The sequence below is a fragment of the Phocoena sinus genome, chromosome 3 (assembly GCF_008692025.1).
Source record: "Phocoena sinus isolate mPhoSin1 chromosome 3, mPhoSin1.pri, whole genome shotgun sequence".
Taxonomy (NCBI): domain Eukaryota; kingdom Metazoa; phylum Chordata; class Mammalia; order Artiodactyla; family Phocoenidae; genus Phocoena; species Phocoena sinus.
This window is the reverse complement of record NC_045765.1, coordinates 137,794,884-137,939,062: the sequence shown is the minus strand read 5'-3', so window position 1 is coordinate 137,939,062 and position 144,179 is coordinate 137,794,884. Positions and strand designations below refer to the sequence as shown.

At 42.7% G+C, this 144,179-nt stretch overlaps 2 protein-coding genes, 1 non-coding gene and 1 pseudogene across 8 annotated transcripts; 3 read left to right on the top strand and 1 right to left on the bottom strand.

Annotated features, from left to right (window-relative positions):
- Positions 1 to 28,149: 28,149 nt before the first annotated feature.
- ZNF131 (zinc finger protein 131) lies at positions 28,150 to 61,252 on the top strand. 6 transcript variants are annotated; one of them, XM_032628414.1, is made up of 8 exons: positions 28,686 to 28,789; positions 29,267 to 29,405; positions 30,387 to 30,488; positions 38,169 to 38,313; positions 49,556 to 49,916; positions 50,019 to 50,241; positions 58,611 to 58,741; positions 59,388 to 61,252. In XM_032628414.1, the coding sequence occupies exons 2-8, from the start codon at positions 29,276 to 29,278 to the stop codon at positions 60,072 to 60,074; spliced, it is 1,779 nt and encodes a 592-aa protein (XP_032484305.1). In that variant the 5' UTR covers positions 28,686 to 28,789; positions 29,267 to 29,275; the 3' UTR covers positions 60,075 to 61,252. The 6 variants fall into 6 exon arrangements, with proteins under 6 accessions (XP_032484301.1, XP_032484302.1, XP_032484305.1 ...); XM_032628413.1 differs by having other exon boundaries at positions 28,789 to 29,049; positions 59,388 to 61,173; XM_032628410.1 differs by lacking the exon at positions 28,686 to 28,789 and adding an exon at positions 28,150 to 28,326 and having other exon boundaries at positions 49,556 to 50,241.
- LOC116751929 lies at positions 55,623 to 56,872 on the bottom strand (annotated as a pseudogene).
- Positions 61,253 to 69,799: 8,547 nt separating the features above from the next.
- On the top strand, positions 69,800 to 140,111 carry NIM1K (NIM1 serine/threonine protein kinase). The gene is made up of 5 exons (XM_032627280.1): positions 69,800 to 69,925; positions 94,621 to 94,742; positions 118,344 to 119,341; positions 136,633 to 136,901; positions 139,249 to 140,111. Exons 3-5 carry the CDS (start codon positions 119,050 to 119,052, stop codon positions 139,996 to 139,998), a joined length of 1,311 nt encoding a protein of 436 aa, XP_032483171.1. The 5' UTR covers positions 69,800 to 69,925; positions 94,621 to 94,742; positions 118,344 to 119,049; the 3' UTR covers positions 139,999 to 140,111.
- On the top strand, positions 98,513 to 98,585 carry TRNAW-CCA. Its single transcript has one exon. It is a non-coding gene; the product is annotated as a tRNA-Trp (tRNA).
- Positions 140,112 to 144,179: the final 4,068 nt, after the last annotated feature.

Genomic DNA, 144,179 nt, shown 5'->3' with positions numbered 1-144,179 from the left:
TTTGTTTCACTGACTCTTCTGTGACAGTGGACTCGAGTGTACCTGTGAGAGGCAGAGACAAATGATGAGGATAATAAGGGAGAACTGGGGCTCATTTTAAACACATCTGCATTTATGCCACACCCCTCAAAGGCCACAACGGTCTTGGTTTTAGGCTTGGAAAAGATGACGATGGTGCAGAGGCTCCGAGTTATCAGAGCAGGGGAATCTAGGGAGAAAAATAAGTTGGAAGAAAGAAGAAAAGTGAGAGGGAAGGAAACTTTGGGTCAAAAATCCTGTAGAATTGAGAGGGAAACCAAACTGCGATGCAGACGTAAAGTTTTGCCTGCTAGAGTCGCCCCCTCCGAAACCAACGGTCACCAAAATTCATTTGCAAAAGCTAAGCAAAACAAAACAACAAAAACTAAAACAAAAAAGCCCAGACAGTTTAGCTCTGGGTCCCTGCCAGAAGATCCACTCTGTCCACTTTCTATGTCGTGTTCGTTTTGCACCCCTGCAAGTAGGGCAATAGCGCTGACTGGGTAAGGACTCCTGTCCTGCACCTCAGTTAAGGGACCCCATCTCAGCCCACCCTCCCAGTGCTGGGCCTGACGATTCCTGCTGACTGACTCAATTATTTGGGGAGGTTTGAGGGGAGGAGATGAACTGTGGGTGGTTTCAATAGTCCAGCCAGTTTCAGCCTTTGTTAACCTCCAGGCTGGAAGTTTGGGGCCCCCTCAGGCTGGAAGAAAAGCAGTGGGAACTTTGCCGCCCACTCACCATAGGGGGCAGCAGCACGCCAGGCTCTACCGTGACACTGTGGTTCAGGGGCAAACCTGGAACCTGCAGTGGCCTAAATCTGCACACTTGGTCTGAGAGGATGGATCAACATTACCGTTTTAAATTTAGCCACCAGGGGGCGGTGCTGCTTTCTTCAAAAAACATTTTGGTTTTTTTTTTTTTTTCTCCCCCCCCCCCCCGTTTTTTTGAGATGTAATTGACATATCGTATTGTGTAAGTTTAAGGTGTACAATGTGTTGATTTAATACACTTATATATTGTGAAAGAATGACTACTGTAGCATTAGTTAACACCTTCATCACCTCACATAATTATCATTTCTTTTTCTGATGAGAGTATTTATCTACTCTCTTCGTAACTTTAAAGTATACATGCAGTATTGTTGACCATAGTCTCCATGCTGTACATTAGATCCCCCAGAACTTATTCATCTTCTAACTGGAGTTTGTGCCCTTTGAGATCTCTCCATTTCCCCTGCATCCCAGCCCTGGCAACTATCATTCTACTCTCTGTTTCTACGAGTTCAGCTTTCTTAGCCCCCACCTGTAAGTCAGACTGTACGGTATTTGCCTTTCTCTGTCTGACTTATTTCAGTTAGCATAATGCCCTCAAGGTCCATCCATGTTGTTGCAAATGGCAACATTTCTTTATCATGGCTGAGTAGTATTCCATTTAGTATATATACCACATCTTCTTTATCCATTCGTCTGTTGACTGACACTTAGGTTGTTTCCATGTCTTGGCTATTGTGAATAATACTGCAGTGAACATAGGAATGCAGATATCTCATCAAGATCTTGATTTCATTTTCTTTGGATATATACCCAGAAATGGGATGGATGGATCATATGATCATTCCATTTTTAATTTTTTGAGCAACCTCCATACTATTTTCCATAACGGCTGCACCAATTTACATTCCCATCAACAGTGTACATCCACATTCTCACCAACACTTGTTACTTCTTGTCTTTTTGGTGATAGCCATTCTAACAAGCGTGAAGTTTTATCCCATTTTGGTTTTGGTTTACATTTCCCTCACGATTAGTGATGTTGGTATCTTTTTTTGTACCTGTTGGCCATTTGTATGTCTTCTTTAGAAGAGAATGTCTATTCAGTTCCTCTGACCATTTCTTAGGGTTTTTTTTGGGTTTTCTTTTGCTATTGTGTTATGAATTCTTTATGTATTTGGATATTAGCCATTTATAAGCTGTATGATTTACAAATATTTTCTCACATTCTATAGGTTACCTTTCCATTTTGTTGTTTCCTTTGCTATACAGAAGCGTTTTATTTAATATAACCCCACATATTAATTTTTGCTTTTGTTGCTTGGGCTTTTGTGTCGTATCCAAAAAATCTTTGGCAAGACCAACGTTAAGGAGATTTCCCCTATGTTTCCTCTAGAAATTTTAAGGTTTCAGGTTTTATGTTTAAGTCTTTAATCCATATCAAGTTAATTTTTGAGAGTGGTGTAAGATAAGGATCCAATTTCACTTTTCTTAGAGTGGTTATCTAGTTTTCCCAACACCATTTATTGAAGAGACTATCCTTTCCCCATTGAGTATTTTTGGCTCCCTTGTCACATATTTGTTGACTGTACATGCCTGAGTTTATTTCTGTGCTCTCAATTCTGTTCAACTGGTCTACTTTTATGCCAGTACCATGCTGTTCTGATTGCTATATCTTTTGTAGTATAGTTTGAAATCTGGAGGTGTGATACCTCCAGCTTTGTTTTTCTTTCTCAGGATTGCTTTGATATTTGGGTCTTTTATGATTCCATACAAATTTTAGGATTATTTTTCTATTTCTGTGAAAAATGTCAATGAATTTTGTTAGGGGTTGCACTGAATCTATAGAAGGCTTTAGATAGTGTGGACATTTTAACTATATTAATTCTTCTGATGCATGAACATGGGCTATTTTACATTTATTTGTGTCTTTTTCAATTTATATCATCAGTATCTTATAATTTCCAGTGTACAAATCTTTCACAGCCTTAGTTAAATTTATTCCTAAATAGTTTATTGTTTTTGATGTTACAGTTAATGGGTTTGTTTCCTTTATTTCTTTTTTTTCCTTCTTTCTTTTTCTTTTTCAGATAACCTGTTGTTAATATATAGAAACACAATTGATTTCTGTATGTTGATTTTTAATCCTGTGACTTTGCTGAATTTGTAGGTTAGTTCCAACAATTTTTTGGTGGAGTCTTTGGGATTATATAAAATCATACCATCTGCAAAGACAATATTACTTCTAGCGTTCCTGGTGGATGTTTTTTGCTGTTGTTGTTTTGGTTTGTTTTGCCTGATTGTTGTGGCTAGGACTTCCAGCACTATGTTTATAGGAGTGGTGAAAGTTGGCACCTTGTCTTGCTCCTAATCTTACAGGAAAATCTTCTACCGTTCACCATTAAGTATGGTATTAGCATAGCTTGTCTATATGACCTTTATTATGTTGATGTATGCTCCTTCTATACCAAACTTGTTGAAAGTTTTTATCATAAAAATATTTTGTATTTTGTCAAATTACTTTTATGAATCTATTAAATTATCTAATAATTTGTACCATTTCTTCTTTTAATGTGGTGTGTCATTTTTTTATTTGTGTATGTTGAACCATCCTTGTGGTTCACATAGTGTAGGATCCTTTTAATGTGCTGTTGAATTCAGTTTGCTAGAATTTTGTTGAGAATTTTTGCATTTATCAGAAATGTTGGCCTATAGTTTTCTTTTCTTACAGTGTCCATATCTGGCTTGGGTATCAGGGTAAAACTGACCTCATAAAATGAGTTCTAGAGTGTTTCCTTCTCTTCAATTTTTTTGGAAGAGTTATGAAGGATTTGTGTTAATTATTCTTTAAGTATTTGTTAGAACTCACCAGTAAAACCATCTGGTCCTATGCTTTTCTTTTGGGGCAGGTTTTTGATTACTGGTTTAATCTTCTTACTAATTATTGATCTGTTCAGATTTTCTATTTTTTCATGATTCATTCTTGGTAGGTTGTATGTTTCTAGGAATTTTCTATTTCTTCTAGGATATCCGGTTTTTTGGTGTTCATAGTAATTTCTTATGATCATTTGTATTTCTGTGGTATCAGTTGTAATGTCTCCTCTTCCATTTCCGATGTTTCTTATTTTATTCTTCTGTCACTTTTTTCTTAGTCTGATTAAAAGTCTGTCAATTTTGTTTATCTCTTCAAAGACACAGCTCCTATTTCCATTGATCTTTTCTATTGTTTTTGTGGTCTCTCTTTCATTCTTTCTGCTCTGTTCTTTATTTCCTTTCTTTGCTAACTTTGGGCTTAGTTTCTTCTTTTTTTTCTAGTTCCTTAAGCTTTAAAGTTAGATTGCTCATTTGAGAATTTTTTTCTTAATATAGGCATTTATCACTATAAACTTTCCTCTTAGAACTGCTTTTGCTGTATCCCATATATTTTGGTATATTGTGTTTCCATTTTGGTTTGTTTCAAGATATTTTTTATTTCTCCTTTTATTTCTTCTTTGACACTTTTTTTTTTCGCGTTACGCGGGCCTCTCACCACTGTGGCCTCTCCTGTTGTGGAGTACAGTCTCCGGATGTGCAGGCCCAGTGGCCATGGCTCAAGGGCCCAGCGGCTCCACGGCATGTGGGATCCTCCTGGACCGGGGCACGAACCCGCTTCCCCTGCATCGGCAGGCAGACTCCCAACCACTGCGCCACCAGGGAAGCCAACACATGTTTTGTTCAGGAGTGTGTTGCTTAGTTTCCGCATATTTTTGATTGGTCATTTGTCACCCTGTTATTGATATCTAGTTTTATACCACTGTGGTCAGGAGATACTTGGTATGATATCAGTCTTCTTCAATTTGTTAACACTTGTGCTGTGTCCTATGATGTGGTCTGTCCTGGAGAATGTCCCAGATAGAAGGATGTGTTGGATGGAGTGTTCTGTATATGTCTGTTAGCTTCATTCAGTATAAAGTATAGTTCAAGTCTACTGTTTCTTTGCTGATTTTCTCTCTAGAGGATGTCTCCATTGTTGAAAGTGAAGTATTGAAGACTTCTACTGTTACTGAATTGTTGTCCATTTCTTCTTTCAGATCTGTTAGTATTTGAATAACACGTTTAGGTGGGTATATGTTGATTATTATATCTTCTTCATTAATTGACTTCTTTATGATTACATAACGACCCTCTTTGTCTCTTGTTTTCATTTATGGCTTAACATCTATTTTGTTTGATACAAGTATAGCTAGCCTTGCTCTCTTTTGGTTTCCACTTGTTTCAAATATCTTTTTCCATCCTTCACTTTGAGCTTATGTGTGTTATTTTATCTGAAGTGAGTCTCTTGTAGGCAGCATATAGTTGTTCTTGTTTTTTTAATCTATCCAGCCACTCTATGCCTTTTTTTTTTTTTTTTTTTTTTTTTGGTGGTACGCGGGCCTCTCACTGTTGTGGTCTCTCCCGTTGCGGAGCACAGGCTCCGGACGCGCAGGCTCAGCAGCCATGGCTCACGGGCCCAGCCGCTCTGCAGCATGTGGGATCTTCCCAGACTGGGGCACGAACCCGTGTCCCCTGCATCGGCAGACGGACTCTCAACCACTGCACTAGCAGGGAAGCCCCCACTCTATGCCTTTTGATTGGAGAATTTAATCTGTTTCCAAATAGAGAATTATTAATAGGTAAGAACTTGCTAATGCAATCTTATTAATTATTTTATGGCTGTTTTATAGTTCCCGTGTTCCTTTCTTCCTCTCTTGCTGCCTTGCTTTGTGAATTGGTGATTTTCTGTAGTGGTATGCATTGATTCACTTCTCTTGATCTTTTGAGAATCTACAGTAGGTTTTTGCTTTGTGATTAATAGACGGCTTACATAAAACATTTTATAGATAGAACAGTATTTTATGCTGATAATCACATAACTGATTGCATACAAAAACTACCCTTTTACTACATCTTTTTGATGTCACAATTTACCTCTTTTTATACTATGTATTCATACAAATTATTGTAGCTATAGTTATTTTTAACACTCTTATCCTTTAACATTTATACTAGAGTTAAGCGGTTAACACACCACCATATTACAGTGTTAGAGTATTTGACTATATACTTACCTTTCCCAGTGTGTTGTATGCTTTCATGTTTTCATGTTACTCCTTGACTTTCCATGTTCCTTGAAGTTTTGCATCATTGTCTTCTCATTTGAAATAGCACTCACCTCCTTCAGGCTTTACTAACTGCCTTTGGGAGAGAAATGTCTTCTGTCAGTCCTCCTAGGGATTCTGAGGCTATCTCAGACCGGCTATAGGTACACCTCCTCCACTCTTCTTGCTCTGTCTTGTGGCAGAATTCTTAGCTTGTATGCCTTCTCTGGATTCTGCAATGAACCTGGCCTAGGGATGACTGCCTCTCTTTTGTTTTCCCAAAGGTGGCGCTCGGTCTCAAGTTTGGGCACACTCTGGCTTGCAGAGTTGGGCAGGCTTTATGCACATGCTCACTAGCCATCTACCAAAGGTCACTCCTGCTACCACAGCAGGAGAGGGCCTCTTTGTCAGCGTCTTGCAGAGCTGGGGAAGCAGTGTATCTTATTTTAATATAAGGAATATCATAGACCAAGAAAACCTCTCTTGGCCTTACTGTGCTGCTTTGGGGGAGGGGTGATGCAAGTAAAGTCAAGCTGTTTTCTTACACCCTTTGATGCATCTAAACTCGTGTGTGTGTGTGTGTGTGTGTGTGTGTGTGTGTGTGTGTGTGTGTAATTTCCCCTCCAGTGATATGCTAGAACTTCTCTGGAAACCTGGACTTCCACAAAAGGGTCTTGTCATCCATTGGTGATTTTCTAAAATGGTGCTTTCCAGGGGCTCCTGGGCCACAACCAAGGGAAGCTGGAGATAGATCACGGACCACCGTAGTGTCCATAGGCAGGATCTAAATGCATATTACCTGGTGCACAGGTGGGCAAGACTTCTCATGGGTCCCTTGGCATATGGTACGAGATCCCACAGCTCCCACAAAGGCACCTCTGTCCGTGAACAGATGGCAAATTAATGTTGTTGACAGGGAAGACAAAAACAAGGGACAACGTATTCCACCACGATGCTGATGCCACTTTTCTGAAAACTCCTTTTGTACCACTCTTCCTAAAAATATCTGCTGGGAGAGGTGAAAGGAAAGAATAGAAGGCAAACCTTTGTAAAGTTGAGTGGAAGAAAAATCAAGAGCTAGGGATGACTTGTGCAGGTATGGCCACTGCTGACCCTTTTAGCCAAAGGTGCTCTAAAGGAAGGGATGAAGATTATATTAAAGTAAGACACAATCCAGGAAGAGCAGGAAATGGAATTCTAATACATTTATCCCTTTTCATTTTATTTTTTACATTATAAAGATTCATTTTAAATTATTTATTAAGCATCTACTATATGTAAGACACTGTTCTGGACACTTCAGATACATAAGGAAACAAAAAAAATGTATCTGTCTTCATGGAGCTTACATTTAATAATAGCACATGCTTGGTGTAAAACATTTAGAAAATACTGAACCTTGTAATGAAGAAAAGAAAAACAGACTATTACTCCACCAACAAAAGATAGTGAGTTTTTAGAGAATGTACTTGAGGACACGGGGAGGGGGAAGGGTAAGCTGGGACAAAGTGAGAGAGTGGCATGGACATATACACACTACCAAATGTAAAATAGATAGCTAGTGGGAAGCAGCCGCATAGCACAGGGAGATCAGCTCGCTGCTTTGTGACCACCTAGAGGGGTGGGATAAGGAGGGTGGGAGGCAGGGAGATGCAAGAGAGAAGAGATATGGGGATATATGTATATGTAGAGCTGATTCACTTTGTTGTAAAGCAGAAACGAATACACCATTGTAAAGCAATTATACTCCAATAAAGATGTTAAAAAAAAATTCCAGATAGTTAGGAGACTAGAAAATGGAATTATCTAGCACAATTATCCTCCACAGAAGATGAGTTGATAAGTTTCTGGAAAAACACATTATTTAGTGACATGGACATAATCAGCAAAATAATTAAAATTTTAAATTTAAATGTTTCAGTCTGGGAATGGGATAAGAGTGTGGAAAAATTAAAACTGAAAGCACATTTTTAAAAATTCATATTTTTATTTTTAAAAAAGTGAGTTTTAACTTTTTTTTTTTGCAATACGTGGGCCTCTCACTGTTGCGGCCTCTCCCATTGCGGAGCACAGGCTCCGGATGCGCAGGCTCAGCGGCCACGGCTCACGGGCCTAGCTGCTCCGCGGCATGTGGGATCCTCCCGGACCGGGGCACGAACCCGTGTCCCCTGCACCGGCAGGTGGACTCTCAACCACTGCGCCACCAGGGAAGCCCCTATTTTTTTTTTTTTTAATGAACCTCCATACTGTTCTCCATAGGGGCTCTGCCAATTTACATTCCCACCAACAGTGTAGGAGGGTTCCCTTTTCTCCACACCCTCTCCAGCATTTATTGTTTGTAGATTTTTTGATGATAGCCATTCTGACCAGTGTGAGGTGAGTGATGTTGAGCATCTTTTCACGTGTTTGTTGGCAATCTGTATGTCTTCTTTGGAGAAATGTTTATTTAGATCTTCTGCCCATATATTTTTTTAGAAATTTATTTTATTTATTTACTTTTGGCTGCATTGGGTCTTCGTTGCTGCACACAGGCTTTCTCTAGTTGTGGTGAGTGGGGGCTACTCTTTGTTGCGGTGTGCGTGCTTCTCATTGTGGTGGCTTCTCCTGTGGACCACGGGCTCTAGGCGCATGGGCTTCAGTAGTTGTGGCACGAGGGCTCAGTAGTTGTGGCTTGCGGGCTCTAGAGTGCAAGCTCAGTAGTTGTAGCATACAGGCTTAGTTGTTCCTCGGCATGTGGGATCTTCCCAGACCAGGGATCGAACCCATGTCCCCTGCAGTGGCAGGCGGATTCTTAACAACTGTGCCACCAGGGAGGTCCCAAGGTCTTCTGCCCTTTTTTTTTTTTTTTTTTGCGGTACGCGGGCCTCTCACTGTTGTGGCCTCTCCTGTTGCAGAGCACAGGCTCCGGACACGCAGGCTCAGCGGCCATGGCTCACGGGCCTAGCCGCTCCATGGCATCTTCCCGGACCGGGGCACGAACCCATGTCCCCTGCATCGGCAGGCGGACTCTCAACCACTGTGCCACCAGGGAAGCCCTTTTCTGCCCATTTTTTGATTGGGCTGTTCGTTTTTTTGATATTGAGCTGCATGAACTGTTTGTATATTTGGGGGATTAATCCCTTGTTGGTTGCTTCATTTGCAAATATTTTCTCCCATTCTGAGGGTTGTCTTTTCGTCTTATGGTTTCCTTTGCTGTGCAAAAGCTTTTAAGTTTAATTAGGTCCCATTTGTTTATTTTTGTTTTTATTTGCTGTAGGAGGTGGATCAAAAAAGATCTTGATGTGATTTATGTCAAAGACTGTTCTCCCTATGTTTTCCTCTAAGAGTTTCATAGTATCCAGCCTTACATTTAGGTCTTTAATCCATTTTGAGTTTATTTTTGTATATGGTGTTAGGGAGTATTCTAATTTCATTTGTTTACATGTAGCTGCCCAGTTTTCCCAGCACCACTTATTGAAGAGACTGTATTTTCTCCATTGTATATTCTTGCCTCCTTTGTCACCCAAAGGTGTGTGGGTTTATATCTGGACTTTTTATCCTGTTCCATTGATCTATATTTCTGTTTTTGTGCCAGTACCATATTATTTTGATTACTATAGCTTTGTAGTATTGTCTGAAGTCAGGGAGCCTGATGCCTCCAGCTCCGTTTTTCTTTCTCAAGATTGCTTTGGTTATTCGTGGTCTTTTGTGTTTCCATACAAATTACTCAGCCATAAAAAAGAATAAAATAATGCCATTTGCAGCAACATGGATGGGCCTAAAGATTGTCATACTGAGTGAAGTAAGTCAGACAGAGAAAGACAAATATCATATGATATTGCTTATATGTGGAATCTAAAAAAAGGGTACAAATGAACTTATCTATAAAACAGAAATAGAGTTACAGACGTAGAAAACAAACTTATGGCTACCAGGGGTTGGGAGGGAGGGACAAATTGGGAGATTGGGATTGACATATACACACTACTACATATAAAATAGATAACTAATAAGGACCTACTGTATAGCACAGAGAACTCTACTCAATACGCTGTAATGGCCTATATGGGAAAAGAATCTAAAGAAGAGTGGATATATGTATATGTATAATTGATTCACTTTGCTATACACCTGAAACTAACACAACATTGTAAATCAAGTATACTCCAGTAAAAATTTAAATAAAAATCATTATAAGACCCAGAAAAAATAAAATAAATTAAGAATAAATAAAAACAAATTTCAACAAACATTTGTTGAATGTCTGCTATGAACCAGCCACTGTGCTAGGCTCCTGGTACAAAGATGAATAAGACCAGGGCCAATGCGAGAGTTGGAGCCGGAGGAGGCAGGAGGCCCATTTGAATTAAGACGTCATATACTTGAAAGGCCTCAGAAACAGAGCTACAGTGACAGGAATGCAAGGTGGTAATTTTACAACTTTAACTTTTTGTCCCTGTTTGGCACTATTAAGTATCTTCTTTTTAAAAATCCTGTCATTGTTTTTGGAAAAGCATAACTATATTATATTATACTTTAATTTGTGAAAAAGCAGAAATTTATTAAATCAGAATTTTTAAACAGGCTACAATTTTTGGAAAATTGTTTCAGGATTTCTCGGTGTTTTAATATGTGAGGAACTTCCAAAAATGAGAGAGACCCCTGAGAGACCACAAATAAGACTTAGTCTCAACCCTCAAGAAACTTGCAATCTAAGGGGAGAGAGACACACATTAACAGGCCATTTCAGTTTTGTGTGAACCTGAAGCTTTCTTAAGCCCTATGCGAGAATCTTTCAAGACAAACCAGTATCAACAACAATAACAACGGTTTGGCCAGAAACAGATACTAAATTGAAGTACTTAGTGGTGAGGGGGGGAAATGCTAAATTATTTCACTCCATTTATTCTTCAATTTTCAACTAATTCCATGTCCCATTCTGCTATTCCTATCATTTCATTTCAATAAAGGTTCAAAATGTATTGAACAAGTTACTTTGCCTCTTTTCATCTAGTTAATGTCATCTTATGAAGTGAGATTATGAGCTATATCTATTTCAAGGGAAGACAAATTATTTGGTTGGAAGTCTATCCAAATTAAGAGTCTGCACTAAGACCATCCTAGGTCTCCTCCCCACTACAGGTTATAAACAGACTGTTCATACAGCACAATCCTCAATGTCTTCCTTTATATCCACTATAATGTTATTTTTCTTTTTTGACTGACATCAACTGCAGGACTCTGTTTGCCTGATCCTCAGAGGAAAAAACAAAACAAAACAGGAGTTTAAAAGATTCAGAAGAAACCAGTGAACATATAAGAAGGTGCTACCTTCGTCAATAAAAATAATGTTCTGGGCTCTAAAGCTTACATAAAAGGGAGTACCTCCTGGTGGTGAGAGAGGGATCCTCACACTAAACCCATGTGCCCTCACTCTATCTCAGTGGTTTTCCTTAGACTCGAAAAACTCTTATTTATCACTATCACCTCAGGCTAGCCAGGGCATGGCACTACTTCCCCTTCAACTCTGTCTGGCCCAAGTAAGTACAAAATATTGATTACCAGCATAGACAATTATGGAATATTATAACATTCCAGAAACAGACAATGAGAAAAAATCCAAACAATATTGACAAAGAAGAGGCTTTGATGTGGGTTAAGAACCTATACCCTAGGATTAAAGGAGAACAAGAAGTAGATTGTTCCTCAAAGGGCAAGAAGTTAATCTTTGAATCACCTCTATTTCTGACATTGGATAAGGTTATCCCAGTTACCAATGCCCCTAGCTGCCTGCCAAAAGCAAAAATAAATATTCTGTGGAGGCACGCCATGAATCACAACTAGACAGCCTGTGCAGCGCAACTACTGAGGCCGCGCACTCTGGAGCTCGCATGCCACAATTAGAGAGCCCGCACGCCGCCCAAGAGCCCACGCGTCGCAACAAAAGATCCCTTGTGCTGTAACTAAGACCTGACAGCCAAATAAATAAATAGATTTTTTAAAAAATCCTTTATGAAAAAAAAAAAAATCCTTTATGGAGGAAGATAAAGTCATCCTAGGCCTCAAATTATTTATAAAAATTTTCACACATAATGTCCAGAATTCAATAAAAAAATTAAGAAATGAGACAAAACAACATGATAAAAAAATCGAGAAGCAACAAAGAAACAGAGTCTCCAGATGAGACATAGAGTGTAAAATAACCACTGTTAATGTGTACAAGAAAATTAAAGACAAGATTGAGAAACTTAGAGAATTAGAAATGATAACAAAAAGGTAAAAATAACTAAAATATATAGCAGTCAAATTAAGAACTCAATAAATTAACAGATTAGACACACCTGAGGAGAGAATCAGTGAGCTTCAAGATCAGAAGAAAATGTCCATGTGAAAGCAAGGAGAAAAGGCAAGAGATGGCAAAGACATAGAGAATGCAAGTAGAAAGTCTAATACACAGGTATTTGGAATCTCAAAAGCAGATAGCAAATGGAACAGAAGGAATATGAAAAATATTATGCCACATCCCTCTGACATTCTTGTTTCTGATGAGAAACCTACAGTCATTTGAATTGTATTTCCCCTATAGGTAAGTTTTAATTTTATTTATTTATTTATTTTTCTGGCTGCTTTCAAGAATTTGTCTTGGGCTTCCCTGGTGGCGCAGTGGTTGGGAGTCCGCCTGCCGATGCAGGGGACACTGGTTCGTGTCCCGGTCTGGGAAGATCCCACATGCCGCGGAGCGGCTAGGCCCGTGAGCCACGGCCACTGAGCCTGCAAGTCCGGAGCCTGTGCTCCGCAATGGGAGAGGCCACAACAGTGAGAGGCCCGTGTACCGCAAAAAAAAAAAAAAAAAAAAAAAATTTGTCTTTAGGCTTCATAAGTTTAATTATGATGTGTCTTGATTTTGATTTCTCGTGACTTATCCTGTTTGGAGTTTGCTCATCATCTTGAATCCATAGGTTTAATCTCTTATCAAATTTGGGAAGCTTTCAGCCATTATTACTTCAAATACTTTTTCAGCCTCACTCTTTCTCCTTTCCTTTTGGGTCTCTGATGACATGAATGTTAAATCTTTTGTTACAGTCTCATAGATTCCTGAGGCTCTGTTCTCTTTCTCTCTCTCTCTTTTTTTTAAGTCTATTTTTCTCTCTGTTCTTCAAATTGAGTTATTTTTTTTTTCAGAATACTTTATTTAACCATCTGAAAATATGTTCTTTTGGTTTTAAGTCTTGCAAAATGAGTGGTAACTCAAAGATCTGTTCACTATTCTCTGAGTATGTGTGGTTATATGCCTGTGGGTGGACAAATGTTTATGTCTACAGATGCTTTTGCTTTTTATAGTCATTTTAGCCCCACTTCATTAGTATATAAAGTCTTATTATTCTAACAATGCTAAAATCTGAGTTAAATATTCCAAGTCTAACAGTCTCTTCTCCCAATACTTCCTCCCTCCCTCCCCTAAGTCTGCTCCTCAGCTTCCATTAATGCTAGGTCTTTTGATTCTTCCATCTTCCAGTTCTCTGATTCTTCCCTCTGTACCCTTCATTCTTCTGCTGAATCCATCCACAGATCTTTTTATTTCAGTTACTGAATTTTTAGTTCTCAAATTTCCATTCAGTCCTTCTTTATATCTTCTATCACTTTGCTGAGGCTTTGTATTCTTTTTCATTTGTTTCAAGCATGTTCATAATTGCTCCTTGAAGCATTTTTATCATGGATAATAACTGTCTACTCATTCTCATGTCTCTGTCATCTTTTTGGCATCTATTGATTGAAAATAGTTTGAGATCTTTTGGTTCTTGCTTGGTAGGATAAGTGATTTTTTTCCCCCTTAAGGTGAATGACTTTTTAAGTTGAAACTTGGATATTTCACATGTTATGAGACTCTGGATTTTATTTAAACCCTCTGTTTTGACTGGTTTTTATGACACCTCTCCTGCAGAGGAAAGAAGCATCTTATTACTGCCTGATGGAGGAAGAACTCCAGGTTCCCCACTTGGCCTCCACTGACACCCAAGGAAGAGGCTGATCCTTGTCATTACTGGGCAGGAGCGGATGTTCTGGCTTCCCACATGGTCTTCACTGACACTGCAGTGGAATTGGCCTCTTACTGCTGAATAATGGTGAGAGTCCTGATGCTCCACTAGGCCTCCTGTAACATCACCTCAGGAGGAGAGAGAGGGGAACCTTGTTACTGCTGGGTCTGGATTAAGATCTGGGTTCCTACTTGGCCTTCTGTGACACCATCCCAGGAGAGGAGGGGAATTGGGATGCGTCACTACAACCTGGAGAAGGCAAACGTTTAGGCTCCTCACTCAGTTTTGCTGCCATGGGTAGCGGTGGGACCACATTCTTCTCTGTGGTGTTTGGCCTCAGTAGAGCAGTTTCTGTCTAAAAGTTTTATGTCTTGTGAGGCTGCCCCTTTCTTGGTCCTTTGACTAGAGAGAGCAGGCTATTGTAGGGTTGTTGGTTTTTTTTTCGTGTGTTCATTGGCACCTCTGACTTGCTGGCTTCTTTGCCTATGAATCTGGGATACATAAGCCAAAAGAAAACTCAAGGAAGTTACCACTGTGTTGTTCCTCGGGTTCTGAGGTCCCTAGTCAGTCTTCTTTCTTCTATCTTTCAGAGTCTTCTTATGTTTGTTTTTTACATAAAGTGTCAGGTTTTTAGTTGCGCTTAGTGAGTGAAATAGTGAAAAGTACATCTACTCTATCTTCCTGGCAGTAGAGGTCTTGCATTCATTTTGTTTCTAAAAACATCATATGAGAATATTATTTATCTTGATTTCTGAGTTTTGACCCCCTCTCAAATTTGGTAACTCAGGCAAGTGCCTCCCTCACCTTACCCTAGTTCCAGTCCTATTTAGAAGTCATCTTAGAAGCCAAAAAAAAAAAAAAAAAAAATCCAAAATAAGGCAAGAAATGAGAGAGAAATAACACAGAAGAGTAAGACAAACAGAAAACAAATGTTAACAAAATAGATTTAATCTCAAATATATTAGAATTACAATAAAATTAATGGGGGGGGGACACATGAACATTGAGAAGTTAAGGAAGACAGGAATATCCAGAGAGGCCAAGGAGAGTTCAGTGAGTTTCATGCTTGCAATAAAAATTTAACAATAAAAGCACAGTGCATGGATCCTAAAGGACCCTTTGACAATATCAGCATTCATGAGTTTCTCCAACTTCCAGGAGAATAGTAACCACTTCCACACCTGGGTGTTATTACATTTCATATTGTTGTTATGCCAAGATGGGACCAGAGCTGAACTTGAACACTCAAGATTTAGCAGCCACTTCGGGCAACAATGCTGAAAAGAAACTTCTAGGTCTGGTGTGTCATCCCCTGCTTAACTTGCTGTCTTCTGTGATTTTTGCTATCCGGCTGCTGTCCTGCCTTCCTCAGCTCCACAGGAATGATTGAGTACTCTCCTAATTTGGAGTTGCCAAGCCAACATTAAAGTTTGACTAGTATAAGAATAAAGGTCACCATCTACAAGTTGGGAAGCAACTAAGTAACTGTCCTCAAGCACATACTGACATCCTGGTTCCAGCATGTTGCCTGAAGGAAGAAAAGGAGGAAATAACCCTAATAATTTGATCAGTTTCTTATTTGTGGCATATGTAAAATATTATGTGCCGCTCTGAAAAATCTGGACTTGTTATGATCCTTTTATCAGCTTGCTGTATCTGTGGGCTCACTGGGGACATCCTGGATTTTTAGTTCCTTTGGGCAACCACAAGAAGATTTTTTTCTTTTTCTTTCCATTGTTTTTTTTTTTTTGCCATGCCATACAGCTTGTGGGATCTTAGTTCCCCGATCAGGGATTGAACACAGGCCCCAGCAGTGAAAGCACTGAGTCCTAACAACTGGACCGCCAGGGAATTCCCAAAGATTTCGTTTTTTTTTTTTTACATAGGAAATTTTTTATTTGATAAATATAAAGATTTCGTTTTTTGACCCATAAATAACTTTTTAAAAATTTTAGCAGATAGCAAACAGAATATAAACCTTATACTGGGGCATAACAATGAAGACCATGTAATGAAAGCTTACTACGTACCAGGTACTAATGTAGGTGCTTCCTATGTATTATCTCATTTGCTTCCCCTAACAACACTATTTTAAAGATGATGAAATGGAAGGTAAATGAAATTAAACGATTTGCCCAAAGTCACCCCACTATTAAGTTGAACTAAGACTTCAGCCCAGGCTATCTTTCAAACCAAACTCTTAATCACAAGGCTATCTCCTTCCCAATGTTGCTTTAAAACATATACAGGATGGGGCTTCCCTGGTGGCGCAGTTGAGAGTCTACCTGCCGATGCAGGGGACACGGGTTCCTGCCCCGGGTCCGGGAGGATCCCACGTGCCGTGGAGCGGCTGGGCCCGTGAGCGATGGCCGCTGAGCCTGCGCATCCGGAGCCTGTGCTCCACAACGGGAGAGGCCACAACAGTGAGAGGCCCGCGTACCGCAAAAACAAAAACAAAAACAAAAAAACAAAAGCAACAACAACAACAAAAACATATACAGGAATATGGTAGCCAGAACTACCCTTTGTTTGTCAACTCTCAAGTTTGAAGAATCCATTTTAACTCCAGAGAACATCTATAAACCTGGTTATTATTAACTGACACAAAATCTGCACCACAGAGAACTGTGTTTTAACACTAACTTCATTCTTATGTTCTCATCCTTATTATTCTTCTAGGTACCTGATTACTAAATGCTTCTGGAGGAAATCACGATGTCTGACAGACTGCTATCACAGAAATTCGAGGTCACCAACCTCTACCAGATCCTGTTGATGCTACTGTGATATTATTATGTTCAAGATCCATTTGAACTCTTTCCATTCTGTGGTAGGCAGCTTCTAAGATTTCTCCCAAAGATCATGCTAGGACAAGCATACTGCACTTTTTTAATATTTATTTATTTATTTTTGGCTGCGTTGGGTCTTTGTTGCAGTGCGCGGGCTTCTCACTGTGGTGACTTCTCTTGTTGCGGAGCACAGGCTCTAGGCGTGCGGGCTTCAGTAGCTGTGGCATGCAGGCTCAGTAGTTGTGGCTCATGGGCTCTAGAGCGCAGGCTCAGTAGTTGTGACTCATGGGCCTAGTTGCTCCGTGGCATGTGGGATCTTCCCAGACCAGGGCTCGAACCCATGTCCCCTGCATTGGCAGGCGGATTCTTAACCACTGTGCCACCAGGGAAGCCCTGCACTTTGTTTTATTGCACTTCGCAGACACTGTGTTTTAAATAACTTGAGGATTTGTGGCAACCCTGTGCTGTCAGATGATGGTTAGTATTTTTAAAGCAATAAAGTTATTTTTTTTTTTTTTAATAAAGTTATTTTTAAATTAAGGTATGTACATTGTTTTCTTAGACATAATGCTATTGCACACTTAGTAGACTACAGTATAGTGTAAACATAACTTTTGTTTGCATTGGGAAAGCAAAAAAATTCACGTGACTCACTTTACTGTGATATTCACTTGATTGCGGTAGTCTAGAACTGAATCTGCAATATCTCCGAGGTGTGCCTGTAGTTCCACCACTGTATGATTACTTTCCTTTGACTGTGGGCTGCATCTGGTGACTTGCTTCTAACAAATAGGATACAGAAAAGTGATGGAATGTCACTTCTGAGATTAGGTTACAAAAAGACTTTGGCTTCAGGCTTCCCTGGTGGCACAGTGGTTAAGAATCCACCTGCCAATGCAGGGGACGTGGGTTCAAGCCTTGGTCCGGGAAGATCCCACATGCCACAGAGCAACTAAGCCTGTGCACCACAACTACTGAGCCTGCACTCTAGAGCCTGCAAGCCACAACTACTGAGCCCACGTGCCACAACTATTGAAGCCTGCGTGCCTAGAGCCCGTGCTCTGCAACAAGAAAAGCCACTGCAATGAGAAGCCCTCATGCCACCATGAAGAGTAGCCCCTGCTCGGCGCTACTAGAGAAAGCCCGCCTGCAGCAATGAAGACCTAATGCAGCCAAAAATAAATAAATAAATATTTTTTTTAATCTATTAAAAAAAAAAGACTTTGGCTTCTGTCTTGCTTGTTCTCTCTTGCTCTGATGGAATCTAGCTGTCAGTCCCTATTGTGAGACCCAAATGGAGGGAGGTGGTATAAAGAAAATTGAAGTCCTCTGTCTAAGAGCCCAGGGGAAACTGACCTCTATCAACAACCACTTAAGAGAACTTGGAAGCAGATTCTGCCCTAGCCAAGCGTTGAGATGAGAGCAGCCCCAGCAAACATCTTGATTAGAAACTTGTGAGAGACCCTGAAAATCCAGCTAAGTGATATCCTCAGACCCACAGAAATTGTGAAATAACAATATTATTTTAAGCCACTACATTTTGGGGCAATTTGTTACACAGCCTTAAATAACTAATACATCTCCCAATCTCAAACTTTTCCTCCCCAACACACACACACACACACACACACACACACACACACACACACACACACCTTTCTTCTCCTAATCTTGGCTTTTAGCAGATGACCTGGCCACCTATTTCATAGAGAAAATAGAGGTTTTCAGTTAGACGGGAATTTCCTCAACCTCCTGGAAGCAAATCTACACTCCTAAGAACACCAAATCTATTAATCCTTCCAGTGTTAACAGATGTTCTTCTTCTTATCTAAAGCTGATTCATTCACCTATCCTCTCAACTTCATCTTCTTCAGTCTCTTCCTTTCTTGCACAATTATCCCCTTTTCCTCCTGTATTTTTATCATCTTCCACTGCTGGATTCTTCTCTATCAGCATTTAAGTTGTTTAAGTCTCTCCCATACCAAAACACAAAAACTAAAACTGGCTTGACCTATCACCCTCTACAGGTACTCCTTTCTTTCCTCCCTTATTTTTTTTTTTTTTTTTTTTTTTTTTTTTTTTTTTTTATGCGTTACGCGGGCCTCTCACTGTTGTGGCCTCTCCCGTTGCGGAGGACAGGCTCCGGACGCGCAGGCTCAGCGGCCATGGCTCACGGGCCCAGCCGCTCCGCGGCATGTGGGATCCTCCCAGACCGGGGCACGAACCCGCGTCCCCTGCATCGGCAGGCGGACTCTCAACCACTGCGCCACCAGGGAAGCCCCCTCCCTTATTTTTTAATGAGAGTTCTGTCATTGTCAACTCAACTTATTTTCCTAATTATTCCTTAACCTACTTATTTATTCCTAGACTCCCCCACCCCCCATGGAACATTCCTAATCCTTATTTAACTTGAGCACTTTGGAGCATTTCGCACTGCTGATCATATCCTGTCTTTTAAAACATTGACCTCCTTGAAGTCATACTCCTCTGGTTTTCCTCCTTTCTCCAGCTGCCATACTGTCCTTTCGGGTTCTTTTTTTCCTACTAAACCCATAAACGTTGATACTTCTCAGGGATAAAGTTCTACACCTTCTTCCATTCTGACCCTGTAAGGCCAAGAGAGTCCAAATTCAAATGCTTTCAGAAAAAGGCAAGTAAAAATGAATGATATGTACTGGGTCTAAGACACTAAAAAGTGATGGGGGCTATGGTGAACTAGATAGTTCAAATCCCATTTAGAGATGGCAATCTCTATTTGGCTTAATCCAATTGTTATTTTATAGGCAAGCAGCCATATAGACTGGAATTTCCAAAATGCCTATTTCTAGGTGCAATTTCTTAGTCTTAAAAACACTCTGTGAGGGCTTCCCTGGTGGCACAGTGGTTGAGAATCCGCCTTTCGATGCAGGGGACACGGGTTCGTGCCCCAGTCCGGGAAGATCCCACATGCCGCGGACCGGCTGGGCCTGTGAGCCAAAGCCGCTGAGCCTGCACGTCCAAAGCCTGTGCTTCGCAACGGGAGAGGCCACAACAGTGAGAGGCCCGTGTACCGCAAAAAAAAAAAAACAACAAAAAACACTCTGTGAACAATAATGATAATATTAAACCACCAGCAGTCCAATTTAACCTACAATCTGCTAGTCTCTCATCCCTGCAGATTCTCCTAAAACAATCTCATCTATTTCCATGGCTTCAATATCCACTTTATGCTAAATTTTCCCAAATCTCTAAGGTTAGCTCTCTCCTCCATGCTCTATACGGATCCATATATAGTTGCCTTTTTTTTTTGACTGCACCACACGGCTTGTAGGATCTTAGTTCCCTGGACCAGGGACTGAAACCCTGCAGCGGAAGCGCAGAGTCCTAACCACTGGACCACCAGGCAATTCCCTCTATCAGTTTTCTAATCCCATTCGCCACCATGGTTTCATCTAGATTACTAATAGCCTCCCAACTGGTCTCTACTTCTATTTTGTCCCATTTAATCTATTATCCGTAGAATTCTCTTTAAAAAGTAAAATTTACTATGTCACTATCCTGTTCAACCTCCAAGACTTTCCTTTGTGATAAGAAAATCTAACATCTTTAACACTGTTTCCAAGGCCCCTGTGGGTCTGCCCAGCAACATTCCTTCAGTTCTCGGAATGCTATAATCTTGGTGTCTCTGCAGGTTCTTGACTAAGAACACTCAGACTTCATATTGCTTCTTATAGGTCACTAGTTTTCCTTGACCTCCAGATTGTCCTGTTCTTCACATCTCATAACACTCAGCAGTCAGCACCGAGTCAATTCACTGTTCAGAATGTCTATTTACTCCATCATACTAAGATTGGGAAGGCAGAAAGCACATATGCCTTGTTCACCATCGGAATTCCCAGTCCCTTAAACAGTGCCTAGCACAACGTTGGCGCTCAATAAATGTCAGTTGAAATAATGATTACATTTACTCTTACAGACAGCTATTTAAATCCTTCCCTAATCCCTAATCCTGGGATTCCGGGAAGATGGCGGAAGAGTAAGATGCTGAGATCACCGTCCTCCCCACAGATACACCAGAAATACATCTACACGTGGAACAACTCCTACAGAACACCTACTGAACCCTGGCAGAAAACCTCAGACCTCCCAAAAGGTAAGAAACTACCCCCCCCACGTACCTGGGTAGGGCAAAAGAAAAAAGAATAAACAGAGACAAAAGGATAGGGATGGGACCTGCACCAGTGGGAGGGAGCTGTGAAGGAGGAAAGGTTTCCACACACTAGAAAGCCCCTTCGCGGGCGGAGACTGCGGGCGGCGTACGGGGGAGATTCGAAGCCGCGGAGGAGAGCACCGCAACAGGGTGCGAAGGGCAAAGCGGAGAGATTCCCTCACAGAGGATCAGGGCCGACTGGTACTCACCGGCCCGAGAGGCTTGTCTGCTCACCCGCCGGGGCGGGCGGGGCTGGGAGCTGAGGCTCGGGCTTCGGTCGGATCGCAGGGAGAGGACTGGGGTTGGTGGAGTGAACACAGCCTGCAGGGGGTTAGTGCGCCACGGCTAGCCAGGAGGGAGTCCGGGGAAAAGTCTGGACCTGCCGAAGAGGCAGGAGACTTCTTCCCTCTTTGTTTCCTGGTGCGCGAGGAGAGGGGATTAAGAGCGCCGCTTAAAGGAGCTCCAGAGACGGGCGCGAGCCGCGTCTAACAGCGCAGACCACAGAGATGGGCATGAGATGCTAAGGCTGCTGCTGCCACCACCAAGAAGCCTGTGTGCGAGCACAGGTCACTATCCACACCCCGCTTCTGGGGAGCCTGTGCAGCCCGCCACTGCCAGGGTCCGGGGATCCAGGGACAACTTCCCAGGGAGAATTCACGGCGCGCCTCAGGCTGGTGTAACGTCATGCTGGCCTCTGCTGCCGCAGGCTCGTCCTGCGTGAGCCAGAGTCCCCGAATCCGCGGCTCCTTTAACCCCTTCCTGTCTGAGGGAAGAACAGACGCCCTCAGGTGACCTACACGCAGAGGCGGGGCCAAATCCAAAGCTGAGCCCCTGGGAGCTGTGAGAACAAAGAAGAGAAAGGGAAATCTCTCCCAGCAGCCTCAGAAGCAGTGGATTAAAGCTCCACAGTCAACTTGATGTACCCTGCATCTGTGGAATACCTGAATAGACAACGAATTATCCCAAATTAAGGAGGTAGACTTTGAGAGCAAAATTTGTGATTTTTTTCCCCCTTTTCCTCTTTTTGTGAGTGTGTATGTGTATGCTTCTGTGTGAGATTTTGTCTGTATAGCTTTGCTTCCACCATTGGTCCTAGGGTTCTATCCGTCCGTTTTTGTTTTTAATTTTTTTCTTAATAATTATTTTTTATTTTAATAATTTTATTCTACTTATTTTATTTTACTTTATTTTCTTTTTTCCTTCCTTCCTTCCTCCCTTCCTCCCTCCCTACTTTCTTTCTTCCTTTCTTTCTTTCTTTCTTCTTCTACTGATTCTTTCTTTCTACTTTTTCTCCCTTTTATTCTGAGCCATGTGGATGAAAGGCTCTTGGTGCTGCAGCCAGGAGTCACTGCTGTGCCTCTGAGGTGGGAGAGCCAACTTCAGGACACTGGTCCACAAGAGACCTCCCAGCTCCACATAATATCAAACGGCGAAAATCTCTCAGAGATCTCCATCTCAACACCAACATCCAGCTTCACTCAACGACCAGCGAGCTACAGTGCTGGACATCCTATGCCAAACAACTAGCAAGACAGGAAAACTACCCACCCATTAGCAGAGAGGCTGCCTAAAATCATAATAAGTCCACAGACACCCCAAAATACACCACCAGACGTGGACCTGCCCACCAGAAAGACAAGATCCAGCCTCATCCACCAGAACACAGGCACTAGTCCCCTCCACCAGGAAGCCTACACAACCCACTGAACCAAACTTAGCCACTGCGGACAGACACCAAAAACAACGGGAAGTACGAACCTGCAGCCTGCAAAAAGAAGACCCCAAACACAGTAAGATAGGCAAAATGAGAAGACAGAAAAACACACAGCAGATGAAGGAGCAAGATAAAAAAAAAAAACCCACCAGACCTAACAAATGAAGAGGAAATAGGCAGTCTACCTGAAAGAGAATTCAGAATAATGATAGTAAAGATGATCCAAGATCTTGGAAATAGAATAGAGAAAATGCAAGAAACATTTAACAAGGACCTAGAAGAACTAAAGATGAAACAAACAATGATGAACAACACAATAAATGAAATTAAAAATACTCTAGATGGGATCACTAGCAGAATAACTGAGGCAGAAGAACGGATAAGTGACCTGGGAGATAAAATAGTGGAAATAACTACTGCAGAGCAGAATAAAGACAAAAGAATGAAAAGAACTGAGGACAGTTTCAGGGACCTCTGGGACAACATCAAACGCACCAACATTCAAATAATAGAGGTTCCAGAAGAAGAAGAGAAAAAGAAAGGGACTACTGAGAAAATATTTGAAGAGATTATAGTTGAAAACTTCCCTAATATGGAAAAGGAACTAGTTAATCAAGTCCAGGAAGCACAGAGAGTCCCATACAGGATAAATACAAGGAGAAATACGCCAAGACACATATTAATCAAACTGTCAAAAATTAAATACAAAGAAAACATATTAAAAGCAGCAAGGGAAAAACAACAAATAACACACAAGGGAATCCCCATAAGGTTAACCGCTGATCTTTCAGCAGAAACTTTGCAAGCCAGAAGGGACTGGCAGGACATATTTAAAGTGATGAAGGAGAAAAACCTGCAACCAAGATTACTCCACCCAGCAAGGATCTCATTCAGATTAGATGGAGAAATTAAAACCTTTACAGACAAGTAAAAGCTGAGAGAGTTCAGCACCACCAAACCAGCTTTACAACAACTGCTAAAGGAACTTCTCTAGGCAAGAAACACAAGAGAAGGAAAAGACCTACAATAACAAACCCAAAACAATTACGAAAATGGGAATAGGAATACACATATTGATAATTACCTTAAATGTAAATGGACTAAATGCTCCCACCAAAAGATACAGATTGGCTGAATGGATACAAAAACAAGACCCATATATTTGCTGTCTACAAGAGACCCACTTCAGACCTAGAGACACATACAGACTGAAAGTAAGGGTAGGGAAAAAGATATTTCACGCAAATGGAAACCAAAAGAAAGCTGGAGTAGCAATTCTCATATCAGACAAAATAGACTTTAAAATAAAGACTATTAGAAGAGACAAAGAAGGACACTACATAATGATCAAGGTACTGATCCAAGAAAAAGGTATAACAATTGTAAATATTTATGCACCCAACACAGGAGCACCTCAATACAGAAGGCAAATACTAACAGCCATAAAAGGGAAAATCGACAGTAACACATTCATAGTAGGGGACTTTAACACCCCACTTTCACCAATGGACAGATCATCCAAAATGAAACTAAATAAGGAAACACAAGCTTTAAATGTTACATTAAACAAGATGGACTTAATTGATATTTATAGGACATTCCATCCAAAAACAGCAGAATACACATTTTTCTCAAGTGCTCATGGAACATTCTCCAGGATAGATCATATCTTGGGTCACAAATCAAGCCTTGGTAAATTTAAGAAAATTGAAATTGTATCAAGTATATTTTCTGACCACAACGCTATGAGACTAGATATCAATTACAGGAAAAGATCTGTAAAAAATACAAACACATGGAGGCTAAACAATACACTACTTAATAATGAAGTGATCACTGAAGAAATCAAAGAGGAAATCAAAACATACCTAGAAACAAATGACAATGGAGACATGACGACCCAAAATCTATGGGATGCAGCAAAAGCAGTTCTAAGAGGGAAGTTTATAGCAATACAATCCTACCTTAAGAAACAGGGAACATGTCGAATAAACAACCTAACCTTGCACCTAAAGCAATTAGAGAAAGAAGAACAAAAAAACCCCAAAGTTAGCAGAAGGAAAGAAATCATCAAAATCAGATCAGAAATAAATGAAAAAGAAATGAAGCAAATGATAGCAAAGATCAATAAAACTAAAAGCTGGTTCTTTGAGAAGAGAAACAAAATTGATAAACCATTAGCCAGACTCATCAAGAAAAAAAGGGAGAAGACTCACATCAATAGAATTAGAAATGAAAAAGGAGAAGTAACAACTGACACTGCAGAAATACAAAGGATCATGAGAGATTACTACAAGCAACTCTATGCCAATAAAATGGACAACCTGGAAGAAATGGACAAATTCTTAGAAATGCACAACCTGCCAAGACTGAATCAGGAAGAAATAGAAAATATGAACAGACCAATCACAAGCACTGAAATTGAAACTGTGATTAAAAATCTTCCAACAAACAAAAGCCCAGGACCAGATGGCTTCACAGGCGAATTCTATCAAACATTTAGAGAAGAGCTAACACCTATCCTTCTCAAACTCTTCCAAAATATAGCAGAGGGAGGAACACTCCCAAACTCATTCTACGAGGCCACCATCACCCTGATACCAAAACCAGACAAGGATGTCACAAAGAAAGAAAACTACAGGCCAATATCACTGATGAACATAAATGCAAAAATACTCAACAAAATACTAGGAAACAGAATCCAACAGCACATTAAACAGATCATATACCATGATCAACTGGGGTTTATTCCAGGAACGCAAGGATTCTTCAATATACGCAAATCAATCAACGTGATACACCATATTAACAAATTGAAGGAGAAAAACCATATGATCATCTCAATAGATGCAGAGGAAGCTTTCGAGAAAATCCAACACCCATTTATGATAAAAACCCTGCAGAAAGTAGGCATAGAGGGAGCTTTCCTCAACATAATAAAGGCCATATATGACAAACCCACAGCCAATATCATCCTAAATGGTGAAAAACTGAAAGCATTTCCACTAAGATCAGGAACAAGACAAGGTTGCCCACTCTCACCACTCTTATTCAACATAGTTTTGGAAGTTTTAGCCACAGCAATCAGAGAAGAAAAGGAAATGAAAGGAATCCAAATCAGAAAAGAAGAAGTAAAGCTGTCACTGTTTTCAGATTACATGATACTACACACAGAGAATCCTAAAGATGCTACCAGAAAACTACTAGAGCTAATCAGTGAATTTGGTAAAGTAGCAGGATACAAAATTAATGCACAGAAATCTCTGGCATTCCTATACACTAATGATGAAAAATCTGAAAGTGAAATCAAGAAAACACTCCCATTTACCATTGCAACAAAAAGAATAAAATATCTAGGAATAAACCTACCTAAGGAGACAAAAGACCTGTATGCAGAAAATTATAAGACACTGATGAAAGAAATTAAAGATGATACAAATAGATGGAGAGATATACCATGTTCTTGGATTGGAAGAATCAACATTGTGAAAATGACTCTACTACCCAAAGCAATCTACAGATTCAATGCAATCCCTATCAAACTACCACTGGCATTTTTCACAGAATTAGAACAAAAAATTTCACAATTTGTATGGAAACACAAAAGACCCCGAATAGCCAAAGCAATCTTGAGAAAGAAAAACGGAGCTGGAAGAATCAGGCCTCCAACTTCAGACTATACTACAAAGCTACAGTAATCAAGACAGTACGGGACTGGCACAAAAACAGAAATATAGATCAATGGAACAGGATAGAAAGCCCAGAGATAAACCCACGCACATATGGTCACCTTATCTTTGATAAAGGAGGCAGGAATGTACAGTGGGAGAGGGCAGCCTCTTCAATAAGTGGTGCTGGGAAAACTGGACAGGTACATGTAAAAGTATGAGATTAGATCACTCGCTAACACCATACACAAAAAAAAGCTCAAAATGGATTAAAGACCTAAATGTAAGGCCAGAAACTATCCAACTCTTAGAGGAAAACATAGGCAGAACACTCTATGACATAAATCACAGCAAGATCCTTTTTGACCCACCTCCTAGAGAAATGGAAATAAAAACAAAAATAAACAAATGGGACCTAATGAAACTTCAAAGCTTTTGCACAGCAAAGGAAACCATAAATGAGACCAAAAGACAACCCTCAGAATGGGAGAAAATATTTGCAAATGAAGCAACTGACAAAGGATTAATCTCCAAAATTTATAAGCAGCTCATGCAGCTCAATAACAAACAAACAACCCAATCCAAAAATGGGCAGAAGGCCTAAATAGACATTTCTCCAAAGGTATGCAGACTGCCAACAAACACATGAAAGAATGCTCAACATCATTAATCATTAGAGAAATGCAAATCAAAACTACAATGAGATATCATCTCACACCAGTCAGAATGGCCATCATCAAAAAATCTAGAAACAATAAATGCTGGAGAGGGTGTGGGGAAAAGGGAACACTCTTGCACTGCTGGTGGGAATGTGAATTGGTTCAGCCACTATGGAGAACTGTATGGAGGTTCCTTAAAAAACTACAAATAGAACTACCATTTGATCCAGCAATCCCACTATTGGGCATATACCCTGAGAAAACCAAAATTCAAAAAGAGTCATGTACCGAAATGTTCATTGCAGCTCTATTTACAATAGCCCGGAGATGGAAACAACCTAAGTGCCCATCATCGGATGAGTGGATAAAGATGTGGCACATATATACAATGGAATATTACTCAGCCATAAAAAGAAACGAAATTGAGCTATTTGTAATGAGGTGGATAGACCTAGAGTCTGTCATACAGAGTGAAGTAAGTCAGAAAGAAAAAGACAAATACCGTATGCTAACACATATATATGGAATTTAAGGGAAAAAAATGTCATGAAGAACCTAGGGGTAAGACAGGAATAAAGACGCAGTCCTACTGGAGAACGGACTTGAGGATATGGGGAGGGGGAAGTGTGAGCTGTGACAGGGCGAGAGAGAGTCATGGACATATACACACTAACAAACGTAAGGTAGATAGCTAGTGGGAAGCAGCCGCATGGCACAGGGATATTGACTCGGTGCTTTGTGACTGCCTGGAGGGGTGGGATCGGGAGGGTGGGAAGGAGGGAGACGCAAGAGGGAAGAGATATGGGAACATACGTATATATATAACTGATTCACTTTGTTATAAAGCAGAAACTAACACACCATTGTAAAGCAATTATACTCCAATAAAGATGTAAAAAAAAAATTCCCTAATCCTAATATTTCTTTTGAGAGAATAGAATAAGTAAGTCTTGACTATCTCATTCTCACAAAGCCAATTTCAGAGGAATGAATGAATGACCCGGTCACGTGAGGCTGATTATGGGTCACTGGCCATTTTAAGCGCGGGGTTTGGGGAATGGAGAGCTGCAGTAATAGCACCATGCGTAAATAATCTTGCAGCTACAGGTCCTAAGCCCAGCAAACACGTGCTGCCCGCCGAGCACGGAGAGGGCGGGCACCCGGGAGGAAGATCCTAGGCGGCCGGAACGTGCTCGCGCCCGTGGCCGCCGCCGCCGCCGCCCGCGCCGCGGCCGTCCGGGTCTCGGAGGGAGCCCACGTGCGCCGGCCGGACCCAAGCAGAGGGAGCGCCCGGGCACTCGCGAGGAAATGGCGGGCGAGGCGCTGTTCAGGGTTAGGGAAAAGTGTGGGGCGAGTTACGCCCCGACAGGGGAGAGTAGAGAAGGTAAGGCTTTCGGGACGGAAAGGAGAGAGGGAGGATCGTGAGCTAGGTAAGGCGTCCCGACCTAGGCCTTGGGAGGAAAGGGGGCGGGGGGGGGCAGCGGTATAAAGGTACACCTGAAACTGGCTGGGAGTTTATTCTAAGGTCCGGGTCGGAAGTGCTCACACCTGGAGTCTGGCGCGGGTGGGTGGAGGGTGGAGCCCCACCCAGACAAAGGCAGGCCCGCCACCGGCCCAACCCCACCACAGCTCGACTTCCTCCTCCCAGCGCGGGCGGCCTGCCCTTCTCGAGCGCCAAATCCCCTCAGCTAGCTCCGCCCCGCCAGTAGAGGAGGGCGGGTGGGGGCGTGGCCCATCCACTCCCTCGTCTGCGCTCAGTCGGCGTCCGCGTCAGCCGGAGCCCGACGCGTTGACGCGGCACGTCGACGTATGTGACGCGCAGGCCCGGGCCGCTCCTCCTTCCTTGAGTGAGTGCCGGCCCGGTCTGGGCGGGGGAGAAGAGGGCGGGCGGGGGAGGGAGAGGCGACCCGGGAGTCGTAGTGGGCCGCGGGCCGGACCGGGTCCCGGGGCGGCGGGAGCCAGGGCCGGGCCGAAGGGCTTGGCGGGCCGTTAGAGGGCCACGGCGGCTGTCGGGTCTCCTCCCTTGCCGGACTTGAGCGCCCCGGAGCCCGGAGCCTCCGGCGCTGTGCCCACCCCGCTCCAGCTCGCGTCTCCCGACTCCAATTAGGTCAGGCTCGGAGTTCCGCGGCCGCGGCTCCGGCCCCCAACGCGCGGCGGCCGCCCGGTTCGCCTTTCTTTCTTCCCTCGCCTTCCTCTCCTCTTGTCTCACCCTCCCCCCTTCTTTTCGCGTTGCTGGGGTTTTGTTTTTTGTTGTTTTATGCTTTAGGGGTTTTGTTCCTCAGCCCGAGCTCATGGGTGTACATTATCATGCTCCTCTTTTGTAGAACAACCCGATGGCCATGGAGGCCGAAGAGACGATGGAATGCCTTCAGGAGTTCCCTGAACATCATAAAATGATCCTGGACCGATTGAATGAACAGCGAGAGCAGGACCGGTTTACTGACATCACCCTGATTGTCGACGGTGGGTAGCGTGGTGGGCCGAGGAGCGAATTTGTGGCTTCAGATCTTCTCTCCCCTTCCCCCATCCGCCTTTTTTATCCATCTTCTGTGGACTCCCTATCGAAAGTCTGCGGACGGTGTGCTCTGGAACCCGAGGACACTTATCAGTGTCCCTTCACGTAGACCATGCTGCAGAAGGATAGTCACGCTTTCAACATAATCATGGCATTTTAAGTTCTTGCAGCCTTTTCAAGTGTTCGCATTGTACACTTGAATGCAAGGTGGCGGGGATAGGGAGGATGTCTCTAAATGTTTGGTTAGTAGACTTCTGCTGCTAAGCTGCTTTGAGCAGTCTTTCACAGGAGTCATTTGGGAAGTGTTCTTTCTAGTTTCCCAAATGGTCTTGGAGGGAAAATGTGAGAGATTCCTTTGCAGCACTGGTACCCCCTTTGGTAACCCCCAAAATATAATGCGGTCTTTACCAGTCTTAGGAGTAGTCATTATAATGGATGCAAACCCAGCTTGGGTATCTTTTGTTTAGTGAAAATAGACTTCTTGAGGCAAGCTATACTTTATTATAGCCTACAGCTGGTCTGCTGTAGGTTGAGTTTCCAAATATTAGGCATACTAAAATGTTTTCCATAGCAAACACATCCAGCTTGGTGCTTATTCTGTGGCTTTTTCTTCTCTTTTCAAATGACGTATAACCTTTTGGGTTGTGTTTATATTTAGCAGTTTCAACTGAATAGGATATGCCTTTGACTTAAGTGGTACCTCCTGAAATGTTGTAAGGTGGCCTTTATAGAGCTGACTTAATAAGGCCCTTGAGGTAAAGATCCTGCTTCATGTCAAATTGAGATTTAAATTTGTCAAGATAGCTGTCCAGAATATAGTTTTATAATTATATTACGAAAGACCTATTTTACTTTAATTTCTTAACTTGTTTTATAGTTTTATATTTGATTTTTGTGAATATGATGATTTTATTTTGTTTTTTCTCTAGGACACCATTTTAAGGCCCACAAGGCTGTTTTGGCTGCTTGCAGCAAGTTCTTTTACAAATTCTTTCAGGAGTTTACTCAGGAACCTTTGGTGGAGATAGAAGGTAAATGCTTGTTTTAAATACAATATTTAGCAAGCATTGTAATTTGATGAAGAAGCTTTAGGCAGTTAATTTAGCAAGGTACCATGGGAAACAGGCATCAATGGTTTCTATTCGGTGACTGGATAAATTGTTCTTTTGACACCTGAGAATTCTTACTTTTAGTAACGTGCTTCGTAAAATGATCTTCCAGGAAAAACTCTTACGTTAAATGGTTCGTCTCTTAAAGGAGTCTTTTTCATTGCTAATACCAGTGATCACTGTCTTTTGAAAACATGTATTAAAAGTGAATTTCCATCTTATTTAGTGGGCTTATGTTTCAGACTGGTCCAGATGCTGCAGGCCTCTGTATAGCAGCATGACACGCACAGTGTGAAATGGGCTGTCATAATATGGAAAAAGCTAGGAAAGATTAACTGAAGTAGCATTCAGAAGAAGTTCTAGTGGCTGTAGAAAGTCTAGGATGGAGGGGGGTCATCTACTAGATACTGTCTTAAAATAGAAATTTTTATACTTGTTTGACTTTTTGTAATAATAGCCCACCAAGTGCCAGGTATTATGCTGTGTAGTTTGTGTGCATTTTCTGAGGTTCACAGCAGTGCTTTGAAGTAAGTGGTTTTACTTCCAATTTACGTATCAGGGAGCAGGCTCTAAAAGGTTACTTGTCTGAGGTTGCCCAGCTAGCAAGGGATTCAGTTTATTCTATTAATTCTGCTGCTACGATACCTAGCCCTCTACCCCTCAATCCAAAACTGTGGGAAATAAATCAGCTTACCTACATAAATACAGGGTTCTTGAGTTTGGGTTTTGTATCTCTCAGTGTGTATATATTCTCTGTTATGAATGGGTTGCCTAGAAACAGTATTCCCTTGGAAAAATTTGGTGTCTAGGGGAGTAAAGAAAACATAGAGTTAAGAGTATTCTCTTATTTTGATAGTTCCAGCTTACCTAGCATTCTGGCTGATATCCATAGATAGATTATCTTTGATTATCTGTGATGGACAGAGCACAGGCATGATGGAAATCCTCAAAGCTTACTAAAGTGAGAATCCATCAGCCTAGATGGTATTTCTGTTACAAGCCAGTTTTGTGCATTTATTCACCTGAGGTACTGAGACCCCAGGCAGGTTACTTTATCTCAATTGCATATTTGCCTCTTCATCTGAAAAGTGGGTTAATAGGCTTGTACTGTTGTGCTAATGATTAATTGAAATGGCATCTGCAGAGTGCCTGGCGTAGTGTTTGGTGCACTGTCAAAGCTTAATAGATTGGGGTTGTTTATCAGATTTAATACCTATTATAATATACCATGCCAGACCCAGGAAATGAGAAATTGATTAATAAGACAGCCCTTAGAGAATTTGCAAATTTAATCATGGATAAGCAACAGTTAAGGAGTGCAAAAAATGTTGCAGAGAATTTTGTTGCAGAATGGTGTCACTAAGGAGGGAGGATGAGTGGTTTAGTTTACTTTAGAGAGAAGGAGGATTTCAAAGATGAGTCAACTTCTGGGCAGAATCTTAAGTTAAAAAATAAGTGGCCCAGGCTAGAATATGCATTGCTGGTGGAGTGTGGAGTACTGACCTACCTGGAGAAGTAGGGTCTTTTCTTCTGAAGGCTAATCACCTTGGGATTATCTCTTGTACTTCTGATGTGCTCTGTCCATTATAGTACAGGACACACAACTTTCGGTATTTAAACTGTAGAAGGTAAGAAAGAAAAATGTAAAAACATTCTTTCTGTTTTTGTTATTTGCCAGATTAAGGTTTAAAGAATCAATTTGGCTCAAATTGATTGTCTTCTTAAGCCCTTAACTTTGGAATTGCTGTACTATCTGGCTAGGTCACCTGGTTGTAGAGAAAGCCCTGGGCATGCATTTAGAAAACCTGACTTGTATTCCCAGCTTTACTGTTTGTCAATTGTGTAACATTGGACATCTTAGCTTCCTTTTTTCTCTTTTAATCTGCAGAAAATGTCAAGTAATTTTGGATTATGTCATGGGCATTATTTTTTTCCTTTTTTTTTTTGGTCTGTGTCAGGTTGTTGAGGCATGTGGGATCTTTCGTTACGGTGCAAGGTTTCTTTGTTGCGTGTTTGGGCTTCTCTAGTTGTGGCGTGTGGGTTTTTCTCTCTCTAGTTGTGGCACATGGGCTCTGTAGCTTGCGGCACGTGGGCTTAGTTGCCCCGCAGCATGTGGGATCTTAGTTCCCCAACCAGGGATCGAACCTGCATCCCCTGCATTGGAAGGTGGATTCTTTACCACTGGACCACCAGGGAAGTCCCTGTCACGGGCATTTTGAATATTATGTTTTGACCCTCTGTGTGCTGTTAGAATCATCTGGAGAATGCTTTTGGTTTTTGTTGTTGTTTTGATTTTGTTTTGTTTTAGCAGACAATCAACCTGATTAGGTTCAGACTGCCTTGTGTGGACTGTGGATCCAATTCCAATTTAGTTTTCAAAACTTTTGTTGTTTTGTTCAGGTCCCAGGTGTGCCGACCTGGGTGGTAGTCCACACCACAGTGTAATTCTCAAAGCCTTTGCTGTGCTGCCTCACGTCATTTTTGCACACGTGCAGCTGGGTGGTGAGCTCAAGACTACATACACAGATTTAAAGGACCTCTCTCCAGCTCCCTTCTGATGGCCTCTGTACTTAGCTCCCCTGAGCTCCCTTTCCTGGTCCTTTGGCTGGAAGACTAGGAGGTTAACCTTCCTGTGCTGTTGTACATTTTCTGCAGTGGAATCCATTTCCTGGATAATAACATGGTGAGAGAAGAAAATAACAAGAATTCTCTCCATGCTCTTCAGATGATAATCTCTTTCCTAGTTCTCAGCCAGAGAGAACTTTCTCTTAGGGCTGAGTTGCCTGCTTGGTGGCAACTAGCCATAGATGTGCAGCGTCAGACTGGGGCTTGTCTTGAGGGAGGGCTGAGAGAGAAATAAAAACCAGCTATTTTTCCCCACCCCCACACACTCTCCATCCCCTTTGCTGGTTCTCTAGCCGGAAAGAGTTTCTCCTGGAGCTTTTTCTGTCTGCACCTGCTACCCAGTTACCGGAGTTGGGCTGTCCTCAAGCTGGGTTATGTGGCAGGAAAAATATAAAACGAGGAAACTTACTGCTGTTCTTTGAGTTTTGATTTCTCTCCCCAGTCTCTTTGCTTCTGTTTTTTCTTCGGAGTCCTTGTATATTAGCTTTATGTATTCTTTTCAGAATTTTTAGTTATAATCAATGGACAAGATAGGGTGGCGTATACATTCTTCATCTTAGCTAGAACTAGAACTCCCATCTGTAAAATAGGGATGGTTCTTGTCTTTAGCCGCTCACTAGAAACACCAGGGGAGCTTTTGCAAGTACTAATACCCAGGCTTTTTCTCCAGATCAATTAAATCGGTCTTTGAGGGGTGAGATCCAAGCATCTGTATTTAAAAGTTCTCTAGGTCCTTGTTATCCAAGGTGTGGTCTGAGGATCAGTAATGCGTGGGCATCACCTGTGAGCTTGTTAGAACTGTAGACTCTCAGGCTCCACCCTAGACCTACTGAATCAGAACAGAATCCTCAGATGATTCCTTTGTACAGCAAAGTTAGGGCAGCACTGCCCTAAGACAAGTCCAGTATGCAGCCAGTGTTGAGAACCACTGCCTTATAGGGTTTTGTAAAAGCAAATGTATGTAAAGAGAATTTAAATTGAAATATGCTCTATGAGTATAAACTGTCATTAGATGCAAGCTGAGCCAGCTCTCTCCCTGTTTTCTGGGTCCCTGGTGAAGTAAGTTATCTTTGATTAGGACTGCAGGTTCACCTTTGATTTAAGTCAAAATTGTTGTCCTTGAAGCCAGTTGCATCCCACCTCAGCTTTGTGACTTGGATTCACACCATATAAAATCTTCAGCAGACATTCACTCCCTTGTTCAGAACACAACAGCCTTCTCCTAACCCGAGCCTCCAATTTTCCAAATCCATTCTTTACTTCTCCTGAAATCACAGATCCATAAGCACCTAGTTTCTCTCAAACAGCAACTCTACCATCACTTCCAAAATCTTAGCCCCTAATATCAAGGACAAAACATCCAAGCACATATTCATACACCCTATTTGAGTAGGAGTTTTCCACCAGTTGAGGAATTCTATAAGACTAGAGAAATTCCAGAATGCCCACCCCCCACTTTTGCCTCTTCCTAAGGGGAAAAATGACTCAGGTCAAGGTGTTTATATTAACATTTTTCTTAGATACTTCCTGAGAAAAATTGTATATTATGAAAGGAGTAAGGAATTGAGAAAATGGGCTGAAATTTGAAAGTTACTAAACTAGTCCTAATAGAGTATAAAATATTTTTGCAGCTGTACATCATCTACCAACCCTTCACTTACCTGGGCAGGTGTTATAAGTTTGGTTCCCGTTAGCTAATTAAGTCAGTGGCTTATTCCTAGGACCAGTGTTGGACTGGCCACATAAGAAGCACTTAGGGTGGGCTTCCCTGGTGGCTCAGCGGTTAAGAATCCGCCTGCCAATGCAGGGGACAAGGGATTGATCCCTGATCTGGGAAGATCCCCAATGCCGCGGAGCAACTAAGCCTGTGCGCTACAACTACTGAGCCTGCGCTCTAGAGCCTGCGAGCCACAACTACTGAGCCCGTGCGCCTAGAGCTTGTGCTCTGCAACAAGAGAAGCCACTGCAGTGAGAAGCCCGTGCACTGCCACGGAGAGTAGCCCCCGCCCGCCGCAATTAGAGAAAGCCTGTGCACAGCAATGAAGACCCAGCGCAGCCAAAAATAAAACAAACAAATAAATAAATTTATTTTAAAAAAGAAGCACCCAGGGTGCTTATAAAAAGGAGTTCCCTATCCCAGTTTTGATTCTGGAGATCAGGGACCCATGCTTAAGTCTACAGGTGATTCTGATTAACCAAGATTGGGAACTAAGTCCACAAATTCTTGGAGGCCAGTTGCTTCTTGAAATTAGTAATTTTTAGAATTTTCTATGGTAATCCACTGTGTGTATTACATAATACTCCCATTGGGGTCTGGGGCAATATCCTATAAGCAAATAATAATCCAGTGTATTATTAATAAGCAGCATAGCTTATTAATATTTACTCTAAGTGGGATAAAAATTATAAATAGCCTCATGTCAGTTCAGATCAAATTTTGCTGCCAAATTTATGGGAAAACTTCTGGTTTTAAGAGATTTGGCGGACTTTGGAAATATGAGTGAAAGATTGCAGTCTTGTAGTGAATGAGACATGGGTATTCAGACGCTTCCAAGCAGGAATGTTTCCTACCATCATCCTATTTAAAAATCTTTATCATGGACTTTGGAGTCAGGCCATCTGGGTTTGCTTCTAGTATTATCACTTAATAACTATGTGACTTTCGCAAGTTACTTCTCTGTGCCTCAATTTCCTCATCTGTAAAATGGGGATTATAATAGTACTTCATAGGGTTGTCAGGAGGATTAAGTCAGTTGATGATTTGTAAAGTGTTTAGAGTCCTGCCTGATATGTATAGTAGGCATACATATGTGTGTTTGATTAAAAATCAAAATCTCATTCTGCTTCAGGAAAAATTTACACATTGTTCTTAGGAAAGATTTCTGTTGCCCTCTTAAATATTTGGTCAAAACACCTTAAAAAAAAAAAACAGCAAAATCTAGTTGTCTGTTTCTCAGGCTACTCTCATATAATAAACAACATGGTTAAAAGACAACCAGGAGGGGCTTCCCTGGTGGCGCAGTGGTTGTGAGTCCGCCTGCCGATTCAGGGGACATGGGTTCGTGCCCTGGTCTGGGAAGATCCCACATGCCGCGGAGCGGCTGGGCCCGTGAGCCATGGCCGCTGAACCTGAGCATCCGGAGCCTGTGCTCCGCAACGGGAGAGGCCACAGCAGTGAGAGGCCCGCGTACTGCAAAAAACTAAATAAATAAGACAACCAGGAGAAAAAAGATTAGGGGACCCAATAAATTAGCCATTAATGAATCCAGTCATTTTTAGTTTGCTTATTTGGTAGCATGTAACTTGGTCATATTACATTATATTTTATGGTGCTTCTCAATATTCAGATTGTTTTCAGGCATTTTGAAGATGAGTTTTCTGAGGCTCAGAGGTTCTGACTTGCCCCAGATTGCACAAGTCATGGAGAGACTGAACTGAAACTTGAAAGTTGGCTTCCTGAACGATATTTTTTCCTAACACATATAGAAGATGGTGGATATTCCACCAGTATTCTTACTGTTGTCCTGAAGGCCACATTCAGGTGTATAAAGTACATGGGAAGAACATAAAAATATTTTTTCTTTTCCTATTTTTTTTTCTTTTTTGGCCACCCAGGGCGGCTTGTGGAATCTTAGTTCCCCAACCAGGGATTGAACCAGCGCCCTTGGCAGTGAAAGCGTGGGGTCCTAACCACTGGACTGCCAGGAAATTCCTGTTTTGTATTTGTAATTGTGCATATTGTGTGCAGCTTGATCTTGGCCATTTTTTTAGCATAAAAAAATCTATAAAAACAAGTTTTCTCTTTGTTCCTGTCAATAGCTTTTCATAGCCTTGCATTAGCACACTGAAACAATATTATATAGCATTGAAGAGCACAAAGAAGTAGAGTATCATTTTGGGCCAAAATTTAAACAAACTTGCAAAGAAAGCTTGGAATTGTGGAAGCTTAATTCTGAAAGTGACTTTGGCCTTTATCCATTTATACCTACTTTGTGTGCCTGCATTTTAGGAAGCATTGTGTTAGATACTGTGAGGTGGGTGTAGAGGCAAATTTCCGTAAAGTAGCTTACAGTCAAGAGTTGTCCATGAATTTTAACTATAAGACCAGGTACAGAGTTCAGCCTGAGGGAACTATTAAAGAGGTTCATTAAAGATGTGACATTAAGGGCTTCCCTGGTGGCGCAGTGGTTGAGAGTCCGCCTGCCGATGCAGGGGACGCGGGTTCGTGCGCTGGTCCGGGAGGATCCCACATGCCGCGGAGCGGCTGGGCCCGTGAGCCATGGCCGCTGAGCCTGCGCGTCCGGAGCCTGTGCTCCGCAACGGGAGAGGCCACAGCAGTGAGAGGCCCGCGTACCACAAAAAAAAAAAAAAAAAAAGATGTGACATTAAAATTGGTCCTTCAAGGGTGGTAGGATTTGTCGAGGTAAGGTGATAAAGCATTCAGGATGGAGGGTGTTAAGGAAGGCAAGGAAATTCTTAGAAAGTGAAGGGTTTGTTTGAGGATCAGTATATAGTGTAGGTTTGACATAGTTTAAAATTTGGAAGGAAAAATAGTGGTAAGTAGAAAAATAATGTGAAGGACCTTGAAATAAAGGCAGAATGGTACTGAACTTTATTTGCTAAGCTTTTGAAAGCTATTGATGATTTTGGAGCTGAGTTGACACAGAGCTCCCTGGCAGGCAACATAGCATGTCTGATGTAATAGCCCATTCGTGTATTTGAGTGATAGATTTTACTGTTCTGTAAGAGCCTTAGGAAGTCTTTGGGAAAGATCTTAAAGTAGTTTGCTAGTTAGTGCTGAACTTGGCTACAAAATTATTATACTGTAAATGAGAATTCTGCCAGGAAATTATCTTCCAAAGTGACAAATACTAATCATTTTCCAAACACTGGGCTTCTATTTTTTTCTTTACTAAATGTTACAAGATTTGAATCAATGTGAGTACATGTTAATGCATGTCTTTTTTTTTTTTATAGGTGTTAGTAAAATGGCCTTTCGTCATTTGATTGAGTTCACATATACAGCAAAATTAATGATACAAGGAGAAGAAGAAGCCAACGATGTATGGAAAGCAGCAGAGTTTCTACAAATGCTAGAAGCTATCAAAGCCCTTGAAGTCAGGTAATTACTTATTTCCTTAATGGGGAACAAATAGTTATATTCAGTCATGTCCACCCTGACTGTTAGTCAAGAATTTATTATGTCATGTCATAAGGGACTGATTTCCTTAGTGAGGCAGAGATAGTTATATTCAGTCATGTTCACCCTGTTAGTCAAGAATGTATTGTATGTATCATGCTGTAAAGAACTGATGTTTTGGGCTTCCCTGGTGGCGCAGTGGTTGAGAGTCTGCCTGCCGATGCAGGGGACTCGGGTTCGTGCCCTGCTTCGGGAAGATCCCACATGCCATGGAGCGGCTGGGCCCGTGAGCCATGGCCGCTGAGCCTGGCGTGCGGAGCCTGTGCTCCGCAGCAGGAGAGGCCACAACAGTGAGAGGCCCGCATAACGCAAAAAAAAAAAAAAAAAAAAAAAAAAAAGAACTGATGTTTTGAAATTAAGAATATGTATTTAAGGATCTATAAAGTTCTACTGGTTATGATCTTCACGCTTGATTTCTTGTCCTTATGTAAAAACTGTGCTAATATTAACTCAAGTAGCATCTTTTGTTTCTAATAAAATAAGGAGGACTAGGCATCTTTTTAGGAGTTCTCTGGGTTCCTATAAACTATTCTGTGGATTCAGGTTGTTAATTGTACCAAGACTTACTCTAAAAGCGGTTTGGCTTACAAAGATTAATATGGTACTGTTTAAAAATAAGTGAGGAGGGGCTTCCCTGGTGGCACAGTGGTTGGGGGTCCGCTTGCCGATGCAGGGGACACGGGTTCGTGCCCCGGTCCGGGAAGATCCCACATGCCACGGAGTGGCTGGGCCCGTGAGCCATGGCCGCTGAGCCTGCGCGTCCGGAGCCTGTGCTCCACAATGGGAGAGGCCACAGCAGTGAGAGGCCTGTGTACTGCCAAAAAAAAAAAGTGAGGAAATCGGTGAAGATATAAGAAATAGGCCAGGTGGAAGTGATAATCAGTGAAGTTAGAAATGTGATGGCAAAAATGCATGCTGTTTAAGTCTGTACACTTGCTAGATGAGCTGAGTCTAGCTCTGAGTTCTGAAGTACCTAGCGAAAAGAAAAAGGGGAAAAAAACACCTCAGTTACATTATTTATAATAAGATGAGAACAAATCAATTGCTTAGGAGCCATTCTTGGTATTAAAACACACAGTTTCTCATAGGAAGTTATTAGGAAAACATTAAGTGATATAATGAATAAAGACCTCAGCATCTTACATAATGAATAGTGGCATGGTAGTGTCTAAGAACAAGAGCTCTGGAGTCAGACTGCCTCGGTCTGCTATCAGCTACTCAGTTTCCTTATCTGTCAAATGGGGATAAAAATGGTACTTTCTACATAGGATTATTTGTGAGGGTTGAATGAATGAATGTGAAGTGGTTAGCATGGAGTCTGGCATGGGGGTTGTTATTATCTCCTGGCTTTGTTTCTTGTGACCCTCAATATAGGTCATTGGTATACACTAATGTGCAGTTTGGTAAAATCAGTTTCACATGGGACAGAATGATCTAGTCTGACTCACTGATGTGGTTCAGTCAAAAGATATAACTTAGAATAACTAAGAAATAATTGAACTGTAGTCATCCAAAAATACTATTTCTCCTAATGAGCTTTTAATTAGTTTGGTGACAGAGTTCAAGATTAGACTCTTCTGACAAGAGCATGGTGTGTATATTTTCTCTGATGACTAGTGCTTGGCACATAGTAGGTGTCCAGTAAACATTTATGAATGGATGAACGGGTGCATGCCCATTAAAACCAAGCCAGTATTCTCCTGCAAAGAGAGCTAAGACACGGATAGCAAAATAGAGGTGTGTTGAGGATATATACCTGATTAGGTCATACCTTCTCAATGTGGAGGTAGACTAGGGGAATATATATGCATGGGGCAACATCAGATTTGTGGTTAAATCCTGTATGAGAACTTTTTGGAAACATGTTCTGTGTGGTCCCTTTGCTGCTCATGGTAGCGAGTAGCATCTTACTACAGGGAAAGTCCTGAGTAACAGAACATAGGAATATATTCTGTGACAATGGCCCAGGTTGGATTTGGTAGGCATTTAATTGAGTTCATGTGTCTAGTCATTGGGTAAGAACAGCTGGATACAGCTGTTTTACTATGCCTATTTAGAACCTTTTAGAAAGTTTATTATTATAAGACTGGGATCCTTATAATAATTATAACCGTCAGCGCTTTACAATATAAATATAGTAGTATGTTGAATTGTTTCATGAACCAGTTAGGCATGCAGTATACTCTGAAGAATTCTTCAGAAAGATAGCAGTATTACATATTGGCTGTTTATAATTGGCTGTGTATAATGTTATACAATTTAGGAATAAAAATTACATAATGTAGTTGTGTTTAAATCAACTGGTGAAGGCAACTCTATATTGAGTAGACTATTGTATAACTGTTTTGCAGGTATGGAAGGTGAATAAGGCTCTTCTCACATTTGCAATATGCAAATATTTTTGGAATATAGTGTACACTTTTTGAATGGCACTGAAAAAAAATACTAGGACCTTATTTTGCTGAAATTGCATCATTGTTTATTTAAAACTATAGGAGAAGGTTCCTGTTATTTGTTAGGAAGAAGCATTTGCCTTACAGATTTTTTCCTCCCCAGCCTTTTAAGATGTAATTTACATATAATACAATTCACCCATCTTAATGTAGAGTTTGAATTTTGTTAATTGTACACAGTAGTGTAACCACCACCACAATCAGGACATAAAAACATTCCCATCACCCTAAGTTTTCTTATGACCCTGCAGTCGACCCTGATCCCCAGCCCCAGGCAACCAGTGATCTGATTTTTATCACTGTGGCTTTATCTTATTTAGAATGTCATATAAATGGATTCCTAAGGCGTGTAGTCTTTTGTCTTTGACTTCTTCACTTAGCGTCATGTTTTAGAGGTTTGTCCATGTTGTTGTGGGTTCCTTTTTATTGCCGATTATTATTCCATTGTATGGATATACCATCTGTTACGGACATTTAGGTTGTTTCCAGTTTTTGACTATTACAAATAAAGTGGCTATGAATGTTTGTGTGTAGGTCTTTGGACATATGGTTTTATTTCTCTCAGTAAATACCTAGTATTGGAATAGCTGGGTTGTATGGTAGATGTATTTAATTTTTTTTTTAAGAAACTGCCAAACTGTTTTCCAAAGTGATACATTCCAACTTGCAGTGTATGAGAGTTGCAACTGCTCCACAGCCTTGCTAATACTTGGTATGATCATACTTTTTCATTTTAGCCAAGTTGGTAGGTATATAGTGGTTTTAATTTGCATTTCCCTAATGATTAATGATGTTGAGCATTTTTTCATGTGTTTTTTTGCCATCTGTTTATCTTTTTTGGTGAAGTATCTTTTGCCCATTTTTAAAATTGGGATATTGTCAAGAACTGACAGGTGGAAGACTTTATCCTATTTGCAAGCTAATAAGTTGGCCTGCCACATTTTTATGGATGCTGGCAGAAAACATGAAACTCATGAGTCAGAAAGGACTTTATTTCTCTCACAGCATATGGAGCAGCATGAGTTTCATGTTCATATCAACATGAAGCTCAAGCTGCTCCCCCGCCCCGCCCTGAGTCCAGTGGGGAATGATGCAGTGGCCTTGGTGTGTACCGTGCTCACAGGGTTTACATCACAGTTGAGGAACTCTGGGCTTTAGGAAACCCAAATCTTTTATAATGAGCTGTAAGCAAACCTGCCCAGCTTTTGCCCCAGAGGGGCTGTTATCTTTATTATTCTGTATAATAAATGAACCTGCCCTCTACTCTGGTGGAAGACAGGCTCTATTTTCTAAGGCAATTTGCTGTACAGACAACCTTGAAAAGATAGAACAAAAGACTGCCAGTGTGTTTGTGTATAAGATATGCAGAAACATGAGGGATCCATGGAGCGTTTTCTTCTACACTGTTTTAGCTTCTGGTGAATTTTCCCATGAGCACACTACTCCGTGACCACTCTGATTAATGTGACAAATAGGGGACTGGGACCTAATCCATTCAGTTTTTCTTACACTGGATTTAATTAAGACAACTATCAGCAGCACTCCAAGTAGCAGGATGTGGCCACCCTGCAGTGCTAAGCTTAAGCGTGCACCTACCCCTGCTAAGGTTCTGCACGCAACCAACTGAACAAATCCCTAGACAGCCAGGTGGCTTTCTCCTTTAGTTTGTGTATTGACTTTTCCACTTAGCCCTAAACATTAATCTAAGTATAGCAAGATGTTTTAGCAATTGCACAGTCTGAGCATTGGTCCACAGGGGGGACATCTAGGGCAAGTCTAGCCTCCGTAATAACACTGGCCAGTGATTTGAGGCTGACATGAATACCTTCCAGAGCCCAAGTAGTGTCATTGATCACATTGTCTTGAGTCAGGCACAAATTTTGTACCACCTTTTTTTTTGCACGATATGCGGGCCTCTCACTGTTGTGGCCTCTCCCGTTGCGGAGCACAGGCTCCGGACGCGCAGGCTCAGCGGCCATGGCTCACGGGCCTAGCCACTCCGCAGCATGTGGGATCTTCCTGGACCGGGACACGAACCCGTGTCCCCTGCATTGGCAGGCGGACTCTCAAGTCCCCACCTTTTTATTTGGATGACTCCCATTGTAGAGAAAACTGCCCGTAGGGCTTGCATAAATAAGTCAGTTATTCCTCCAGGACACTCCCCCAAGTAACCAAGGGTAGCCTCACTTTTGGCCACCCAGGCGGCATGTGGGATCTTAGCTCCCCGACCAGGGATTGAACCCACGCCCCCTGCATTGGAAGTGCAGAGTCTTAACCACTGGACTGCCAGGGAAGTCCCAAGGGTAGCCTCATTTTGGAGAGACCTCCATGGTCATCTGAGAACTAAAGTGATCTACCAGTGGTGTTTCCCTAAACACTGGATGGTCCCTTCTTCCCACCTCAGAGTTGCAAGGCATACTTTTGGGAGGGAAGGAAGTTAGTACCTGGCTTCCATACAGGAAGTATAGTTGTTTGTGCCCCCAAAGGGGGACCTTCATCAGTCAGGGGCACAGGTTGACATTGTCACCAACGTTGTCTCCCTCTTTCTCAGCTCAGAATGATTGGGTCTAGGCCTTGTTTTTGGACTGAATGTCTGAGGGCAGCCAGTTTGGTCTGTTCTGTTTATCCTGAGCACCTGGATGCCAGCTGAATGGCAGTCAGCCACCTCGCGAACTGAGCCTCAGCTTTGGGAATGGTAGTGGGCCAACATCTCTTGTTTTGCATGGAGCATGCAGGATGCTTGGCCATCCCCCTGCTGTTTGCAAAATAGTTCTCGGTAAAGTTAAGGGAGATTGGTGATCCAGTTGTCAGAGCCCTCTGGCGTGGGATGGCAGATCCAGCACGTTGCAACAGTTGGGGAGAGCTGCATGAGAGCCTCTTCCTACCTGAGGAAGGCTCTAAGAGTGGTTCTGAAGAACAAAGATTTTTAATGTCCCTTCTTCCCCCATACCTCCTGGAGTCTAAGAGGTTTCTCTCCAGGTTCCAGGGTGGTGGTTCTCCCTCCACCTCCACAAAATCAGTGTATCCCATTCTAGTAGCTGTAACTCAATCCCTTTTCCAGTCATCTCCTCCCCTTACCCGGACCTTTCATCTGGAATGGTCAGGGACAAGAATATTTTATAAAACTTAAGAGACCCATTATGTCTCCCACTTTGGCTCACAAGGGCCAATCTGATTGTACTTGGCAAGCAGTATATTCAACCAAGTGGTCTTTATTCTTAGGATCTAAGATGATGTCCATTCAGTAAGAGAATCCAGATGGCTGAACTTGAACTAGGTTTGAATCTGCTAGGCCCACTTTTGACCAGGCTGTCCCAGGGTTGCCATTAGGCAGAAGGAAAAAGATCGTGTCTGAGAATGGTCGGGACAGATCCTGAACTTCCATTTAGGTTTATGTAACTTCACACCCCATTAGGCTTGATCATTACCCAGGAGGCAGCTAAAAACAGATGATCCTTTTCCGGGTAGAGCTCAGTTTGATGACCAAACTGCCTTACTAGGACTTTTGGACAAGGAGGAAGTGAGGGAAGTAGAGTCTGAAATCTTTTTGAGTCAGTAATTGATGAAACTATTGTAATTCTCTACAATATCAATATCTGTGGATGGCAGGGAGCTTGGAAGTTTTAACAATACCTTGACTAACAGCCAATTGAATAGCTTTTGGTGCATCATTATCAGACTGCAGATGGTCCGGAAAGCTAAACATATGACACAGCTTAGTTTCAAGAGCCATCTGGTGTGGCCAGAACCAACTGCTCAGACTGGAACAGCAACAGTGTAACCTGAAAAAGTGTCAGTAGTTGTGAGGCATCAGGGATAGCCCTGAGATGGGGTGAAAGGTCTAGTGTAGTTAGTCTGCCAGGTACAGTTGGACACAATGCCCTGTATGATTTGGCCTCATTCACCATGAAACAAACAGGCCAACTTTGGCAGGTGTCACAAGTCTGACATGCGGTAGCAACTTCTCCATCAGAAGCATAGGGTCTTTGACTTTCTGCTCAGTCTCTGATGCTGGATGTGTCACCATGTTCAGAATAATGTTGGGCCTAGGTGGCAGTGATGGAAGTCTGGGCAGTGTAGGTTGATAAGCAACTTGATTCCAGTTGGTATCAGAGAACAGGCTTTTACCATGAGCGTCTAATCAGTTATCCAGAGAGTTGAATCAATAGCTGCTCTTCGTTTCCACGGTTGTGGAAAGATGGGTGTCTAATCTGCCAAGACTTGCAGGTCTCCCAGACAGCTTGGCCATTGCAACAGCCCAAGAGTCAGTAAAAATACAGCAAGGCTCATAGTGGAGAGTGTCATCCAGAGCGACAAAGACAGCCTTGAGTTCTGCCTTCTGAGCAGAGCAGCCATGTCCACTCTTGGTTTTGCAAAGTTGGTGCTAAGGCGGAGCATCCGCAGCAGCCCAGTGAGTACCATCAGCCTTCAGCTTAGCCAAACCATCAGTGAATCAAAGACCCCATCGATCTGGTGGCTTTCTTTGGGCAGCAGCGTGGGGGAGCTACCACTTTCTCATGTAAAGCCGAGAGACCAGCTGCTTTCTTGACTGTCACTGTTTCTTTATGACCAGTGAGACTTGTTGGGCACATCTTACCTTGCTAGTCATGAAATCTTAGTTAACACACTCCCAAACGGCAGTATCAGGCTAGAGAGCCTCAAAGTTTCCATGGATCAGGCTTCACTTTTAACAAGAGTCCAATAGCAAGCTAATCCTTTCTTGTCAAAGGGAGTGTACCTTGTAGCCATGTCAGGGAATTGGCAAGTCCAAAATCCAGGGAATACCTTGGGGTGGAGACCACCTCCCTTTGCCAGAAGCTCTAATCTGCAAAAAGCGTCAGTCTCAGAGACTTAACAGCTCAAAGAGGTTGTTAGGGTTTTGGGGCCCGAAGGTAGAGACTGTGCCACAGCTTGATGGAAACTTCCAATTCAGCCTGTTGTTTGGAGCCCCACTTAAAAGATGCTGTTTTGCATATTGACTGATATAATGAAGAAAGTAGAATGCACAGGTGAGGCACATATTGTCTCTAGTACCTAAAAAGTCCAGTAAGATGCTGGGTTTCATTTTTGGTGGGAAGAGGGAGGAGGTGAAAAAACAGGTTTTCTTTTACTGCTGCAGGGGATTGAGTGTTGTGAATCTGCCTGTCTAGTCCCAAGAAACTTTACCTGGTGAGCAGTCCTCTGAATTTTGTTGGGATTTATCAGCAACCTCTGCTGCTAGAGGTGTCAAAACACTATGTCAGGGCCTTTGAGACTGAGACTTCTGGCTTGCCAGTCAGTAGGATATCAACAGTATAGTACAAATTTTAGATATCAAAAGATAAGACACTTGTGCTAAATCCTGACCCAGCTACTGGTGGCTAACATTAGGGGAGTTTGTTCCAGTAGCTCTTCTCTACATCTGGCTCTTCTCAATTGGGATGTTCCATCTCTGGTATTTACGGGATGAGAAGTGGTAAATGCACATGCCATACCAATCCCTGCTGTGCATTCAGATGTCAAAGCAACAACAGTATGTAGAATCAGGCCCACCCACAGGGTCAGGACAGCCTCCCTTTCCTGCTGTGAACCTTGCCCAGGCCCCATCAGTTGAATGTAAGCGCCTCCTCTCTGTGGAACCAGGTGGGATGGTGAGTTGGACACCTGCTGGATAAAACAGAGCCACGGAAGTTTGAGCCTCTCCCATTCTTGAGTTTTCCTCAGCATACTTGGATGCATACATCGTGTCTTCACTGTTCACCCTTGGGAACAAGGAGACCTTGGCTCCAACCCTAATTATCTTTTCCAAGCTGGTGAGGTCAAGTTAGAGGCAACGGGAAGGTAGAAGGGGGGGAAGTGGTATGGAGGGAGAAAGTGATTCTCTGCCAGTGAGCAAGGTTCATTTTGGTTTCAAGCAGCACTGGAGCTGCATGTGGCTCAGCCAAACAAACCTCCAGTGTTTTCAGCCCACTCAAAGCCCTCTGTCAGGCAGCAGAGTCATCACTACTGACACTATCAGTGTCAGTTTGGGGGACCCCTTGATTCAGTAGCCCCATCCACATGGATTTCTAGTTGGGGCCATGTCATTTATGCCTTTTAGCTGACTCAGACTTCCGCAGTGGTGGCTTTTTTTCAAGAGTGTAGCTTAATCTTGGACATTTGCTGCCCCACTGTCATGATAACATCTCTTACACTTTTTCCTGGTCTAACATAAAAGGGGGCTTTTCAGCAGGCCTGACCAAAGAATTTTATATTACTTTGGATCCTTTTTTCATTCCCCAGTGACTCATCTTCATCAGCATTATAAACCCAGTTGGGCAGGAAGACTCTTGCTAGTCAATGCCTCATCGTAGGAATTTGCTTCAGAGAAGTCTCTCCAAGAGCATCCACATCACCCTTATGGCAGCCAGGACCCACTGCAAAAAAAACTCAAGCCTTTTACAGTCATCTCCAAATAGATCTCAGGTGGACATGACAAACTGCAGGAGGAGCTGAGCCCTGAGATGGCCCAGGTGTTGCAATTCTTCCTTGCTCTACAAGCATTATGTTGCCCCCTCATCTCCCGTGTGGACCAGCCAAAGTTCTAATGACTCAACTGGTTTCTGCTCATAGCAGTTGTGAATTTCCCTCCTGGCACACTTGGTTTAGGTACATGTGGCAGTAACTTGTCTATAAAGAGGCAGAACCTTCTGTCTCCACCCTCCTACTCCCTTTGAATCTTAGTGTTAATTGTTACTGTGGGCAGACTTCAGGCTGACCACCCAATTGGCAGGGAAGTCCTCCGCTACCTCCCCCACCCCTAGCAAGTTTGCAGCAACTGGGACACCATTCCAGCAGCTGTCCTTAAACTTACTGACCAGTACTCATCCTGTAACCACCTTCTCAGTTTTTCCTCATTAATAGGTGTCTTCGTTTCCTGGGGCTACCATAACAAAGTACCATGAACTGCATGTCTTAAAACAACACGAATGTATTCTCTCACAGTTTTCGAGACTAGAAGTCCTAAATCAAAGTGTTGGTAGGGCCATGTTCCCTCAAAAGCCTCTAGGGGAGAATCCTTCCTTGCCCTTTCTAGTTTCTGGTAGCCCCATGTGTTCCTTGGCTTGTGGCAGCATATCTCCAATCTCTACCTGTATTTTCACATTGCCGTCTTCCTTCAGTGTTTTCATATGGCCTTCTCTTCTTTGGGTCCACATGTCCCTCTTCTTATAAAGACTTAGTTAGAGTAGGGCCTGCTCTAATGACCTCATCTTAACTTGATTGCATCTGCGAAGACAATTCTAAATAAGGTCGCATTCACAGGTATCAGGGGTCAGGACTTCATCATATCTTTTGGGGGCACACAGTTGAACTCAGAGCAATAGGCAAATAAGGAGAGGACCATTTATTGCCCAGTTGACCATACAATTTGGTAAACAGGTTTACTGCCAGCTCTAGTAGGCTTCCTCAAATTCCGTTTGCTCTGTGAGGTCTCATCCTTCCTGTTCCAGAAAGCCTTGTCTTTTTCAGCATCCTGTTCTTGGTTGCCAAACTTCGGCAAGATCCGTGAGAGATCTGAGTGTTTATCCTACTTGCAAGCCAAGAAATTATCCTGCTATGGTTTCATGGATGCTGATAGAAGATGACGGGTCTCGTAGGTCAGAAAGAAGGACTTTATTATTCTCTGCACAGCAGGCAGCATGAGTTTTCTATTTGTGCCACTTTTCCCTTCCTTAAGTCCCACAGGGGTAACGTAGAGTGGCCCAGGTGAATGCTCTGCATGTGGTCGTTTTCATCACAGCTGAAGGATATCCAGCTTAGGAAACCAAAATCTTTTAGAATGGGCTGCAAACAAACCTGCCTGACCTTTATCCCACAGTGGGGAACATTATTATATTGGACAGTAAGTAAAGGTGTCCTCTTCTCCAGTGGCAGCCACTCTGTCTTCCCAGGCTGTTGGCTCTTCAGCAAACATCCTTGAAAACTAGTCCAGAACCAAAGCTGTCAATTCACAAGATACGCAGAAACGCAAGGGACTCACGGGGAATTGTCTCCCGACAGTTGTCTTAAGCCGTTGAGTTTATTGAATTGTACGAATTCTTTTTGTATTCTCTATATAAGACCTTTGACAGATACATGTTTACAAATATTTTCTCCTGGTCTATGGTGTGCCTTTCTGTTAACTGTGTATTTCAAAGGACCAAGTTTTTAATTTTGATGAAATCCATTTTATCAATGTTTGCTGTAAGTCTCTGCTTTCTGTGTGCTATTTAAGAAATCTTTCAATGTTGCAAAGATTTTTATCCCGTTTTCTTCTAGAAGTGTAATAGTTTTAGTTCTTACATTTAAGTCTATGATTCATTTTTAATTTTTTTGTGTATAATATGAGAGTAAGGGTCAAGGTTTATTTTTCCCATATAGATACCAGTTGTTCCAACACCACTGTTTTATATTTTCCCCATTAAATTACTTTGGAACCTTTTTACAGAAGTCAGCTGACTATATATATGTAGATCTATTTCTGGACTTTATTCTCTTCCATTAATCTCCATGTGTATTCTTTCACCAATATCACATTGTCTTAATTTTGTAGCTTTATAGTAAGTCTTGAAATTGGGTAGTATAAGTCTTACAGTCTTGTTTTCTGCCTTTCCATACAAATTTTATTATCAGCTTATCAGTTCTTCCAAAAAGCCTGGTAGGATTTTGATTGATCTTATAGATTTTTTTAATCCATACATTGTGTATTTCAGGAACAAAGAAAACTCAGCTCCACTAGAGGAAACTACCACAGGAAAAAGTGAAGCAAAAAAAAGAAAGATTGCAGAAACTTCAAATGTTATCACTGAGTCATTGCCGTCTGCAGAATCTGAACCTGTTGAAATCGAGGTGGAGATTGCTGAAGGCACAATCGAAGTGGAAGATGAAGGCATTGAAACGTTAGAGGATGTGGCTACTGCCAGGCAGTCCATAAAGTATATTCAGAGCACAGGTTCCTCTGATGATTCCGCTCTGGCATTATTGGCAGATATCACCAGCAAGTACCGTCAAGGTGATAGAAAAGGGCAGATTAAAGATGAAGATGGCTGTGCCTCTGACCCCACAAGCAAACAGGTAGAAGGTATTGAAATTGTGGAACTTCAGCTGTCACATGTGAAGGACTTGTTCCATTGTGAGAAATGTAACCGTTCATTTAAATTGTTTTACCATTTTAAGGAACACATGAAATCACACTCCACTGAGAGTTTCAAGTGTGAAATATGCAATAAAAGGTATCTTCGGGAGAGCGCATGGAAACAACACCTCAATTGTTACCACCTTGAAGAAGGTGGAGTCAGTAAGAAGCAAAGAACTGGGAAAAAAATTCACATATGTCAGTACTGTGAGAAACAGTTTGACCACTTTGGACATTTTAAAGAGCATCTTCGAAAGCATACAGGTAATTAGCAAATACTTTATGTTAAAAGTATAGATTTTCCACATTCACTTGAAGCTAAGTGTCTAAATCCTTTTTTCTTATTTTAATTATCACCACAGGAACCACTTCCTGTGTTCCCTAATGTGCCGGCTGAGCACACAGTGTTTTTATAATATTCGTTGAAATATTTATTCTTTCAAAGCAAAATCAGTACTAATTTTGAAAGTAATTTTCATTCTTACATCTTGGCAATTTTTATAATTTAAAAAAAATACATAAAACAGTTGTGATTCTTTATTAACGGTTATACATTATGAGATTTTAATTACAGTGAAACTTCACTGTTAACTGTTTTTATTTTCCCTGCCTTATGTTAACAGATTACATAGATGGGTACATTTGCAAACAATCCCAAATATGTTTATACCTTTGCATACATTTGGTTATCTGTTTTGACCTGGCAGATAGTAAGGCAGTATTTGTCCATCTCCTTCATCTCTCCAAGGGCAAACATGTCAGGACTGGTGCACAGCCAGGGAGATGAAAAGGGTAAGGTCTCTGTACTCTCCTAAGAGCCATCCCAGACGTGAGGGAGATGTCCAGGGAGTCTGCCTTAGAACCTCTGGCCCTTCTAGTTCTGCATCCATCCCTGAGCCTATTTTTCTCCCTGTCAGAGTCCCTGTCCTTGGTCCCACACCCCAAGCTTTCTCTGCTAGGTCTCCTGTGCCATACACAGGAGTTACCACCACGAATGACTTGGAATCCTGGGGAGTCCCTAAACCCACTGTGACAAAGGTGTGGGGAAAGCAGTTGCTGCAGAGTGCTAAGTGTCAGACTTCTGGACATTTGTTCCCAAGTTCTTACTCTGTGAGATGGTTAAGGCTGTTGAGACTATTAATACAGTGAATACAATATAGTTATCCCACACTATTCAGAATCTTTCTCTTTGATGCTAGAGTTTGGAGAACTTTGGATGAAATTTTTTCGTAGATCCCTTGCTGTCCAGAGTTGCTTGCTACATACTGCTTGAAACTGAGAAAACATAGATTCAAATAGTGTGGGATCCCTCACTATTCAAACCCTTGTTAGTAATACTCAGGAACTGGATAAATAAGTGAACAGCAAGGGAATCTCGTAATTTACTTAAAGGCTCACTATGAATTTAGAAGGCTTTAAGGTAACTAATTTGGGGTAACTAATAGGCATTCATGAAATCTTTGGGGGAAATGCCTTCTGGTTTTACAAACATTATATGTAAAGACCTGTTGTATATTTGGAAACTGCCTAAAGGTATAGTTTTTAGTCCTTAAAAAACAAATAAGCACCTATGTTAACGGTCTTCTGATGAACATGTTTGTGGTAACTGTGGATTAGTTTTGCAAAAGCATTGGTGTACCTGCAGCACAACTTGGTAAATAAATGTTACTTGGTGACTAGCACACTTTGATAGGAGTTTCCAGTACCCCAACAGATAATCACTTCTATATTATTTCCTATCAGTGTGAAAGTAGAAACAATTGTCACTACCTAGTGACTTACCTGTTTGAAAATAGGACAACGCAAACCATTTTGGAAGTTTTTAAATATGCTTTCCAAGCCCTGCACATTGTATTTTGGATTAAGCAGAAAAGTATAGAGCTGAATCACATTATGGTTGTTTTTTTTTTAATTATTTTATCCATTTTTGGCTGCGTTGGGTCTTCGTTGCTGCACACGGGCTTTCTCTAGTTGTGGCGAGCGGGGGCTACTCTTCGTTGCGGTGCGCAGGCTTCTCATTGCGGTGGCTTCTCTTGTTGCAGAGCAGGGACTCTAGGCGCACGGGCTTCAGTAGTTGCCGCACACGGGCTCAGTAGTTGTGGCTTACAGGCTCTAGAGCGCAGGCTCAGTAGTTGTGGTGCACGGGCTTAGTTGCTCCACGGCATGTGGCATCTTCCTGGACCAGGACTTGAACCCGTGTCCCCTGCATTGGCAGGCGGATTTTTAACCACTGCGCCACCAGGGAAGCCCCACGTTATGTTTTATGTCTGTGTTTCCCTTCAAAATGATGTGAGATAACTTAAGTAACTTAGTTAAGTAGTTGTTACAAATTACAGAACCAGATGCCCTTTGACGGAACAGTTTAGTATGTAAAGCAAACTGAACTTTTATTGTCTTTTTTAACCTCGATCAATTATTGTACTAGTAATTAGTCACAAGACAGTAGCATATGTGATCAGTGATTTAGTAAATTCAAGAGGAACATAAGTAAAGTTTTTTTTTTTAATTTATTTATTTTTGGCTGTGTTGGGTCTTCGTTTCTGTGCGAGGGCTTTCTCTAGTTGGCGAGCGGGGGCCACTCTTCATCACGGTTCGCGGGCCTCTCACTATCGCGGCCTCTCTTGTGGAGCACAGGCTCCAGACACACAGGCTCAGTAGTTATGGCTCACGGGCCCAGTTGCTCTGCGGCATGTGGGATCTTCCCAGACCAGGGCTCGAACCCGTGTCCCCTGCATTGGCAGGCAGATTCTCAACCACTGCGCCACCAGGGAAGCCCCCAGGAAACAGTTTTTAATTGTGTTTGTGTTAATAGAGGGTGGATCATTTTTCACTTATAACAAACTAAGTGTAAAGATAAATGGTCCCGTTCCTGTTTCCTACTCTCAACATATACACCCCCCTCAATATCATATTTCGTATACTTTCATTAGTGCTTTGGTTTCTTGTATGTTCTTAAAGCATGCACAGTAATCCACGCTTGATTTGCAAAATTTTGGCTGTTACTTGTCCTGAATTACTTGTTTCCATTTGGAAAATAGTGATGATAATGCCAGCCTGCTAGGTCATGGAGATAAATTTTAGAGTCCCTGCCTTCAAGGAGTTCAAAGTTACGTTAGGGGAGACAAGCAGGCACAATCAGCTAAGTGCTGATAGAGGTAAGCACAGAGTCTTATGGGAATGCCTGCTTGTGCTGTTTATGATGAAAGAGACAAGGATGGCTTCCTAGAGGGTTTACCCTATGACTCCCAAAGGAAAAGGAGTTAGCCAGGAGATAAACGTTCCAGACAAAAGAAATTAAGTGTACACAGACATAGAGGAGAGATAAGTCACACATTTGGAGTACTTGCTAGCAGGTTGTTATGACTGGAGGATTGGGTCCGAATGCCAGGAGATGCAGCTAAAGAGTTTGGAGGGCTGACCATGTGGCGTGCACTTAGGCATCATGGACGATCTCCCAGTGGTTCAAGGACGAGAGAGAAAGTGATGGGAGATGAGGCTAAGATCATGTAGTTATTTTCATTTAAGTGCTGTAAATGAGTTTGGATTTTTATCTTGAAAGACTCTGGGTTACTTTAAATAAATTTAAGCCAGGGAGTTTTCTGATTAAATTTATGCTTTAGAGAGAGAGAACTGGCAGGATAGATTGGAGTGGGTGAAGCCTACTGGGTCTAATTCGAAGGCTGTTGGAGTAATCTAAACAAGGATGGGGGATTGAATAAAGGCAGTAATAGTGAAAAAGGGTTGGAGATACAACATTAAGTAGGCAGAATCAACAGGGTTTGGTGATTGGTGAGGTATAGGGGTAAAAGAGAAGGTGACTCCCAGCTTTCTGATTTGGGTGGCTACATGATTGGAAGTTTATTAATTTAGAAAGAAAAATATAGAAGGGTAAGATTTGTGGGTGGGGGGAGAGAGCCAGATATATTGACAGATATGCCTGTGGAACACCGCATGTGAAAGAATCCAAAGATGACCTGTAACCATGTTTTCAAGTAATTGTTCCCTAGTTGCCCAGAGAGGTAGTGTGGAATTGTAGGAAAAAATCTGGGTCCGGAAACCATAATTAGATTCAGGCTCCAGTTTTTTGTTTTTTTTTGTTTTTTTTGTTTTTTTGTGGCCACACTGCGCAGCTCGTGGGATCTTAGTTCCCTGACCAGGGATTGAACCCTGGCCCCGGCAGTGAAATTGCCAAGTCCTAACCACTGGACCGCCAGGGAATTCCCAGGCTCCAGTTCTGACATTTGTCGGTTTGATGAACTTTATCTTTGGGCCTCTTTCCTTGTCTGTGTAAATAAGAATAATGACACCTACTTTACAGGGTTGTGACAAATAAGAGAAAATGATAAAAGCACTTGGAAGACTGTACTTTCTACACATCTAAAGTATAATCAATCTCTTACAATTCCTAGATTTTATTGGGCTTATTAAACTAACTTTTTAAATAGCAGAAGCTCAAAAGATGTGCACTGAAAAGTGAATCTCTTTCCTACTTAAATAGATATCCCCAGAAGCAGTTACTGACATCGTTTTCTTATTTGTCCTTCCAGATATATTCTTTGCATTTTCAAGTAACCATAAACAGGCACACACAGACGTTTTGAAACAAACAAACAGGAGCATGCAATACAATGTTACGCCATTTAATTTATCTTGAACTCTTTTTAATGTGTGAAACATTCATGAATCTACTTAATTTTTTTCACTGTGGCTGCGTGGTATTTCAGTGTTTGGGTATACCATAATTTACTTAACCACTCCTGTGGATACACTTTTAGGTTGTTGCTAGTCTTTTACTATTACACACTGCGCTGCAGTAAACACACCTGTACATAATCTTTGTGTACATGTTCAAATAACTTAATTTTTGACAGCAGAATTGCCAAGTCACAGAATATGTGCATTGTAAATCTTGGCAAATATTATCAAGTTGCCCTTTAAAGAGGTTATGACAATTTTCATCTGTAGGCTTCATTTATAGTGAAAAATTATACACTATTAAAACTATTCTAGTTAGCAGTATCTCCCAACATTTGGGGAGTTGTAAAGGAGTTTCTATACCAACAATAATTCTAGGTGATTAGGTCTTCTCTCTCAAATTAATTTTTTCATCTCATGAAAATTATATAAAAAATAAGCTATAATTGTTTTGTCAGGGATAAAACACAGCTCAGAGTTACTTGACTGTGTCTGTTCCACATGAGTATGAGGGTCATGTCTAGGACCAGATCATCACTGAGGTTCCACCTCTGAAATCTTAGTCCTGTTCTCTACAAGCATCATCCTGTCTCTTGAATTCTCACTGCTTTCCTTACTTTGACTGTGGGAGTCTACCTCATTTAGCCTTCCTGTCTTTCCATACCCCTTTCCACATTCAGTATTTTTATTTAATTTTTTAGCGGACAATTTACATACCTCCCCCACCCCTTCCTTTAAGTTAGTGTGAAAATTTTCCATAATAAACTACTTAAAGAGAAGCTTTGGTCAAGAATGGAATGAAATAGCAGAACAAAACCCAAATCACTGCTGCTCTTTAAAAAGCCAACACTTTCACCAATTGTCCTCAAACAAAACACACAACAAGGTTTGCGCCATATGTGTCTTCAGTGTTTCCTGGCGGCCGGCTCTCCTGCCCATGATGCAAATGGCGCAGCTGCCCGGTGCAGCCTGTCTGTCCTCATGCTGGATCTGGGAGGCTCGCTCAGCTTCACATTATCCGAAGGCCCTGGATAGAAGACTCTAAGGTCTTGAAATCCCAAATGGTCATGGCTCCATCGATACCAGTAGTGCAAAATTTGCGACAATCTTGCTTGTCCACCTCATAAATAGACACTTGAGTGATGCTGTTCTGGTACAGCATCTCCAGGGCCGTGTTGCGGTCCTCGGTTGTGGCCCGTTTGTCCATGTTGAGGAAGCGCTCCGTGGCCGACATGTTGCGCTGGATGCTCTGTTTTGGGATGTCTAGCTTGGAGGCGAAGGTCAAGCAACCGCGGTCGGCGCAGCTAAAGAGCATGGGGCAGCAGTCACGGCCGGCGGCCACGACGCCGTTCTCCGAGACGAAGTGCACACTCAGGAGGGGCAGGAACTCTGTCTTCAGAGTTGAGACCTGCACACTTTTTGAGGCATCGGCAACAGACACGGTGCTGTCGTGGCTGACCCAGGCCAGGCGGCTCCCGCTGGCGGAGAAGCTGACCCCGTGCACCCAGCCGCCAGTGCCACTGCCACCAAACTCTGACATCAGCTGACCAAAAGGCATCTTGCTGCCCCAGGGTGTACTGGCTGGCTGGCTTCTCATCCACTTCTTGAATGTAGGCAGAAAACACTCTGCCTTTGAAATCACAGGATCCTGCTGCCAGCAAGACGCTGTTGGGATCCAATCCAAGCTGAGGACCGTGGAGCGAATGGGTTTTGGAATGTGCTTGCTTACCCACCAGTCATTTTCGGACTCAGAGTAACAAACAGAAATGAGTTGTGCCCCGCTGCCCACAGCAAATTTGTTCTGTAGCGGGGATCACTTGACAAAAGTGGCTGCACGGTTAATTCTCAGGATCACCAGGGTCGGCTTCCAGACACCGTCTTTCTGACTCCACACGTAGGCATTGCGGTCAGCCCCACAAGTGACGACGTGGTCACTCTTGGGAGCCCAGTCGATATCTGTGATGTGTCCGCTGTGCTCCTTGAGTTCATGAGCTTTCACCCGCTGGCTCCCGTTCTTCTCATAGATGTGGACTTCGTGGTTATTGGGGCTAAGGGCAATCTGGGTACGATCCCTGTTCCAGGCATGACAGGTGATTGGCTCTAGTAAAAACTGACGCAGGGACATTATCCTTAGTGCCTTCGAAGGACAGAAAGCTGGGGGTTGGGGCCGTCCGAACGGGCTCGGAGCGTTGAATTCGCGGACTCTGGTCAGTCAATGCGAACAGGCTCCGGCAGGCGCGGGCGGAGGACCGAGGCCCTGCTCCCTTTGGCTTTTGAACCCTACATCCTGGAATTAATTATTGCAGTCATTTACTTCTGCTCCCTGCTGAGCACTGCTGGAAAAAATTCTTATCAGACCTTAAGTTAGGCCTTTTGGTGTCTGATTTATATCTTTCCTAATTGGCATTCTAGACCTTCAGTGCAGCACTCAAGACCTCTGCCCACACCCCACCCCAGCAGGTGACATGTTTATCTGACTTCCTACCCCCAACCTAGCTGTGTTGTAAACTATGTGGTTCCTCGTTGTCTCCTTCTGTTTTATTACAGAGAAAGATATTTCTCTTTTCTTCAAGGCCAATCCTGAATCCCACACCTTGATGTCTCCTCCAAGACCATGTTTCATCTGTCATTCCTACTACTCTCTCCTTCTCCGTTGGTTCCTTCTCCTTTAGCAAATAAGTAATGACTCTCTTCTGGCTTAGAGAACCTCTTATTGACATGTCCCCCTCTAGCCACGTCTCCTCTTTACTTCCAAGCCTTCTTGAAAGAATTTCTGTACTGACAGTTTCCATTAACTTGCCTCACTCATGCTCCCTTATCCCACTGTAGTGTGGCTTCTGATTCCACCATACCACTCACAGTGTTCTTGCTAGAGTTATTCCAATCCCCTGTTCTTATCCTACCTGATCTTTCTGTTCAGTTAGGCGCTGTTTATTACCTCATCTTCCTGAAATTTCTTTCTTAATTTTCCTCAGTGTTCTTTCCTTCTACTTCTGGCTATTCTTTTTGTTTTCTTTGCTTGCTTCATCTACCTGCTGTTTTAACTGGATGTTTTATTGGATTCTGTATCTGTATGTCAGTCCACCCTCTGTTTAGCTCCAGCTTTGTCTATGTAACTGTCTACCAGATTTTCCACTTTGCTTTGAGTACCTCAGACTCACTGACTCAAAAATGAATTTATAATCTTCCCTAGCACATCCCACTCCAAACCTACTGGGACTTCTCTGTTCTTTATTCTGGTTGGTATTCTAAGCCAGAGATCTGGGAGTCAGTATGACACCTCCCTCCTTACCCCTCACCTGCCATGCTGTTTTACACTTCTGTGCCTCTGCCTAGAATAACCTACTTCTTTCCTGTCCTTCGCTCATTCCATTCCAGGCAGAATTCATCACTCTCCTCCTCTGTACTGCTGCAGTCCCATTTCCCATTGCCCTCTTCTCTGTAACAGGCCTTCTGTGGTGCATTGCATTTGTTTATGTTCATGTATTTCACCTTCCTGAAATACTCTGGCCTATGATATGAAGTTTTTAAAAACAAGGACAGTTTATCTTCATTACCTAGCACGTGGCCTGGCAACACAATAATTGCTCAAAAGATGCTTGTGGAATGGAGAGGGGTGCATGTCCCCAAAAAGGAAATTGACCTTGATTTTTATCTAAGGGAAAATATACAATTTTTTAAGAAATGCAAAAACATGGAACAATATTCAGATCCAAATTTTATTTCTTTGCCAGAGCACAGATATAATTACAAGAATCATTAAAAACTTACTATTTCCACCTCTTAGAATAGTCTTTTGGATGTGGTGGAAACATCTGAGTTATAAATTCTGATCCTTCTTTCAAGAAGGTGCTATTAGAATTAACCAAAAAGAAAAAGCTTTTTGCATTTTCTGTTTTTCTTAATTTGTCAATATGATTTTTTTTCTATTCTAACAGGTGAAAAACCTTTTGAATGTCCAAATTGTCATGAACGATTTGCTAGAAATAGCACCCTCAAATGTCACCTGACTGCATGCCAAACTGGAGTGGGGGCAAAAAAGGGAAGAAAGAAGCTTTATGAATGTCAGGTATGTGTGGGTGTATTCCGTCCTTAGCAAAGGAGTCTGCGTTTGAAATCATTAGAAGTGAAGGGTGACAGACCTAGAGCAAAGGTATAGAGCTGACAACTTTAGAAAGAAATGAGAGTAAAGAACATCATTGTCCTGCTTTCATAAGTGGGAATAGTAATAGTAGTAGTTGTTGTTTTTACCCAACCCTAGATGATACCAATGTCAATAAAACTATGTCCTAAGTAACATAGTCTGAAACTATGGTTATTCTTAACCATAGAACAATCATTAGAATTCAGGAGTGGGGTGGAAGAGGCAGACCAGCTATAATTGGCGGCTCTTCCATGATTAGTGTGTATTTATCCCACATGGTGAAATTGTTCTTAATGTTGATATCACGGAAGAAATTATAACAGTGTTACTTTATAGTCCTTTAATATAGGCAATATTAAAATGTTTCCCCAAAAGGATTTAAGTTGTTAGCTAATCAGGTAAAAGATCAAATAAACAAAAGAATTATGAAATTCCCTTAGACTATGTTACACATGTCATATTTATAACATTTTCAGAAAAATCTTCAACTTTTTTCTTACAGAGAATAAATGCATCCATATTTCCTTCAGTTTGAATATAAGTGTTAACACCAAATGTTTGGTTATTTCAGGTCTGTAATAGTGTGTTTAACAGCTGGGACCAGTTCAAAGATCACTTGGTAATACACACTGGAGATAAACCCAACCATTGCACTTTGTGTGACTTGTGGTTTATGCAAGGAAATGAATTAAGGAGGCATCTCAGTGATGCTCATAATATTTCAGAGCGTCTAGTAACTGAAGAAGTTCTTTCAGTAGAAACACGTGTGCAAACTGAACCTGTGACATCAATGACTATTATAGAACAAGTTGGGAAGGTGCACGTGTTACCATTGCTTCAGGTTCAAGTGGATTCGGCACAAGTGACTGTGGAACAGGTCCACCCAGATCTGCTCCAGGACAGCCAAGTGCACGATTCACATATGAACGAGCTTCCAGAACAGGTCCAGGTAAGTTATCTAGAAGTGGGTCGAATTCAGACTGAAGAAGGTACCGAAGTACATGTAGAGGAGCTGCATGTTGAACGGGTAAATCAGATGCCAATGGAAGTACAAACTGAGCTTCTAGAAGCAGACTTGGATCAAGTGACCCCTGAAATCATGAACCAAGAGGAGAGAGAGCCTACCCAAGCAGATGCTGCTGCGGCGGCCAGAGAAGATCACGAAGATGCTGAGGGTTTAGAGACCAAATCAACAGTGGATTCCCAAGCTGAAAAGTCAGAAAATGAGAACAGAACACCTATGCCAGTTTTAGAATGAAATAACAAATGAATATATTTTTAAATTTATGTGTTGAGTTTTTGAACTGATGATGGGCAGTGTGACTGTCCTTAAGCTAACAGACATGTGGACCAAAGTTAAGCTCGTTCCTGTTGTGTTGAACTGTTTCTGTTGAAACAAACTGATTTTCCCCCACTTGATGCCACAGAGGAGGGATCTTTTCCATAAGTGAATGGGAAGCTTTGAGAAGTATATTTCTGGAAAACTGAAATGGATTATATTCTTATTATATAGTTGGGTACGAATGTATCTATTTTCATTGTGGTAAGGGTTCTCCTTTCTCTCTTTGCCCAGTCATGTCCTTCCTCAAGTTTTTTTTTCCCCCATATTGTAAAATCAAACGTAAAATCATTAGAATACAAGTTTATGTATTCTAAGGCATGTTAGAACATTTGAATATATAGGAAACACAAGGCTGCATGAAGACAAGTGCATTGTTGCTGTGCAGTTACATCTTGGCTTCTGGCTTGCTTTAGCTGGAACAACACTCTCGTCTACCCTGACAGTCACAGATGTCATCTCTGCGACAGAAATGGTGGTGGTGGCGGCAAATTTCTAGAATGTTTAAAAACCAACCACACCCATGTGCCTTTTCAAATTCAACTAAACTTCTGTAAAGCGCCTCTGGGTCTTTCAGAGTTTGTGTTGCGAGGAGCAATGTAGGTCATGCTATAGCACTCGGTATTTTCCTTACAGTGACAGCTACCGGTTCTTTTCCACTTCAGTTAGATTGAGAAATTTCATTCAGTGGCGGCTGAAGGGCCATTTTCAATTGGGAAAATTCACTCATATCTGTGGTAAACTTTATTTTGATGAAAAGTTGCACTAGTATTTTACCACCAGATGAAAAAAAAGATGAGCATCACTTAAAAATTAATGTATTTAAAAGTACAGAGAAAAAACATGTATATAATATATTAGGCTTTGTTTTGAATGAATCTTTTTCCCCAATCCTTAATGTAAAGATCTTGTGCTATAACTTTTAAAGCCATACAAATAAGAGTGCTAAACTGTGGACTTAAAAGTAGGTGTGTAAATATTTTTAATCAGTATTACTTGGAAAATAAAATATAACAACCACATACACCAATATGCTATTTTCTTTACCTGTTAAATATTGGGAGATATTTACATTTTTAAAGTAAACTTTAAAATTATGTGTTCATGACTCTTTTTTCACCTTACCAGTGTGGAAGTTGGTTTGTGGTCAGAGATGTCTTCTCATCTGTATTAACATGACTGATAACACGAATTGAGATATAAAATTCTCAGTACACATCTCCAGTCCCCAAAAATCAGTTCAAAAGAGGAAGGAGGAAGAGGTTGATATTTGCTCTTCTGTATGGTGGAGCACAATAGCCAATGGGATTTTAGTACAGCCTATTTTAAAAATACTTTCTCCACTTACTAGTGTGTTAAATTTAAAAGATCAATTCAACATGACTTTTAGTAATGCTGATGTTAAATGGTATCACATTTTATGAAATTACTGAAGAGGATGGCTTTACGCAACTGGAGAAGTCATGGATTTAAAGATAATAGGAATTAGAAGGTGGTTTTTATTTTAGGATCAAAGTGTATGAACATTTCCAAGTCTGTTCTCTTTGGCAGTTGGGTATCTGCTACAAAGCTTATATTTTTATTTATATATATATATTTTTTTCTTTTTTTGAAGTCAGAAAATACTGATGATAGAATTATATCATATTGAATTTTTCAGTTTGCCTTAAGATGTCCACGTTCCTGAGTTAGTTGTAGTTTAAAGAAATGTTTACATTCCTGACATAACAGTGGTCTCAAGTATATAAATTATTAGTTAGTATCTAGTGAATTTTGAATGCTGAAAATAGCTCATGCTGTGCCCTTAAGCCAAGGTATGAAACAAGGTTTATTTTTAAACATAATCTTTCTAGAGCCCTGACCACAAGGTAGAGATCAGGGACAAAGGCACAGCAAAGCATTAAAATTATCATTTGAGTTTTTAGATTTGGCAAGACCTTTCAGAACAGGTTTGAGGCACAGGTATAGTTCATTTTACTTTTCCCAAAAGTGAAGGCTGTATCAGTGTGCTCCAAATGCCAGTAAATTTGATTGCAGAAGAGAGAAAGCTACCCACTGGTGGTAAACCTTAGGTTGACTGGGACTTGGCAGTTCATAAAGCATTTTACAGTAACAGCTATTAAAAACCATGATGTATATTGAAGTACTGAACTGGGTATTTTGTTCCTCTCACTTTACTCCTACTGGAGTTTTTAGCTAGGTCTACAGTGTGACACCTGGGCAGTAGTGCCAGACATTGGTCATCATAGGAATCCCAAGAGCACTGGAGAATGATAGGAGAGCCTCTTCTATCTCCCCTACTCCACTGTTCCAACAGCAGTTCTTTGATTATCTGACACCAACTGGGTTTCCTTCAATTCTGACAGTACCAAGAGTTAACGTAGATTCCAGAAGTTAGAAGTACCACAAGATTGCCCCCACTTCAGACACCAGCCGACAATAGAGTCCCCAGGGTACCCACACTTCTGCCTGGCCAACTACAAATTAGGTGTTCCCACCCCTTCCCAGGTTCAATAATGTGCTCGAATGACCCAGAATTCAGGAGAGCACTGTACTTAGGAGTGTAGTTTTATTATAAAGGATACAAACCAGGAACAGATGGGAGGAAGGACGTGCATAGGGCAAAGTTGGGGGGAGAAGTGTGCAGCACTTCCCTGTCCTGTCCTGGTGCTGCACCCTCCCAGCACATGGGTGTGTTTACCCAGATGCTCCTTTAACATTGTTAAGTTTCATTACCTAGACATGATTAAGTTATTGGCCATTGATTATTGAACTCTCTCCAGCCCCTCCTACTTCCCTAGAGATCTTGGGGGTGAGGCTGATAGTTCTAGCCCTCTGATTCATATGGTTGATTCCTCTGGTGACCAGAGCCTAAAGTCACCTCATTACATAAGCTCAGGTATGGGCTTGTTAGGAATAACAAAAGACGTAACTCAGGAAATTGCCAGGGTTCTAGGAGCTTAGTGCCAGGAACCAGGGACAAAGACTGAATACATACTTTTTTATTATACCGTATGTATCATCTGAGATTCAAAGGAAAACTAACTGAACCCTCATGTCAATACATTTAAAATCTAGAAATCTTTTGGATATGTACAAAAACAGAAGGATCTTACAGTCTTAACCATTTAAAAAGGCTGCCATCCTCATCCTACTATTGAAAGTAGAAATATTTTCATGGAAAGGTAAGTGCTTCTTCAACTACATTCAGTTTTGAAGTAATATTTCAAGATTAAAGAAGTCCATGAGAGTCTTCTAATTGCCCACTTTATACTTTGAATAAGCAAACAGTATTGACTGAGGCCTAGATGTAGATAAAGTGTCAACCAGTAAATCAAGTGGATTTTAATGCACATCTTCAACATGGGTTGATTGTTCTAAACGAACAAATGAACAATTAAAGACCAAACAAATGGTCTTTAAAGTGTTCACATGGAAACAGTTTTATAACTGTCATGTAAAATTACAAGTAAATGACCTCTTAAAAGTTTAGCCTGATTTTGTTGGAGGTAACATAATAGCTTTGAATTTATTAACACTAACCACTGTGTTTGTTATATCAGGAGAGAGAAACCTAAGCTGAATGTTTTTCATGTGTAATGTGCTGAGCTGTGCCATGGCTCTTAAAGAATTTGTCATAAAGGATTCAAGTGAGAAGCAGAAGGAATTAAAACTATCACCACCAATTACTGAGATCCATTATATTTGGAGGCCTAGAAGTGTATTGCTTTAAAACCATGAATGTAGAGGCTGTCATCATAAATGTATGCTGAATTTACAGAATATCTTAAAACTACTACATGTTCTATAAATGTTACTTCATTAGTTCTGTTGACATGGTACGTAGGAAGGCAGCATGTGAATTCATAATTTTTTTCTCCTCAACTTTCCCACAACCTAATACGACACTAAATATGACACATACAACTGAAGTGATGCCCACCTTGATACTTGTACCAAAATACAGCCTAGGAGAGAAAAATCTTGTAACAATAGCGTCATTTGTGAATCACTTATTATATGCCAAGCACTTTACATTTAATCATCTCAATGACCTCATGAGGTAATTAACATTATTAGCTATCATTTTACAAATAGAGGAAACTAAGAGGAGGAGATGAGAAATAGCTGGTAGAAAGTGGAGCCAATATTTGAAACCAGGGAGTTAGACTCCACAGACTACACCCTTGATCACTAAAATAGTTACCTCTGTATGAGATCTGTTTGTGGCTGACAATATTGGATTGCACAGAGCATAAGTCAAACACCCATTTTCCTTTTGTAATTTACATCAGCCCTTGATGGGGTTGGGGTGGGGGAACAGGAGATCAGAAAAGGTGGCAAAACACATGGAGCAAACTGCCTTTTGGTAGCTCCTTGCCAGTCTCCTTGCCTTGAGACCACACCATCTAGGCAATGGTTCTGCAACAACAGCATGCATCAGCATTTTGTTAAAACGCACAATTCAGTTGGTCTGGGTAAGGACCCAAGAATTTGCATTCCTAACCTTCCCAGGTAATACACTGGGTTTAGTCCTGGAACCACACCTGGAGAATGGCTGACACAGAGTACCTAAAGGAAGCACAAATGACTAGCCAGTGGCACTAACTTGTTTTGAGGGTCTCTTCTTTTTTTGTAGCGTAGTCAGGTGCTACTCAAAATATCTTGTTACTTGTTGTTCATGTTTACTATTCACGTAATGGACTGGACTAAGACAACAGTCTTGGATTTTTTTGTTTCAAGAGCATTCTACGTATTCTCAGTAATGAATTGCCTTTATAATGTTTCTGAAATGAAAATGCCACAAAGACATGAAATGTTAGAGAATAAGAAATTAGAAACTGGAAAATCACAATAATTGAATAATTTTGCTTCCACTGGGTAACTCAAATATACTTTAGAGACAAAACAATAGCGAATTATCTGCTGAGGAGCAAATGTCAATGTATGAATTCACCTAAGAAGAGCTAGATCATTAACTGGTTGGGAGTTTGGTAGACCACCCATATTAGAGCAGTAACTGTGTCCTCTGAAATAATAGTTATCAATTAGATACAGCTATGAAGCACTATGGAGGGAATAATAGGGGTTCAGAACCCTAGTCCAGTTGAAATGGTGCTTATGAAAAACTAAAGACAAAAATCAAACAAAAGTAACTATTTGATTCTGACAACTTTTCATGAGATAATTTCACTACAGGATCAATGGGCCCAAAGCCTTCATCTGTTCACTGTCCAACTGTAAATAATACCCAAGTGCTGATTATAAGAAAATATCACAATTATTGCTATACTTGGCTACATAGTCAAAATTTTGGAGTATAGTTGCTACTATAGGGAATCTCAGCAACTCAAATTTTTTAATGAAAATTACTTTTATAATGAAAACTTTTTATATGAAAATATCTCAAGATCACAATTTTGGGTTTTTTCTCTCCCCCTCTCCCTCCCACATCTCTCTCTTTTCTCTGTTGTACTTTACCTTTAGAAAGAAAGCTCAATATTGAACATTAATGACTAAATGATGAGGCAGGGAAGTCTAAAGTGAATTAAAGTATGCAGTATATCAGTAGAATTTAAGCCTGACCGGCAGAAGGAGTAGTGGCACCTCACTCAGCTGCTGAAATTTACCACCTTTTTTTCTACTTTGTTGTTGTTGTTAAATTATACTTGCTCAAGTAGAAGATTCACCTATATTAGAAAAATAAGAAAGTTAAAAACTACTCCAAGACCCATTAATCAGAAATAACTATTGTTAACATTACATGAATATCTGTCCATATACATATGCACGAGAGAGAGAGAACTTTTACCCTGCTAGCCTTAATTCTTTTGGTTTAATTTTGCTTGAATTTAACAGAAATAAGAAGGGAAGCAGGATACATGGATAAACCTCAGATAAATGTTTCTTTACTACTAGTCCTTTAAAGGTTCCTATAAAATTAAGGAAAAAGGGATTTTAATAAATACTAATTGTCAGTGATTCAATTTGATTTGCTAATTATATTTGCATTGTCAAGGCTTATAAAGTCAGTGTGCAGATTAAACAGCTGATTAATTACAGCACAGAGAGAATTTGTGAAATAGAAGACAGAGCTGAAGAAATTACCCAGAATCTGAAAGAAGGTAAAAATCTGGAAAATATGAAAAAAGGCATGAGCTAGAATGAGGGAGTCTGACACACATAATGTTCAACTGGAAAACCTGAAAGGAAGATAAACATGGGACAGGGATCATATTCAAAGAGATATTGTCTGAGAATGTTTCTGAAGTGTCTGTAAGACATGAAGTCTCAGACTCGGGTAGCACACAGAACCTTAACAGCATAAATAAAACAAATTTTCCTGGAACAGGATATACCTTTTGAGTTACAGGTTCAACTCTACAGCAATATGCAGTCTTAGAAAACTTTTGCTCTGTGTCGGCTCCCAAGATATGTCAAATATCCCTACCAGGAGAGAGGAAGGAGAGTGGAGGTAGGAAAACCCCATGAATAGCCCAGGTTCACATTCAACAGGGATGCTATGTATCAGGTAACTTAATGACCAGAAAATAAGAGTAGAACGTCCCTATATGCCCTAGAACAGCACTAAAGGTGGAAAGATCCCTCAAAACCTGAAATAAAAATAATAGCTACCATTTATTAGGCATTTATTAGAGGAGGTTCTGACATTTGGGCTCCAGCTACTTAGAGACTGTGATGAAAGGAGTAGACAGATACATTGTCAGTGGGGGGTCCTCCTGACTACCACCTGAGCCCATGGACTCCAGATTAAGAAAACCTAGTTTACTGTTTTCCAGAAACGTTGTCTCAATTCTCACAACTCCCAGATTACAGGTGAGGAAACAGACTAGAAGGTGCTTGAAACCAGAGTGTCATATAAGTAGTAAGTAACAGAGCTACCAGTCAAGGTGTAGCTTTATGACTCAAGAATCTAAACTTGGGCTTCCCAGGTGGCGCAGTGGTTGAGAGTCCGCCTGCCGATGCAGGGGACACGGGTTCGTGCCCCGGTCCGGGAAGATCCCACATGCCATGGAGCGGCTGGGCCCGTGAGCCATGGCCGCTGAGCCTGCGCGTCCGGAGCCTGTACTCCGCAATGGGAGAGGCCACAACAGTGAGAGGCCCGCGTACCGCAGAAAAAAAAAAAAAAAAAAAAAAGAATCTAAACTTTTAGCCACTGTCAATGTTACTCAAAGTATAGAACAAGGACCTCCTGCATTAGAGTCAGTTGTTCCTAAGAATGTTTTTGACTTCTTTTCCACTAACACAAGGGAGCAGGGTTTAGCAAACTAAATTTTAATGAGCTCTGCAATAACATGAAACTGTCTATATTGTCTTTATAGGTCTTATAGTTTCATTAATTCTTTTGGAAAATAATATTTTTCTGACATTAAAATTTTTCTCTGACATATACACCCATTGTAGAAAATGCAAACAACACTGGAAAGTATTAAGATCGTTTAAATCACCTGAGATTCTGCCACATAACCAAAAACATTTCCAATGTCTGGTGTAGTTCCTTCTAGTTATATATATCACAGATTTCTGTCATTCTGTTTTGTAACTTTTGCTTTCACTTAACATGTTGAAAATATTTCCCCATACTATTCAAAACAAGAAATTTTAACCTCTATATATTACTGTTACATTGTAATCAACCTATTGTTGAATGGCCCTTTCTAGGAGAAAAACAACACTTTTTTCAAATGCAGAGAATTGAACCATGAGGTCAGCCCAGTATGGCTGGGTATCCCGGGACTCCCAAGGGAAGGGAAGGCATGAAGGAAGGGTTTATGATTTGAAAGGGAGCAGGCCCTAGCAGCATGTCTGCAAGAGAAATTGGGGTATAGGGGTCTCCTGGAATGGAATCTGGCCAATGGACTTTAAGAGAAGTGGTTTCTGAGGCTGAGTTTTAAGTTTTCCTTTTCTATGATAGCCTAAAGTTTTCAGTAACCTCTTAATTCTCTAGAATCGAGCATCGGCTTTGCCCTCTGGTGCTGTACGGGTCCGTACACGGTGGGAGGGCCTATGACAGAGTACATGTCAGGTTGGGAGTTTGAGGCTCTTGGTATCTAGGCAGTTTCTTTATGAAATCCTGCTCTGTGTATTGTCATGTTGTAGGATTCAAGGAGTATTTTATATTTTAAAAATATGCAATGATTTATCCTGTATTTTATTGTTTTAGAGAGACTGACGGCATGTATTAAGATTACTCCTTTTAAAAAAAGTCCTTTTGTCTTTTGAGGAGAAGTCCTCCCTTTAAAGTCACACTTTTCTCACAGAGAACCTTTATCCTACACAGGTAGATGACCACTCTTACAAAACAAGGAAGCAATTATTCTAGGTTCTCTTGGTTTTCCTGCCAATCTCAATGGTCAGTCTGTGGAGCTGTCCAAGGTTTTATTTCTTGTCTTTCCTGTTCTGGCCCCTTTAATCATCATCAAAGAGGCAGCAGAGGGTAGTAAGGAAGAGCTGCAGACTCGTGTGACCTTGAGCCAGTCAAATAACGTTTCTGGGCCTCAGTTTCCTCATCTATCAAAACAGGGATGGTAATAAGAGCACCTAACTAAAAAGGTTATTGTGAGGATTTAATCGGTTACTCTTTGTGAAAGTGTCACAGTTCCTGGCAAGTAGTGAAAAAAGGAATCTTTGGATACCCTAATTTCTACCATAAAAGGGTTTTAAACTTAGGTTATTTTTCTCCTCAGCTCTTTCGATTTTGTAAATACACCCTGGTAATCATGAATTGAGGATGCCGCAACAGGAGGAGGAGGAAAGAGTGTTCACTGAGCTGTGACTTAGGGCTCCTAATCATGGCTCTGCCATTAACTAGCTGTGTGGCCCTTGTTAAGTTAATTGACCTCTCCGACTTCGATTTCCTCCTCTGTAAAATGAAGGACTTGAACTTCAATAAATCATCTCTATGCTTCAGTATTCGGTGAATCGCATTCCCTCCTTGTTTGTAGACTGGAAAAATATTTGGCACCTACCATTAGCCAGAGAGTCATAGCTGCGGAGTACACAGGAAGTTAGGGGTCCACTGCCTAAGTGGCACCAAAGGAACAGGGCCTAATATATGCAAGGACTCCACGCTGAGGGTGGCATTAGCGCTTATTTCTGCAGAGCCTAAACCCTGCCAGACTCACCTGAAGGAGCCGTCACTCTGGTTTGCTAGAAAACCCCGTTCTGTTAGGAAGATTACTGGGTCGCTGTCTCCCAAGGACACGGAAACCTTTTTTATCCAGAGGCTGGAGTGGCTCAGTACGAAGCGTGAGTTGGGAGCTGTGTCAACCCTCTTTCGGCTGTGTGGCCACTTCGCATCCGTGCTCTAGGAGGCGTCCTCTCTGCGGCAGGGCCAAACACCCTCCTCGAGTGTCTGCGACGGGTGTCCCCGCGCCGCGCGCCCCACTCCCTCCAGCCCCTCCCGCCTGGCTGCCATAGAAACCGACCTACGAAGTCCAGGCCCGCGTCCCGGTACCCCGCGGGCCTCCCCTTCTTCCACCTCCGTCGGGCCAGCCCCCCGCTCCGGATTGGTCCTTCGGGAAACGCTGCGGGGCGACTGGGTCCCGTCGGAGTAGCCCGGGCCGGGCCGGTGGGCGGGGTTTGCCGCGGCAGCCGTCCGTCAGGTCAGCCGCCCCTGACAGCTCCGGGAGCCTACAGCGCGGCCGCGGCGCCCCGACACACACGCACCGCCCGCGCCCGCGCCAACCACCGGGAGCGCCTGGCCGGGCGCCGCGCAGCCGACTCCGCGAGAGGAGCTCGCCACCAAGGTAAGCGAGGGCTGCGGGGCTCGCAGCCAGCACCCCACCCGGCAGCCCCTTCCTCCGCCAGGCTGACGACCTGGGTGCTGAGGAGGGACGCCTCTCCTCCCCGTGACCCGAGGGGAAAGAAAGACACAACTCCTGGCGGGGGTGGGCGACTTGGGGTTAGGAGAAGATTAGGTGCTTTTTAGGGGCGCCCCCTCCCAGGCCCAGCGCGCCTGGGAGGAGAGCGCGTTGGAGGCGGAGACCGGGGTGTGCCGGCGCATGGGGCCCGTGCCCGGGGGCGTGCACCTGGGGTGCGTGTGCGCCTGTGTCCCGGAGTCCCGGCTTGGTGCGGGCACCCGTGTCTGGGGGCGCGCCCTGAGCCTCGCCCCGCGCACACCAGCTGCGCGCCACCAGCGCTCCCGGGCGCAAGCCCAGAGCTCGAGAGTTTGTATCGAGGCCCGGGGACCTGCGTGACCCCGGCTGGCAGTGAGCAGTGGAGGGAACTGACAGTGAACGGCTGTGGCCCAGAGGAAGGAACCCTCCACCACCACCCACGCCACGACGCGCCCTAAAGAAAAACGATCCTTTTGAAAGACTGTACAAGTAAGGAAGAACCTGTCTCCTCTTCCCTGAGGTCCCTTCAGGAATATTAGGAGCTCGAGGATTGGGCGATGCGACCCGGAGAGGATCGCAACAGGGTCTTTAAAATGCCGTCTCGGATCAGCTTTGTGTGCCTCACACAATATCGGAGCGGATGGAGAGGTCCAGGCAACAGATAAAGGTGCTCCTAGCCCTAATAAGGGTAGCGGAGGTTCAGCCCTCTGCACTTTTTTTCTTCCTTTCTCTCTCTCCCTCCTCCCGGCGTCCCTCCAGGCCTGTCTCCCCAACCCCTCCCCGTTTTCGTCCTCCCGACTTTATTAGACAAGAGGGCTCTCTGTTAGACCCACCCTCCCCCACCCCATTTCAAACCGAGAGCGAAGGAACCACATTCTAAGCTCTCACCCGTGCAATTTCAGACAAGTTTGGAAGTTAAACAAATCGCCTTTGCACTCGAGGCCGCGGGAATCCAAAAGGGAAACAAACAAAACCAGACCGAAAAATCGATTCCAAGTTAAATCAAGATTGCAAAGGGGAATCTAAAACGAGTATTTGTTCATGGCGATAGGATTTTTTTTTAATGTTTGAAAAATATGTATCACTCAAGTTTGCATCATCAGTATTCAATTTGATTCACAGAAGAGCTTCAAAAGATGGTTTCTGTTAGTGTTGCAAAAGCACTTCTAATTTTGGTTGCCATGGTAACTGAAGAAGTCGCCTGGCACTGTTGAGAGGCTGCCTGGCTGGATCCAGGAACTGTTCTTGAGGAGATCTCCCCACGTCGCCTCATGTTACCATGGTAATAATAATCGAGCCTGTAAGATACTTGTTTCTTTAAAGTACTAAAAGCCCAAGGCATGTCGTTGTTGTTTAATTTTACCTTTTCAGAGTGTTCAATTTGTGAAACAGATCTTCCCTCTCAGACAGCTGAGAGTAAACACTGCCCTCCAGCCAATCAGTCCCACTGGCCCAGCTCCCTTCCCCCAGCTCTCCGCACTAAGGACGGAGGCCGAGGAGAGTGTTTGATGCTAAAGGAATCCTGGCCTGTGACCAGATCTCTCTCCCCATTAAGCGTTAAATTTGGAATCCTAATTAGCTTTCTAATTAGAAGAGGGGGGAATGTGAGTGGGAGGCCCAGAAAGAGGCTAATAGGGAAAAAGCTAAGTCCAGCTCTCCACGGACTGGTGTTTTGTGTGCTGTTGAATTGCCTAGTAAAGTCCTGGTAGGTTTATTTTTGGCTTGACCACTGTTAAGTGGTAAGCCTGTAAAAACCTTCAGAGAGGCCTCATTCTGTGCTAGGAAAAAAATGTGGATTGATATTTAGTTTGAGGTGTGTGCTTTTTTCTAATAACACTGCATTTAAAATAAAGACAGTTTTGTGTGAAATCTCAATTTCCCAGTAATAACTACAGATAGGCCATAGAGCCCTTTATGCTCTTGGTTTGGCCTTAGGTTTTCAGTTAAAAAGGCTTAATTTGGGCGAAGCAATGGTCCCATTCAAATACTTTTATTAGTAAGTGTTGATGTCTTTAAAGGACCATAATATTTTACACATTCACAATTCCTGAGCATTGAATCCTATAAATTAAATTTACATATTGATAGCATATGACTGGAAAATTTGAAAGCCCCTAGACTTACAGTTAAAAAAAAAAAAAAAGAATTTGTCTTAGTAGGTTAATGTTTTCAGCCAAGTATCTAGTTCCATTTTAAGCAACTTAAAAATTAAAATATAATGTAAAATCCAACTGCATTCTTTGAATCTCATTACAGTATTTCTCTAGGGACTAAAGAGCCTTAATTCATTGGCTGATTTTCTTTCAGTTGTTGAAAGGACAAACTGTTTATAAAATTAGTCTCGTTCTATGGTTGTCACTTCCTATGGCATTCTAGAAAAAGTTCTCTAGAATTGAAGTTATATATTCCAAGAAAAGAAGAAAATATTCAGATTTCTTATGAAGACAATAGTCTACAATTTGAATTAATCAGATCACAGTTCTTAAATTACTTTTTTCTCAAGAACTTCAAAGATAGCTCAACCATTATCATACAGTATACTGAGGAATATTAACCAGTTTTATGGATGGGCAAGTTGTGTTCTAAAGACTCAAGTCATCTCAGCTAACTACTTGGAAAATTAAGAGATGAAAACTAAAATCACCTGGCATGTCTATGACATGAGTATCAGGTAGGACTTAGAGAAAATCTAGGTGAGAAGAGAGACAAGGTAGAGTGGCAGGAAGAATTTAAGATAATGAGAAAAATAAAACAGTAGGGAAAAAGTCTTAAGTGAGAAGAAAACTCACAGATTAAAGGAAAGGGAGTAAAAAGAAAAAGTTGAGTGTAAAGAGAGTTGCACAGAAAAACAAAAGAAAAACAAGTTGGAGAACAGGAAGCTAAAAAGAACTCTACTCTTCATCTTCCATGGAGAACAGAGAATCTGATGCTTTTCCAGAAAGCCCCCACTATCCTATTTAGCAAAATCCTCCAACCTCCAACTTAGAGGATCTCTGGGAGGCCTGAGTGGTGGACCAAAAATCTCTCTGGGTCACTGCTTCCTCAGTAGTATGGGCTGAGGCAGCCTTCCCATCTGCTCGCTAGACCTCCTTCTTCCCAATCCTTAAGCCACTAAGAAAGCTTTCTACATTTACACTTGTTGGGATCATTTAGTTTGGATAATTTGTAGACACACTTGATTATGTAATTGCAATTTTTAAACTTTAAATTGCAAGTTTCACTTTTAAAAATCGCTTAAATTGTTATCAAAGTAAGGCATTCATCTAATTTTGTGAATTAGAGCATGTGAAAAGATTCTAACAAAACAACAGTCCCCCTCCTTGGGAGACTCTGCTCTTAGCTGTTTGATCACATACCTCCCCATTTCCAAATAATTCACTTATGTGGCTGGTCCTTGAGTTACCAGTTTTAGACAGAATCTATTTACTTTCTCTTATTATAGGGGAAGATATAGCTCTCTTACTCCACCCGTCCAACTTCCCCTTCCTCCATTTCTGCAACATAGTTGGTGGAAGAAAATCAGCCAGAGCACCATTCGTATAACCCTTTATTTACAAATACCAGGCAGGGGAGAGCTCCATAGAGCATCAGGCTTAGGGAAGGAGGACTAAATGTTTCCTAGGACTTTAGCCAGAGCAGCCAAAGTTCTGCTAACTTCAGAAATAGTTGGTCAAGGATAGAAAAGGGAGAAATGGCTCTTTTGGATTAGTAGCCATTGTTTGAGTAATTTGGATTTTATACAGGGGAACGGGGAGGAAGATTCAGGGGCTAATGTCTTTTGCTAGGACAGTGAGGAGGAAGAGTGCAGGAGACAAGGACTTGCACACCTCTCCGTGGAAAATCCTGCCCTATCGTGCTTCTCACAAGTGACATCGCAACGTTAATTAAATCAACATTGTGTTTGCATTGCTATGACTGTGTGATTATTGTTCACTGCAGGGCCAAATCATGAACAATGGTTGTATTCCTTTTTCTCTACAACTATTTTGAGGAAAATAGTTTTTCATTTGTTTACTTTTTAGAACCTATTGCCAGTTCTTCTAGTGGCTCTTGAAAATGCCTCTCCTGGGTATTTTCCACACAATGAAATGCATCGGCCAATTGTCTTCTTCTGGGACCCACTCCAGCCCTCCAATCAACTGAGACCCCTCAGTTCTCCAGTCTGAACCAGTTTTCTAATGGCCCTGACACCCACTGGCATTCCAAGATTTCTCTTTACCTTCCTTCTGTGCTCATTCCCTGTTCCCACTGTTCTCTTCTTTCTTGGTTTATGCTTTCATTTTATGGAGCATCCATTTTGCTAGCTTCTTAAGAAAGGGTACAGGAAGTAAATTTGGGGGACCTTGCGTGTCTGGAAAAGTCTGTTTCACTCTCACACTTAATTGATGGTTTGCCTAGGTCTAGGATTCTAGACGGGCAATTCATTCCTGCAAATTTCCAAAGATGGGTTTATTGTTTTCCAGCTTCCAATGTTTCTGAAAGTTCATTGCCATTCTGATGCTTGATCCTTGGCATGAAATCTGTTTTTTCTCTTTGGAACCTTGTAGGACTCTTTCATTGTTTTATGAAATTTCAGTAAGTATGGATTCACTTTCTATGGATTATGTTCAGATACTTGGTAGAGCCAGGAAACTCATGTCCTGCAATTATGGGGAATTAATAATGTAGGCATACTTGGGAAATTATTCCATTTTATTGGTTTCTTTTCCTTGTCATGTATTGATTATTGTTAATTGTACCAACTCAGGATTTTTAGCTTTGAATAAATTGGTTGCTGCCCTTTGGAATCATGCATGCTGCCAGACCAGTTTCTCTTTTTTCACCACTTTTGGTCTTTTAAAAACCGATCTCTACTCTCATTCATATAGTATCATATCCTTAGCTCTACTAATAGTTTTGGTACTCTTTGGGCATCTACGTTACGGTACATATTGGTTGGAAGATGTTAATCTAAGCACAAAGACAGCAGATTTGCTACAGACTAATCAATGATGTGAAGGCCAAGCCTAAAATGATGGTGTGGGTTTCATGACCTTTCATGTCAACTATTGGTAACCTGCAGAGTAAAATATCTCTCTAGAATATAGACTTGTTCACCTTCACATTTTACAGTGGAGGAAACCAATCCTGAGATGTTAAGTGAGGAGTCATTTCTCCTGACTCCTTTCTAAACCATTATTCTTTCACCTTGTCTCCTCTCTCTGCTTGACTACCTTGTCTTATATTTCTTTTTCTTTTCATTTCTTAATCTTCTTTTCTTTAGTATAAAGAAATAAAGAAATACTATAGTTCTTTACTGTAAGACATATTATATTCATACATAAAGTATATATTCTAAAATAGTACATATTCCAGAGGCAGCAAGAAGTAAGAGTTGGGCTTCCCTGGTGGCGCAGTGGTTGAGAGTCTGCCTGCCGATGCAGGGGACGCGGGTTCGTGCCCCGGTCTGGGAGGATCCCACATGCCGTGGAGCAGCTGGGCCTGTGAGCCATGGCTGCTGGACCTGCGTGTCCGGAGCCTGTGCTCCGTGTCAGGGGAGGCCACAATGGTGAGAGGCCCGCGTACCACAAAAAAAAAAGAAGTAGGGCTTAAGTCTAATTCTGGAACAGCTTGCTGAGTTTGAATCCTGGCTCTGTGACTCACCTACAGTGTGACCTCGGGCACATTATTTTACCTCTTTGTACCTCAATTTTGGGGGCCTATAATAATGGTACCTACCTTCTAGGATAGTTGCGAGAATTAAATGAGTTGATTCATGAAAAGCTCTTAGAACGGTGCCTGGCATACAATAAATATCAATGTCGCTAGTATTCTTGTCAGAAGTACAGAAACAAATGTTAAAATGAAAGAAATAATTATTATCTTTAATTCTGTCTCTACTACCATCTATAATCCCAACTAGAGAGATGACCATGGTTAACATTTCCGAGGGTTGTTTCTTGGTAGTTAAAAATAAAGCAAAAAAAAAAAAAAAAAAGGCATATTGTACATACAGTTTTAATGTTGCTTTTTCCACTTTATAGTTTAAGCTTGACTGTTCAATATTCTTCTGTGTGGTATATTTGCTTCCTGTATTGGCCCTAACACAGAGCCTTGCAAATTAGGTTCTTCATAAGTACTAACTGACTGGGAAGCCAGCTCTTCCTCCTGGACCCTTTGGGTTTGGAACAGGTGTAAAGAGGTCTTCCTGTCATGAATTCGAGAAGACTCAGTTACCTTTAAGACAGGTCTTATCTTTCGCTAGACATTGAAAGCATTCTGGCATCTGAAGAATCTGGAGATGGCATCAGAAAAGTGTGGATCAGAACAAAATGAAGGGATACTCACATGAAAAGATGACAGAGGAGGAGAGGGAGGGCTGGGTGACAACCAGAATGGAAGTGGTGGGGTGGGACTCAGTGGGACCATTAAGCATGGAGGTGTGGGTCTCCCCACCCGCACGGCAGAGACCACATGGAATGTGGACCTGATATTTTGATTTTTTCCTTGGAACCTCAGCAATTAAGTGAGGCTGGGAAGCCAGTGAAAAGGCTTCTGTGGGCAGACACATCCTGAAAGCTGAGGCTGCTTTGATCTCCTGGGAGATCCGACATGATCTTCCCCAGTGCATGACAGTCACCAGTCTGCTTCACTCACACAGGACCTATGTAGCCAGAAGCAGTCGACTTAGCAATGTTTCCAGAGTTCTGGAATTAAGCCTTGAGCAGCCCCAGTGAAGATTCATGCCTCTTGAGAGCACTCCATGTAACACTGAGACAAATTTATGTTAGCGGGTTTGTGTTCTGTCATGTTGCACGTGCTAGAGAATTACTGTCTTCTCGGGAAGCAGAGAAGTTCTTCAGAGGCTTGTGGTCTGGGTGGTGGGTTTTGGATGGAGATATATAGAAGGTGATGTAGAAGGTGAGGAGGAACGCTTCTGTCTTGCCTAAACTCAGGCTTCCTTAAGAGTCACCCTCTCTGTATAGCACATCACATCCATGTGAGAACTAGTCTGTGTGGTTTGGTGACTACTGTCTGCCGAGAAAAGTAAAAAAGATTTAAAACAATAAAACAGGTGACATAGTTAATAGCTATAGGAAACAGGATGCAACATTTTTTTAAAGGTTAGTATATAGCAGTGCTAAGTTGGTATATAGCAGTGCTAAGTAAGTAGACTCTGGGTTTAAAGCTGTTTGTCTCATTGATGGAATGTTCAGTGATAGTTGAAATTTGGTGACTTAAACCTTTTTTGTTCAATGCTAGATTAATTGGTGAAAGTTGCCCATCAGAACAGAGACTAAGATGCAAATACAGACTGTTACTCCCATTCTTGGCTAATAAAATACACTCTGATCATATTTAATTATGATTAAGTTTTTTTAAAAAACCTTTTAAACTTTTCTGAACTTCTAGTTTAGACAAATACCCTTTGGACATAATCAACAGCACTAGTTCTTGTAGCAGACAGTGAGGTACAGATTTTCCTACCTTTTACATTGCCTCACATTCAATGGCCATTAAAAAAAACAACAACCCACCTTTCACTTTCTGTTTCCGTGACCTACATTTCCTTATCTTAGCACTTGCTTAGTCACAGGGGCAAATTCTTTCAGGTTTCATCTCATTCAGGAAGTTTTTCCTGAACATTGACCATACCCCACGTGTTCTCTGGGTGCCCACCCTACCTGCACATATGTCTGGCCCAATGCTTTGAACGTTATATTTAAATTATCTGTTTTAGGTGTCTACCTTGCCCCACTAGCTGATGATTTAATCGTACCTATGTGCTCTTGGGGAGGACCTCGTACCCACTGGCTTAAAGTAGGCAGGCACTTAAAAATAGTCTGCTGACCTGGATATTTCATCTTGTTACTGGAGGAGTATCCCACAGCCCTAGCTCTGAGGGAGGAAGAGAAACTGGGCTTTCCAGCCCCTACAGCAGAAGAAGGCAAGGAAGGGAGAGTTAATAAAGATGTTGAGTGAGCCAGCCCACAGTGACTGCCACAACATCACTGATTGATAGGGTGACCATGTGTCCCAGTTCATCAGGGAAGGCTCTGGATTACATCTGTTGTCCCAGTGTGATTATTAATAGCACCCCCTTCTACTCTCAGAAGTGTCTTGGTTTGAGTGACAAATTCTGTGTTCACCCTACTTACTGAGCACTTGCTATATATTGTAGGCTCTCATTAAACAGTAGCTATTAATAAGGGAGATAGACCACAACCATAAGATAAATAACAAGCCAAGATTACATGTGGTGGTCTAACAGCACTTCATAGGTCTAACCGTTTTGACACAGTCTGTGGCTGGTTGATCATCAGCTCCACCCCTCCCACTCCCATGTTTCCTACTGAAACAGGAGGGAAGGGGACAGGGCACAACCTTTAAAAGAATGACATAGCCATAAGACATGACAAAAACTGTTTAGAACCAACTAGGTCCAAGATGGTGGAAGAATCGACTTCCAGTGGACCTTGAGCCTCATTATACACTCATTGTAATACATTAGCATTTAATGACACACTCACCAGTGCCATGACAGTTCTGAGGCTAACCATAACAGGCCAAAAAGTGGGTGGCCCAATTCCTGGAAATCCCCGCCCCTTCCCTGAAATAGTTGGAATAATCCTTCCACTTATTAGCCTATGAAATTACCTAGCCCATAAAAAAAATAACCACTCCATATTTCGGCACCTCTCGCCTTCTGAGATGGCCCACACTCCATCTGTGGAGTATGTTTCTCTCTAAACAAATCCACTTCTTACCTATCACTTTGTCTCTCACTGAATTCTTTCTGCAACGTCAAGAACCTGAGCTTCATTAAATCCTGAGACCAGATGTGTAATCTCAATTAAAAGACCATAGGTTCAGGGACTTCCCTGGTGGCACAGTGGTTAAGAATCCGCCTACCAATACAGGGGACACAGGTTTGATCTCTGGTTCGGGAAGATCCCACATGCCATGGAGCAACTAAGCCGTGTGCCACAACTACTGAAGCCCGCACTCCTAGAGCCCGTGCTCTGCAACAAGAGAAGCCACAGTGGTGAGAAGCCTGCGCACCGCAACGAAGAGTAGACCCTGCTCGCTACAACTAGAGAAAGCCCGCGCGCGGCAATGAAGACCCAACGCACCCAAAAAAGAAAAATAAAGACCATGGGTTCAAGTCCCAATCTGAGTTGCATGGTTTCACTATGACCTCCTTTCTAAAGAACATCTCTTAGGTTTTGCAACGTGATTTTCCTATCACTTTTATTTTTGAAATGAAAGACTTAGAATGTAGAAAATTTGCATGTTCAATCATCCCGACTAGTTTTTGTTTAGATTTTCCCTTGGGAAATCATGTTATCAAATAGCTGAATATATTAGTATTCCAATGTCACACTGACACTTTAAGGAGTAACCATGTTATAGATTTTGACATTTCAGTTGCCTATTGAAATGGTGATGCTGGACTAATGTCTTAAACGTACCGAGAGCTCCTATTCCTGACCCATTCCAGGCTTCCACCTCTGACCACCCTTAATGTGGTTTATAATTATTTTGGAATTTTTCTTCCTTGGAAGATCTCACCTCTACCTTCTCTGCTAACCTCTCTTCCCCATTCTTAAAAACGCATTTATTTTTATGAAGTCTTCCTCAGGTAAGATCTTCATTTTCTCAACTTTTCACTTGTCAGAAGATAGAATCATCTGCTGAGCACTTCCTGATTGAGCTAACTGACGGAAATGTTGAAAAAGTTACCTCCCCCGTTTTTTGCCCAGGACAACTCATCGCCTTCTTGGAAAGTTGATTAAAACCCTACACTTCTGGGCTTCCCTGGTGGCGCAGTGGTTAAGAGTCCGCCTGCCGATGCAGGGGACACGGGTTCGTGCCCCGGTCCGGGAAGATCCTGCATGCCGCGGAGCGGCTGGGCCCGTGAGCCATGGCCGCTGAGCCTGTGCGTCTGGAGCCTGTGCTCCACAAGGGGAGAGGCCCCAACAGTGAGAGGCCCGCGTACCGCAAGAAAAAAAAAAAAAACCTACACTTCTGTGGCTGTTCTAAATGACTCATGTTAACAGTTTTGCTCATACCTCTTTCAGAAGGCATGAAGATGTTTGCCGTTCTGAAATTTGGAGTTGAGAGCAGGTGTACCAATCTAAAGCATGAAATTGGAACAAGCCTGTTCCATGTGTTATGGAATACACGACGAAATATGCCGTTTTAAGCATACTCATACACAAAAACAAAAAACAATTGAGATTTCCATTGAAATTCACTAAGTTTGTATATTCATTTAGGGAAGAGTTTACATCTTTATGATATTGAGTATTCTCTGATTAAACATGGTATGTTTTTTCCATGTATTAGTTCTTCTTTTATGTTCTCCAATAAGCTTTCATAATTTTCATGATTTATGTCTCTCATCTCCTTTGTTGCATTTATTCTTAGGTATCTCATGAATTTTTATTGCTACTCATATGAATGGAATATGTTTTATTATTGTTATATTTTTTTATTATTGCCAGATTATTATTGGTGAATACAAATGTTATTGAATTTGCACTGATTTTATCTTCAGCAACATTGTTAAACTTATTTATTAGTTTTAATCGTTTGTGAGTAAAGTCTCTAGGATTTTCAATGTTTAAAATTCTTTGTCGGGCTTCCCTGGTGGCGCAGTGGTTGAGAGTCTGCCTGTCGATGCAGGGGATGTGGGTTCGTGCCCCGATCCGGAAGGATCCCACATGCCACACAGCGGCTGGGTCTGTGAGCCACGGCTGCTGAGCCTGCGCGTCCGGAGCCTGTGCTCCACAACGGGAGTGGCCACAACAGTGAGAGGCTCGAGTACCACAAAAAAAAAAAAAAAAAAAAAAAATTCTTTGTCAGCAAATCAGAACAGTTTTGTTTCTTTTCACTATTTAGTTCTTGTCTTCTTTCATTGGCCAGAGGCTCCAATAAATATTGAATAGAAGCAGTGTTAGCAGACAGCCTTGTCTTCTTCCTGATTTTGTAGAGAATGCTTCTAATATTTCACCATTTAAAAAGATGTCTGCTGTAGGTTTTGGCAGATAGACTTAACTTGGTTGAGCCAGTTCCCCTCTATACCTAGTTTGCTAACATTTTTATTAATAATGAGAGTACAGTATTTTGGTTTTTAAATTTAATTTTATTATTGATTTTTTATACAGCAGTTCTTATTAGTTACCTATTTTATACATATAAATGTATATATGTCAATCCCAATCTCCCAGTTTATCCCACCACCACCACCCTTCTTCCCACATCTCCCTTAGTGTCCATACGTTTGTTCTCTACATCTGTGTCTCTATTTCTGCCTTGCAAACTCATCTGTACCATTTATCTAGATTCCACATATATGTGTGAATATACGATCTTTCTGACTTACTTCACCCTGTATGACAGTCTGTAGGTCCATCCACGTCTCTACAAATGACCCAATTTTGTTCCTTTTTATGGCTGATTAATATTCCATTGTATATATGTAGTACATCTTCTTTATCCATTTCTCTGTTGCTGGGCATTTAGGTGGCTTCCATGAACTGGCTATTGTAAACAGTGCTGCAGTGAACACTGGGGTGCATGTGTCTTTTTTTTTTTTTTTTTTTGGCTGTGTTAGGTCTTTGTTGCTGTGCACAGGCTTTCTCTAGTTGCGGTGAGCAGGGGCCTACTCTTCGTTGCAGTGTGTGGGCTTCTCATTGTGGTGGCTTCTCTTGTTGCAGAGCACGAGCTCTAGGCGTGAGGGTTTCAGTAGTTGTGGCACGTGGGCTCAATAGTTGTGGTTTACAGGCTCTTAGAGCACAGGCTCAGTAGTTGTGGCACATGGGCTTAGTTGCTTCGTGGCATGTGGGATCTTCCCAGACCACGGCTCGAACCCATGTCCCCTGCATTGACAGGCGGATTTTTAACCACTGCACCACCAGGGAAGTCTGCATGTGTCTTTTTGAATTACAGTTTTCGCTGGGTATATGCCCAGTAGTGGGATTGCTGGGTCATATGGTAATTCTATTTTTAGTTTTTTAAGGAACCTCCATACTGTTCTCATAATGGCTGTATCAATTTACATTCCCACCAACAGTGCAAGTGGGTTCCCATTTCTCCACACCCTCTCCAGCATTTGTTGTTTGTAGATTTTCTGATGATGCCCATTCTAACTGGTGTGAGGTGATACCTCACTGTAGTTTTGATTTGCATTTCTCTAATAATTAGTGATGTTGAGCAGCTTTTCATGTGCCTCTTGTCCATCTGTATGTCTTCTTAGGAGAAATGTCTATTTAGGTCTTATGCCCATTTTTGATTGGGTTGTTTGTTTTTTTAATATTGAGCTGCATGAGCTGTTTATATATTTTGGAGATTAATCCTTTGTCCGTTGATTCATTTACAAATATTTTCTCCCATTCTGAGGGTTGTCTTTTCATCTTGTTTACAGTTTCTTTTGTTGTGCAAAAGCTTTTAAGTTTCACTAGGTCCCATTTGTTTATTTTTGTTTTTATTTCCATTACTTTAGGAGGTGCATCAAAAAAGATCTTGCTGTGATTTATGTCAAAGAGTGTTCTCCCTATATTTTCCTCTAAGTGTTTTAGAGTGTCCAGTCTTACATTTAGGTCTTAATTCCACTTTGAATTTATTTTTGTGTATGGTGTTAGAGAATGTTCTAATTTCATTCTATTACATGTAGCTGTCTGGTTTTCCCAGCACCACTTATTGAAGAGACTGTCTTTTCTCCATTGTATATCCTTGCCTCCTTTGTCATAGATTAGTTGACCATAGGTGCATGGGTTTATCTCTGGGCTTCCTATCCTGTTCCACTGATCTATATTTCTGTTTTTGTGCAAGTACCATATTGTCTTGATTACTGTAGCTTTGTAATATGGTCTGAAATCAGGGAGTCTGATTCCTCCAGCTCTGTTTATTTCCCTCAAGATTACTTTGGCTATTCGGGGTCTTTTGTGTCTCCATACAGATTTTAAGATTTTTTATTCTAGTTCTGTAAAAAATGCCATTGGTAATTTGATAGGGATTGCATTGAATCTATAGATTGCTTTGGGTAGTATAGTCATTTTCACAATATTGATTCTTCCAATCCATGAACATGTTATATCTCTCCATCTGTTTGTGTCATCTTTGATTTCTTTCATCAGTGTTTTATAGTTTTCTGAGTACAGGTATTTTACCTCCTTAGGTAGGTTTATTCCTAGGTATTTTATTCTTTTTGTTGAATGGGATTGTTTCCTTAATTTATCTTTCTGATCTTTCATCGTTAGTGTATAGGAATGCCAGAGATTTCTGTGCATTAATTTTGTATCCTGCAACTTTACCAAATTCATTGATTAGCTCTAGTAGTTTTCTGGTGGCATCTTTAGGATTTTCTATGTATAGTATCATGTCATCTGCAAACAGTGACAGTTGTACTTCTTCTTTTCCAATGTGTATTCCTTTTATTTCTTTTTCTTCTCTGATTGCTGTGGCTAGGTCTTCCAAAACTATGTTGAATAAGAGTGGCGAGAGTGGACATCCTTATCTTTTTCTGATCTTAGAGGAAATGGTTTCAGTTTTTCACCATTGAGAATGATGTTTGCTGTGGGTTTGTCGTATATGGCCTTTATTATATTGTGGTAGTTTCCCTCTATGCCCACTCTCTGGAGAGTTTTTATCATAAATGGGTGTTGAATTTTGTCAAAAGCTTTCTCTGCATCTATTGAGATGATCATATGGTTTTTATTCTTCAATTTGTTAATATGGTGTATCACATTGATTGATTTGCGTATATTAAAGAATCCTTGCATCCCTGGGGTAAATCCCACTTGATCATGGTGTATGATCCTTTTAATGTGTTGTTGAATTCTGTTTGCTAGCATTTTGTTGAGGATTTTTGCATCTGTATTCTTCAGTGATATTGGTCTGTAATTTTCTTTTTTTGTAGTGTCTCTGTCTGGTTTTGCTATCAGGGTGATGGTGGCCTCATAGAATGAGGTTGGGAGTGTTCCTTCCTCTGCAATTTTTTGGAAGAATTTGAGAAGGATGGGTGTTAGCTCTTCTCCAAATGTTTGATAGAATTTACCTGTGAAGCCGTCTGGTCCTGGACTTTTGTTTGTTGGAAGATTTTTAATCACAGTTTCAATTTTATTACTTGTGATTGGTCTGTTCATATTTTCTATTTCTTCCTGATTCAGTCTTGGCAGGTTGTGCATTTCTAAGAATTTGTCCATTTCTTCCAGGTTGTCCATTTTATTGGCATAGAATTGCTTGTAGTAGCCGCTTATGATGCTTTGTATTTCTGCAGCGTCTGTTGTAACTTCTCCTTTTTCATTTCTCATTTTATTGATTGAATCTTCTCCCTCTTTTTCTTGATGAGTCTGGCTAAAGGTTTATCAATTTTGTTTATCTTCTCAAAGAACCACCTTTTAGTTTTATTTATCTTTGCTATTGTTTTCTTTGTTTCTATTTCATTTATTTCTGCTCTGATCTTTATGATTTCTTTCCTCCTGTTAACTTTGGGTTTTGTTTGTTCTTCTTTCTCTAGTTCCTTTAGGTGTATGGTTAGATTGTTTATTTGAGATGTTTCTTGTTTCTTGAGGTAAGATTGTATTGCTGTAAACTTCCCTCTTAGAACTGCTTTTGCAGCATCCCATAGGTTTTGGATCGTGTTTTCGCGTCGTGTCATTTGTCTCTAGGTATTTTTTTATTTCTTCAGTGATCTCTTGGTTATTTAGTAATGTATTGTTTAGCCTCCATGTGTTTTTGTTTTTCACGTTGTTTTCCCTGTAATTTATATCTAATCTCATAGCGTTGTGGTCAGAAAAGATGCTTGATATGATTTCAATTTTCTTAAATTTACTGAAGCTTGATTTATGACCTGAGATCTGATCTATCCTGGATAATGTTCCATGTGCACTTGAGAAGAAAGTGTAATCTGCTGTTTTCGGAAGGAATATCCTATAAATATCAATTAAATCTACCTGGTCTATTGTGTCATTTAAAGCTTGTGTTTCCTTATTAATTTTCTGTCTGGATGATCTGTCCACTGGTGTAAGTGAGGTGTTAATCTCCCCCACTATTATTGTGTTACTGAAATTTCCTCTTTTATAGCTGTTAGCATTTGCCTTATGTATTGAGGTGCTCCTATGTTGGCTGCATATATATTTGTTATATCTTCTTCTTGGATTGATCCCTTGATCATTATGTAGTGTCCTTCCTTGTCTCTTGTAATAGTCTTTATTTTAAAGTCTATTTTATCTGTTATAAGTATTGCTACTCCAGCTTTCTTTTGATTTCCATTTGCATGGAATATCTTTTTCCATCCCCTCACTTTCAGTTTGTATGTGTCCCTAGGTCTGAAGTGGGTCTCTTATAGACAGAATATATATGGGCTTTGTTTTTGTTTCCATTCCGCAAGCCTGTATCTTTTGGTTGTAGCATTAAATCCATTCACATTTAAGGTAATTATCAATATTATGCTCCTATTACCATTTTCTTAATTGTTTGGGGTTTGTTTTTGTAGGTCCTTTTCTTCTCTTGTGTTTCCCACTTAGAGAAGTTCCTTTAGCATTTGTTGTAGAGCTGGTTTGGTGGCCCTGAATTCTCTTAGCTTTTGCTTGTCTGTAAAGCTTTTGATTTCTCTGTCAAATCTGAATGATCCTTGCCAGGGAGAGTAATCTTGGTTGTAAGTTCTTCCCTTTCATCACTTTAAATATGTCATGCCACTCACTTCTGGCTTGTGGAGTTTTTGCTGAGAAATCAGCTGTTAACCTTATGGGAGTTCCCATGTACGTTATTTGTCTTTTTTCCCTTGCTGCTTTTAATAATTTTTCTTTGTCTTTAATTTTTGTCAGTTTGATTACTATGTGTCTCGGTGTGTTTCTCCTTGGGTTCATCCTGCCTGGGACTCTCTGTGCTTCCTGGACTTGGGTGGCTGTTTCCTTTTCCATGTTAGGGAAGTTTTTGACTATAATGTCTTCAAATATTTTTGGGGGTCCTTTCTGTCTGTCTTCTCCTTCTGGGATGCCTATAATGTGAATGTTGGTGCATTTAATGTTGTCCCAGAGTTCTCATAAGCTGTCTTCATTTCTTTTCGTTCTTTTTTCTTTATTCTGTTCCACAGCAGTGAATTCCACCATTTTGTCTTCCAGGTCATTTATCCGTTCTTCTGCCTCAGTTATTCTGCTATTGATTCCTTCTAATGTATTTTTCATTTCACTTATTGTATTGTTCATCTCTGTTTGTTCTTTAATTTTTCTAGGTCTTTGTGAAACATTTCTTGCATCTTCTCGATCTTTACCTCCATTCTTTTTCCGAGGTCCTGGATCATCCTCACCATCATTATTCTAAATTCTTTTTCTTGAAGGTTGCCTCTCTCCACTTCATTTAGTTGTTTTTCTGAGGTTTTATCTTCTTCCTTCATCTGGTACATAGTCCTCTGCCTTTTCATTTTGTCTGTCTTTCTGTGAATGTGGTTTTCTTTCCACAGGCTGCAGGATTGTAGTTCTTCTTGCTTCTGCTGTCTGCCCTCCCGTGGATGAGGCTCTCTAAGAGTTTTGTGCAAGCTTCCTGATGGGAGGGACTGGTGGTGGGTAGAGCTGGGTGTTGCTCTGGTGGGCAGAGCTCAGTAAATCTTTAATCTGCTTGTCTGCTGATGGGTGGGGCTGAGTTCCCTGCCTGTTGGTTTTTTGGCCTGAGGCGATCCAGCACTGGAGCCTAGTGGCTCTTTGGTGGGGCTGATGGTGGGCAATGGGAGGGCTTATGCCAAGGAGTACTTCCCAGAACTTCTGCTGCCAGTGTCCTTGTCCCCTCGTTGAGCCACAGCCACCCCCTGCCTCTGCAGGAGACCCTCCAACACTAGCAAATAGGTCTGGTTTAGTCTCCTATGGGGTCACTGCTCCTTCCCCTGGGTCCCGATGCACACAGTACTTTGTGTGTGCCCTGCAAGAGTGGAGTCTCTGTTTCTCCCAATCTTGTTGAAGTCCTGCAATCAAATCCCGCTAGCCTTCAAAGTCTGATTCTCTGCAAATTCCTCCTCCCATTGCCGGACCCCCAGGTTGGAAGCCTGACGGGCTCAGAACCTTCACTCCAGTGGGTGGACTTCTGTGGTATAATTGCTCTCCAGTTTGTGAGTCACCTACCCAGCAGTTATAGGATTTGACTTTATTGTGATTGCGCCCCTCTTAACATCTCATTGCAGCTTCTCCTTTGTCTTTGGATGTGGGGTATCTTTTTTTGTGAGTTCCAGTGTCTGCCTGTCAATGATTGTTTGGCAGTTAGTTGTGATTTTGGTGCTCTTGCAAGAGGGAGTGAGTGCATGTCCTTCTACTCCACCCTCTTGAACCAAATCCTCACAGATTGCTCGAGTGTACAGTTTTATCGAATGCTTTTTCTGCACCTGCTGAGCTGTTCTTTTATTTTTCTCCTTTAATTGATTCACATGTCAAATTAAATATACACATCTTCTATTGTTAAGCCATGCTTACCTTCTTGGGAGAAGTTTTAGCTGGTCATACTTTTATAAATATACTGCCGGATTTCATTTACTACTATGTATTTTACATTTTTTATATTTATGTTAGGGAGCGAAATTGGCATATAATTTCACTTTTTTGTGCAGTCTGCTAAATTTCAACAGGTATTCTATTCCACGATGGCCTGAGCTGTGATCTAGCTTGTTTCTTCTCTGGTGTATACATATACAGCAAGTATTGCTGTGTATTCTTATTTATTTATAACTTCCATTGAGGCATTTGAACTTGTTTAGCAATAATAATAATCATAGTGAACCATTTTGATCTTTCTCTGTGTAGGTTGTCATCCAATAGCATAGGGTTATCTAGAGTTTCATCAAGTCAGGTCGGGTACTTGCAATGGGGAAGGCAAGTCTATTACGCAGTTGTGAATAAAAGATACTTCCATTTGTATATTTACTGTCACTGATATTTATCAGGCCCAGTGGTTTATTAGAAAACAAAGCACTTTAAAGACTCTTCCTTTCTGATTCTCCTGTCTACCCTTGCTGCTATCTGTAACTCATGCCCAAGCTTGGACCTCAGGGCAACGGCTTGTTCCTTTGAGCGTTATGTTCTACTGTAGTGTAGACCACATGGAGGCAGCCAGTGGAGTCAGGAGGGCCTGGCGTCCATGCTGCCCTGACACTCACTTGCTCTCTGAGTTTGGACAGATTCCTCAGCCTCTATAAACTTTAGTTATTTCATCAGTGCAATGAGAATTTTAATATCTGTCTTACGGGGTTTGTCATAATGACTAATCAATAATATAAAAGCACAGTGTCTGGTATATAGTAATTGCTTATAAAAGTAGCTTTTAGTATACCTTCTCTGTCATATTGAATAAAATGCTAGTAAGACTATGCTAACACCAGCTAAAAGCATGACTGCTTGCAGTCGTCCTTCCAAAGGTGCTATTTGTTTGTGGTTTATAGGTTTATGTTACTTCACCTTTCGTATATTGTTTTAATTCTTTATTTTAAAACAAATTTTTTTTGGCACCTACCATATCCTAGGGCTAGATGCTGGGGAATATTAAGGATACAAGGTAAACAAGCAGCTGAGGTCAGTCTAGAAAGGCCAAACACAATTAGAATATGAGCTGATAGGTTATCAGATATGAGATAGCAAGACGGAATATCAGGATAAGATCTGAGAATATCAAGAAATGAATTTCAGTGGGAGTGATTAGGGTGGAACAGCTAACTCTGTCTGGTCTAACACCAAGAAGGTGATACTTCAGCAGGGTCTTGAAGCCTGAGTGAGACAAGGAGCAAGTGTGCTCCAGTCAGGGCAAGTCGGGTATGTCAGGCTACCTGGGCATGAAAGAATATTTTACGATAGGGATGGTAAAATTTTAGGAATAAATTGCATAATAGATTCAGATCTCAGAATTCCTTTCAGGGCTGCCTATTTAACTGTGAGTCTTTGAGCTTGGGACAAGGGATGAGGGATGCCTTGGAATCCTGGGTAAACACTGATCCTCTAGTGTCCTAGTGGTAGGATTTAATTCACCACTAATTAGTGTTGGTTTTGGCTCCCATGGGGAAGTGTAAACACAAAGAAGGCAAGGAGTAGGGAGAAGGGCAAAGGCAAGTGCATGGGTGTGTCTATTTGCAGAACCATTTTGGAGGAACTGAGGAGTGCAGAGAAGGTCTTGAAAATAGAGCAGGGATTATTTCTCATGCTTTAAAACACAGCAAAATCTGCTGGGGGCTACTAACGTGTCACACCCTTAAAATAAAAACAGAGGGAAATGGAGCCTTCTTTACTTGTACTGTGATCATTTTAACCTCAGTAGCCTTCCAAAGGGAGACCGTAATCGGGTTGTTTTTATTATCTGTGGGCTGGAGCAAGCGTTGGTCTGTAAACATTGGATGCCTCCAACTCAAATAACCTACTTAGGAATGTCTACCCACATTGGAGGTGTGCTTCACTGGGAACCTTAGAGTGCTGTTCAAAAGCAGTAGGGCATCTCCTCAAACTCACAAGGTTTCAGAAATTTTCCAGCCAGAGGTGCTCGGGTGAGGGGCACTTGTAACAAACCTGCCCTTGTTTTAGGAGACAGCACTTGAAGAGTTTTGGTTTTTGTTCGGTTGTCTTTTTTAGATTTTTGCCTTATCTTCTTCATCATACAACAGTTGTTTGTGGTGGGTTTTTTGTTTTGTTCAGCCAGAGAAGGATGTCTGTTAGAGAAATATCTGTATCTTCCAAGATCCACACTACCTTTTAAAGTATCTGTCCGATTCAAGTCATTTCAGCCAGCATTTATGTACTCCTCCTGGGTACTGGGTGCCCAGAATCCTGAAATTAATAAGATTGAGGACCTGCCCCATAGAAACCCACGTTCCACTCAGGAGGACAAATACGTACCCACGTAACTCAAACACCAGACAGGATTTGAAGATGTTGAAGGGAAATGTTGGAGTTCATGGGGGAAAACAAGAGGAGGAGCTAAATTCTTGTGAGGAGTATCAGAAGGAGAACAGAAGGGAAGGGAAAGGAAGGGAAGGGAAAAGAAGGAAAGAGAGTGGAATGTAGTCTTAATTTGAATACGTAGAATTTCAACCATTAGGTGACTGAAATTAAGAAAAGGAATGAAATTAATCTCTTGTAAAACAAGAGTTTAAAATGATTTTTCTGCTTACCAACAAAATAAACCTGTTTTAATTCATTGATTAATTCTTCTACTCCGTAAACATGCATTGAGTACCTATGATGTGCCAGGCACTGTTCAGAGATAGAAAAGGAATAGAACATCTTTGCTCTCAGTTCCTTCATTGTCTAAACAGGTAGACAGAGATGTGCACACAAACAGTGACACCACAGAGAGGCGGATGTACCCAGAGGGATGCATGAAATACTCTTGAGAGCCCCGTGGGTGTAAGAGAGTCAAGGAAGACTTCACGGACGGATGGAGTTTCGGAGGTTTGATGGTGAATGGGTCATGGAAACAGTCCATGTAGAGGGCATGTCATGTACAAAGGGAGAGAAGCATGAAGCAGCCTGGGATGTTTATGAGACCTCAGGTGTTTTGATATGTCTCAAATATAGGGTTATAAGGGATGAAAAGTTTGGCTGGGTCTGGAAATTAAACTGACAAGAAGAGGATACAAATTTATTTAATATACATCTTATGTGACATGGGAGCCTTCATAAAGAAATGAAGACCCAAAGAAACAGGCCTGAGTGTTTTACACTAGGTTTGATGAAGACTTGACAGTCATGGAGGAATATGATAGGCTAAGGAGTACGAGTTGAGTGTAGTCAAATGGTAGAAACTTAGCAAAGCTTCTTTGTTAGGATTCTTCCTTGTGACCCTTTGTCTTCAGAGATAAGGCTGCTCCTTTCCTCCAGGTATAGGGAGAGCCCATCTCACCTGAGGGTTGTATAACATGTTTCAGGGAAGAAGGGCAAGGCGAGAAGAAAGAGTGACTCTCCTGCTTAAAATACTATGGGGCCGGGCTTCCCTGGTGGCGCAGTGGTTGAGAGTCCGCCTGCCGATGCAGGGGCCACGGGTTCGTGTCCCGGTCTGGGAAGATCCCACATGCCGCGGAGCGGCTGGGCCCGTGAGCCATGGCCGCTGAGCCTGCGCGTCCGGAGCCTGTGCTCCGCAACGGGAGAGGCCACAACAGTGAGAGGCCCGTGTACCGGAAAAAAAAAAAAAAAGTGGATTCCAGCACAAAGCATGACGTGACTCCCAGCTGAAGCCAAGCCGAGATGCCGGGGTCTGGGCCTCAGGGCAGCGCTAGCCCCCCAGGGTGGCGGCCACAGCAGCACCTACCCCCCTATAAGGCTCCAGGGAGGAGCCACTAGGAGGCCACTTCCTCCCTCTGGCCCCGAAGGGCTCAGCCCCTCCTCCTCACAGCTGTGATCTGCTTTGTGGAGAATTTACAAGACGAGGATGACCTACAGAAACCGTAGGAACTGTGACCGTACATCCTTTCTTATAACTCTCTGTGTTCAGTGTCCCACCATAGAAAAGTTCGTATCCAGAGAGAGCAGGAACGCCACGTGGAAGGGGGTCTGCGCTAGGAAGACAGTCGGGAAGGCGGGGCAGGGAAAATGCCAAGACCGGGACCTTGACCGTGACCGGCGTGGAAACCGTACGTGATGTCAGTGGATCCAAGTGGAGGTTGGAGAGCTCCCCTTGCTGTGCTGCGGCAGCTGCCCCTTCCCTCCCGGTCCTGCCGCCCGCAGGCGTGGGGCTCCCACCATCCATCCGCGGTGGCGCTGGGCTGGCAGGGGCGGCGGGTGGGGGGGTGGGGAGGAAGGGAGGGAGAAGCTCCCTGCCCTCGCCGCTCCGGGGCCGCCCTCCCGGAGCTGAGGTCCTCCGACCTTCAGACCGTGATGGAGTACTGAGATATATAGTTTCTCGGAAAGTTTGAGAAACGGAATCAATAGCGTGCTCGTCGTGGGGCCCGACGGCGCGGGAGGACTCGGGCGGCTCCCCAGCTGCTGCTGCGGGTTGAGCGAGAACTTCCACTACTGGGACAGCGCTGGGCCGCACACCTGCACGCTCAGGCCGCCGTTCTGGGTCCCTGTACGGGCATTCCAGGCAAAGGGTGCTGCCCACGTGCCCTCAAACTGCTCACATTTCTGGTCTCAGGACTTAATGAAGCTCAGGTTCTTGATGTCTCATCGGAGAAAGAATTCAGCGAGACACAAAGTGATAGGTAAGAAGTGGATTTATTTAGAGAGAAACACACTCCACAGAGTGCGGGGCATCTCAGAAGGTGAGAATGGCCTCCTGCAGTCATTTTAATGAAGGATTTTAAGTGGGAAAGCAATATCTACATTTTAGAAAGATCCTGCAGGTGGTCTCCTGGAGAATAAAGTTGACTGGGCAAGACAGGAAGTAGAAAAGCCCGCTAGAAGGCAGTTTCAGCCAACTAGGTACCGGGTGGGATTGAGACCTTTAAAGACCAACACCTTCATCATTCCCCACATGCAATTCAAAATTTAAGCAAAGCTAACCATAAAATAAGGATAATAGAACCCAAGTTCTGATTTTTCTTATGATGATTGTTTAGATGCATTGAAAAAATTATGTCAAATATCAAAATATTTTAAGACTTCTATTGCCTCTTCTCTTTGGTGCCCTGGTCTGCTGGTGCCCTAAAGCATGTGCATCGCTGTGTCTTGTGGGATCCAGCCTGCCCAATACAGGCGGTGGTCAGGATGATGGGTAAAAAGACTGGGGTGGTTTGAAGTAGGAGAATCAACAGGACTGAGTGATGGATGAGGGGAAGAGAGAAGCCAGGGACGGCGCCGAGACTTCTGACTTGGGTAGCAGGGTCGTGCCCTGCCTTTGGATTTCTACTGCTCATCATGGCTGACATTTGGCCGTGGCCCCTCCCAGGCAGGCACCCTTCCAGCATCTGTTCCCTCTGCAGAGTGCCTCCATCCTTTGCACTTAGTCCAGACTCCAATGGGTATTTTAAAATGCCCTCACCCGAGGGCCCCCAATAAATCCCTCACAGACTTTAAAATCCTCAGGACCAGATTCAGCCTCTGACATAACCACTGTTTCAGCACAGCTCTGTCATGAGACTCCTGACACAACCTTGGCTCAGGAGGGCTCAGCAGGGGCCCCCATTCCTTTCACCCATCTCTCATCCCTCCCTTGTAGGTGGCTCCTCTGTGCAAAGGTAACCTGGTCCCCTTACTTGCTCTGGAACTGTGGCTCAGTGACAAAAGGAGAAGATGCAGCCTGTGGAGACACAGCTTTATCCCGATGACATGCATCATGTCATCAGCCACTGCCAGCCCCCAAATCTGTCTGGGAACAAAAGGCCCCAGGCAACAGCTAAATATATCTCTGGGATTGTTTCTGAATATTCTGAAATATCCATAACTCAGTTGGGAAGAGAATTCCCCCCATGATCCTGGGACTAGAGCTCATTATACTGTTTTCTTCGGGATTCCCAAAGCCCTAATTCTGAGAGAAACAAAAACAAGTGCAGGGTGCACACCAGCTAATATTCTCCATGAGGGCTTTAACTCCCTCTTCGTGTTCCTCCAGGCCTGGTGTCAGATACTGGCCCCATAGTGCCATGTATCGTTTTCATCACCAAGATTGGAGCACCCCCTTCTGCCTGGGGGTGTATTCTATAGTCAGTTGGTAATTATGTCACCATTTCAACCACTTGACACAAAGTGCCAGGTTTCATTTCTTTCCAAGTCACCCTACTTCTGAACTCACAACTCCAGAAAATCTCAGCTTTGGAATGCTGGACTAGACCATGCCACGTGGGTAGGCTAGTTTACTGTATCAGAGATGAGTTACTTTTACGTACACAGTCACCAGAGAGAGGCCGTGTTCCCCAGAAATCGGTGGAGGTACACGTATACTTTTAGTCCTTAAGCCAAGAAAATCGCCATCATAATCAAAAATAGTCCAAATAGCGACAACAACAAAAGCACACACTGAAGTATACAGGGTGAAATGTGAAAGAGCTTCTTGAATTCTCCACCTCCTCCCCATTTCATTTCCCTCCTCCTTGGCAACAGTCGAGTACTGCGCATCCAGAACTTTTCCTGCACTTTGTAGATATCTTTCCCTATGTGTGCATAGATCGCCACTTAAATGAAGTGACTGTTATCATGAAGCTCTCAGAGATGTGCCCATTTCATGGATCCGTACATACCCCTTATCTTTACAATGATAAATAATTCATAAAATTCAAACTAAAGTAGTACAGGGCAGGGAGGAGGGGGGAAGTGTGGGCTGAGAATCACAGCAGAAATCTTCTTGATGCATAATTCAGAATCTTTCCGTGTTCAGTCTTATGATCTTTTTGCAGTTTTATACATTCGAATAATAATAATACCTGATCTCTAAAGCTCATGCTCTGTTTGTGGGCTGCCCCCTGAGATGAGATCCTTGTTATCTACTTTCACTCACCTCCTTGGGGAAATATTTTCAGCCTGAAATACCGGGTCAATTAGCAAGCACCATGGAACAGTATGTAATTCTCAGAACTGGCTCCAGAAGCCTCCTGGCTCCCTGGTGGGTGCCCCTTAAACTGCCTCGCCAACACTGTGTAATCACTTCTTCTTCAGCCAGCCCCAGGTTGTTCCTGCTCTGGGGAAGAAAGCGTCTCTAATTACATTTGCCTTTCTCTTCCTCAGTGGCCAAGGTCCTCTGTGCAGACGCCCGTGCTCAGCAGTTCCTGGAGCAGCAAAGGCGCAGCCAGACAGAAGGGCCCTTCCTCTCCTTTTAGAAAGCAGTGAACTTTGCTTTTCCAAGCCAGGTAGGCCTGTGTGATCTTTGACTTCATGGCTCATGTTCTTTAATGGATTTACATTATTATTTACTGTTACTCCCTTCACACGGAAGGCCAGTTTGGTATTAATGTATTTTCTCTTCATGTAAAATCCAGAATGACTGCTTATACCTACATATTTATGAATTTCCTGCCTCCCTAGAGGATGTTCTATTTCTCATCAAGATGAATATTTAGTTGATTTAAAAAAACAACTAATCTTTGATCCTGGTATACCTACTGGTATCGACATGTAAATACCCTTTATTACCATTTTCTTTCCCGAGAGCATTTAAAAATGTGGAGATGCTGTATTTTCTATGGGCTAAATTGCTCTTTACTGAAGACCTTAGGAATGGTTTTCTGTGAAGTAAGTTGAGGGAATGTCCTTTATGGAAACCGGGTGGGGGGTTTTCCCTGTGTTTGCTCCTGGTTGGTTTGAGGCCAGCCTCCTATGAATTTTCTTTTATTTTATTGAAAGTTTATTTTATTTTTTTTATACAGCAGGTTCTTATTAGTTATCTATTTTATACATATTCGTGTATACATGTCAATCCCAATCTCCCAGTTCATCCCCCCTACCCCCACCACCCACCCCACCACCCCACCCCACCACCATCCCCGCTTTCCCCCCTTGGTGTCCATACTCCTATGAATTTTAAATTGTTCATGACAACAGAAGAAGAAAAAGCTACAGCAGCTGAGCTGGCAGATATAGTAGCCATGGAGATAAAAGCGCTGCTTTTTCCCCTCTGGGATGCAAAATTTGTGTTTGAATGTGAATGACATCTTGAGATCAATGCATTTGGTACAGTTCAGTAGTAGAATAAAGAATGGTGTCAGAGATTGGGTAGAAAGATAAGGAAGTGTTCACTTAATGAATGAAGGCTTTTTGGAAGAGGTGGGCCAAAGACGAAGTATTTTGGGAACTAGGGACTAGTCATGTAATCTCTCTGGCCCTTGTCTCCTAAGCCCTAAAGTGAAGGGCTGGGAGGGAAGGACCACTGAAGTGTCCTCCGTTTCTAACATTCTGTAATTCTTTGTTCTAGTCATTTTGGACAGTGTAGGCAAAGAACAGCAGGCAAGATCTAAATAAAAGTCTGAAAGGGGAGATAGCTGTTAAGAATGCAAGCTGGAGCTTCCCTGGTGGCGCAGTGGTTGGGAGTCCGCCTGCCGATGCAGGGGACACGGGTTCGTGACCCGGTCCAGGAAGATCCCACGTGCCACGGAGCGGCTAGGCCCGTGAGCCATGGCCGCTGGGCCTGCGCGTCCGGAGCCTGTGCTCCGCAACGGGAGAGGCCACAACAGTAAGAGGCCCGCGTACCGCAAAAAAAAAAAAAAAAAAAAAAAATGCAAGCTGGAGGGACTTCCCTGGTGGTCCAGTAGTTAAGACTCTGCACTTTTCCACTGCAGGGGGTGCAGGTTCAATCCCAGGTCCTGGAACTAAGGTTTCACATGCCGTGCGGCGCAGCCAAAAAACAGAAAGTGAGCTAGGATGGAAGATATGCGCAGAAATGTGAATGGCAGAAAGGGAACATGAATGGTCTGGAATCAGAAGGTTGAATGTAATCCAAAAATATGGTCAAGGTAGTAGGAAAAAGATTTGAAGGCAGCTGGCTGGGTAGTTTGCATTAAGTGAATATTTTCTAGTGTAACATTTTAATTCTCTTAATTGTTTCAAATGTATTTTAACAACTTTATTAAGATGTAATTCAAATACCATACAATTGACTCATTTAAAGTATACAGTTCAATGACTTTTAGTATATTCACAGAGCTGTGCATATTTACATCACCACAATCAATTTTAGAATATTTTCATTACCCTAAAAAGAAATGTTGCTCTGCTTAGCCAGTGTCCCCAACTCCTCCCTCTAAGCCCTAGCCAACCACTAATCTACTTTCTGTTGCTATAGATTTGCCTATTCTGAACACTTCATGTAAATGGGATCATACAATATACGGTCCTTTATGACTGCTTCTTTCACCTAGCAGAATGTTTTCAAGGTTTGTCCTTGCTGTACGTATGTCAGTACTTCATTTCTTTTTATTGATGAATAAAAATAAATAAAATAAATAAAATAAAAATCATATAAATGAATAATTATAACAATATGTTGTTTTATTTTTAACATATAAAGATACAATAGTTGTAACAATAATAGTACAACAAAGAGGAGGAGGGAATGGAGCTATTTTATTTATCCATTCATCAGTTGATGGATATTTGGGTTGTTTCTACTTTTTAGCTATTATGAATTATGCTGCTATGAACATTTGTATATAAGTTTTTGTGTGGACATGTTTTCATTTCTCTAAGGTATATACCTAGGAGAGGAATTGCTAGTTTATGAGATAACTATATTCAACTGTCTTAAAAACTGACAGATTGTTTTTCAAGGCGCTGCACCATTTCACATTCCCACCAACAGTGTATGAAGTTTTCAGTTCCTCCACATCCTCTCTAACACTTGTTATTACCTGTCTTTTTTATTCTAGCCATCCTATTGGGTGTGAAGGGGTATCTCATTGTGGTTTTGCATTCCCTGATGGCTCATGACGTTGAGCATCTTTATATGTTTTTAGTGGCCATCTGTATATCTTCTTTGGAGAAATATCTATTTAGATCCTTTGCCCATTTTTATTTTTTATTATTTTTATTTATTTTTAAATAAATGTATTTATTTACTTTTGGCTGCGTTGTGACTTTGTTGCTTCACCCAGGCTTTTTCTAGTTGCGGCAAACAGGGGCTACTCGGGCTTCCCTGGTGGCGCAGTGGTTGAGAGTCCGTAGGCACACGGGCTTCAGTAGTTGTGGCACACAGGCTCAGTAGTTGTGGCACACGGGCTTATTGCTCCGTGGCATGTGGGATCTTCCCGGACCAGGGCTCAAACCCGTGTCCCCTGCATTGGCAGGTGGATTCCTACCACTGCACCACCAGGGAAGTCCCCTTTGCCCATTTTTAATTGGGTTATTTGTCTTTTTATTTGAGTTATTTTTTGTGTTATCTTTTTATTTTTAATTGAGTTATTTTATTTATAGATTCTCGACACAAATCTTAACACTAGACCACCAGGGAACTCCCAGAACCTAGTTTATATTTATACTAACTCAATTTTAGTGAAATCAAGAAACTTTACTCCTTTATAGCTCCATTCCCTCCTCCTCTTTGTTGTACTATTATTGTTATAACTATTGTATCTTTATATATTAAAAATAAAACAGCATATTGTTATAATTATTCATTTATATGATTTAATGTCTTTTAAAGAAGCTGAGAGAAGAAAGGATAGCAAGTGTAGATAGACTTGAGGATTATTACAAACCCCTTGAGTGAAGAAACCCTCTCTACTTTGCTTCGTTATCATATCCCCTGCACCTAGAACAGTGTTTGTCACATAGTAGATGCTCATTTAATATATAAATGAATGAATAATGATCTCCATACAGACAATCAATGAAGTCCCAGAGAGAGACAGTCCCAATAAGATGTAGAGATGAGTAATGAAGAGATTAAGATTAAGAGAATAAGGTTGCGTGAGTTGTGTGTATTGGGGGAGAGGTAATAATCATAATGAGAAGAAGTGAGAGTGTCTTTCTTATTCAGTGCCATATGTGTCTGAGGCTTAACACGGTGTTGGCATATAGCAGATGCTCAATAAATGTTGAATGAATGAATGATGCATCCTATGGCTGGTGCAGATCTTGGAGGATGAGGCAAGAGAGTTTCAGTCTTAGAAGTCCCTGTGTTGGGACTTCCCTGGTGGTCCAGTGGTTAAGACTCTGTGCTCCAAATGCAGGGGGCCCAGGTTCGATCCCTGGTCAGGGAACTAGATCCCGTTTGCCGCAACTAAGATCCCGCCTGCGGCACCTAAGACCTGGCGCAGCCAAATAAATAAAATATTTTTTTTTAAAAAAAGAAGTCCCTGTGTTCCCCAAATGAATACAATCTCTGTCTCTTCTCAGTGCCTCTGGCTCTAAACTGGTGCTTCTCCTGGGGTCTCACCTTGTGTCCCACATCCCCACTGGACTGCCTGGACCACCTACTCCCTTTGTGGGTCCTAAGCAGGATGTCCAATTACTGAAGGATGAGAAGTGCAAGCCTACTGGTTAAGACTGAGCAGAGGGAAGACAGAATAAATTTATCATTAACCAAGCTGGTAGGGTGGAGGGTGGGCAGTGAGAAGGGGAAGAAGAAAATTATTAGTGATTGGCAGAGGCAACTGAGAGAAAACCTGTGATCTTCTACATTTGTATACTCACTCATTCACCCACAACATTTATTGAAAGCTTGCATAGAACAAAGTGTTCAGCTTTCCTTATGCCAAATATTAAGTCCTAGACATAAAAAATTACTGTATCGTAAAAACATTCTGGAGATAACTATATAGCCCGCTGTGGTGGTGAAGATGAGCCCTGAGACTGGAGCCTCCCTGCCTGGGCTTGAATCCTGGATGGGTGGAGTCGCCTGACCTCCCTTTCTGTAAAACCGAGAATTCATGTAAGGATTAAATGGTTAATACACATAAAGCCCCTAGAATAGTGCCCACCCCATCTTATGTATTATATTATGTAAGAGCTAACTATTATTATTGATGTAATAATTGTTACCAAAGACTAGAATAGTTGAGATTATCAGTAAATTTCAATAAAATTTTAGACTTCCCATTTTCCATACTACATATCTATCTAGGCTTCTCCTTAGTAGCAGCCAATTATGTATATATGTATTTATTTATTTTACAGCTTGAGCGAATGAGAAGCAACAAGTCTCTTCTTATATATATTTATTTCATTTTGTTTTGTGGTTACTGTGGTAAAGAGCTGTTTTCTACCTCTGAAAAACCGGCTTTACTCCAGAGGTTACCAGAACAGAGAGGAGCCCCCTGGATGGATAATTCAGAGGGCAGGAAAGAGTTGCTTTTCTTTCAAATTAGGTTGATCTGAATGAATTCCTGCCTGAGATTTCAAAGCCATGGCAGATCAATGGACTCAGGAATCAAAGACACCAAAGGTGATGTTTCTAATGTAAATATATGAGCCATTCAAAACACTAATTAATGACTGTTCCTAGCTGGTTGTATCATGTAAAAGAGCAGCGTCATGAAAGATTCTTTTTTAAGGTTTAAAAAAAAATCTTTAGATTAGAAACATACAGTAAAAAGGTTGGATGTTTATTTCCATCGCTGAATGCAAGAACCGCCCCTTCCCCCCTACTCCCCTATTCCCCATAAGCGTTCCATAACCCACTTGCATTGCTTGGACCCTTAAAGTTCACTTGTACAATTAAGATTTGTCTTACTGTAGAACTGCAGGGTCCCTTCCAGTCAATTTTCTCAGTTGAAGCATAGAACACACTTTAAACACCGAACATTGGTACCCAATGTGCTTATCTCAGCAGCAGATCGCCTATTTTAAGTCAGGCATGCACAGTGAGTGTCCAGGTCGTTGGAGCCTTAGTAAACTCATCATGTGGAGAGGGGGTTTTTGGCACATAATAGGTGTTTAATAAATGTTTGCTAAATGAATGAATGATGGTGGTGATAGTGAGCTGAAAATACATTTATCATAAATAGGAGTCTTATCTAGATTTTTCACCCTGAATGATCCCAGACAAGTCATTTAACCAGATCATTTCATGCCTTGGTTTCCATGTCTTTAAAAGAAAGTATTGATATAATTAGTGGTTTTAGGAGTAGACTAGAGCTATGTTAATTCAAAATAATTACACTGAAGACTTCTACTGCCGAACTCACCTGGTTACAGCAAGGAGCAGGGAAGCAGTCTAAACATCAGGTTATACATTTGTCAACACAGTCTTACACTGGTCGTCAGGAAAGTGAGCACTCACTCTTATTTGGCCTGAGGTGCCTTCCAGGGAGGGATGCTATCAGGTAAAACAAATAACAGTGGATATGCAGCTACACAATTATTTATCCTCATTAACTATCCAAAGTAAGAGGAAGAAATAACACATTTAAGTAAAATGACCACATTATATATCATCCAAACGATGACGCTTTTTTTTTTTTTTTTGCGGTACGCGGGCCTCTCACTGTTGTGGCCTCTCCCATTGCGGAGCACAGGCTCCGGACGCACAGGTTCAGTGGCCATGGCTCACGGGCCCAGCCACTCCGCGGCATGTGGGATCTTCCCGGACCGGGGCACAAACCCGTGTCCCCTGCATCGGCAGTGGACTCTCAACCACTGTGCCACCAGGGAAGCCCCAATGACACTTTTGAGAATAAAAAAAGGAGGTAATATTAATCACATTGGGAAACGCCTGGACAGTATTAGGCAAACCAGAATGTACAGTCAGCCTGGGTCTATGCCATGTCCAGAAGCAGTCTCAAGTGTGCAGGATCAATTTTGCCCTTTTTTAACTAAAAATTTTCCCTTCCTGACCTCACCGTTTGCCTGTGATAGAACTCTCAATCCTCTTACGATCTCCGGTAGATCACTTGTAGCTTCAGCTTTATTTGCTAGTTACAGCATCTGTGTTTCTCATTATAAAATCATTAGCATTACCCAGGCAACTAAGAATGAGGCATATGCCTTCTGCTCCATTTGGTGAAATTCTTCCTCTGTTTTTAGCTAATTTCCTTATGTGAGTGTTCTACTGTTATTCACACCTTATTTTGTCTGATTTTCTACAGGTCCTGGTGCCCTGTACACATTCTCCTAAATTTGCTGACGACACATTTCAGTTCTACTAGTGAATCTTGATAACTTTTCTTCCTCCTATAAGATAGATTTCCCCTCTAACTAGCACTGCCCACTCAATAGTCGTAGGATATTGACACCTCAGCTGGCTGTACCCGCTAGAATATCCATGTATTCTGGTGGAAAAGAGCCAGGTCTTTTATACATTTGCTCAACAAATATTTAATTGAGCTCTTATTGTGTGCCAAATACTGTTTAGAGTCCTGGATATATAATCTAGTCTGTGATCTGTCTGCTGGTTTTCTTAATGGTATCTTTTGATACCCGTAAATTTTAAATGCTGATGAAGTCAAACTTATCAAATTTTTTTCCCCTCTTACTGTTTGTGGTTTTTGTATCCAGTCCAAAAAACTTGCCCTACTTCAAAGTCCTGGAGATATACTTCTAGAAGCTTTATGGTATTAGGTTTTATGTTTAAGTCAATGACATATCTCAGATTAATTTTTGTGCCTGGTGTGGGATAAAGGTCAAGGTTCAACTTTTATTTACACAGACATCCAGTAGATCCAGCACCATTTGTTAAAAAAGACTTGCCTTTCCCCACTGAATTCGCTTGGCGCCTTGGTAGAAAATCAATTGACCGTATATATGGGTCAATTCCTGGACTCTCTTTTGATTCTTTGGTCTATCCTTAGACACTGTCTCAATTACTGTAGCTCTTATGAATATAGTCCGTATAAGTCAAATATGATCACTACCCTGAAGGAGCTTACAATCTGATTTATGAGAGAGACAGTCAACGTAGAAGTCATAATAGTACAAAGAGGTGGAGAAAATCACAGTGCTAGCCACAGATGTGGGAAGTACAAAAGAGAACTCCACCTGGTTTAGGTGTGTAGGTACACAAGCCACCTGAAAGAGGTAACACCTAAAATGATCCTTAAAGTATCAGTAGGAATTTGCAGAGGAGTAGGCCTGGTGCCCTCCAGTAAGAGTGAGAAGACCAGTGTGGCTGGGTGGAGTGAGTGAGGTGGAGATTGGAAGAGATGACATCAAAGAAGAAGGGGATCACATTGGGCTGAGCCTTGAAGGCCATTTTAAGGGTCTTAGCTTTTACTCTGAGTGAGAAGGGAAGCCATCCAAGGGTTTTGAGTAGAGAAGTGACATGATCTGACGTCTTTTAGAAGGATCTTCCTGGATGCTCTGTTTGAAACAGACGATGTCTGAGCTGGTCTCCAAGCTTCTATCTTACCTGGCTGGTGGGTGCCAGATAAAACAGAAGCTCTGAGACCAGCTGCAGAGACTGTAACTATAATCCAATCAAAAGCTGTTGGTGGCTTGGACTCAATGGTAATACTGGGATGACTGTGGTTTGGGTAGTAATGGGATAAAGGGATTGTGTTCTGGATATATTTTGAAAATAGAGCCAGTGAGATCTGCTGACAGATTGAACATGAGATATAAGATAAAAAGAGGAGTCCAGGTTTTCGGCTTTAGCTAGAAGGATGTGTTGCCAGTCCCCAGTATGTGAGAGCAAGTCTGGAGAAGAAAGTCAGAAGCTTGGTTTTCCTACTTTAGAGTAAATATGAGAGATTGCTACCCAAAGTACGAGCCATTTCCCCTACAGAGAAACCAGGTGGAGATAAAGTCATCATTTGAGTCGTCAAGCCCAGTGTGAGCAGCACTGTCCTAGGTGGTGGGGAACCTAGGGGAATGGACGTGACCCCCGCAAGCGGACCCTGCTTTTGAGGAGAGCTGCGAGGGGGCTTGATTCACACAAATGAAATGGAAGAAATGTGAAGTCAAGGACCAGACTGTGGATACAGATCTCGGGTGCCACAGGAGAGTGGCAGTGTGGTCAGGAGTACTTAAAGTATGCTTCTAGAAGGAAATGGGAAAGGAGCCGTCTTCACAGGTTGGGGAAAACTTAGAGAGGAAAAGGCAAAACTGTGGTGCTAAGCAGGAACCACTAGAGACACAGATATTCTAGGCCTGGCTGGAAGGGTTGTCAGAAGTATTTTTAAAATTTGGTTCCTGGCACATAGTAGGCACTTGGGAAAGGATAGCTAGTAGTACGTGTTATATGGGGGGAATAATGGAGATAAAATTATGAGTCAAACTTCCTGAGTTCAGCCCCACCCCCATGTCAACACCTACTCCTTTGATGCCCTTTGCCCTTTCTCCCTTCCTAGGTTGTCTTCTAATACCTCTATTAGAAACCTTCAAATCTGGCTTTCTGAATTGTTTGTGAGGGGAAAAAGGAATTCGACTATCCTATTTCAGCAGGTTCATTCAGGCTTATGGGGTTTTAATCATCTCACTTGCGTGAAGACTACAAAGGTCCAGAGGGGGGCAATGTGACTTTTGGACTTCAGGAGGGCTTTCTTTTCCTACAAATGCTTTGGAATTCATCCCCTTGTCCCCTGCCACCAGCACCCATCACGTACCTCCACTGCTGGGTAACAATTTAAGAATCCTCAGATGTGTTTCTTGTAGAATGTAAAGGGATCACTTATGATGGATGGGAGGATCTTAGTAAAGGTTTCAAATTTTACTTGAAATTTGAATTTTTTATGATGGTGAAAGTAAGAGCTTTTATTCTGAAATGCTGCCCTCCTCCATGACCGTAGCACTGCAGCCCTCCTGCCATGATAGACTTTCTTGAGTTCTGCTCAAAGAGAAAAAAATGTTTTTTCGAACACCCCCTATGGCCATCACTCAAACGTCGCTCCTGCTTCTTAGTGAACACACTACATTAGAGTTGAAGAAAGTTATAAGGCAGCAGAAGAGCAGTGTCTGCTTTGACTTGCAAATATTTTTAATCCCTTAAAAATAAACCACGAGCTGCAAAGAGGCATGAGTGTTCCTGTACTGTGTTTCCTAAATTAGTTATTCCTGAGGAGATGTAGAATACATTTTGTTTTTCTGCTCAGGGCCACCTGCTTGTGATTCAACCCATGGTTTCATTCTGTACCTTAATGCCATTCCTTATTTGTATGGAGGCAACCATGCTCCCTCAGAAGAGCTGGGAAGATCTGTGTTTTGGAAGTGAATTATAACTGAGATTCATATCTTTATGGGGAAGGGCCTGAGTTTCTGCCATGTTGCTTCTGGAACTTGACCCCATTCTCTTCCTCATGTGTTTGAAATTCCTGGTTTCACATGTTGTAAGGTTAACTTAAATATACAGTCTCCACGCTCTTGGAGCTAACAGTCAAAACATTAAGGGCAACTTTCTTAATTTCAGTTGGCCTTAGTTTTGTTTTTCGTTTTAATCTGTGAAAAGGAAGTGACAGTACCTTACCTCACAGGGTTGTCATGTCATTCATCCATTCATTCACTTATTCATCCATTTCACTGTTGTCTGTTGTAAAATACCTAGCATTATAAAATTACAAACATATTTTTGATCTAGTAGATTTTAACAAATTTTAAAATTGCATTATAGAAAAATTTAATACGGATACAAAAATGGTGCAAAGAACGTTATAAACCTCCACGTGCTCATCACCCAGCTTCAAAAATGATCAGTTCAGGGTTTCCCTGGTGGCGCAGTGGTTGAGAGTCCGCCTGCCGATGCAGGGGACATGGGTTCGTGCCCCGGTCCGGGAAGATCCCACATGCCGCAGAGCGGCTGGACCCGTGAGCCATGGCCGCTGAGCCTGCGCGTCCGGAGCCTGTGCTCCGCAATGGGAGAGGCCACAACAGTGAGAGGCCCGCATACCGCAAAAAAAAAAAAAAAAATCAATTCATGGGTCAGTCTTGTTACATTTAAATTCCTATCATTTTCTCCACTCATTATTTTGAAACAAATTCCAGACATATTATTTAATCTAACAATCATTTTTAAAGATTAATGTTTATCCTATTAAAAACCTAATTAAACCGTTTTTAGCATTTTAAACTGCCTTTATAATTTAATCTATTTCATTTCCTTTTAAAGTACTTTATTTGATTAGAAAAAATAACTTTTAGAATACTAATAATTCTTATAAATATAATGATAAGCATACAAACAGGGTAAACCTTAAGTTCTCTTAAATATGTTCCAATGCTGCTTATAAACAGTAAAATTTCAACATGAAACCACCAAAGTCAATTATTCAATTCTTCATTTTAAATTAGAGTCACAAATCTATTTTGTTACTTTATTATGCCAATTTTCTTCACATTACAAGTATATAAAATACCAGTTTAATACAGGTTCATCAAGACAAAAATATTAATAATATGGGATTTGAGTCTCTTAAACATTTCTGGTTTTGCTGCTAAATCTTCCCAAGGTTAAAAGATACTTAATTGAAGGGAGTTCCCTGGCAGCCTAGTGGTTAGGATTACAGGCTTTCACTGCCCTGGCCTGGTCCGGGTTCAATCCCTGGTTGGGGAACTGAGATCCTGCAAGCCACATGGTGTGGCAAAAGAACAAAAAATAAACAAACAAAAAAAACCTTAATCACTAAGAAACTACTATGTTATCCTAGACCTCACAGAGGTGGGCCCTTCCCACCCAGCTGGCTACATTTGTGGATTAAACTCCACTACTCTGTTTTCTGTTTCATTCTATACTGAATTGTTTTCATAATCTTCCTTTTGGGACCTAAATTCTTACAGCTATTTAACTGACAGTTAATTGAGGATTTTATAGCTTATCTAACTCTGAAGTCAGAGTTGTAAGAAAATGCCAGAAAAAGATTTGTAAGAATGAATTCGATGGTGGGACTTCCCTAGTGGCACAGTGGTTAAGAATCTGCCTGCCAATGCAGGGGACACAGGTTCGAGCCCTGGTCCGGGAAGATCCCACATGCCGTGGAGTGACTAAGCCTGTGCGCCACAACTACTGAGCCTGCGAGCCACAACTACTGAAGCCCGCAAGCCTAGAGTCCGTGCTCCGCAACAAGAGATGCCAATGCAATGAGAAGCCCGTGCACCACAAAGAAGAGTAGCCCCCTGCTCACCACAGCTAGAGAAAGCCCGCGCCCAGCAATGAAAAAAACAACGCAGCCAAAAAGTGAAGAAAGAAAGAAATATATTAGAAAAAAAAGAAGAATGAATTCAATGGTCAAATAAACTTGGAGGACACTGAATTAAACAAACAAACACAAACAAAAAATAGATTTTATTTGTGTGTGTTTTAAACACCAGAAGATCATGAGTTACTAATACAAATATCTAAGAAGGGTGTAATATGTACCATTCCCAGATGTGTTTGACTATGGACCTATGGACTGCCATCCCCTTTTTTTCTGATGATGTTCCTATAAAACCTAGAGCAGAATTGGCAAATTAGCAACCTGACGGCCAAATCTGGCCTGAAGGTTCAGTTTCACTAGGCCACACAGTGTTTTTAAAATATTTAAGCCACCATTTAAAAATTGAGAGAGTTGACCAAAAATTTATTGATTTCCAGTTGCCTTTAAAGAATTAAAAGGCTTGGAAAAAGTAAGCCTGCCTTCCAGCATGGCTACCCAGGCTGTTGCTGAGCCTGGGCTGCCTCGTCATGCTGGGCATGGGGGCTCCACTAAGCCCCATTGAACACCTGTACGGCCCTCCTGGGCATTTGCGTCTGTGACCTTGATGGTCAAGAGAACCTCAAGTGAGGTAGAGCTCAGTGAGGGAAGAGCTGATGTAAGCCCATCAGCCTGGGTGGACTGGCCATGGATGTGAGTGTAAGCGGAATGGGGAGACCCCAGCCTCCTGGCTGGGAAAGTAGCTTGTGAGATCAAGTGGGGCAAGAGGGCGTGTCAGGAGCCGTGCTGCTGTTCATCACTAGGGCAGAACCAGTTCACATTCATTTTCCATTTGCTTCAAAGTTTCCCAGCTGCCACCACCCCCAACTCCCCTCCCATGGGGATCCTGACAAATATGCTGAGGAATAAAAAGCTAGGGCCAAAAGCTAATATGGTGCAAATAATTTTTAAATGTTAAAATAGATTTTCAAATGAAGCATGTTTGCTAATGATCTCCCCCGAGGGTCCACCATGTCTGAGGAGGATTATGTGGGCTTTGGCTGTCCTCGCCTTCTGTTTTCACACATAGAGAAAACCCAGCTATTTTCTAAGCAGCCCAGTGCCTGGCCTTGCCAACCAAGGAAGAGGTTGTCTGAGAGCCTTGCCCAGAAGTTTTGTAATTTAAACTCAGACAAAGAGAACAAAGATGAAATGGTTTTCTTTGATATTATTTTCACAGTGGGTTGCAAGTCAAGAAAATAAATTACCGAGTAAGCTCCGTTTTCTTTAATCTTATTGAATGCGTTGCTATGCATCCACAGTAAGCTAATAATTAAGGACCATTCTGCCTCCTCAGAGGCTTTGATCTATAATGACACAACTCTATATTTTTGGCTGGTTGGGTTTCTAAGCTCTCATTAATGTCCATAAAAATTGGTCAAAATCAAAAGGGCAGAGAGTAAAATGACAGCAAACCATGCTTGCATCTAAGAAAAGGGAGGATTTCGTCTGCAATTAGGTATATCATAATTTCCATTATTGCTTATTTTCAACATGATATAGCTTGATATTTTAGGACACTACTAGAAAGCAGTCCAAATATAAACTATTTATAGCAATGCCACAACGTGTAATCAGGATTTCTGTTTCCAGACATCTAAGAAAAGTCTTTAGGAAAAAAAATCCTGCAAAATAAAAATGAATATCCACAGCCAAACAGGATTTACCTTGCTAGTTGGATTTTTTCTTTTACTTTTTAAAATTCTATTGGAATATGTGAGAATCTGGAGTTTTTCCTCACTCATTACTAATTTTGAAATTTCTGAGATTTGTTGGCAATTCAATTACAGTAGAAACCGTATGTCTTTGTTTATTGGGAGCACAATAGTGTGAGTCTGGGAATTCTAATAATTAGATGTTGGACTTCATGAATTGATTACCCCCTTTTCTTGTCTTTTTTTCTCTATTGTTCATCTCTTCTAGATTTTTTTAAACAACTCTTTGATTGAATTCCTTAATTTAAATTTCTAATAGAGAACTTTCTTATTCTATGAGGGTTTTTATTTTGGTTTGCTTTAGTTTTAGAATTTTGTTCTTGTTTTATGGATGCAGTATTTTGTCTTTTGTCTTCTGCTTCCTGCAATGGTTTCTGTTTCCTTCAAGTTCCTTTCAGTCACTGCTGTTTTGGTTGGCTATGCTTTCTTTCTTTTTTCTTTTTTAACATCTTTATTGGAGTATAATTGCTTTACAATGGTGTGTTAGTTTCTGCTTTATAACAAAGTGAATCAGCTATACATATACATATATCCCCATATCTCCTCCCTCCTGCATCTCCCTCCCACCCTCCCTCTAGGTGGTCACAAAGCACCGAGCTGAGCTCCCTGTGCTATGTGGCTGCTTCCCACTAGCTATCTACTTTACATTTGGTAGTGTATATATGTCCATGCCACTCTTTCACTTTGTCCCAGCTTACCCATGTCCTCAAGTCCATTCTCTACATCTGCGGCTCTATTCCTGTCCTGCCCCTGGGTTCTTCAGAACCATTTTTTTGTTGTTGTTAGGATTCCATATATATGTGTTAGCATACGGTATTTTTTTTTCTCTTTCTGACTTACTTCACTCTGTATGACAGTCTCTAGGTCCCTCCACCTCACTTCAAATAACTCAATTTCGTTTCTTTTTATGGCTGAGTAATATTCCATTGTATATATGTGCCACATCTTCTTTATCCATTCATCTGTCGATGGACACTTAGGTTGCTTCCATGTCTTGGCTATTGTAAATAGAGCTGCAATGAACATCGCAGTACTTGACCCTTTTTGAATTATGGTTTTCTTAGGGTATATGCCCAGTAGTGGGATTGCTGGGTCGTATGGTAGTTCTATTTTTAGTTTTTTGAGGAACCTCCATACTATTCTCCATAGTGCCTGTATCAATTTACATTGCCACCAACAGTGCAGCAGGGTTCCCTTTTCTCCACACCCTCTCCAGCATTTATTGTTTGTAGATTTTTTGATCATGGCCATTCTGACTGGTGTGAGGTGATACCTCATTGTAGTTTTGATTTGCATTTCTCTAATGATTAGTGATGTTGAGCATCCTTTCATGTGTTTGTTGGCAATCTATATATCTTCTTTGGAGAAATGTCTATTTAGGTCTTCTGCCCATTTTTGGATTGGGTTGTTTCATTTTTTGATATTGAGCTGCATGAGCTGCTTGTATATATTGGAGATTAATCCTTTGTCAGTTGCTTCATTTGCAAATATTTTCTCCCATTCTGAGGGTTGTCTTTTTGTTTTGTTTATGGTTTCATTTGCTGTGCAAAAGCTTTTAAGTTTCACTAGGTTCCATTTGTTTATTTTTGTTTTTATTTCCATTTCTCTAGGAGGTGGGTCAAAAAGGATCTTGCTGTGATTTATGTCATGGAATGTTCTGCCTATGTTTTCCTCTAAGAGTTTTATAGTATCTGGGCTTACATTTAGGTCTTTAATCCATTTTGAGTATAGTTTTGTGTATGGTGTTAGGGAGTGTTCTAATTTCATTCTTTTACATGTAGCTGTCCAGTTTTCCCAGCACCACTTATTGACGAGGCTGTCTTTTCTCCACTGTATATTCTTGCCTCCTTTATCAAAGATAAGGTGACTCTATGTGTGTGAGTTTATCTCTGGGCTTTCTATCCTGTTCCATTGATCTATATTTCTGTTTTTGTGCCAGTACCATACTGTCTTGATTACTGTAGCTTTGTAGTATACTCTGAAGTCAGGGAGTATACTGATTCCTCCAGCTCTGTTTTTGTTTCTCAAGATTGCTTTGGCTATTCGGGGTCTTTTGTGTTTCCATACAAAGTGTGAAATTTTTGTTCTAGTTCTGTGAAAAATGCCATTGGTAGTTTGATAGGGATTGCATTGAATCTGTAGATTGCTTTGGGTAGTATAGTCACTTCCACAATGTCGATTCTTCCAATCCAAGAACATGATATATCTCTCCATCTGTTTGTATCATATTTAATTTCTTTCATCAGTGTCTTATAGTTTTCTGAGTACAGGTCTTTTGTCTCCTTAGGTAGGTTTATTCCTGGGTATTTTATTCTTTTTGTTGCAATGGTAAATGGGAGTGTTTTCTTAATTTCACCTTCTGATTTTTCATCAGTAGTGTATAGGAATGCTAGAGAGTTCTATGCATTAATTTTATATCCTGCTACTTTACCAGATTCATTGATTAGCTCTAGTAGTTTTCTGGTAGCATCTTTAGGATTTTCTATGTATAGAATCATGTCATCTGCAAACAGTGACAGCTTTACTTCTTCTTTTCCGATTTGGATTCCTTTTATTTCTTTTTCTTCTCTGATTGCTGTGGCTAAAACTTCCAACACTATGTTGAATAATAGTGGTGAGAGTGGGCAACCTTGTCTTATTCCTGATCTTAGTGGAAATGGTTTCAGTTTTTCACCATTGAGAATGATGTTGGCTGTGGGTTTGTCATATACGGCCTTTATTATGTTGAGGTAAATTCCCTCTGTGCCTACTTTCTGGAGGGTTTTTATCATAAATGGGTGTTGAATTTTGTCAAAAGCTTTTTCTGCATCTATTGAGATGATCATATGGTTTTTCTCTTTCAATTTGTTAATATGGTGTAACACATTGATTGATTTGCATATATTGAAGAATCCTTGCATTCCTGGGGGTAAACCCCACTTGATCACAGTGTATGATCCTTTTAGTGTGCTGTTGGATTCTGTTTGCTAGTATTTTGTTGAGTATTTTTGCATCTATGTTCATCGGTGATATTGGCCTGTAGTTTTCTTTTTTTGTGGCATCTTTGTCTGGTTTTGGTATCAGGGTGATGTGGCCTCATAGAATTAATTTGGGAGTGTTCCTCCCTCTGCTATATTTTGGAAGAGTTTGAGAAGGATAGGTGTTAGCACTTCTCTAAATGTTTGATAGAATTCACCTGTGGAGCCATCTGGTCCTGGACTTCTGTTTGTTGGAAGAATTTTTTTTTTTTTTTTTTGCGGTACGCGGGCCTCTCATTGTTGTGGCCTCTCCAGTTGCGGAGCACAGGCTCCGGATGCGCAGGCTCAGTGGCCATAGCTCATAGGCCCAGCCACTCTGCGGCATGTGGGATCTTCCCGGACCGGGGCACGAACCCATCTCCCCTGCATCAGCAGGCAGACTCTCAACGACTACACCACCAGGGAAGCCCTGTTGGAAGATTTTTAATCAGTGTTTCAATTTCAGTGTTTGTTATTGGTCTGTTTATATTTTCTATTTCTTCCTGGTTCAGTCTCGGAAGGTTGTACTTTTCTAAGAATTTGTCCATTTCTTCCAGGTTGTCCATTTTATTGGCATAGAGTTGCTTGTAGTAATCTTTCATGATCCTTTGTATTTCTGCAGTGTCAGTTGTTACTTCTTCTTTTTCATTTCTAATTCTATTGATTTGAGTCTCCTCCCTTTTTTTCTTGATGAGTCTGGCTAATTTATCAATTTTGTTTATCTTTTTATAGAACCAGCTTTTAGTTTTATTGATCTTTGCTATCATTTCCTTCATTTCATTTTCATTTATTTCTGATCTGATCTTTATGGTTTCTTTCCTTCTGCTAACTTTGGGGGTTTTTTGTTCTTCTTTCTCTGATTGCTTTAGGTATAAGTTTAGTTTGTTTATTTGAGCTGTTTCTTGTTTCTTGAGGTAGGGTTGTATTACTATAAACTTCCCTTTTAGAACTGCTTTTGTTGCATCCCATAGGTTTTGGGTCATCGTGTTTTCATTGTCATTTGTTTCTAGGTATTTTTTGATTTCCTCTTTGATTTCTTCAGTGAACTCTTGGTATTTAGTAGTGTATTCATTACCCTCCATGTGTTTGTATTTTTTACAGATTTTTTCCTGTAATTGATATCTAGTCTCATAGCATAGTGGTCAGCAAAGATACTTGATGTGATTTCAATTTTCTTAAATTTACCAAGGCTTGATTTGTGACCCAAGATATGATCTATCCTGAAGAATGTTCCCTGAGCACTTGAGAAGAAAGTGTAATCTGCTGTTGTTGGATGGTATGTCCTATAAATATCAATTAAGTCCATCTTCTTTAATGTATCATTTAAAGCTTCTGTTTCCTTATTTATTTTCATTTTGGGTCATCTGTCCATTGGTGAAAGTGGGGTGTTAAAGTCCCCTACTATGAATGTGTTACTGTCGATTTCCCTTTTTATGGCTATTAGCATTTGCCTTATTTATTAAAGTGCTCCTATGTTGGGTGCATAAGTATTTACAATTGTTATATCTTCCTCTTGGATCGACCCCTTGATCATTATGTAGTGTCCTTCTTTGTCTCTTCTAATAGTCTTTATTTTAAAGTCTATTTTGTCTGATATGAGAATTGCTACTCCAGCTTTCTTTTGATTTCCATTTGCATGGAATATCTTTTTCCATCCCCTCACTTTCAATCTGTATGTGTCCCTACGTCTGAAGTGGGTCTCTTGCAGACAGCATATATATGGGTCTTGTTTTTGTATCCATTCAGCCAGTCTGTGTCTTTTAGTTGGAGCATTTAATCCATTTACATTTAAGGTAGTTATCGATATGTATGTTCCTATTACCATTTTCTTAATTGTTTTGAGTTTGTCATTGTAAGTCTTTTCCTTCTCATGTGTTTCCTGCCTAGAGAAGTTCCTTTAGCATTTGTTGTAGAGCTGGTTTGGTGGTGCCGAATTCTCTTAGCTGTTGCTTGTCTGTAAAGGTTTTAATTTCTCAGTCGAATCTGAATGAGATCCTTGCTGGGTAGAGTAATCTTGGTTGTAGGTTTTTCTCCTTCATCACTTTAAATATGTCCTGCCTGTCCCTTCTGGCTTGCAGAGTTTCTGCTGAAAGATCAGCTGTTAACCTTATGGGGATTTCCTTGTATGTTAACTGTTGCTTCCCCCTTGCTATTTTTAATATTTTTTCTTTGTAGTTAACTTTTTCTTTTTTTTTTTTTTTTTGTGCAGTACGCGGGCCTCTCACTGTTGTGGCCTCTCCCATTTCGGAGCACAGGCTCAGCGGCCATGGCTCACAGGCCCAGCCGTTCCGCGGCATGTGGGATCTTCCTGGACTGGAGCACAAACCCGTGTCCCCTGCATTGGCAGGCGGACTCTCAACCACTGCACCACCAGGGAAGCCCTGTAGTTAATTTTTGATAGTTTTATTAATATGTGTCTTGGCATGTTTCTCCTTGGATTTATGCTGTATGGGACTCTCTGTGCTTCCTGGACTTGACTGACTATTTCCTTACCCATATTAGGGAAGTTTTCAACTATAATCTCTTCAAATATTTTCTCAGTCCCTTTTTTTTCTCTTCTTTTTGGACCCCTATAATTTGAAATTTGGTGCATTTAATGTTGTCCCAGAGGTCTCTGAGATTGTCCTCAATTCTTTTCATTCTTTTGTCTTTATTCTGCTCTGCGGTGGTTGTTTCCACTACTTTATCTTCCAGGTCACTTATCCATTCTTCTGCCTCAGTTATTCTTCTATTGATTCCTTCTAGAGAATTTTAATTTCATCTATTGTGTTGTTCATCATTGTTTGTTTGCTCTTTAGTTCTTCTAGGTCCTTGTTAAACATTTCTTATACTTTCTCCATTCTATTTCCAAGATTTTGGATCATCTTTACTATCATTACTTTGAATTCTTTTTCAGGTAGACTGCCTATTTCCTCTTCATTTGTTTGGTCTGGTGGGTTTTTACCTTGCTCCTTCATCTGCTGTGTATTTCTCTGTGTTCTCATTTTGCTTAACTTACTGTGTTTGGGTTCTCCTTTTTGCAGGCCACAGATTTGTAGTTCCTGTTGTTTTTGGTGTCTGCTCCCAGTGGGTAAGGTTGGTTCAGTGGCTTGTGTAGGCTTCCTGGTGGAGGGGACTAGTTGCCTGTGTTCTGGTGGATGAGGCCTGATCTTGTCTTTCTGGTAGGCAGGACCGTGTCCGGTGGTGTGTTTGTGGGTGTCTGTGACCTTATTATGATTTTGGGCAGCTTCTCTGCTAATGGGTGGGGTTGTGTTCCTCTCTTGCTAGTTGTTTGGCATCAGGTGTCCAGCACTGTAGCTTGCTGGTCATCGAGTGGAGCTGGGTCTTAGCGTTGAGAAGGAGATCTCTGGGAGAGCTTTCGCCGTTTGATATTACGTGGGGCTGGGAGGTCTCTGGTGGACCAATGTCCTGAACTCGACTCTCCCACCTCAGAGGCTCAGGCCTGACACGTGGCCAGAGCACAAAGACCCTGTCAGCCACATGGAATCCCTGCCTCACCCCATGGGCGAGCGGCCGAGGGGGGTAGGTATGCTTTCTTCCTTTCATTGTGGAGCCTTTCCTCAGGTGTCTGGCACCTCTTGGCTGGACATTCATTCTAAGCAGAAGGCACTTAAATCTGATTGGAAGCTCCTTGCCTGCAAGTGAAACTGGCACCTGGAGGACTGCACAGTAGGTGGTCAGGCGGGTTTTGGGTTGGAGAACCTCCGAAGATGGGTTTCAGGAGGTCTTTTCTCTTTAACCAAAAGAGGAATCCCCTGCCTGGGGCATTATATACATGTTTCCCTTTATTCTGGAAACTCAAGGGTTTAGGGGTGCAGAGAGAAGAGGGAAACAGTGCTCCCATAACTGGATCTGAGCTAATGGACTGTCCTGTGCCTTCTGCTCCTGAGCTGGCCTGGGAGTGGGCAGAGGGAGTAGCAAACTGGCTCTGAGGAGAAAAGGGGCTGGGGCTCTCACTGCTCTACATTCAAACAATCCCCATTTTTGGTCTGCTTCAATCCTCCAAACTTTGAGATAGTTGGTCTCTTATAGTTTGAAGTTTCTTGAGCGTTCGGAAAGGTATATCTCATTGGCGTGTCCAGTTTTGCAGTTTTCTTCACTGTCTTTGCAGAGTCATTAACTACTCCTCAATTTGCTTTCCATCTTCCCCAGATGTGTTGGTATCTTACATCTGCGATTACCTCTCTTACTCTGTTTGTCCTTATGGGTTTATGCCTTTTTCCCCTCCTATTTCTACTGTGGGGGTTTGGAAGGAAATAGAGATAAATGAAAGCATAAAATTCGTATTTAACTAGAAGTCCCTAATTATCTTTTGATTTTAAAAGCAGTCCATTAGTATTAGACAATCAGGTGTGGCAATCTCCCTGTATAACCAAAAGTAAAGCAAACTTTCTGTACACCAATTGTGTAAGATGGCAACATATTACATATTTTTAATTTTCTCTTTAAAGGTAAATACATGCACATGAAAAAAGGTAAATCATATAAAAAGAGTAAATAGTGAAAAATACACACCTTTCTCTCATTCTAGTTCCCAGTCCAACAACTCCCCTCCTCAAATGCAGTAAATATTGCCAGTTTCTCAGGTATACCCTCCTCTTTCTTATACTTCTGATATCACATTATATAAACTCTACTGACCACTTAACAGTGTATCTTGGATAGCATAACTCATTCTTTTTCACAAGTACAATGAATTATTTCACAAATAATCCACTATTTTTGTATATGTATGTATTGTAACTTATTTAACTTGTCCCTACTGACGGGCATTTAATTAATTAATGTCTAGTTTTTTCCTACAGAACAATGCAGCAGTGAATATCTATCTAGCCATCTTTATATTAGAAATATGTATACCTTTGTGAATGTACGTGCAGGATAAATTCAAGTGGAATAGCTGAGGCAAAGGATACGTACACTTGTACTTTAATACCTATAGCCAGTTGTTCTCCAAGCAATTATACCAATTCATACCCTCGAACAATGAATGAGAGCTCCTGTTTCCCTCTCTAACCAGTGCATGATAATTTGCAGACTTTGGATTTCTAAGCAGTACTGTAGCAATTCTCAGTTGGATGGTGGAATTCAGACTAAGCTTTCACCTACACAAGAAGGTGGGGCCAGGAATACTATTGGCCAGTAGAAGGTAACCCAGGCCTTGGAAATGTGGACTGAAATAAGCTTTCTGAGATAATTCAAGTAAATGTTGGGATAGTGGTATGTGTCTATAAATAAAATATTTACTTCTACTCAATAGATCATACCTGAATGTAACGATCAATCAGTTGGTAGGTTGATTCATTCCTTCTTCAACAAATGCTTATCATACAACTTCCAGGCACTGGGCTGAGCCCTGGGAGTTCGAAGAATAAGGTGCAGGTTCCTGCGCTCCAGGTGCTTATCTAGTTGGGGTTGGTAATGACAGCACCATGGCGAGGCACTGGGAGAGAGGCAAGCCTGGAGTCCTGAGCAAGGCCCAGGAAGGACACAGAGCCAGGAAGTCCTGGAACCTGCAGGAACACAAGGCGATCGAGCACTGCATCCTGTCGAAAGGCCTTACTCTCTTTGCGTAGGTGAAGCTAAAGTTTCTTTCAGAATTAAAATGGTTACACCACTTCTTGTCTGTGTGGTCTCTTTCTGCCAGGGATCTGAGGAGATCTTTGTAGAGCTTCTTAATCTGAAGCGCAGGGATGGGTCTCAGAGGGTCTGTGAACCCCTTAAAACTGGATGCAGATTAGGTGTGCATGCTTTTTCCTGGGGATAGGGTCACAGGCTTCATCAGAATCTCAAAGGAGTGTGCAACTCCAGGAGGCTTAAGAACCAGTGGCTTAGATTTTCCTCAAGCGAATTCAGGCTCTTTCACCTTAAAATGTCTTTTAAAACACCCTACTCAGACTCTAGCCTAGAGATGTGTGTGGTTACTAATACCTGGCCCCTTTTAAACCTCTGTCCTTTATCCTTCATCCAGCTTCCCCTCCCCCATGCAGAAATAGGCACAGTGATGGGCAGCCTCCCACCACTCCTCTTTCCTGTCCTTGTTTCTCTTTATTCAGCAACCCCATACTTAATTACAGTGTAAGCAATTCTGTACCTAACTGGAAGAATGTGATATCATCAAACAGAACTGGGAATTCCCATTTCCAAGGCAATCTCTCATGTTTTCGCTCGGGTTTTTTGGTTTGGAATGTTCAAGTCCAAAAATCGAGTTCAGCGCACATTTAGCAAACACTTTATTTAGGACATCATGCTCCGTGCTGAGGGAGAGAGGAGGAAGAGCAGGATATAGAGATGAATTAAACCTGGTTCCCACCTTCAGGGAGAGGAGACCTGTCGGAAATTGTACAGAGTGCTGTGGGGATCCAGGGAGGAAGTGATTATTTCTTACTGGAGGCTGCATGGAAGAAAGTCATGAAGATATTCTAGCTGGGCAAGTATTTCTCATCACTGAGGAGGCCGTAGACTTTTGCCCTGCAGTAACATTACCCTGTTTCTGAACCTTCAAAATGAGCTGCTGGGCCTGGAGGCTGACACCTGATTAGAAATACCTAGAAAATAAGCCTAGGAGAAAAAGTTAGCCGGTGTGTGAGAACATACAGTGTAAAGGAAATATAACACATTGTTATTCGAATCAATGTAAGAACTCTTGAAAACTGATAGGAAATCTTTGTCATTATGATGATCGTATTATCATTTTATTTCAAAATTTGACATCGTGGTCACTTTATTTTAGAAATGATGTGACCAGAAAAACTGACAGATTTTACTAAAGACATTTCCACTGTACCTACCAATTCCTTTTTTTTTTTTTTTTTTGGCCGTGCCACGTGGCTCGTGGGATCAAACCCTGGCCCCCGGCAGTGGAAGTGTGGAGTCCTAACCACTGGACCGGCAGGGAATTCCCTACTGTATTATTATTTTAAAAGTCTGGCTTCAAAGCAAGCCAGAAACAGAAGTAGAAAAATTATTTTGCTAGAAATATTTACAGGCTGTGAGGGCTTTCCTGAAATGTAGATCGAGGGGTGTGTGTGCATACATTTTCTTCTTACTAAATCATATGTGATCAAGCATTTACTACTGATATGAGCCATAACTGAAATTTGCAGCATGCTTTTAGACTGGTACTTACCAAGCAGTTTCACATTCATTATAAATCCCGTACTGTACATTAGCATAGGCTAATACATTTCCTTATTCTCTGTTCTTAGGATGAAGTAGCACCCACCAAATTTTTGAGACAGCTCACGGCTTAGAGGAAGGCTCATCTAAATAAAGGCCGGCTAAAGTGGCATTGCAGGGATTTAATCCTCCTCTGGCTGCCCGTGTGACCAGAAGGCTGATTTGCAAGTTTCTTCTTTCCTGGGGTCCAGATTATCAGGTCTCCGGGGCCCTGCAACTTGACAGCAAAAGTGCAAAATGAAGAAGATCAGAGATACGCGCCAGCAGCGGGGACCTGAGGGCCTCTGCGGGGCTTTTACACACCAGAGCAAAAGATTCTCTGGCCATCAAAGGAAATAGCAAACTGGAGCCTTTGTTTTGGGACACAGCCACCTACCACAGAGCACCGGCACGGCCAGCCAGAAAGTTCTTGGAGCCTGATCAGGGAAGCGGCTCTGGTACCTGGACGTGTGCCTGATGGTCCAGTTAGAGCTGGGAAGTTCAGCGTGAAGGAAGGTCTCGAGTGAGGGCGGCTTCGGGCTTGGCTGGTAGGCGGTTCTGGCATTGGCCTCTGCCCTCCCCCGGCTGAAGCTGAGAAGGGGGGTTGCACATCCAGGAGTCTTTGCCCGGCTCCCAAGGACACAGGGCTCTGGCAGTCAACTCCCATCTCCCACCCGCCGGGCCCCTTCGGCCCCTCCCCAGCCTGCCCCCCATCGGTGCCTCTGCTGAGATGGAAACGTGGGCCTGCGGAGGACGATGACTGCCTTGTATGTGAATGGAGGCGGCCTGGAGAACACCCACTATGCCAGGTGGGACCGGCGAGAGAGCGTGGAGAGTGGCGGTCAGACGGAGTGCACCAAGAAGGACGGAGAGGGACAGCCTCGCCAGCTGACACCCTTTGAGAAGCTGACGCAGGACATGTCCCAAGACCAGAAGGTGGTTAGGGAGATCACTCTGGGGAAACGGATCGGCTTTTACCGCATCCGAGGGGAAATCGGAAGTGGGAACTTTTCCCAGGTCAAGCTCGGGATTCACTCCCTAACCAAAGGTAGGATCCAAACTCCACGGGTGATGCCCAGGGTGTTGGGACCTGGTTGGGGGTCGGGTTAAGAGTCCAGGGCCAAGGAGGCAGGTGAGGTGTCATCACTGAGTCCCTGCTAAGTGCAAGTCCTATGCCGGCCGCCGTCCATTGTTGCCGCAGTTCATTTTCACAGCGATGGTGTGAGCTCAGTATTTTTATTTCACTTTATAGATAAGGAAACTAAGATCCAAAGATGTCAAATGTGGCTTTAGCAGTTTAATCTTAGATGATTTTGACTCCAAAAACTCTCCCACTATAGCATGCAAGTGAACTCACTAAAGCATTGAGGGCAATCTGTCCTCTCCAGTTTCACCTTGGAGAAGCGGAGGGGAGTGTGGCTTGATTCCAAGGCCACTCGTATTCCAGGTCCTTATTTGTAACTTCTGTTTGTGTTTGTTTGTCAATACCAGTGGCACAGGGGACCTCCCGGATGGTCGGTGGATAGCGGGGTCCAGCCTCTCCTCCTTACCAGAGGCTGCTGCTTCTGTTAGGTTTGGGGAAAAGGGACTTGACCTCAAGAACTTCTCTGCTTCAGTCTGCTCTGTACTAGTTCTCATTGTTGTTAGCTCCTTGCTTGCTACCAAATAGCCACGCTTGTTTGGTTGCTGGTCACTCTGGATTCTAGCCCAGCAGTGCCCACCGCTCTGGCCTCAGAGAGGAGCTGTGTGGAGAGACCAGCAGCCGTTTGCTGCCCAACCCATGTGGGCACTTCTCCAAGTTACCTCTAATTTAGCTAACTAAGCCTGGAGATAGTCGTAACGGAGTCACAGGGCAGAGAAAGAATGCCTGCAACTCGGTATAATCTACAGACTTCCTAAAGCCCATGGGCTCTGCCCTCTCCCTGAGAGTCCCGTACTGACATTTATTCTCCTTGCACTCAGGCTGCCACCACGTCTCCAGGGCTGCGCTTTCTTGTGTCAGAGTTTTGTTTTCTTTTCTTCTCCAACCCCCAATCCCATTCCCCGCTCATCCCTGTTTGGCCCCTATGGAGAAAGTACCACAACCTCCTCTACCTACACACACACACACACACACACACACACACACACACACACGCACGCACATGCGTGCACACACGCCCAAGTCACTGGAGCTCCAAGTCCCCTTCTATCTTGCTCTGAGCCCGAGTGTCTGGGTTCATGCCTACTCACCTTACCTACCTGGGGACATTACAGCGCTCCTGTGAGCCCTCAGGTTCCTCGCTGACAAAATGCAGCCAGTAGCATTGATTACGTTACTCATAAAAGCAGCTCTAGGGCTGCGATTCACATCTAATTGGGAAAGATGTTGTTTTTCAATAGTCTAGAGCAAGAGTGAAAGACAACATAAAACACATAAGGAGATGAGGGGCCAGAAATTGAGAGGAAGACATGAACAGGAAGTGGAGAGGAGAAGTTGCATAAAGGCAAACCAGGAGAGGAATTCAGAAAGGGGAGAGTGTCCGTGGTGGCAGAGAGGTCACAGGGGCTAAAGTCTGAGCAAAGCGTGTTGGAACTGCTTCCCGAGTGTAGGTTCAGATATTAGACTCTAGTGGAGAGGATAGGATAGTGGAAAAAACATGTGCTTCAGAATCAGACAAATCTGTTCAAATCCTCGTTCAGTCACTTCCTCGGTATCTGACTTCATGCATATTACTTAGCCTTTTTGGTCCTCGGTTGCATCCGCTGTAAAATAGAGACAATGATTCGTATCTCAGAATTGTTGGGGAAATTAGGAATAATATATATGAAGTACATGGCACAGAGTAGCCACTCAATAAATGGTAGCTATCATTGTGCAAGTCTGTTTTTTACTTAAACCTATTTCAGAAGGAAATTTGATATTAAAGTCGTGAAAACCCATGAATAGAAGGTAGTGGTAAAAATAAATACAATGCACACAAATGTCAAAGTTCTGTTTATTTATTTTTCCAGCTTTATTGAGATGTGATTGACATATAATATCATGTAAGTTTAAGGCGTACAATGTTCTGATTTTATATATGTATATATTATGAAATGATTACCACAATAAGGTCATTTAACACACTCACCACCTCATATAGTTACAATTTCGTATGTGTGTGGTGAGAACTTTTAAAATCTATTCTCTTAGCAACTTGCAAAAAATGTTAAGGGGGGACTTCCCTGGCAGTCCAGTGGTTAGGACTCCACACTTCCACGGCAGGGGGCATGGGTTTGATCCCTGGTGGGGGAATTAAGATCCCGCAAGCCACACAGCATGGCCAAAAAAATAAAATAAAATTTAAAGGAAACTTACAAAGTGACTGAAAGTAATTTAAAACATGCCAAAAACCCATCTGTGAGTTTCTCTTTACCTTACTTAGGAGAGTGAAGGGAGAACCGATACAGAAATAACTTTTTTATGCTGTGTTTCGGTGCTATTTAAGGCTGTTTTCATGCACTAAAATCACTGCATGCCCCATGAGTGTTCAAGGTTCCACTTCGGGAAACACTGACCTCATCTAGCCCTCCTGAATTTTACAAATGGGGAGATGGAGGCTCAGAAGTGGCTGTCCCGAGGTCATGGCAGAGACAGGGTTAGAACCCAGCTTCCTTTTCGCTGCAAGCTACCTCGGGATTTTGGTGCAGGGTGGAGGGGGCAGCTCTTTCACATGCTGCCCTGAACAAGCCGACCACGTGGGCTACCATTGCCTTCTTCAGCCCCAGACCCCCACCAGACCCCACCCTGCTCACCAGCCATTCTCCTTCCTGGCGGCCGGACTGCCGAGGAGGGATCCTGCCCTCCAATGCCTGCAGCAGGGAAGCAGGGGACAATGCGCAAGTCATAGAGTGTATAACCAAGACTCAGAAGCAGCACCTACCTTCTGCCCGCCCTCCCTGTTCAGACAGTGTGTAAGAGAGAGCGGCACCTTGTCTTGAAGGTGGCAGAAGGTAGTGCAATATTGTGGAAAGATATCAGCTTTGGAGTCAGCCAGACCTGCGTGGAATTCCAATTCTTTTTTCCTCTAGCTGTGTGACCCCCGAACAAGTTATTTTACCATTCTGTGCCACAATTTCCTTATGTATACGTGAAGAAAATATATCAGCTGCCTAGGATTGCTAGGAGGAGCGAATTTTAAGAAGATATAATATCCTGAATATTTACCATGTACCTAGACAGAGCATGTAGCAAGTATCCATTAAGTGCCAGTATTAGTCTGCTTTCAAAAAAGTCCAGGTCCTTTAGGCCTGTGTGAGTCACACGTCATTCGTTTCATGGGACAGAAGCCGACTCAGATGAGCTCACGCTGACAGGGTGACTTGTGTGCAGGGGAATTTTGTGGCCGCTCAGCAGGGAGGTAGAGCCACGTTTCAAGGATGGAGGTTACCCTCTCCATCTCCCCTTTCTCTGGGATTGCGCGGCTTCTCATTTCTACTTCATACTTCTTTCTGTGGAGTGGCCTTCTCTGCTTAATTACCCAAAGGCATATGGCCAAGAATGATTGTTTCCAGTCCCATATCTACATAACCTCTCAGCTTTATCCCATCTCCATCCCACTAGTTTCATTCTATTTCAGCTCAGATTTTGAAAAGAGAATATAATCGCTCACTGACCAGCCGTCAATGGGCCACCGCTGAGTCAAGCGCCTGCCTATGTCAAGTCAGCTGCAGCCTTTCGGGTCACACGACCCACTGCACTGTCAGCAGGGCCCGAGGTCCAAAGAAGCGCCTCTGAGATGGGAGAGTGGAGAACACAGTAAATTGACGGACATACCATCACCGCGACAATAACCAGCTAAGCAGGGAAACCACCACAAGCCAGGAGCAGGAAAGCATCTAATTCCTTAGACAGGCTGTTATGTGAGGAGGACAGAAGAAAGAGGAAGGACCACAACTGGTGTTTACATAGTGACTTTCTTCTTGAATGCCAGAGGCTTCTTGCCTGTCGTATTACAGAATTCACTTAATTCTGGTCCCTTGAGTTTCAGAGAATGCGGTGTTTTCCTGCTGTGTGGATGGAGGCCTCAGCGGCCTCACTATCATGCCCTCCTCACTCCTAAACCACCACAGAGTAGCCCTATTGTCAAAGGCTCAATGTCAGCCTCTGCTCATGGGATGGGATGGGTGCACAAAAGGAGAGGAAGGCCAGAAGCACAGGCAGAGGAAAAATCAGTTCAACAAGCACATTTAAACAAGCCAGAAAATGTTAACAGCAGGTCATCGTGCACATTGTACTGATGCAACAGGAAAATGAATCCCAGATCTCACCTCCCAACTTGCAGACTCATCCCAGGATGGCCTCGTCCTGGTACCGTGCTCATCTCTCTTCTGGGTTCTGTCAGAAGTGAGCCCAGGAAAGAGTAGGAAGGTGAGGACAAAAGGAACTGAGAGTGTGAAGGAGGGGAGACCCAGATGTGAATCGATGTGGGGATGAAGAAAGAGACGGGTGGTGTAGGTACTAGGAAGTGAGAACTCTGGGAGGATGACAGAGGCAAGACTGGAAGACTGTGACTTATGAAAAGAGGGAGGACGTTAGGCTCCCGGGAGCAGACTGGGTTGGAAAGACAGGGGGACATTCCTCTAAAATCTTTACCTCTACAATGGAAGGAGATTTATCAGGGAGTGGTTTAGCCTTGCTGGGAATTACAAATACCCTCTCCCATTACCAGGCCATGTCAGATGACATAGTCTGAAGAGCGATTTGTATAAATACGGTTCCCATGCAAAGCCAGCTTGCCGAGAATTGTCATTAGGTTTTCTAGGAAATATGGACAACCTGGATAAGATAAAGGAGGAGGTTCCCAGGGAAGCGGAGGGTTTCTGTGCCAGGGGCAGCTCCCAAGACAGTAGTTTAAAAAAAGACACCAGCTGCTCTGGATCCCTAAAGAGAAGGCTCCAGTATAGGCCCCTGCTGGCTGGAGTTTATTTTTATAGCTAATGGCTCAGATTCTCCTGGGCCTTGCAAGCTGATCGGGCAGGCTGAAGCCATCATGAGTCCCCTTTTAGGCTGATTAGAAATTTCTCAAAAGAAATGACGCACTGGGCTTCTGAATATTTTATGTCCCATCTGTTGCCTCAAACAAAAGTAAAAGAGGCCATGGGTGCCTGTCCCTTTCTCTGTTGCTGTCCTTTCTGACCCCTTCATCCCTGGTCTTCTTCTCTGTTACTCTAGTCTCATGTTTCTAGAAGCCTTTCTTCTTCTCTCTCAATTCATTTATGCATCGGTTCATTCCTTCTTTTTTAAAAAATATAATAAACTCTCTTGTGCCTTACAGAGATGAATAAGATACAGCTCTTGCCTGATAGGAACTCGCAGTAGGTAATGGAGACAGACAGGAAACAACTGATAAGTGCTGTCACAGGGTGAGGTTACGAAGGGTGTGCTGAAATCAGGAAAGGGTCAATTGATCAGGAAGGGCTTGCATTAGGTCTTGAGGTTTTCGGAGAAATAATGCAGGACACAGAGGAAAGGGAATTCCAGTCAGAGAGAGAGGATGTAAAGTGACTGGAGGTGTGAGCCAGGGTGCGGAGTGTTTGGAGACTTAAGAGTAATTCAGTGAGGTTAGTGCATGGGATGCACCCACAGAGTAGTGGGAGATATGGTGGGTGATGTAGGCAGGGACTAGATCATGGAGAATCTTCTTGCATGTTTGGATTTTTGTCATTTATGTATCAGGAAGCCATTGAAGAGCTTTGAGCAAGCAATTAATAAAATGATTAACTATTCATTATTTCAGTGAGGAAAGGGAATTGAAGTTGGGACATGACAAGAGTCAGGCATGTCAGAATAAAATATTACTCTAATGATCCAGATGAATGATGATGTCCACCTCAACTAAGGAAGTGACAGTGAGCATGGAGAGAAGGGGATGCATTTGAAAACTATTTTAGAGTATTGGAAAAGCTGTGGTCAACTGCATGGGGGAAAGCAGGAGAGGACGGGGAGGGGAAGAAGTAAAGATGACTCCCAGGTTTCCAGCCTTAATGACTTAGCAGTGAATAGTGAATACAGGAGAAGAAGTGGATTTGAGAGTGCAGATCTGGAAGCACTGACTTGGAGGTACACGGAGGTCAAGTAAAGGAGCCCAGTGACCATCTTGGAACCCAAGAGACAGTATGCATGAGAAATAAAGATTTGGGGCCTAACAAATCTGGGGTACAGTGAAAGTCTTGTATGTCCTGGTCATAGGCTCCTTGGTGTCAGACATTGTATCCTGTTGATCCTCAGACTTCCCCCACGTTCGTTATAACTAATAAATATTCAACAGATACTTGGTGAATTAAGTTAGTATAATAACTTCCCCGGAAAATCCAGTAGTGGTGGGAAGAGATATGGGAGGGAGCAATGCATGGCAGTACTCTCCGGTGGGTCCTTCATGCTCTAATCTCCTAGAAGGACAGGGCTGGGGGACTCACACAGGCTCCGGTAAAGCTTAACCAAGAAGGCCCAGTGGTTTTGGAAAAGGGGTCCCTCCTCTTGAGTACATTCATTAAAACAGCAGTTTAAAATTATGTTTTCTGGATGCAACTAGAGATTATCATACTAAGCGAAGTAAGGCAGAAGAAGAAAGACAAATACCATGTGATATCACTTATATGTGGAATCTAAAATATGCCACAGATGAACATATCTATGAAATAGAAACAGACTCACAGTTGTAGAGAACAGACTTGCAGTTGCCAAGGGGGAGGGGGTATGGGGGAGGAATGGACTGGGAGTTTGGTGTTAGTAAATGCAAACTATTATATATAGAATGGATAAACAAGGTCCTACTGTATAGCACAGGAGACTATATTCAATATCCTGGGATAAACCATAATGGAAAAGAATATAAAAAAGACTTTGCTATGTAGCAGAAATTAATGCAATATTATAAATCAACTATACTTCAATAAAAAAGTAAATTGAAAATAAATAAAATTATGTTTTCTTACTTTAAGAATGGTTAGTTATTGGCTTTGGTGAATCCATCCTAAAAATAAATTCAGTATTACTATAACAAAAAGAAGTTCCCTATTTATAATGCAAAGGACTCAAAATAATTTATATGCTCCAATGATGCAGGAAAGCTCAAGGATATTAAAGCATATGCACTTGGATGGAAGTCACACAGCCATTAAAAATCACAATTGTGGAGAATCTGTAGTAACGTGGAGGATGCGTGGACACGATAATAAATGAAAAAGCAAGGCGCTAACTTGAGTTACACTGCAGTGGGGATACTTACCCTGGGCTCTTGTGAGCGTTAAGTGAGATCATTTATTCAACAAATATTTGTTGATCACCTCCCGTGTAACAGGCACTGTTCTAGGGACTGGAGATACAGAATTGAACGAAATAGACAGCAGTCTGTCCTGTGGAGCTTATGTTCTAGCAGGGAGAGACAGACAAAAGTAAGCCAGTAAAATATTCATTATGCTACGTAGTGATAAGGGACAAGAAGGAAGATAGAGCAGAGGGGAGGGGAGGGACCACTGGGGGCTGCAGTTTTAGACAAAATGGCCAGGGACAGCCTCCCTGAGGAGGTGATCATTGAACTGAAGGGAATAAGGAAACTGGCCTTGGAGTCCATGGGGGAACGTGGTCAGGCAGAGGGGACAGCAAGCAGAAGAGCGCCAAGGTGGGAGAGTGCCTGTAAAACTCTAGGAACGGCTGAGGCGTGTGACAGCAGAGGGTGGCAGGGACCAGACCACATAGGGTTAATACGCAGTATGGCAAAGTCAGGACTTCGGCTTTTCCTATGAGGGAAACCTGAGCCCTCTGAGGCAGCAGAGAAGTGACAGCACGACCTGGCTTAACGCTTAATAGGATCACCTTGGCTGCTCTGTTGAAAATAGGCTGCAAGGGGTCAAAGGCAGAAAAGGAGAGATCAGCTAGGAGCCTATCGGAATAATCCAAGCAAGAGAGAATGGTGGCTTGGACCAGGAAGGGAGCAGTGAAAGGCTGAGAAGTGGCTGGATTCTGGCTGTATTTAGAAGTAGAGATAACAGGATTTGCTGACGGATTGGAAGTGGAGTGTAAAGGAGAAGAGTCAAATACTCAAGGTTTTTGTCCTGGATGACTGCAAGAATAGAGTTTCCATTTACTGAAACTGGGAAGACTGTAGAAGGAACAGGTTTGGGGCGGGGGAGATCAGTATTGGACGTCTTCTGCTGGGCGTGCCTGTTACACATGCACAGCGGAGGCTGTTGGTGCCTCACCCGTGTCTCCTTGGGCCTTACCATTTCAGTGCACGCAGGCCAGACCTTCAAATGCCAGTCTCTCCATCTCTTTGCCTCTGGGCTTTCTCTAGCTGCTGCAGCTGCTGTTCCTGCATGCGTGGGAAATAGAGGGGAATTAATGTCTGCCAGGAACAGCCAACGACTAGGTACTGGCAGTAGTTGATGTACAAATACCCCAGCTCTCTCACTCTTCTCATGATAAAACTCAAACGATAACTCGCAGCAGGATCGTTGGAAGACGGAGGGAACAAAAGATGCCCATCGAGCTGAGAAGTCATCTTGAGACTGAAAAGTGAGGCAGGCAGCTCCATATACTCAATGGATCAGTTTGTTGTAGGGTACCTTACAAGGTGGGTTCAGGATCGGGCCGACAAAGATCTGGAAGCATTCGCAGCTATCCTCTGCACCGCCCGAAGGGCCACTGGGGCAATTTTATAGCTAACCTAGGGTATGGGAGTACCCTTGAAAACAGGAAGTACATTCCTAAGTCAAGATGATTGATTGGGTAACTAGTCTCGTGGGTACCAGGAAAATGTCAGGGAAGGTCTTCATCACTATTTGGGAACTAACAGCATAGAGGCCACCTGGACCTACCGATCATTAAACAATATCTGTTAACTACAAAGCCCTTGACAGAGAAGTGATTTGCCACATAGTGCAGTCCTGGGTAGGGTCAGTGGAAGGACAGGAGGAATTGTATGAGCCCGAGATGATGTCAGTTATGCTAACAGCCATGCAGGATTAACTGGGAACTCGCTTAGTAACACATCCTTAATTGGCTGCCTTTCCTCATTCTTCTGCCAGTGTTTCCTGGGTACCACCTCCTTCATCAACTACTTGCACCTGAATCACTGCCTCATGATCTGCTTCTGTAAGAAGCCAAACTGAGACAACCAAGTGGAGGGGTCTTGTAGGCAGGTGTATTTATGCATCTGGAATTGTTGAGGAAATTGTAGGGATGTCCAAGGACTAAGCCTTCAGGTGTCGAACATTTAGAGGCTGGGCAGATGAAAAGAACACAGCAAAGGAGCCTTAGAAGAAGTGGCAAGAGGTAGGAGAAAAACCAGGAGCGTGTGTTTTCCTAGAAACCAAGTGACAAAGGTGTTTCTAGGAGGAAGGATGAAATCTGAAAACTGGCCATTGGTTTTAGCAACTTGGAGGTCATCGGTGACCCTGAGAGGAGCTTTTCTGGTAGCAATATCTCTTAGGTTCAAGACATAATGAGGGGAGGACTGGAGACAGTGACGTAGAACCAGCTCTTTAAGAGAGTTCTGCTACAAAGAGAATGAGAAGAAGAGTCTGATGCTAGAGGGGGAAGTGGGGTCGAGAGAGGTTTTTTTGTGGTTTATCAAAAACTTTTTTTAATGTTTAACATACATAAATACAAAAAGAAGTATGAAAATCACAAATATGCAGTTAAATGAATTTTCCAACTAAAAAGACCCATATAACCAGCACCAAGTTCAAAAAAGAGAACATTCCCAGTACTTTAGAGGCTCCCCATCCCCCCTTCTATTTACTACATCCCCAAGTATAACCACTACCCTGACTTCTAACATCACAGATTGTGTTTACCTGTAAAGTTTATATAAATGGCATCATACAATATGTCTTCTTTTGTCTTATTTCATTTGCTCAATATTAAACTTGTGAAAGCTGGGGACTTCCCTAGTGGTCCAGTGGTTAGGACTTAGCTCTCTCACTGCTGGAGCCCCGAGTTCGATCCCTCGTGCAAGCCGCAAAGCACAGCCAAAAAAAAAAAAAAAAAAAAAAAGTGGGAAAACCATCCGTATTATTTTATGTAGTTTAGATGCTTCATTCTTATTGCTACATAGCAGCCCATTGTACAAATATACTACAGTTTATTTATCCATTCTACTGTTGATGAACGTGAGGATAGTTTCCAATTTGGGGCTATTATGAATAACGTTACTATGAACATTCTAGTACAAGTCTTTTGGTAACATGTATGCATTTTTGTGGGGAAGACTTTTTTTTTTTTTTTTTTTTTTTTTTTTTTGCAGTACATGGGCCTCTCACTGTTGTGGCCTCTCCCGTTGCGGAGCACAGGCTCCGGACGTGCAGGCCCAGGGGCAACGGCTCATGGGCCCAGCCGCTCCACAGCATGTGGGATCTTCCCGGACCGGGGCACGAACCCGTGTCCCCTGCATCGGCAGGCGGACTCTCAACCACTGCGCCACCAGGGAAGCCCGACTTTTTTTTTTTTTAGATGGGTAAATAGCACGAATGTATGCAGATGGAAAAGATTCAGTAGAAAGGTTAAAACTTATGACGCAGGAGAGAAGGAAGAAATTTTGGATGCCTGTTCTTGAGTAGAGGAGAGTAGATGGAATCTATTCAACATGTAGAGGGGTCTTAGCTAGGCCTTAGATAGGAGCAGAGACCATTTACCCAGAGAAACAGGAAGACAGAGTTTATGGGCACAGATTCAGGTAGGCTGGAAGAAGTGGCAGAAGGAACTTGAAGAAATTCTCTTCTATGGCTTTCTTTACTCGATAAAATAGAAATCTAAGTCATCAGCTATGAGTAAGGAGAGAGAGAAGGTATTAGAGATTTGATGGGAGAAGAGAAGCCATGAAAGCGTCATCTAAAAGTGTAGGGGCACTATTGGACCAGGGAAATGTAGTGTGTCTGCCAGGAATAAAGACGCACCTGAGGTTATAGATCATGAATTCAAAGTGAGACAAGCCGTCATGGTCACTGCATGGGTGTAGGCAGAGAGTAGGTGGGAGGTTGGATTTAACCAGGGTGTGGTTCAGCTGAGAAAACACGACGAGAGAGACCAGAGATGTTGAGGGAGTACACAGAGCCATGACAACAACAATAAAGATGCTCCTCCAGGACTTCCCTGGTGGTGCAGTGGTTAACAATCCGCCTGCCAATGCAGGGGACACGGGTTCGAGCCCTGGTCCTGGAAGATCCCACATGCCATGGAGCAACTAAGCCCGTGAGCCACAACTACTGAGCCTGCACTCTAGAGCCCACGAGCCACAACTATTGAGCCTGTGTGCCACAACTACTGAAGCCCTCACACCTAGAGCCCATGCTGTGCAACAGGAGAAGCCACCACAGTGAGAAGCCCACACACTGCAATGAAGAGTAGCCCCCTGCTCGCCGCAACTAGAGAAAGCCTGTGCACAACAATGAAGACCAAACACAACCAAAAATAAATAAATAAATAAATTTTAAAGAAAAGGAAAAAAGATGCCCCTCCAGCGCACACCACCAATCCTCCCCATTCCTCAACCCAGAAACCTTTACCTCTTCTTCAACCCTAACCCTTGGCTGAACCCCAAGTGCTATTGATGCTCCCTTCTAAATATCTCACCCTTTCCTAGTTGGATTAAATTGCTGTAATCTGTCTCCCTCATCCATATTTATGTCATCCTCTGCACTGCAGCCAGAAGCGGTCTTTTAGAAAATGCAAGGCTGGTCATATAGCTCGCTGTCTGCTTGAAACTTTCTAGTGGTTTCTCTTGGTTACCAGAGGGGAAGGGTGCAGGCAAGGGATAGTTACCGAGTTTGGGATTGATATATACACACTGCTATATTCAAAATGGATAAGCAACAAGGACCTACTGTATAGCACAGGGAACTCCACTCAATATTATGTAACAACCTAAATGGGAAAAGAATTTGAAAAAGAATGGATATATGTATATGTATAACTGAATCACTTTGCTGTCCACCTGAAACTAACACAACATTGTTAATCAACTATACCCCAATATAAAAGAAAAGAAAAGAAAAACTCTCCAGTGGTTTCTCAATGCCCTTAATCTGAGGTCCAGAATATGACTCACGGACTTTGGCCCTGGCTGACTCTCCAGCCTCATCTTGGCCTATCTTTTCCTTCATTCCCCATGTGCCCGCTCCACTCTCTTCTTTCAATCCCTCAAAGGCAGTGGTCTCCAAAGTAGGGTGCACATACCCATGGGGTTGCCTACTGGGATGAGGGAAGAAAATATTAGAACTTCTTTTCTATATTTATTTGTTATTACATGTTTTTAATTTCCATGATTACATACATTTAAAATGTGTATATTAGTAGTACATGCATATAATTTTATAAATATACATAGAGAGCAGTGCTCAAAAATGTTTATTAGTAAAGGAAGCTAATCAAAAAAGTGTATAGACCATTACCCTAAGGTATTAGGGTCTTTCCTGCCTCAAGATCTTCTCTCCTATACAACCTTACTATTAGAATCTCCCCTTATTGCTTCTCCCCTACTTTCCTCTAGTTAACATTTAGAGTCCAGGGAAAGTGTTAAAAATCTTCCCTGACCCTCTGACTCGGGGTACATCCCCTTGTTTTTGTTCCACTGCATCCCTCTCTCTTACCCTCCTAGCCCACTGTGCTGGACATCTTCCACCTGCTTCCCCAGATCCGTTTTCCACCCTTCATTTTGCTCTCTGTCCCAGACTTCATCACGTCTCTTTAGTCCTATGGGTTCCAGTTGGCTTTGGCTTGTAGGGAGCCCTTGAACTGGATCAAAGGAAGGAGAGGGAGAGCCTGAGATCTGTTCCCCCAGCCTGACTGTGAGGTTGATTCAGGCCAGCTGTACTTCTGGAAGGACGTCTCAGCTCCCCTCAAGGTAGCTTTCTCTACACAATACTCTCTAGGTTCTAATATCTGCTCCCTCCCCCTGTCCCTTTGGTCCCAAACACAGATTTTGCTTGGTCCACTCTAGGTTTGAAAGTTTGAATTAGTTGCTGACACTTAATGATTAGAATGACTGCATTACAATACAGATGTCTCTTGAAAAAAATTAGATTTGATAACACTGAGTCTACATCCCAAACAGTAACAATTGTCTGGAGTTGAGTAGCAGCTGCCCCTTTGCTCTGGGGCATGTACTTCTCAGGACTCCACAGTCCCCACTACTCCCTGTTGCCTTACAATAAGCTTTCCACCCTGGCCTCTAGAGACATTTGAGTTTGCAAGTCCTGGTTTAAGGAAATGTGTCAGTCTCTTCAACAAATTTGGAGAAAGGGGAGGTTTACCTCTCGAATTTCTCTACTTCTCTCTCTCTCCTCTCCGTCACTACCGAGAGAGTCCTCTCCCTGCGGTTGCTATCATCACCTCCAAAACCACCACCCTGCCCTCAGGTGTGCTCTGCTCCTATCCCTTTCCCACACTGCAGCCAGAGTACCCATTCTAAAGTGGATATCTGGTTATGACAATCCCTTAAAACCTTGTAGTGTCTTCCTACTGCCCTAAAAATAAAGGCTACTTAAAAAAAAAAAATTGAAGTATGATTAACTTACAATACTATATCACTTTCAGGTGTACAACATGGTGATCCAATCTTCTTATACATTACAAAATGACCGCCATGGTAAGCCATCTGTCACCATACAGAGTTATTACAATATTACTGACTATATTCCCTGAACTATACATTACATCCCTGTGACTTATCTTATAACTGGAAGTTTGTACCTCAATCTCCATCACCATGTCAACTGAAAAAAAAATACACAACCTAAAAGTTGAGAATTATCTTTTATTCAGCAGACAAAACTGAGGACTTAAGCTGGGGACACAGTCTCTCAGATGGCTCTAAAGAGGTGAGGGGGGAGCCACGGTATATAGGAGCTTTTGCAACAAAGACCAGGTAGTCAGAACTTCAAAAGATTACTGTTAACTAAAGAAAACCGGATATTGCAAGTTAAGGAATTCAGCGCTTTTCTGTGTATGGGAAGATGCAAAAGTCGGGGCTCATTGAAATCATTCCTTTGATGTGCACCTCAGCTATCTGGGGCCAGTATCCTGCGCTTTCTCATTCTGAGTCTCCCCAGGGTGCAGGGGGGGTCGGGTGGCTGCAGGGCTGACTGCTCGATGGCTGGCATCCCATTTCTATCCTGAGTTCCCTCAGGCCTCACCTTCAGCGGCTGTAATGTGAAGGCTTAATGGCTGCAACATCCTTTGTTTACTGATATGTCCGGCAAAGTTTTTTTTTCTCTGAGAGTGTATTTCTTCGTCTTCCCACCCCCAAGACTACATTTCTTGAAATAATTTCCAGGTCTCTGGGTAATGTGACGCCTGCCTACGCTGCAGGCTGGTTTGGGACCCCTTCCCCCCAACCTGCCAATTCTCCATGCCCAGCGGAGTGGTCTCCTCTTAGATCCTCAAATACAAACGTGACATCTCGCCCAGACCTGGCACACTGTCCCCTTCCCACGGCCAAGTATTGGGCCTCCCTCCTCACCTCCTGTTCACAAGGCAAGTGTCATTTCTCGGGGGTCTCTCTGTTCTCCTATGTGCGCCCCTTCCTAACACGTGCCACGCTTGTAACGAGGGTTTTTTCAAAGTCTCACTGGGCTGTAGGAACATGTCTGTCTTTTTCAGTCTGGGGCAGAGTAAGGTGCTGCCTGAACATTGTTGAAAGGGTGGGACTTAGAGACCTAATTCTTCACGAGCCGGCAGCTTCTACCACGTAGTGACAATTCAGAACCCCGGGGCTTTTTCAGACGTTTCAGATGGTTGTACATGTGCGTTAGACGGCATGACTATAATGTGATTTAACACAAAGCGGAGGAAACAGGCTGGGACGAGAGCGAGCCATCGGACGCCTAAGGGCGTAGAATTTCAGAACGCATTTACTCTCGCAAACATTCTCCTGCCTCACTCTGGTCCCGGCCGTGGGAGGGCAGCCTTTCCTAAGAACCGCTCAAATATAAAACTGAACATCTAAAACTAGGATTGTCCTAAAGGGAGGTTAGAGACAGCGGCCTGGACGCACACCCCAACCGGATTCTTGGGCGGTCGCAGGGTGAGCAGCGCGCGTGCAGCTGCGGCAGCCGAGGGGGCGGCAGAGAGGGACCCGCACCTAAGCAGAAGCCTGGCCTGCGCTGGGGAGGACCGGCCGCAGCAGCGGCCCCTTCCGCAGGCCGGCTGCCAGGCTGAAGGACGGAATTCATTATTCTAGCCCTTGGGATAACAGCTCGCCCACCAGGCTACACAAAACCAGAGTTTCTGTTTCAGGTAAAGAGCGGCGGGGAATCTTAATCCTAAAGCCTCAACAGCAGAAAGGACGCGAGCAGCGGGGCGAGAACGCCCCGGGGACCGGCCGTGGCGGTCCATCCGTCTGCCGGGAGGATTGCCTGCGGAGGTCGCGGGAGCCCTGAGGGTCCTGCTCCGTGTAGCTTCCCTCCTTCCCCACCCGAGCAAGCGCGGCCACCTCAGGCACCAGCGAGCCCTGCCTCTTCGTCTTCCAGGAGTCCTAATGGACCTACTTTAACAAACCGATAACACTCCTATTTTAAACTAGCAGCTTCTATTTTCATGCCCATAACCACTGTGCCAAAAGTTCCTCAAACCAGTTGTTTTGCAAGTAGGTCAAACAGGCGCCCTGCCATCCCGTTCTCCCCGTTTATTCGCCTGGAAAATTCTTTCTTATCTAATAGAAAGTCTGGTCCAGTTTGAACCCAAAAATGAATGAAGTGTTACTTCGGAGTAGCGATTCATTCATTTTCAAACATTAACCATTTTTATTACACAATCTATGTTAATTGTATAATTAATTGTAGGAAAATTAGAAAACACAGATAAGTTAAAAAAAAAAGAAAAAGGGAAACCATCCATTAGCGGAGGATAAACTGGGAGATTGGGACTGACATATATACATGACTATAAAATAGATTAATAATAACCTGCTGTACAGCACAGGGAACTCTACTCAATACTCTGTAATGGTCTACATGGGAAAAGAATCTTAAAAAAAAAGAGTGGATATATATACGTATAACTGATTCACTTTGCTGTACACCTGAAACTAACACAACATTGTAGATCAACTATACTACTCCAATAAAAGTTTTAAAAAAAGAAAACCATCCATGATCCCCCCTATTAATAAAATAACTATTCTAAACATTTTGGTGTATATCTTGCCAGATTTTTTCCTATGCGAATGCACATTTGCGTTTTTCACTTGTTCTATACTGAGCAACTTTCCATGTTCATAAATAAAGATCAATGTGATTATTTTGATAGCTGCATGTTGTACCATTAGAGAGATAGATGAACCACACTTTAACCATCTTTCTTGCTGGACACTTAAGCTGTTCCCAGTGTTAGAGAAGTCTTCTTACACAAGCAGTCTTGTACGTGTGTCAGATTATTTCTTTAAGATTAATTGCCACAAGTAAAAAGGGTGGGTCAAAGGGTGTGACCATTTTAAAGACTCTTAAGACGTAATACCAAACTACAGTCCAGAACCATGTTACCAACTAGTCCTCCCACCAGTAGCACCTTGCAGTGCCCGACTCTTCATGGCTTTCCAACAATCCAGACACACCGAGCACTGGTGTTTCCTGTACTGGTACATGGTGTGCCAGGCACTGACAAAGTCAAATCAGATCAAACAGCCCACGCAAGGAAGGGGGTAGGAGGAAGAAACAGATGAGGAGTCAATATTTATAGGTAAATGTGCTGAGATTATAGTACAGAGAATACACAGAAACTGGATGTCATCATCTTCCTGGGACAGGTGTCATAGAAGGCTTCCTGGAAGAGGTTGGTTCTGAGGCTGGCCTTGAAGACTCATCCGGCATTAACTGAGTAAAGAACAGGAAGGAGTGATGAGTCAGAGAGAGGAAATAATCCAGGTAGATCCAGGAAGACGAAAGATCCCAGGCATGAATGTCCTGTACCTTTTCAGTGAACAGCAAAACGTTCTGTAACGTTAGACTACAGGGTGCACGGGGAGGTGGTTAGGAGCGGTGGGCCATGAGGCTGAAGAGGTAGCTTGGGCCTGATCAAGAGGGGCTCTGTCGGCTAAATAAAGGTGCTTTAACTTTATCCAGAAAACTGGATAAAGCTCACCAAACTGAAACCTCCTTGGGAGGCAGGAGTTGGCATTAAAACCTGTACATGGTAGAGTCACACTGATCTAAGGGACCAGCATAGATGTTGAACTCAAAAATTGCTGTTTGTCATTACTGCTGAGGAGCTTTCTGAGCTGGAAATAGCCACTTAACCTCTGTGTCTAGTGAAATAGAGGGACCAGGTTCCTTCCAGCTCTAAATAGCTAGGATCCTTTGACTTTTTCTTTTTTTTTCCAGAAAAGGTGGCCATTAAGATCCTGGACAAGACCAAGTTGGACCAGAAAACCCAAAGGCTCCTATCCCGCGAAATCTCCAGCATGGAAAAACTGCACCATCCCAACATCATCCGCCTGTATGAAGTCGTGGAGACTCTATCCAAGCTCCACTTGGTGATGGAGTATGCAGGGGGTGGGGAGCTCTTTGGGAAAATCAGCACTGAAGGGAAGTTCTCAGAACCAGAGAGCAAGCTCATCTTCTCCCAGATTGTGTCTGCCGTGAAGCACATGGTGAGCGGGGCGAGGAGGGAGAGTCCTGCTCCCATTCTACCCGCAGTGGGAGCATGGGGCTTTAGTTTACCATCATCTAAGCATCCCCGAAGGCTTTAGTCCTACAAGCGCAGACAGCAGTCCCTTCTGTGAGAGTCAGATGTCTGGCTGGGATCGTGCTCCCTGCCTCCGAAGCAATGCCCAGGGATCTCCAGTTCCACGGCAGCCTCCTGGCCTCTGTGGAAGTTGGCAGGACTCACTCTGAGCAGCCGGATGACCATCACCCCCTCCTTGGCCACATGCATTCCTCCAGCCCCGTCTTCCACTACTCGGAGAGCTGGCTTCTCACTGCTTCTTGGCCTTGCCTCCCTAATTCTGTGTCTGGGATGCCCTCTCCCCTCTTTTCACATCTCACATCCTCAATCCCATCCACACTTCGTGACCCAGCTCAGTTCTGTGTCTCTCTGTGAAACTTTCTTCAATCTTGGGTCAGCCCACGCTGATCTTCACGCCTTTGGTGAACCCCACTAGCTCTTTTGTTTGTTTGTTTGTTTGTTTGCGGTACGCGGGCCTCTCACTGTTGTGGCCTTTCCCGTTGCGGGGCACAGGCTCCAGACGCGCAGGCTCAGTGGCCATGGCTCACGGGCCCAGCCGCTCCATGGCATGTGGGATCTTCCCGGACCGGGGCACGAACCCGCGTCCCCTGCATCGGCAGACGGACTCTCAGTCACTGCGCCACCAGGGAAGCCCCCCTCCCCCCACTAGTTCTTGCTGCCTTGTGCTCAACACATTAACACTTGCTTGTGTCATTCTTATTTTAGTTCTCTGATTATGTCTTTAGATAAACCTGGACTCCGTAAGCATACTCCCCAGTTCCTCCATGAACTGGTTCTCCTGTGCCCTCCCTATTGTTGGTTGTCCCGCTGGGCACACAGGAGGAATCTGACTTGCAGACCTGATGACCACTTGTACCACTCTGTTAGTGCAAAGGTTTTCTGCCCTCTTTGCCAAGCTCTCAGTCCAATTGGCAGGAAGAGACACTTGTCTGGTGTCTATATTCGTTGAGAGGCTGTTTCTAGTTTGCTCCTCTGTTCGGATGTCATGAGACAAGAACTGGGATCAGTGAGCTCCTGGCCAAATTATTAGCAGGTTACTAGTGACCTAAGGGGCCCAAGATGGCAGCTGGGAGGGAGAGGGGGAGGAAAAAGAAGTGAGCAGGGAGAACCTGAGTGTGATGGTAGTGGCTGTTTCAGACCTGTGGTTGTCATCTAAGTGGCCCTGTGCTGGGGTGAACTTTCCTTGGGCCAGGGAATAAGCCAGACCCTTACCAAGCAATGGAGCAGATGGGCAGAGTCTGGCACATTCTACTTGGAAAAGAGATCTGGTGGGAGAGCAGAAGAGGATCCAGCAGTAGAGGATGCAGACTGAGTCCTCTGAGGCTCTACACCCTGACCTTTCTCCTAGCTCTCTGGTCTCCAGAAAGAGGAAGGGTGAATGATAGACACAGATTCAAATTTTATCAGGTTTGTTTGCTATGTGCCAGGACCATGCTGAATGCTATAGATACAGCATCACATACAGTTCTCACAACAGCCTTATGGGGCGGTTCTCAGTGTCCCATTTTACAAAGAAGGAAGGCGACACTCACATACACAGCTGGTATAGTTGAATCTAGAATTAACCAAGATGTCAGGCTCCAAAGCCTGGATTCTTGACACAGGAGATCCAGCCGGAAAAGTGACATTAAACCATTTCCCAAGAGCCCTTGGCATTAAACTGGTCAAGGGTCTTCAAGGTTGTCTGGATCCAGAATTCAAGGGTAGGGATTGGATCTGCCGCCAGAACCTTGCCCAACATAGTATCCTCCTTTCTATTGAATTCCATAGCGATAAAGGAGCCCACCCAAAGGAGCAGGGGTGTGGACTTGGGAGAGGACTCCTCACCTTCTTGGGGTTGGCCCTACTCAAGAGATTGCTCAGCCAGAAAAACCCATACAGGGTCTCAGAAACGAAAGATTACTGTTTCACAAGATCTGGGTCTTACTTCTGGCCCTAATTCCTGAGTCCACGTGTGTGGGACAGACTCCAACACTCACCCCACAGAACAGAACCTTTGGTCTGCTTGGAGGGTGTGGGCTTTACCCTGGGCTAATGGTTATGACAGGGCATCTCTCAAGATCTGAGGTCTGACATGACTTAAGTTGATCTCCATTGAATTTCTGTTGTTGTTACACCATTAGCAAATTCTGTTGTTACAGAATTACAAATTCTGTTGTTACACCATTGTTTCAGAGCAACTGATGCATCTTTAATGTTGGTATATTACTTTGAAAATGATGACTTTTTCCCCCTTTGTCTTCTTTCCACAGCATGAAAACCAGATTATTCACAGAGATCTGAAAGCAGAAAATGTGTTCTATACCAATAATACTTGTGTGAAGGTGGGGGACTTTGGGTTCAGCACAGTAAGTAAGAAAGGTGAAATGCTGAACACTTTCTGTGGGTCTCCTCCCTACGCGGCGCCCGAACTTTTTCGAGACGAGCACTACGTTGGCGTTTATGTGGATATCTGGGCCTTGGGGGTGCTTCTGTACTTCATGGTGACGGGCACCATGCCGTTTCGGGCAGAGACCGTGGCCAAACTGAAGAAGAGCATCCTGGAGGGAACGTACAGTGAGCCTCCGCACGTGTCAGAGCCCTGCCTCCGGCTCATCCGGGGAGTCCTCCAGCAGGTACCCGCTGAGAGGTACGGAATCGACTCCATCATGAACAATGAGTGGATGCAAGGAGTGCCGTACCCCACCCCTCTGGAGCCTTTCCAACTGGATCCGAAACATTTGTCAGAAACCAGCACCCTCAAAGAAGAAGAAAATGAGGTTAAAAGCACTTTAGAACACTTGGGCATTACGGAAGAGCATATTCGAAATAACCAAGGGAGAGATGCCCGAAGCTCCATCACAGGCGTCTATCGAATCATTTTGCATAGAGTCCAAAAGAAAAAGGCTTTGGAAAGTGTCCCAATAATGATACTACCAGACCCTAAAGAGAGGGACCTAAAGAAGGGGTCCCGTGTCTACAGAGGCATAAGACACACGTCCAAATTTTGTTCAATTTTATAAATTGCATTAGACTGCTGGTAATTAAGCAAGATCATTGTTGCTGCTTTCAAATTTTTTCACCAACTTGAGTGGAGACTTTTTTGTAATTTTTAAATAAATTTAAATTTAAGATACGCATTTCCCCTCCGCCCACCCCACCCCCCCAAAAAAAAAGTCTGTTAGCTCAGATTCTGGCTTGGTTTGCAACCTCGTCTTGTTTTCAAACTCTAGCATTCACTCAGTTAATCGAGAAATACTTACGCAGTGCCTACCATGTGCCAGGCGCTGTTTAAGGTGCTGCAAAATAAAAAATAGGCCAGGTCCTTCCTCTCCTGTGCAGGAGAGTCTAGTCATTACTGCAGTTTGTCCTGAGGCTGTAACCGGACTCATACCTTCCTTCCTCCATCAACCATTGTAAATTTCCCTCACTTTTGGCCAGCATTCTGGCTGGCCTAGATTGGGTGGTATGACCCAGACCTTTATCATCAGAGGATCTGAACCCTTAGATGCCTTGCTCTTGTTGGCTCATGGTTGCTGCTATTGCCTCTTCACCATTATTATGAGGCTCTAAAGTAACACTCTTGGGTTCAGACATACTCCTCTTTAGCTCCTTATGAAAATCAGGGTCAGTAATTCCCACCACTATAATACCTCCTTTCTTTGCCGGCTTGTCACCTGGCATGGGGATCCCAAAGTGACCGTGTGGTAGCCATAGATCTCAATTCACTGGACCCCTACCGGGTCTCCCAGTAGAAGCATCCCCCTGCCCCCAGGATCAAAAACCTCTACTCTAGCCAAGCCGAGACTGTAGGAAAAAGAAGTACAAATTCTTCAAGTGGGTCCCTGATTGTGATGGTAAGAAAAGTCAATCATGCTTCTACCCAGTGGTTCCCAGACCTGTGTATTTTAACAGCAGGAGACACAGATCTATGAGCCATTGTTAAATCATGTATACTGAATCCTGAGGGATAGCACCCCAGCCCTGCAGGGTGCTGCCCTATAACCGGTGCCTTAGCTGAGCCACTCCATCCATCTATGCTGGCTGCTTCTGGTGTTGAGGTATATAGTAAGAGGGGTACATCCCATGGTCATGTGCCCATTGCCCACACGGCTCTTACCAAAACTGTGGTCCTTGAGGCAACGTTATGTAATATATGTGATAATGGACCAGCTATTCTCTAGGACCTAGCATGATTGTATTGGAGGATTCACTGAAGGCAGGAAAGGTGAACCCATATCCTGAGTAGATATCAATTCCATAAGGATGAATCACTGCTGTGTTCGTCTGAATTTATGACTCTGTGGATCTGATAATGCCCAGCTCAGGAGGAGACAGCTCCATTTGCTTGGTCCCTCAGTGACCCATAATCAGGCGCTCAGTCTCTCCTAGAGCCTAGAAACACACCAAGATCCTGAGTATTTCTCTGCTGCAGAAAGCATGGCCTCACTCCAGGACCCTGCAGGGCTGTGCTGTAACCTTCTACAGCGGTTGCCAAAAAGACTCCACACCATATTCTTAAGCACCACGTAGACAGTCAGAGTAGCAATGCAGTTTGCACCGAAGCCTGAAACTGCTGTCGATTTTTTTTCTGTGGCATCCACTTGAAACCAGCAGTCCCGACAAATGGGTTAGAGGAATATGCCAAGTATATAATACATGTGCTTCCAAAACCCAGATAGGCCTACTAAACCCTGTGCCTCTAAGCGCTAAGGGGTACAAGGTGCAACATATGTGGGCATGCCTCAGGTCATTGGTCCTCTAAACACTTCATCAGTGTGACCAGACCCCTGAATCTTCATGGGTCTGCCCACCAGCTTGCCTCTTTTCTTTCTTTCTTTTGGCTATACAAGTAACACTCTAGCAAACTGTCCCTCAGGACTCTGTGATCTCTTAGCCACTGTCACAAAGCCCTGCAAATCAAGGCACCCTGACTCCCGCTCCAGCATTACCGTCCATTATATTATGTCCACCTCGCCTCTGACAATTAAGTAACGACACATGGCCTCTGCCACTCTGGAACCCCATTATCCCTGCATGCCCAGTTCCATGACTGGCATTTCCTACTGTCACCCCTTGCCTGCAGAGAGCAGGAGTCACTGATCTTGTTGGAGATGCTGGCGCCCCCTCCCCAGTGAAGTCTTTTTTTTTTTTTTAAATATAAATTTATTTATTTATTTTTGGCTGCATTGGGTCTTCATTGCTGCACGCGGGCTTTATCTAGTTGTGGCGAGCGGGGGCTACTCTTTGTTGTGCTGCACAGGCTTCTCATTGCGGTGGCTTCTCTTGTTGCGGAGCATGGGCTCTAGGTGCACGGGCTTCAGTAGTTGTGGCACGTGGGTTCAGTAGTTGTGGTTCACGGGCTATAGAGCACAAGCTCAGTAGCTGTGGCGCACGGGCTTAGTTGCTCCGCGGCATGTGGGATCTTCCCAGACCAGGGCTCGAACCCGTGTCCCATGCATTGACAGGCGGATTCTTAACCACTGCGCCACCAGGGAAGCCCCACCAGTGCAGTCTTTATTACCTGTGTGAAGGCAGTGTCCTCCTGGGAACTTAGGTGGTTCTTTAGACTCACATAATGAATCCATTCTAACATTCACACCTCCTGGAATTTTCTGACCCTTTCCTTAATCCTGGCACAGCAGTTCCCCCATCTCCAACTCATTTGTATGTCAGACTCATGTCCAAACCTCAGTAGCTATCTCAGCAGTAATATTAGGACCAGCTTCAGGTGTCCTTCACTCCAAGTCACGGGTAAATGCTCCCATGATAATAAACTCTCCGTTATCCTGCCTTATAGCCTTTCCTCAACCTCCATCCCTGGCTCACTACCCTCAAGAGCCACTCACACACGTTTCCCCCAGTTCCTGACGGTAGCATATTAGACAGGTTCTGCAATTACTTCAGTGTCTGAGTATTTCCTCCCTGACAGCAGCTGTAGTTCTCTGCTCAGGCTGTGCTGAGGCGTGACTGGTTCCTGGCTTGGAGGATAAGGGTGTTGGAAGCGCATCTTGAGGAGCTCAAGCATCCTCCTCCTCGGGTATCTGCCTCACCGGAGGCCTTGGCAGGCTCTTCAGGAAAGGAAGTACGAGCTGCCCTGCCAGCCCCACACTCGCGGAATCCTGGTGTTCAGCATTTGCAGCCTCCTCCACCCTGCTTACGCTGCCGTGTCCCACTCTCTTGCTGTTGAGGCCCTGACTTTAATAAAGGAGAATTGTCAAGACTGAATATTTTATCTCCTTTGCAGCTCAGCCAGCCTTACAATGAGATCCTGCGCCTGTTTTAGGAAGTTTTCTCTCTGCTGCAGGAGAGAGGCCTCTCCTTAACTGTTACTACAAAGGCCCTTGGGCTTTCGGTGTGCCTTGAGCTGATAGTTGGCTGACTTAAACCTGTCATTTTTCCCCCCTCAGGCTTCCAAAACACTTAACAAAAGCTAGCCAAATCCAGAGGCTTTATCTTTTTTTTTTTTTTGCGGGTACGCAGGCCTCTCACTGTTGTGGCCTCTCCCGTTGCGGAGCACAGGCTCCGGACACGCAGGCTCAGCGGCCATGGCTCACGGGCTTAGTTGCTCCGCAGCATGTGGGATCTTCCCAGACCGGGGCACGAATCCGTGTCCCCTGCATTGGCAGGTGTACTCTCAACCACTGCGCCACCAGGGAAGCAGTGGTGCCGCGTGGTCCAGTATTTCTCCCGTTCAGGTGCCGCAGGTGCCGCATGGTCCAGTATCTCATCTTCCCCGCCCCCCCCCCCGCCCCCATACCTCTAGATGACAGCCTCGGTAGTAACTGTGCTGCTCCTGCAAGCCAGGGGCTGTCCGCACCCTCTTACCAACAGCACATTAGGGTTCTACTGATGTCTTAACAAATTACCACAAATGTAGTGCCTTGAAACAACACAAACTTATAATCTGACAGTTCTGTGAGACAGAAGTGCATCGTGGGTCTCATTGGGCCAAAATCTAGGTGTTATCAGGGCTGGGTTCCTTTCTGGAGACTAGGGGAGAACCCATTTCCTTGCTTGTACCTGCTTCTAGAGGTCGCCCAGATTCCTTGGCTCATGGCCCCCTTCCTCCATCTTCAAAGCCAGCAATGGGCCATCTCTTTGCTCACCCTTGTATAGTGACATCTCCCTCTGACCACAGCTCAGAAAGGCTCTCTGCTTTTAAGGGCTCCTGTGATTAGGTTGGGCCTACCCAATCTCCCCA

What these genes read in the sequence shown, in the direction of transcription:
- ZNF131 (XM_032628410.1), top strand. Translation starts at nt 29,276, where the DNA reads ATGGCCATGGAGGCCGAAGAGACGATGGAATGCCTTCAGGAGTTCCCT. An exon ending in ACCTTTGGTGGAGATAGAAG is followed by an intron (nt 30,489 to 38,168) that starts GTAAATGCTTGT and finishes TTTTTTTTATAG; the next exon opens with GTGTTAGTAAAATGGCCTTT. An exon ending in GCATCTTCGAAAGCATACAG is followed by an intron (nt 50,242 to 58,610) that starts GTAATTAGCAAA and finishes CTATTCTAACAG; the next exon opens with GTGAAAAACCTTTTGAATGT.
- NIM1K (XM_032627280.1), top strand. Translation starts at nt 119,050, where the DNA reads ATGACTGCCTTGTATGTGAATGGAGGCGGCCTGGAGAACACCCACTAT. An exon ending in GATTCACTCCCTAACCAAAG is followed by an intron (nt 119,342 to 136,632) that starts GTAGGATCCAAA and finishes TTTTTTTTCCAG; the next exon opens with AAAAGGTGGCCATTAAGATC. An exon ending in TGTCTGCCGTGAAGCACATG is followed by an intron (nt 136,902 to 139,248) that starts GTGAGCGGGGCG and finishes TTCTTTCCACAG; the next exon opens with CATGAAAACCAGATTATTCA.